This window comes from Amblyomma mixtum, chromosome 8 (assembly GCF_055824585.1).
Source record: "Amblyomma mixtum isolate Tamu chromosome 8, ASM5582458v1, whole genome shotgun sequence".
Taxonomy (NCBI): Eukaryota; Metazoa; Arthropoda; class Arachnida; order Ixodida; family Ixodidae; genus Amblyomma; species Amblyomma mixtum.
The window spans coordinates 14,860,290-14,985,333 of NC_143019.1; the positions used below are offsets into that span (position 1 = coordinate 14,860,290).

Here is a 125,044-nt window from a genome sequence, read left to right on the forward strand (position 1 = left end):
GCATCTCGTTGAAGTCGGGTTGCTCGTGGAGGTTTTTAAGTTGTCTGGCAGTAGCGAGCTTTCTGTTCCGTTCTTCGTGATGGTGTACGTTTCTTTCTCCACGTGTGTGATCGTGTAGGGTCCTTCGTACATTGGGCCTAATTTTGTTTGTCGCGAACCTTTATGATACCAAACTTCATCTCCCACGTTGAAGGATGGTGGGCTATGTTTGGTGCCGATAACTTGTTGTCGATGGATTGGCGAGGCACGTAATTATACAGCAGTTCGAATGGTGAAATCTGCAAACCCATGTGCGGCTGGTTGTTTACCTGGAACGTTTTCTTTTAGGTACTCGCTCCAGTTATCCATGTTTCCGTTGAGGTTCTAAGCGCTGATAGGATTTTCACATTTGCACGCTCGACAAGACCGTTTGTCTCGGATGCATAGGGTACTGTCAACCTATGATGGATACTCTTCTCGGCGAAGTAGCGTGTTGCCGATCTCGACGTCACCACTGTTTTTGGTGTCCCAAAAGTGAATAGAATGTCCTCGTCAAGGAAACGTAGCACGTGTTCAGTTGACTTGTCTGGTACAGCACGTGCGATTATGAACCTCGTCGTGACGTGAACTGCCGTTATAAAGTACTTGTTGGTGTCCTCGGTGTAGATTGGTCCAACGTGGTCTATGGCAATGGTATCGAATCGTGCTTGTTTTGCCATGCGTGGGTTGAGCGAACCGTGTTGCATGCCTGTACTCGCGTTGTACCGTTGACACGCTTGACATTCGCATACGTAGTTATCCACATCTCTGCTCATGTTCTGCCAGAAGTACCTTTGCCGGATTTTCGCAAGCGTCCTAGTACCATCGCCGTGCCCGTCCTCGTCGTGGTATGACGTGAGAACAGACTGCTTCAGGCCTTCTGGTACCACAATACGCTGTTTCTCTCGTTCTCCGTTGATGGACACATGTACAAGCCTGTTGTGCACGAGCCTGTACGGTGTTGCTTCCGTTCCGTTTTTCTGTGCTTGGTCAATGACTGGGGCAAGTGAAGGGTCCTCTCTTTGCGCTTTGCAAAGTCGGTTGTCTTCAGCTCTGAGGGCGAAAACGTTGTCTTTTCTGGGACTCTTGATAGTGCATCAGCGATGACGTTTTGTCTTGCCCGATGTATGCCGGTTCGTGAATTTGTACGACATCAAGTCGAGCACGATGCGGGCGAATCGCCGCTGCGGGTTTTTCTTGGACATGATGTGCGCCACCGCCCAGTTGTCGGTGTAGACTTCGAAGTGTTGCAAGCCTTGCAGGTAGGGGTGGAACCTGTCTGTCACAGCCCAGTGCACCGCGATTGCCTCCAAATCTGTTGAGTGCTTGTGCCTGTCCGAGTCGGGCACTTCTTACTTGCGTATTCCACTACGCGTACTTCGTCCTCGTGTTTCTGTGAAAGGACGGCACCGAACGCAGTGTATGAGGCATCAACGTGAACTTGCGTTGGAAGTGCTGGGTCAGAGTTGGCTAATATCGGTGCCTCTGTCAGTCAATATTTCAGCGTATCTATGGCTGTTTGGCATTCAGCAGTCCACGTCAGTAGTGCATCCTTCTTCGTAAGCTGGGTCAATGGTTGAGCTATTTTCGCGTAATCTTTGATGTACTTCCTGTAGTGAGACGTCAGTCCTAGGAATGATCGCACTTCCGTCTTCGAATGCGGTTGCCCAAAATCCTTTATGGCACTTGTGCGTCGTGGGTCTAGAGCTACTCCGTCTCGCAAAATGACGTAGCCCAGGAAGCTAACAGTGTTGGCTGCGAAAGTACACTTTCTAAAGTCCACTCGTAGGTTGAGGTCTCTGAGTCTCTTCAAAACATGGTTCACTGTTTGGATGTGCTCTTCGACGTCGTTCGTGAAGATGCATATGTCGTCCATATACACAATGATGTGTCCGCTGTCGATGAGCGGTTGAAGCCCTTCGTCCATGATGCTTTGCATAGTTGCCGGTGCTGTGCATAAGCCGAAAATCATGAGTGTTGGCTCATAGTGTCCATCTCCGGTCACGAAGGCCGCTTTCTCGATGTCCTCTTAGTGTATTGGGACGTTCAGGAACGCTTTCTTCACGTCAAGTTTCGAAAACAGACTCGATCCTGACACCTTGCGGAGTAGTGTCGATTCTTGGCATGGGGTAAGCCCGTTTGATAGTCCTCGCATTGAGGAAACTGTAGTCAACGCACATTCTTTCTGGTGGCGATTCGTGCAGTGGCTGGTCGACAACAATCACAGGCGTGGCATATGCGGACTTGGACTTGCGGATGATGCCCTTTTTCAGCCAGTTCTCAGTTTCTTGCCTTATGAATTTTCTGTTTACGTCATATAAGGCTGCATACGGACTGGTTTGTCGTCGATGAGGTCAGTTGTGTGCTCTGCGTGCATGCACAGACCCAATTCGTTGCCAGGGTTTGTAAAGACTTCAACGTTCTTGATAAGCACTGACTTCAGCTGTTCTGTTTCTCGGCGGTAAAGTCTGTCTGTTGCATTTGAGAGGTCTCCTGTCGTACTTCATCCAGTGAAGGAAGTTTGGGACTCACCTGCCTGTCGAAGTTGTTCTTGGTGGCAGTTCCACACACTGCTTTTGTGGTTGCCCTGTTATGATCGTTCCACTTCGGTTGTTGCAGAACGTCTTGTCGGTAGACTTCTGTTCGTCATTTTTGTTGAGTGCCGTTCTTCGCTATCCACTCGATCGTATGAGTTCCATATGTGTATCGTTGGATGTAGTCAAACATGATACTCTCGCCAGTCTGTACCTATGACGGCTTCATATGACAAGTCTTTGACCACTTTCACATCCACGGTAGCGCTTGCATCCCTAATAGTGATATGTCCTTGTGTAGCTCCAACAGGTGCCACTGAATCACCGAACGGGCCTTTCAGTGCACAGTCGGTGTCTGGCACGATATTGAAGTTGTGTTCCTGTGCGGACGTGAGTGACACCAGTGACGTAGTTGATCCTGTGTCCCATACGGCCAACACAAGCTTCGCAGTGCAGTGCTTCTTGCTGTGACTTTGTGCCCGGAAGTGCCTTGTGCTCGTGACCTACCAAGGAGTACAGGCGGAATTTTCTTCGAGCCAGGCCTCCGGCAACGAAGGTGAGAGCGGGGCTAAGTCTCGCGGCGAGGGCGGCTGTGTTCGTGAAACAAGCTCTTGGTTATTGGCTTACGAATACTCTCATTTTTGCTACCAGCAGAATTGTATGTCACGGAGGACTGGATAACTTGCCTGATGGATAAGTGTAGTGCGATTGGTTTGGTTTATTGGGGTTTAATGACCTAAAGTGACTTAGACTATGAGATGCCGTAGTGAAGGGCTCCGGAAATTGAAAAAATTTGGAGTAGAATTAACACGAGGCTTGTAAAGCGGTTTCACGAACCGCCGTTGTCGGGTCTCTCTTCCATGACGGAAGCGCAGCGGGCTAGTTTTCGCGATGCGCATATGTGTGGGCTTAGCTGACACTAGGCAGGGCAGCTAGCTGCAGGGATTGAGTCAGCGAGGAATTGTATGCCTCACATTGCTCGCTGCCTCAAGGAGCTCAGCTCATCGTGCCCGCTGTCGTTTGTGTCACGGAACGGGCATCCGTTCCGAACGCCTTTGTAGCCCGGCCACCATGTCGTCTCAAGGAAGAAATTGGTCTAATCCCCTTGTGTGATCGCCTGTTCGATCACCCGTTAAAAATGGTACGGCTTTATCGCTATCGCGCACGTGTGCGCGCAAGTGCTCTTGAGCGACATGTGGTTTGTGGCAGTACAAGGCACTCGGAATTCCTCGCCAACCTCGTCCAGCAACTCCGAAGAACGGACGCTGCCTGCGGTCTGCGGCACACCTCACCTTGGCTGCAGCCAAGGTGAGTGGCCAGCATTCATCATCTTTTGGCTCCGGTCTGGGCATCTGCCACTGCAGCTCGATTTCTCCGAGAAGCGGCCGCACCCTTCGCTACATGCCTGCCATGGTCAGTATACCAGGTTTGTCTCCGAATTTTTTCACTGCAAGCGCTCTTTTTTTTTCAGATTTGGGTGCGTGCTCCAGCAAACGGGCCCCCATGTATACCAACATACACAGCACCTTTCTGCCGGTCGCTTCTGGTCCGTTGGCTTCTGCGCACCGTGCCATTCCTCCCAAGCTCCCTGATTGTGAGTGCTTCTTTCGCCTCCCGTAACACGAGCTGCAATTCTAAGCATGGGCGTCCGGAAGGGGGGGGGGGGGGCAAGGGGGGCGGTTGCCCCCTCCCCTGTAATTACGGATATTATTTATACATTAGTAGAAAACAACCACACAGCTTGATTAGCACGCTTAGGTGATATTAAGTTATCGGATTTTGCTTATTGAGTTAAATTCTTTGTTCATTAATAAATTGTAATGTTTGTTCTCCAAGCCTGCCACTAATTTACTGCTTCTAATTTTTGTTTCATGGGCGCAGTTTAGACCACTTCCTTTTTGGTGCTAACCTACTGCCTGCCCCATATCCGGCCATTGGGTGCACCCCCCTGGAAAAAGTTCTGCGGACGCCCTTGATTCTAAGGCGAAAGCCTTTATGCGCTCAGACTCGCGGCCATGACTGTCTGTTCATCTCTCCGTTACACCTGAAGTGAAAGTTGTATAGTCATTACTAGTCAGAAGTCATGACTATAACTAGTCATTAACGAGTCATGACCAGTTAGGCATTAAACAGTCATGACTAGTTAGGCATTAACCAGTCATGACTAGTTAGGCATTAACCAGTCATGACTAACTAGCCATTAACCAATGACATCTAGTTAGTCATGGGTCATGACAAGTTAGTCGGGTTGCTATTGTTTTCCCATGGCATACATTTCCATGGCACTTGATGACTAATTAGTCATGACTAGCCAATCCAAGTTGCCCCATAGCCGCCTCGTGGGTGCCTACGGACGTTTTCTCGTTGGTAGCATGGCTTTTGCCTCCCGCACTTTAGATCATTGACGTGCCCAGATTTTTGTTCGTGTCCATTGTAGCACAGCGCCTGTTAGCTTTTTTGTTGTTCGTGCTCTGCTACGCTGCTTTGACTGTTCCTAATTAAACAACTAGACCAAGTCGTCACTCTATACTGTCGGACGCTTCTGACTGTGTACGACTTCCATGCTTCATTTTGTCGTTCACCGCAGATCTCCCGTCTGCCCCGACATCCGTCGACCTCTGCTCCCCAGTGTTCCGTGCGGTCAACGACTTTGCAAGCTATCTTCTGAGGACAATGCTTAACAGCAGCACATCTAGCATGATATTGTAAGTGCCGCAGCATGTTGGTCAGACATACGTTCGCACCCACAGTGAGCGCCAGAATGCATGCACCTGTGTTGCAGCTCTGTTTTTGTTTTCAGACACACGGACTTTGGCTCTACCTTCCTCCACATGGCACTTGGTGGAGACGCTCAGATGCTCCAAGAGTAAGCTCCCGAATCCTGTATGCTTGCGCCCCTTGTTACAGCTGTTTTATTAATGCTTAAGCATTCTGTGGCTGTTTGCAGAGTTTGTCCACATGATTACGTCCAAACAAATGGGTTTGTAATAAGGGAGTAATTACTCATTGACATCCACCCAAGCGCAGCCATACGGCTACAAAGGAAAGCTATACAGCTTTCTCAGTGAGTAATTACTCCCTTTTTACAAATCTACTCCACCTTGGGGGATTCCCCTAAACATTTGACCAACAAATGGGTTTATGCGAAAAAGAATAGTACTATCGGATAGAGCATCAGAAAATCTCATAGAGGAGATCGTTAGGGGTTGAGGTGGGTTAATTAGAGCCAGAAATGTCCAAAAAGTGGGCAATTTCTTGTAATCACGAGCTTGTCTACATGATTACATCCGAACGAATGGGTTTATGCGGAAAAAATTGTACATCGGATAGAGCATGAAAAAATCTCCTACGGGAAATTCGGGGTTTAGGTGGGTTAATTAGTTAATTAGAGCCAGAAATGTCCAAAAAGTGGGCGGGGCTGGAGCAAATGTGATGCCAAATTCGAAAACACCGGAAGTGTGGCACCACATGATTGGAATTGCGAGTGTAACACGTGGCGCCAAATTTGAAAACAAAACGTGGCGCGAAGTTGAACTCATGCTTCCGCATTTCTCTAGTGCGGGTGCCGCAGTGATCTCTATTTTCACAGATGCGCGGACTTTGGATCTGCATTTCTCCACCTGGCACTTAATTTCAGTTCAGACTCCAAAAAAGAGTAAGCTCCCGAATTCTGTATGCTTGCACCTTTGTTACAGCTGTTTTTATTTTCACAGATGCGCGGACTTTGGCTGTGCCTTTCTCCACACGGCACTCGTATCTGTTCAGACTCTCGAAGAGTAAGATCCCTATTTCTACGTGCTTGCAACCTTGTTACAGCTGTTTTTATTTTTGCAGATGCATGGACTTTCGCTCTACCGTACTCCACGCGGCCTTTGAACCTGTCCGAATGCTCCAAGAGTAAGCTCCCGACTTCTATATGCTTTTTCCTTTGCTACAGCTCTGCTTTTATTATCGCAGATGCGCGGGCTATCGCTTTACCATACTCCACACGGCACTTGGACCTGTTAGGATGCTCCCACTCGAGTTCTGTTTGCACCTGTATATGTTTCGATGGTGAGTATGCCAGGTCCATGCTTGTGTTTCTTCACTACCAGCAGCCTGTCTTTTTATATTTATGCGCATCTTGCAGTCCAGGACCCTCGAGCATAACAAAGAAAGCTATAAAGCGTTCTTGAGAAACGCATTTTCTTATTCCTTCCATGCTCCCTGCCTCTTCCACTTACAGTACCCATGCAGGGATGCTTTAGTGCTCATTGAACGCTTTTACAATTCGTGCATGCCCTCCATGCTTTCCCCACAGGTTCCCCTTTAGTATCCACAAGAACAAGCTCACATCGGCTATCCCATGCTGTCAGCAGGGAGGACTTCGAGGTGCCATACCATTGTCCTGCAGGAAACCCCCGTTCTGGTGTTGCTGTCAAATGCTGAATGTCAGTGAAGTAAGTGCCCGCATCTTTTATATGCTTGCATCTGTTGCAGTTCCAATTTGTCTCGCAGGTGCGGACTCCAGTTCTGCCGTATACTCCACAGGCCACTTCAACATGCATGGTCGGGCATACACAGTGCACTCGTTTGGGACCACGTGTGACCCTGCCTTGACGTCCAGTGTGATGCCAGATTGTTTAGTCGCCATGGAGTCGCTTTGCTAAAGCTCTCAGCACATGAGTTGATGCTAGTGAAGGCCAGCTGACAGGCTGAGTTGAAAAGGACAATGGGGTGGCCATTCGAGGCTGGAAGACTTTGGATTGAGGCGATCCAGGCTGCAGGCTTCCTGCAGGCTATAATGAACATTAGACCATGCGTTCTCTTTCGGCGCATACCACTGTCACCTATATGGGCTTTGTAGGACCTGTGGGAACTCTGCCACACCCGGCCAGTGCCTCCTCTGCCACACCGGGTGACCAGACCTGGGCAGCCAGCTCCTTCATGGCGCAACCAGGCTTGGGAAGTGCCTTAACCGCCGCTGTGGTGACTCCGCACCCCGCATCCTGACTTCGGCGGCAAGGTCAGGCCTACGGCGGTGCTTGGCCTCGCCACGCCTACATCATCGAACAGCAGCTACAGTCAAGCCCACTTATAACAATATTCAAGTGCCATGGAAATACCATTGTTATAACCAATAATTGTTATAACAGGGTTGTGCCGAAAAAAAAAAAAAAAGATGACAAACTTCAGAGCATTTATTGAGAGTAAACACCAGGAGGGGTTTGACTGTTCTAATGCCTGCAAAAGCTAATTAATTCGAACTTCAGGAGACCGGAAAAATTTTCACCGTTCATCGATGACCAAAGCACCGCCATCACTGCACTTGCGGGAGCTTCGCGCACCTCCACGTCACAGGAATCAAGCTGGCTTACCGGAATTGATTCTTACAGGAAATTCAAGAAGCATGCAGAACCAAGGGTGCGGTGACAACTGACAAGAGAAAAACCGCGCTGGCTGCACGCACGTGCACTGCACCGACTGATTGGGAGTACGCATGGCGCATGTAGCCAATGCAGCAATGCAGCAGCTCGCCTGACGCGATGACGCCTGCCCCTGGGACACAGGAAATTTGTGAAGCGGGGACCGTGGGCAAGGTAGCGAAGAACAGCGGAAGATCAGACAATGTATGCGCTGCCGGTGCCAGCCATAGCTCAGACTGTAAAAACAAACAAAAATGCGTCTGTGCATTTTTTTCTGAGGGGCACATCCCTCAGGAACGCTAATAATGGACTGCTCCACCAAGGCTCCCTACCATGCTCCCTACTTTCTTCTCTGGATGGGTCTTTTGCTCAGGGGGATACATCCGTCGTTTCTCCTGCCTGTGTATTTGTGACACACAAGCATCCTCGGCGCGCCTGGTGGCACTGTTTCTGAGAGCGTGGTCACGAGTTCTTTTGCTTTCGTGGCGTCACTGCGCCGGCTCAGTTCGTTGGTCGGCCCCACATGCGCGTGCTTTTGTGTTGTAAGCATGGTTTTGCTGGTGTGGTTGTAGCATTTCTTTGTTTTTCTAGAATGGTTGACACTCAATTACCAGATTTAATTGTTATAACCAATAATGTGCCTTGACAGCATTGCTCTAAGCAGTTTATTTTATCATAGAACACATGGCAAAGCTGATGGTGCCCCGACTGACCATTGTTACATCCAATATATTGTTATAACCAATATTGTTATAAGTGGGCCCGACTTAAGTAGCGAGTGGGCTACACATCGGTCGTTCACTGTGCTGTCCACTCTGATCCCTCAACTGCACCTCGCTCTCACTGCTGGACTGACTGCCACGAACCGGTCAGCTCTCCTCATGCTAATTTCTACTATGTTCTGTTTTCCCTCTTCCGGCCATCATTTTCATTGTAACCGTTTTTTTCTTTCGCTATGTGGCTCGGTCTGGTATGGTTTACTTGATCCTCCGGGGTCACACTTCGGAGAAATTCCCGAACCTGTCCTTTGGGGTTTTTCCCCTTACAGCCTGTCACCGCACTCCTCAGTCACTATTTCTTTGCCAAGTGACTCGTGGGCTTTGCTGGACTGTCATTTATGGTCCTTCTGCTAAAGGTGGTAGATTCTTTGCTCATTAGTCATGATAGAACACTATCGTTTACACATTTTCTTTCTGCTGCTTGTGAACGTTGATTGACTTTGGCTGCAACAGTTATGTTGCAAATGTAGTTCATGTGTACCTGCCCATGACGAGCTGGACAAAACTTTCTTTTGAATGATGTAGCAGTATGTTCCTTAAGTCAAGCAATGCCATCTGTGGTTCACTGTTGCTCACAAGTGCCTTCTTTGGTTGCATGTAGCCTTTCTCTTGCCACATTCTGACCTAGAAATGTTATGCTTTGGCAGTGGAGTTCAGTTTTCTCTGCTGAGATGCATACTAATCTGCAGACATGTCTGTAGCATGTTCTCCACCTTCTCAACATGGTCGCATCGAGCTTCATGATCGGCCTTTCCAACACCGAAAACCAACACAGAGCGCACTGTCTAGGCCATAAAGTGCTCACCGTAGATTTCACTTGAAAATTTCGCTCTCTGGGCACACATCTGGGTGCTTCAAGATGTGGTACAACGTGTCTCCAGCACTCGATTCATTAATGTAGGCAACGAAGTTGTAGTTCAACACAACAGCCAACAATTCAGCTGTGCATCACCTCATCAGAGGTGCAAGATCATCCCGAAGAACATGCTTGCATCTATCGGCCACCGTAGAGTTCACTCTTGCCTTGCCAAGTCTGACAACAATGCAGCCCTTCCACATGCGGAAGGTGGTCGTCGTCAGCTCGAGATGTCCTCACGTCACAAGCTTCTTCGGAATCACATTCACGGCACCACGAGTACCTCAAGAATGTTGTCTTCATGATTGACGTGTGCGATGGTTTCGCTACTTTCGCACATTGTTACAAGACAGCTCCACTTGCGATTATTGCATGTTTGATTCCAGGTAGGATGAGCATTTATTGCCCACTCCTGATTGCCTGCGCAGTACCTACAGCTCTGAACTGCTTGCATCATGGTCTTGTACTTTGACATCACTGCAACATACAATGCGTGACGGCGACAGTTGCCTTTCATTGCATGGACATCTTGGGTCGCTCTTGAAAAAGTCAGTTTTCATTCCTGCTTTGTAGATTCGGGCACCAGGCATACTCTCACTACCTTTTTGAACATCAACATCGTTGTGCACACTGTTGCCTTACGAAGTGGGCAAAAAAGAGGCCATTCCACATGGGTGGGGGTCGTCGTCTACTCAACCTGTTCTGACGTCACAAAGTTGTTCGAAATCACATTCACGGCAGCACCACTGAGAAGCTGCAATTTGTTTTTTTCCATTGACATACAACAATGCAAACGAGTTTGTTTTGCACTCTCACAAAGATTACCTGACGAATGTTTTCATGCTCGATGCTTGTGACGGGGCCGCTCCATTTGAACACTATTGCAACTTCTTGCACTTATACATTCTCGACTTCAGGATATATGCGTTTATTGCAAGGTCATGGTTGCTGGCTTCAAGGCCTTGTGCCTCGCCTTCTCAGCATTACTGGACAGGTGACGGCGGCGATTGCCTTTCATAGCGTGAACATCTTCAGTCGCTGCTGAGCATTCTTTCAACGCTTTCATGCCGCTTTGTAGGTTCATGCTTCAGGCGCTCTGACGAACTTTTGAAGAATCAGCAACACGTTTGTGTTGATTGGCCCTTGTTGCATTCATTCATGCCTTGCATCGTGGGACATCAATGCAGCCATTCCATGTGCAACGCCTTATTGTTGCCTTGATCAGACTCGACGCCGCAAACTTTTTTGCAATGGCATTCACGGCTGCACCACCGTCAACTTTGCATTTCAATTTTCTAATGTTGACATCCAAGGTTGTGAACGAGTTTGCTTTGCTTGACGCTTCATACGACTTTGTACGCTGTTCCAACATGGTTCCACTGATACCACATTGTATTCCAGGCGAGACAGGTGTTTCACGAACGATCATGACTACCTTCGCAGTGCTTGCATCTCTGGCATGATCATTTCATGTTCTTGCACTTTTCCTTCTCTGCACCTTTGGACTGATGTCAGCGATTGCCTTCTAGCTGCCACTTTTTGGAACCATGCACCAGGCACTCTGATGAACTTTTCAAGTACATCAACGTGCTTGTCTCGAGTGGCCATTCATTCATGACTTTCATTCATGACTTGCCAAGTGGGACATCAAGTCAGCCATTCCGTATACACAGGCTCATTGTTGTCTCAATCAGACCCAACGCCTCAAACTTGTTTTGGGATTGCATTCACGGCTGCACCACTGTCAACTTTAAATTTCATCTTTCTTCTGTTCATATGCAAGGTTGTGAACGATTTTGCTTTGCACGACGCTTCATACGGATTTCCACACTGTTGCTAAATGGTTCCAGTGATACCATATTGTACTCCAGGCAATACAGGCTTTTCTCGGACACTCATGACTATCTTCACACGTGCTGCAACACTTCATGTTTTTGCACTTTTCCTTCTCTGCACCTTTGAACTGGTGACGGTGATGATTCTTTCATTTACCGCTTTGTGAAATCATGCAGCAGGAACGGTGACAAACTTTTCAAGAATCAGCAAAGTGCTTGTCTCAAGTGGCCACTACAGCATTTATTTATGCCTTGCCACGTGGGATATCAATGCAGCCATTGCATATGCACAGGCTCATCGTTGTCTCGATCAGACTTGACGTTGCAAGCTTATTTGGAATCACATTCATGGCTGCACCATTGTCAATTTTGAGTTTCACTTTTCTTCCTTTGACATGTAAGGTTGTGAACGAGTTTGCCAAGCTCGACGCTTCGTACGGCATTGCATACTGTTGCAAAATGCTTGCATTGATACCACGTTGTATTCCAGGCAATACAAGCGTTTTTCGGATGCTCATGACTGCCTTCGCAGTGCTTGCGTCTCTGCAAATATCATTTCATGTTCTTGCGCTTTTCCTTCCCTACACCTTTGAACTGGTGATAGCGGTGATTGCCTTTCAATTCCGCTTTGTGCAAGCATGCACCAGCCACTCTGACTAACTTTTCTGGGACCAGCAGAGTGCTTGTCTCGACTGGCTGCTGTTGCAGTCATTCATGCCTTGCCAATGTGGACATCAGTAAAGCCATTGCATATTCACCGGCTCATCATTCCCTTGATCAGACCTGACGTTGCAAACTTCTTTCGAATCACATTCATGGCAGCACCACTGTCAGCTTTGATATTCATTTTGGTTGTGAACGGGTTTGCTTTGCTCGACGCTTCAGACAGCTGTGCACTGTTCCACTGATAGCACCTTGTATTTCACGAAGTACAGGTGTTTCTCGGACGCTCATGACCGCTATCACACTGCATGCGTCTCTGCAATGATCACTTTATGTTCTTGCACTTTCCCTTCTCTGAGCTTTTCAACTGGTGACGATAGCGATTGCCTTTCATTTACCACCTTGTGGAATCATGCACCAGGCATTCTTACGAACTTTTCTAGAACCAGCAAAGTGCTTGGCTCGATTGGCCACTGTTGCATTCATTCATGCCTTGCCAATGTGGAGATCAGTGCAGCCATTCCATATTCACCGGCTCGTCATTGCCTTGATCAGACCTGACGCCGTGAACTTCTTTGGAATCACATTCATGCAGTACCACTGTCAGCTTTGAAATTCATTTTGGTTGTGAACGGGTTTGCTTTGCTCGATGCTTCAGACAGCTTTGCACACTGTTGCGAAATTGTTCCACTGATACCACGTTGCATTTCACGACGCAATACAGGTTTCTCGTCCGCTCATGACCGACATCACACTGCATGAGTCTCTGCAATGATCACTTCATGTTCTTGCACTTTTGAACTGGGGACGGCGGCGATTGTCTTTCATTTGCCACTTTGTGGAATCATGCACCAGGCATTCTGACGAACTTTTCAAGAATCAGCAACGTGCTTGTCTCGACTGGCCACTGTTGCATTTTCGTGCCTTTTCAAGTCGGGCATCAATGCAGCCATTCCTTATGCACTGGCTCATCGTTGGTTTGACGAGACCTGATGTAGCAAACTTTGGAATCATTCACGGCAGTACCACTGCCAGCTTTGAATTTCATTTTGGCTCAAAGCTTTGTACAGCTTTGTGCACCATTGCAAAATGGTACCGCTGATACAATGTATTCCAGGCAATACAGGCATTTCTCGGACGTTCATGGCTGCTTTCGCAGTGCTTGCGTCTGTGCAATGATCACTTCATGTTCTTGCACTTTTCTGTCTCTGCACCTTTGAACTGGTGACAGCGGCGATTGCTTTTCATTTGCCGCTTTGTGGAAGCTTGTCTCGAGTGGCCACTGTTTCTTTCTTTCATTCATGACTGGCCAAGTGGGACATCAAGTGAGCCATTCCATATACACAGGCTCATTGTTGCCTGAATCAGACCCGACACCTCAAACTTGTTTTGGAGTTGCGTTCACCGCTGCACCACTGTCAACTTTGAATTCCACTTTTCTTCTCTTGACATGCAAGGTTGTGAACAAGTTTCTTTGCTCGACGCTTCGGATGGCTTTCCACACTGCTGCAAAATGCTTACACTGATACCACACTGTATTCCAGGCAATACACGCGTTTCTCAGACTCTCATGACTGCCCTCGCAGTGGTTGCGTCTCTGCAATGATTATTTCATGTTCTTGCGCTTTTCCTTCTCTGTGCCTTTGAACTGGTGATGTCTGAGATTGCCTTTCATTTGCCACTGTGTGGAATCATGCACCAGGCTCTCTGACGAACTTTTCAAGAATCGGGAACCTGCTTGTCTTGAGTGGCCACTGCTGCGTCCATTCATGCCTTGCCACGTGGGATATCAATGCAGCCATTGCATATGCACAGGGTGGTGCTCGGCTGCTGACCCAAAAGATGCGGGTTCGATCCCGGCCGCGGCGCTCGAATTTCTTTAGAGGAGAAATTCTATAGGCCCGTGTACTGTGCCATGTCAGTGCACGTTAAAGAACCCTTCGTGGTCGAAATTTCCGGAGCCCTCCACTACGGCGTCTCTCATAGCCTTAGTCGCTTTGGGACTTTAAACCCCATAAACCAAACCAAACCAAACCAAGCATATGCACAGGCTCATCATTGTCTCGATCAGACCCGACGTCGGCATGGAATCACATTCATGGCAGCACCACTGTCAGCATTGAAATACATTTTGGTTGTGAACAGGTGTGCTTTGCTCGATGCTTCAGACAGCTTTGCACACTGTTGCGATATTGTTCCACTGATAGCACGTTGTATTCCAGGCAATACAGGCGTTTCTCAGACGCTCATGACTGCCATCGCAGTGCATGCGTCTCTGCAATGATCACTTCATAGTCTTGCGCTTTTCCTTCTCTGTGCTTTTGTACTGGTGACGGTGGCGATTGCCTTTCATTTGCTGCTTTATTGGATCATGTACCAGGCATTCTCAAGAACTTTTCAAGAACCAGCAACGTGCTTGTCTCAATTGGCCACTGTTGCATTCATTCGTGCCTTGTCAAGTGGGACATCATATGCAGCCATTCGTTATGCACCGGCTCATCGTTGGCTCGATCAGACCTGATGTAGCAAAAATTGGAATCACATTCATGGCAGCACCATTGTTAGCTTTGAATTTCATTTTGGTTCTGAAGCAGTTTGCTTTGCTCGATGCTTCGTATGGTTTTGTGCACTGTTGCAAAATCGTTCCACTGATAACATGTTGTATTCCAGGCAATACAGGCATTTCTCGCATGATCGATCATGACTGCCTTCATAGTGCTTGCGTCTCTGCAATGATCACTTCATAGTCTTGCGCTTTTCCTTCTCTGCGCTTTTGTACTGGTGACGGTGGCGATTGCCTTTCATTTGCTGCTTTATTGGATCATGTACCAGGCATTCTCAAGAACTTTTCAAGAACCAGCAACGTGCTTGTCTCAATTGGCCACTGTTGCATTCATTCGTACTTTGTCATGTGGGACATCAATGCAGCCGTTCCTTACGCATCGGCTCATCGTTGGCTCAATCAGACCTGATGTAGCAAAAATTGGAATCACATTCATGGCAGCACCATTGTTAGCTTTGAATTTCATTTTGGTTCTGAAGCAGTTTGCTTTGCTCGATGCTTCGTATGGTTTTGTGCACTGTTGCAAAATCGTTCCACTGATAACATGTTGTATTCCAGGCAATACAGGCATTTCTCGCATGATCGATCATGACTGCCTTCATAGTGCTTGCGTCTCTGCAATGATCACTTCATAGTCTTGCGCTTTTCCTTCTCTGCGCTTTTGTACTGGTGACGGTGGCGATTGCCTTTCATTTGCTGCTTTATTGGATCATGTACCATGCATTCTCAAGAACTTTTCAAGAACCAGCAACGTGCTTGTCTCAATTGGCCACTGTTGCATTCATTCGTACTTTGTCATGTGGGACATCAATGCAGCCGTTCCTTACTCATCGGCTCATCGTTGGCTCAATCAGACCTGATGTAGCAAAAATTGGAATCACATTCATGGCAGCACCATTGTTAGCTTTGAATTTCATTTTGGTTCTGAAGCAGTTTGCTTTGCTCGATGCTTCGTATGGTTTTGTGCACTGTTGCAAAATCGCTCCACTGATAACATGTTGTATTCCAGGCAATACAGGCATTTCTCGCATGATCGATCATGACTGCCTTCATAGTGCTTGCGTCTCTGCAATGATCACTTCATAGTCTTGCGCTTTTCCTTCGTTGCGCTTTTGTACTGGTGACGGTGGCGATTGCCTTTCATTTGCTGCTTTATTGGATCATGTACCAGGCATTCTCAAGAACTTTTCAAGAACCAGCAACGTGCTTGTCTCAATTGGCCACTGTTGCATTAATTCGTACTTTGTCATGTGGGACATCAATGCAGCCGTTCCTTACGCATCGGCTCATCGTTGGCTCAATCAGACGTGATGTAGCAAAAATTGGAATCACATTCATGGCAGCACCATTGTTAGCTTTGAATTTCATTTTGGTTCTGAAGCAGTTTGCTTTGCTCGATGCTTCGGATGGTTTTGTGCACTGTTGTAAAATCATTACACTGATGCCATGTTGTATTCCAGGCAATACAGGCATTTCTCGCATGATCGATCATGACTGCCTTCATAGTGCTTGCGTCTCTACAATAATCACTTCATAGTCTTGCGCTTTTCCTTCTCTGCACTTTTGTACTGGTGACGGTGGCGATTGCCTTTCATTTGCTGCTTTATTGGATCATGTACCATGCATTCTCAAGAACTTTTCAAGAACCAGCAACGTGCTTGTCTCAATTGGCCACTGTTGCATTCATTCGTACATTGTCATGTGGGACATCAATGCAGCCATTCCTTACGCATCGGCTCATCGTTGGCTCAATCAGACGTGATGTAGCAAAAATTGGAATCACATTCATGGCAGCACCATTGTTAGCTTTGAATTTCATTTTGGTTCTGAAGCAGTTTGCTTTGCTCGATGCTTCGGATGGTTTTGTGCACTGTTGTAAAATCGTTACACTGATGACATGTTGTATTCCAGGCAATACAGGCATTTCTCGCATGATCGATCATGACTGCCTTCATAGTGCTTGCGTCTCTACAATAATCACTTCATAGTCTTGCGCTTTTCCTTCTCTGCACTTTTGTACTGGTGACGGTGGCGATTGCCTTTCATTTGCTGCTTTATTGGATCATGTACCATGCATTCTCAAGAACTTTTCAAGAACCAGCAACGTGCTTGTCTCAATTGGCCACTGTTGCATTCATTCGTACCTTGTCATGTGGGACATCAATGCAGCCATTCCTTACGCATCGGCTCATCGTTGGCTTTGGAATCAACTTTGGAATCACATTCATGGCAGCACCACTGTCTGCTTAATTTCATTTTGGTTGGGAAGGAGTTTGCTTTGCTCGACGCTTTGGACGGCTTTGCACACTGGTGCAAAATGGTTCCACTGATACCATGTTGTATTCTAGGCAACACAGGCGTTTCTCGCACGCTCGTGACTGCCTTCACAGTGCCTGCGTCTCTGCATTGATCAGTTCATTTTTTTGCTCTTTTCCTTCGGCGCCTTTGAATTGGTGACTGTGGTGATTTGCCCTCACTTGCCCTTCATAGAATCATGCACTAGGCATTCCGACGAACTTTTCCATAATCAGCAACGTGCTTTTCTCGATTGGCCACTGTTGCATTCATTCATACCTTGTCGTGTGGGACATCAATGCAGCCATTCCTTATGCATCGGCTCATCGTTGGCTCAATCAGACGTGACGTCGCAAACTTTGGAATCACATTCATAGCAGCACCACTGTCTGCTTAATTTCATTTTGGTTGGGAAGGAGTTTGCTTTGCTCGACGCTTTGGACGGCTTTGCACACTGGTGCAAAATAGTTCCACTGATACCATGTTGTATTCTAGGCAACACAGGCGTTTCTCGCGCGCTTGTGACTGCCTTCACAGTGCCTGCGTCTCTGCATTGATCAGTTCATTTTTTGCTCTTTTCCTTCGACGCCTTTGAATTGGTGACTGTGGTGATTTGTTCTCACTTGCCCTTCATAGAATCATGCACCAGGCACGCTGACGAAGTTTTCAAGAATCTGCAACAAGCTTGTCTCGATTGGCCGCTGTTGCATTTATTCATGCCTTGCTATGTGGGACATGAATGGAACCATTCCACATGCTTAGGCTTGTTGTCTCGATCACACGTGACGTTACAAACTTCTTCAGGACCACATGTACTGTGAGGTGTCAGCACCTCCCAAACGCTCAGTTCTATTTCGCTAGCTGCACGACACATGGCGACACCTCCACAGCATTGCCTCCCTCTGAATTCCCGCCATTCCCGCTTTGAGCCAGTGTGTCAACGGAACAGTTGTCTACCTGTCCACCATGCCGTGAACTTGTGGAACCTTTTGCGCAGGGCTTTCGTGCTTTAGCCTCGTGTTTTTATGTGTCGACAGCAATATTAGCTGTCATTATACTCCTCAAGGCTCCGGTTCAGTCATCTCTCCCCAACAACGCCCTCACATGTGGTGCAGTCAACCAAAGAACCTAGCCTTTCCATTCGAACTCGCTGTGCTGCCGCTCCCACCATGCCTGTCTAGCTGCCGCCTTTGTCTACTTCATTGCTCCCACCAAGTAAGTGCCATGCCGAGAATCAATTGGGATGATGTCGACGCCATCATCGTCATGTGCTTCAGCTCAGAGTTCATTCAGGCAGAGCTCATTCGCCGCAGAATCGACACTACCGGGTCTAGAGACGAATTAATTCAGTGCTTCACAGCGTGCTTGGAAGACGCCTGCGCAACCTCGCCTATACAAGCACTGAGGCCTGCCTCGGCGCGAGCTTCTTCGAAAAGTTTGACTTCTGAAAATTTTATGTACGCTTCGACTGGAGTGCAGTTCTGTCTGTGCCTCGCCTCCTACTGCAAAGGTCCAAGCAGCCTTAGATAGAGCCTCGTGCGTCCTACCTCCGCCATTGCTCTTTCCCGTGCAGCCGCTCATTGGCGACTATGCAGCCATGCTAGTGCATGAACTTGTTTCTCCACCACGGCAACCGCAGCCTTTTGCAACCACACCTGGCCTTGCAGCAGAGCTACAGTACTCCCACACGTCATTTGGAGCGCCATTGTCTCCAACATCGTCACCACAGTTCCAAGTGCCTTATGTGCCGCAGATACATATGACAACCATGCCTGACATATCGTCTACCTTGCCATTGTTCAAGAACTGTCACAAGCAAAATGCACGTATGTGGATTGAAGAAATTCAATGATCCCAGCAGCTAGCTTCATGGTCACCAGAAACAACCAGTTTCATCGCCGCAAGTAAGCTGAGAGGGACTGCAAAAAACTGGCACCTGACTTTTGGCGCCCTGACTTGGGATACGTGCCGTAAAGCTTTTCTCGACGCATTTGTCGATGAGCTGACACTACTAGAATGGCAGCAACAAGTTATGTCCCTGGTGCAGACAAGCCCTCAGTCTCTCCGCGACTATGCCTACGGAAAGCTTCGAGTCATTGAGAAATGTCCAGCGCCATTGACTAAGTACCAAAAAATTGAAGATCTCTTGCAAGACACTTTGTGCCCAGGCACAGCAACAAGCATAGCAGAGCAACGTCCGTCATCAGTATCGAACTTCATTGACATATGCACCCAGCTTGACCAGGCAGTACAACACATGGGGGTTGCAAGCAACCAGGCAGATCATCCCGAGCAGACCCTTCACGGTCACAGTAATGACAGTCCACATTCCAGACAAGTCTCCTTGGCTCCATGTATATCTACCTCCAGCTGTGTCCAAGCCCAACCGTGCGCCTCCATCCCGCGCTTTGAGACCTCCACAGCATCCTCTCATAGAGGACCTGTTGCCTTCTGAAAATGAAGCTCGGTACTCAGTGCTGTCACAGCATTATGGTGTTCCTGCCTTTCATCCAGGACAGTCATTGAACAAAACAGAAGGCTGTCACACAAAACAGCCAGCCACAGATGGCACATCATTTCATGCAGCAGCTCCTGCGTAGCACACTAGCCCTTCCGAAGGCACCAATGGCTCCCATCCGGAGTATTTATTCTTCACAGCTAGCATTGCACTCTTGGGCTCCTACGATGCATTTCCCAATACAGGGTCCAATATAACTATAGTTACCAAGTCTGCAATCAAAGATCTTCCACTGATGACTTGGACACACGAGTTGTTGGTGGATCAAGTATGTATCCCGAAGGCAGTCTGCCTGAAGACTACAGTGGGCCCCATCAGAGCTCTAGTGGAAGCTGCTGTCATCGGCAATAACGTTACCTGTGATACTGGGTAAAGATTGGTTTCGTAGCAGCAACACAAGACTGGTGTTCGAGCCTCCCAATCCAGCCGAACTTCACCATCCTGCCTCTGGTACTGTCATAGAGGCGCAGCAGAAGCTCTGTCCGCATGCCTCAGATGCAGTAATTCTTCGACAGTCCTTCCTGGCTCATTGCATTGAACTGGCATCTTCACTGGCTCTCCAGGACGTGCCTCTCCCAGGAATGGACCCCTTTGGAAACCTTTGTGCAAAAACCTACCTGAACAAGCCACTGCTGCACCGGATGATCATCTCACATTTGCTCGTGATGAGGATGACGTTGGCCATTTCCAAGGTGTGGAACATTGCATCGACCTAGTGCCCAATGCTGTGCCATACAGCAGAAGCCCATACTTATACTGTGCAGACAACTGCAAGTTCTTAGAGAAACAAACAGCCAAGCTCTTGCATAAAGGCATCATCCTACTTCTGTTCCTGTACCTGGTGCCTGCTGCTGTTCGCTCCACAAATGCAAAAGAAGTTGTTGAACATCTACATTGTCTTTTATCGCTTTGGCTCACCTGACCACTGCCTTTCGGATCATGGCGTTGCCTTTGAATCTGCTCAGTTCATCCGCTTCATGCACCTCCGTGGGGTTGAAATACACTACTCTGCAGCGTACAGAGCAGAAGGCAATGGACTGGTCGAGCACAGTAATGGCTCATTATCAGTCCTCAGCAAGGCCTCCCCAGAAAGTAAGCCATCATGGGTGACTGTATTAGAGGAAGCAGCATTCGCTGTAAACGCTACATTCAATGCCAGCACTGGCTTCATCCCATTTTAATTACCCTTTGGGTACGTCCCAAGGCTACCAGCCGAACACCACCACCGAGTGAGCAACTCTTCTCTCATGGATCGTCTTCTGGATGTCCAAGCACTTCGTGCTGGAGTCATGGCTAACTCTGAAGAAGCTCAACATCTCCGAAAGAGCACCTATGATAGAACGCACCGCCCATATACATTCAGTGTTCGTGATTTCATGTGGATCCGCAGTCAACAACCTGTGCTTCAGAGACTTGAGAAACTGTCTCCTCACTTCAAAAGCATCTACCGCCTAGTAGAAAGTCTTACGCCTGCCACATTTAGAGCCATCCATGTTTCAAGCCCATCCACCAAGCACTTGGCTCAGCCAAGAACAGTGCATGTTTCGCGACTGAAACATTATGTACCTCTGCCTGAAAGGTGCCTAGAAGACACATTGCCGGTTTTGCCTCCGTCCATTGAACAAGATACGCTTGCGTGCCCTCAGCAGTGCGAATCGCGCAACCTGCAGCAGCCAACCAGCAGTTTGACACTTAACTGGGAAGCTGAAACTACTTCACTGCTCAACGGTCAGCGCAACGTCAGGCAGTGCCGATGGCCCGCCTATCTCCAGGACTACGAAGTGGACCTGTGAAAGTGCTGTGCTTGTGCCTTTTTCACTTTGTCCAGAGTTTGTTCTTGCGTGACTTTGACTTTAATTCATGTAGTGCTTTTATGAATCTGCCAAGCATGTTGCTACTACCATTATCATTTGCCACCTTGCCTATTGTCCATGTCTAGTGCTTCCTTCCCTTGTGCAATAGTGATCAAATGACTTTGATCAAAAAAGTGGGGCCTGATGTGAAGTGTCCGCACCTCCCAAGTGCCCAGTTCCATTTCACCAACTGCACGACAGATGGCGACACCTTCCCAGCATCGCCTCCCTCTTCGTTCCCGCCGTTCCTGCTTTGAGCCAGTGGGTTGACGGAACAGTTGTCAACCTGTCTGCAGTGTTTGTAATCGGCATCTAGCCTAATGTTACCACTGTGTTGGCCACTATGAGAGAAAAAACATGGCGGCTCAACTGCCAGGCTCGCTTCATCAGTGTCTCGCCCAATCTACAGTGAACTAGAAGTATCTAGTTCACTATACCCAATCTAATCAATCGGGCCCCATCACAGTCTCCGGGAACACTAAGATGGTGTCAGAAGTGCTCTTTTATCCCATGTGAGTACTACATCAAGAGTGAGTCCGTTTAATCACCCATCAGCAACAAGAGGTTACTGGCAATCGTAGCCATGGCATATGTGCTCCCTGCCTTCCCGAGTTTTGACCTTCGCGCTACTGACGACATGGATGAAGTGGATAGAAAGGTTCTAAAACTTTTTAGCTCTCGATATTTCGGCAGATGCACGCAAGAAGGCGCCGCTCCTCCTGCACTATGTCGGTGAAGAAGTCTACGACATATATCGCTCGATCTCGACAGTGCTGCGCAAGGTGCAACGGCTACAAGCACGACCCAAATCACGCAGAGTACATCGACGCCGGAATACGATGCCGCTCGAGCGAAACTGAATGCATATTTTGCGCCGCGAGTGAACTCAACATTTGCTGTCTATAAATTTCGTCAAGCTCAGCAAAACATTGGCAAGTCACTGGACGCCTTCTATGGGCGCCTACGGCAGCTTTCTTGCCACTAACTTCGAAAACGACTCTGAAGTCAAGAACCAAATCATTCTCGCCACAACGTCATCTCTCCTCTGAAAGTATGCCATGCTTCATTCCCTCATGTTACCGGACTTACTTAAGCAAGGAAGAATGCTCGAGGATGTCGAACGGGATGTGTCCGAAATCGAAAAGCACGTCGATAACGCGGTGGTGTTCACAGTTCACAAGGAAGGACAACACCATGGCCAACACCAAAGAAACTAACGACATATGCCACAGCAGGCCTACATACCGCAGCGACCTTGTGTCTCGTCAGCAGATTGTCGCAACTGTGGCGGCAAGTGGCCTCACCAAGGTGGTCGATCCAGTTGTGCTGCATGGGGCAAGACTTGCGAGGCATGTAACAAGGTTGGTCATTTTGCACGGTTCTGTCGCTCAACCAGGAGAACAGTACATGCAGTGGACTATGACAATGACTCAAACACAGTTAGCCTGCAGTAAGAAGAGTTAAAGTACTAGAGAGCCTGCAGCCACCTGTGACACCAGTCCAAGCAGCGACGAGTATGTTTTTGTTGCCATGACTTCCCCTCAAGCAAGTTCATCTCCAAAGGCTATTGTCACTGTCAACAATGTGCCAATCGCTTTTGTAGTCGACACAGGTGCTACAGTGTCAGTTGTTGGCGAAAATGACTTCAAGAGCTGTCGCCTAAATGTGAATCTCCAAGAAACATCCATCAGAGTGTTTCCATACAAATCAGTCTCCACTTCAACTTTTGGGCAAAGTCTCAGTTACAATGAGATAGAAAGATAAGTGCATTGAAGAAGACATTTTTGCCATTCCAGGAAACTGTGCACCACTCTTAAGCTTCACAGCAGCAACCAACCTGGGGCTTGTCCAGATCACGTACGAAGTTTCTGACAGTCCAGGTGACAAGTCAATCATGGCAGCATTTCCCAAATTGTTTAGTGGAGTTGGAAAACTCAAAAATCAGCACATCCATCTTTTTGTGAAGGACAGTCCCACCTGTTGCACAACCACGCAGGCGTATTCCGTTTGCTTTACGTGATGCCACAGAAAAAGAACTTGAACGCCTCCTGCCAGAAGACATCCTAGAGCCAGCCATCGGACCTACACCATGGGTGTTCCCTGTGGTTACTGTGCCTAAACCACATCAGCCTGATGAAATTCGAATCTGCATTGACATGCGTGTTGTGAACAGTGCCATTCAATGTGAACGACATTTGTGTCCGACAGTGGATGACATCATTGTTGCCTTGGAATAGAGCAACAGTATTCTCCAACCTTGACCTGAAGAATGGATATCATCAGTTGGAACTCGACACTTCTTCAAGGCAGCTCACAACTTTCTCAACACATGTTGGCTTGTTTCGCTACAAATGTCTCAACTTTGGCATCAGCAGTGCGGCTGAAATCTTTCAAAACATGATCCGCCGAGTGCTCAATGGCATCCCCAATGTCCTGAATGTTAGTGACGACATCCTTGTTTTTGGACAAACAAAACCAGAGCATGACGCCTCATTGAAACAGTTCTGCAGCGACTCTAACAAGCTGGACTGACACTCAACGAAAAAGTGTCACTTCCATCAACGAGAACTGAACTTCTTTGGACTTATTTTCTCAGCTGACGGCGTTCGTCCTGATCCCAAGAAGATAGCAGCCTTCCTACAAATCAAAACACCAGAGTCACCGCAAGAAGTGAAGAGCCTGCTAAGCATGATCAACTATTCAGGCAGATTCCTGAGAGATCTAGCCGATCTCACACAGCCATTACGTGAACTGACATTGAAGAACGTTGCATGGGAGTGGACAGAACGACAGCAGAATGCTTTTGAGAGCTTAAAGCAAGCCATGTCTGATGCATCCACCCTTGCTTACTTTGACCCATCCAAGCCGACAGAACTGGTAGTAGATGCAAGTCCACATGGACTGGGTGCTATCCTCACTCAACGTGTCAGTGAACACATTACAGTGATAGCCTATGCAAGTAGAGCACTCACACCTGTTGAAAGGCGCTACTCCCAAATAGAACGTGAAATGCTCGCAGCTGTATAGGCAATGGAACACTTTCGCCTTTATCTTTGTGGAATTCACTTTCTTTTGCTGACTGATCACTAGCCTTTAGTGAGCATACTGGGAAACCCAAGATCACCATCTGCCCGCATTGAGCGCCTCGCTCTATGCATTCAACAGTACAAGTTTGATGTGCAGCACGCCGCAGGAAGTAGCAACCCTCCCGATTACCTTTCCAGGCACCCGGTTCCTGAGATGACAATACATGCCCGCATCAACAAAGTACCCAACGAGTACGTTAACTTCATCCAGTGCCACAGCATCCCAAATGCCTTCTCAGTTCAAGAAGTTGCCAAAGAAACTAAAGCAGGCCAGCAGCTACAATTACTTGTCAGTGCTATCCAGCACCGGACACTTAGCAGCTGGATCTCAGTTGAACTGAAGCCATTTGCATCCATAAAGACTGAACTACCAACAACACCTGAGGGCATCGTCCTTCTAGGAACGCGCCTAGTTCTTCCCACTAGCCTGCAGAAGCAAGCAGTGCTGCTCGCCCACAAGGGTCATCAAGGGATCGTCAAAACAAAACAAATGCTTAGAGAAAAAGTTTGGTTTCCAGGCATGGATAAACTAGTACACACTTTGATTAAAAGCTGCCTACCATGTCAAGCAGTCGTTCCCTAAGCAAAGCAAGAACCACTTGCCATCACTGAACCACCCAATGGTCCCTGGGAGGAAGTTTCGGTTGACTTTTGTGGTCCGTTCCCAGATGGAAAGTATGCTATGGTGTTAATAGATGACTTCTCGCGATACCCAGTAGTACAAGTCACACATTCCACAAGTGCGAACAATGTGCTCCCCTTGCTGCGACGAGTGTTTTGCCAGTTCGGAATCCCTGCACAGGTAAAAACTGACAATGGACCACCATTTCAAGGCAGAGAGTTTGCCGCACTCTATAAAGAGTTAGGATTTCGACACCATCGGATCACACCTTTGTGGCCTCAAGCTAATGGTGAAGCTGAACGGTTCATGAGAACATTGAAAAAGCATGTTCTCACAAGTCAGCTTGAGAACAGATTGGAAAGTAGAGCTTGACACTTTCCTGATGTCATATAGATCTTCCACACCTTACAACACGAAGATCACCATATGAACTGCTGTTTGGCAGACCAATGAGTAATCTTCTGCCGTGCTACACTGAAGCTCCTTCACACAATGAAGACTTAACAAGGTTGAAAACAACCGTGCTCGAAAAAAAGGCATGCAACAAACATAATGCTGGGCCCGCCGCGGTGGCTCAGTGGTTACGGCGCTCGGCTGCTGACCCGAAAGACGCGGGTTCGATCCCGGCCGCGGCGGCCGAATTTCGATGAAGGTGAAATTCTAGAGGTCTGTGTACTGTGCGATGTCAGTGCACATTAAAGAACCCCAGGTGGTTGAAAATTCCAGAGCCCTTCACTACAGCGTCCCTCATAGCCTGAGTTGCTCCGGGACGTTAAACCCCAAGAAACCAAACATGCTGACGCACGAAGATACTCAACCACATCGCTTCTGTATCAGTCAACGAGTCTTGTGCAAGCAAGAGAGACGCGACAAGTTCACTCCATACTATGATCCAGACCCTTATACCATTGTAAGCATTCATGGATCGCAAATCAAGGCATCGAGAGGAAACAGAGTAATAACGCGCAACTCAAGTTTTTTCAAAGATGTCTCCGGCCTCAGACAAGCATCAGCCACAACACCGCTCGACCGCGATGACATCATATATCCACCACCTGTAGTGAACCAGCCTGCACCTCCTATATTGCACCCACCTACACCACCTGCATTGCACCAGAGTTCTCCAACAAGGCGCTATCCACAGAGAAACAGAACCTCCACGTCATCTCTCTGACTTTGAGACCTGACTTTGACTGTTTGCCAGTGAGACATTTCTACAGTGAACTGTGACAGTGTGTGCACATCCATTAAACTTTCCCCAAGGACGGTAGTGTAGTGTTTGTAATCGGCATCGAGCCGAATGTTACCACTCTGTTGGCCACTATGAGAGAAAAAACATGGCAGCTCAACTAACAGGCTCGCTTCATCAGTGTCTCGCCCAATCTAATCAATCAGGCCCCATCACAGTCTCCGGGAACACTAAGCTGTCCACCATGTTGTGAACTTGTGAAAACTTTTTTGAGCAGTGCTCTCATGCTCTAGCCTCGTGTTTCTATGTGTCGACAGCAATAAAAGCTCTCATTATAGATAGTTTTCACGTGACGTCACGGGCGCCATCTTCGGGTACTGTGGCTAGCTTCCACAGTGTACGCGGGAACTGGTTTGCGGTGGGCGGGTTAACAAAACACCGAGGCTTTCGCTGCGCTTTCGGGACCCAGAGATGGCGGCCGCTATGACGTCAGTGAAAACTATGTATACTCCTCAAGCCTTCTCATGAAGTCATATCCCAGCAATGCCCTCACAGTACAGCAGCACTACTGTCAGCTTTGAATTTCATTTTTCTTGCGTTGACATGCAAGGTTGTGAGCGAGTTTGCTCTGCAGTTTTGCACCACGAGTACTTCTTTAATGTTGTCTTCAAGTTCGCTGCTTTTGCACAGTGCTCCAAAATAATTCCACTTCTGGCACTTTTTACATGTCTGGGTTATTCAGCCGTTTTTAGAACGCTCATGACTGCCTCTATAGTACATACAGCTCTGTACTGCTTGCATCATTGTCTTTTGCTTTGTCTTCTCTGCATCAGTGAATGGGTGCCAGTTGCGACTGCCTTTCATCGTGTGAACGTGTTCGGGTGCTGTTGAATATTCCTTGAATTCTTTCATTCGCTGCTTTGTAGATGCAAGTGGTAAGCACACACTCAGAACATGTTTGAGCGTCAGTTCTTTGAGCTTGAAATTTTTTGCAGTTGCTCGTTTGGCTTTGACATGACCTAGTCCCGGATAATCTTTTGGTTTTCGGTGCAATGATGCAGTCTAATTTTCATCTTGAGATCAGTCAAGAGTGCATGGGACCTGTTGTCTTGGTGTTGTTTTTTGTGCGAAAAAGGCATCTACTATTGCTTCGGCATCGTGTGCTACAGAGAGCTTCAACATGTGGCCGTAGTTAAATTCGTAATGTGGATTTGCAATTGGTTGCTTTGGTTGCATTATTTGGTTGCACAACCTAAACTGTGCCAATAAATGCGCACTTCCAATCTCCCAGGCTTCGAGTTTTCCTGTCGCCACTTCTGTGCCCACTGGCATTAGCCCGAGTTTGAGCCAGACGTGGCTGACAAAACAGGTCGTGGTTTCGTAGAGTAGCCGAATTGGTAAAGTGCTTCCACACTGATGAAGATTCGATGGAGCGAAATTAGCAACCATTAATGAAAAGTGCACCCTACTTTCTACACAAGGTGCCCAAAGCATCAAAGAGGCTATTGGACTTGTAACCAGTACAAAAATTAGGCAGTGGCTTAGCTCTGGTTAAGCCTGGATGTACAAGTCAGCCAGGGAGACACGATCTCGCATATGCTATTCACTGCCTGTTTACAGGAGGTATTCCAGGGCCTGAAATGGGAACAGTTAGGGATGAGAGGTAATGGAGAATACCTATGTAATTTGCAATTTACTGATGACATGCCTTGCTAAGTCACTCAGGAAATGAACTGCAAAGCATGATCAATGAATTAGACAGGCAGAGCAGAATAGTGGCTCTACGAATTAACATGCAGAAAAACAAAGTAACGTTCAACATCCTAGCAAGGGAGCAGCAGGTTGCAGTTTGTAGCGAGGTGCTGGAAGTAGTAAGAGAATGTCTACTTAGGGGCAGGTAGGTACTTAGGGACAGGTGTATCTTACCGGTACTCACCTATGGGGCAGAAACGTGGAGGCTAACAGAGGATTCAGCTTAATAAGGACAATGCTGTGAGCTATAGAAAGAAAAATGATAGGTGTAACGTTAAGAGATCGGAATGGGTGAGGGAACAAACGCGTGTTAATGATATCCTAGTTGAAATCAAGAGGAAGAAATGGGCTTGGGCAGGGCATGTAATGTGCAGGCAAGATAACCGCTTGTCTAACGGAGTGGACTCCAAGAGAAGGCAAACGTATCGGGGACGGCAGAAAGTTAGGTGGGCAGATGAGATTAAAGGGACACTGAGGAGAGCACTATTAATATTTTTTTTATAGTAAAATCCGATAGTTCGGCATGTCATGGCTTTGTTGCCACTTGGCCGGCAGCGAAAGATGCATTTATTTCTAAGAAATTTGGATTCGAAGTTGAAAAAGTTTTTCCCGCCGCTCTGATTCAAACTTGGGATTCGTCTATGACGACAGAGGGCTAAGAGACGTGAAACATGACGTGCACATGACGTAACGCAGACTCCGTGATTTCTGGCTCCCAGCAGTGCGGCCTAGCAGCAGCCGAAAAGAAAGCTACCGCCGGCCGCACGTTGAAGGCATCTATCGGCTATTGCGGCCGTCGCTACAGTCGCTTCGATTACGCTTGCACTGGCGTTTTGCCAGCGTTACGATGGATCTCGTTCTCGAAGTCGTCAACGAAGTTCTCGCAAATTGACACCTTTAGCATACCGTGTACCTTGTTACCGCTAGCGGAATACCGGGAGCCCGCCTACCGCCGGAAAACAGGCGCTGATTTGTCCCGATGCTTCAGGAGCGCGTAGCAGCCGGGCACGTGGTGCCATCTGGCGACGTCAAGGAGATTTGCGCATGCATTGGCTGCGCCTCAGTGATGCATGGTTTCTCGGTTCCTGGTGTTGCTAGAACCATTCGTTCTAGCAACACTGTTTTGTTCTATGATCTCATCACGCTTGTACTTGCGAGTTTGGCCTGTGGCGGCGATACCTGTATTTTGGTTCTTGCTCTTTTCTACGTTACAAGAGCTTTGTTGTCAGTATGAGTGGCGTTTTTGTAATCAGGAGCTGGTATTCTGTCGATACAAGCCAACTTCAATTTCTCCTCAGTGTCTCTTTAACAAGTTTGTGGGGATACAGTGGCCGCAGCTGGCAAAGGACAGGGTTGATTGGAGAGACATGGGAGAGGCTTTTGCCCTGCAGTGGGTGTAGTCAGGCTGATGATGATTATACAAGCGAAAAGCTGCAGTTATGCTTGTTTTGACGTCTGTCGCAGTTCGCGCACAATGCACTGGGAGCATCACGATAACGGCGGAGGCGTTCGGCCGTCCACACACTGCCTGTGCAGAGGTGGAGGAGGAGACGGTAATCGGCGCGGTTGAAATTCAGGGGGCAATTTGACTCTGTAAAGTGCTGCAAGGCGAAAGTGTTTCCTGGCGCACCGTTTTTTTTTACTTCTGCATTCCTTTTATTTTATTTATGTAATCCATGCATTCACTAGACGTGCCTTTATTCATACTCAAACCTCGAGCCTTAGTGGCGAGTGGCAGCATCTCCGCTTCAAATGCCGAAGGCACTGGTCCAATTCCCAGCCTCAACACAGTTTCTTTTATTTTTTTAAGTAGTTACGAGTCGGCGGCGACAGCTGTGGCCACCTGCGCCGTGCGTGACGTCACTTGGTTTCGCGCATGCGCAGAAGTGGCAAATCTGGGCTCCGGCTCACACGAAGCCCGGTGTTGACTAGCCTAGTGAAGCTTTTCGCTCAAACTCACCGCCTTCAGTGCCGCCTTCTGGGTGGGACAGTTTAGCGATGCAGAACAATTGACTGCATAGGCAACAGTGTGTGTGGTGCAATAAAGAGCATGTTGATGTTGCGAAAAGCTTTGGACACTGCTGCTTCTCTAGGTTTACCTACTCGCACCAACACAAAGTATATATAGAGAGCCTTTGCTCTTTTGCGTAACCATTGTGTAGCTTAAAACCTGTTTCAAAAATAGGAGGGGCACTTAATTCCCATATATACACAAGGTCATTCGCTACTGTACGTTCATAGATCCCTGGGAGTCCTCATAGCCCTCTTGGTGCAGTGGCTAAGCAATGCAACACTGCTCTGCAATGGCAGCTGCTTCCAGCGGTGGGCCTTGTGTAGCCCAGGTTGCTCTTTAAGAGAGGCCAATCATTAATGAATAAAATAAATCGAAACCACCTAGTTTGCTCACTATCCGGTGGGCAGGTTGTGATGACGTCGCAAGGTCACGTGACAGAGGTGGCCCAACTGCCTCCTAGCTTGCTCTCTGGGCATTGCCTGCCAGAGCCATGCCCGTGATATCTGGCTCACAACGCCTGCGTTGGATTTGCAAAAAAATTGCAAACTCCGAACAAACCCTTGGAAGCCGAATGCGACCGCATTAGAAGTCACTTAGCCCTCCTTCGCAAATCCACAAGCACAATTCACAAACATGCATGCATCCATCTCTGAGCCTTTCTTTTGCTCCTTCAGTGCTCCTCTACCCCACAGCCATGTCATGCACATGACTCACCGCGCCATGTACAGAGCAGAGGTAACTTTCCACACGTTCAGAGTGCTGAACAGCTGGCACACCCCCATCCCCTCGACTCTATTGTCATACCTCACTCTTATCGGTTGACTGCGGTGTGACGTCAAGACCTCTGCCGTCCACCAATCCTGAATTAGTGTAACGTCAGCTCTATGACTAGCGTTAAAAGCACAAAACATCAATAGATAAAGTCCATGGTAGGGAGAGAGGGCAGGTAGATGGGTTTTATGACAACAAAGTGAACAAGAGTGGAGGGAGCCTCAGTGTGCTTAGCCATTTCGATGAGGACTTGCCTCCGTCTGGGAAAAGCATTCATAATATATCATCCTGACTATGCCCACTTCTGGACAAAGGCCTCTCATATCTTTCTAATTAATTGGCATAAATAGGGCCTTCACTCTGATTAGGAAGCTTCGGTGAGGGGCAGGGGGTGTGATGTGGGAAGGGTGTTAGGATGGGGAGTGTGAACTCGAAAATCTTGTCCAGGCAGTATGGCTGCTAAAGAGGATTAACCAGTTAACCTGCACTACTGTGATAAAGATATGCCAGCTCTGCGGAAAGGGATCCGAGGGGGTGGGGCAGATGTGCCTCACCTGAGGAGAGGTAGTATATAAACCGGGTGCAGGAAAAAATGTCCCCAGAAGATACGACTCTGTAATAAAAGTTTCCTGAGGAAGCACCAACTAGGAAAAAATGTCCCCAGGTGAAGAATCTCCCAAAGAATGAATTCTGTGGGAACCTACTTGACTAAGTTTCCCTCTTTATTGGGCTGTTCTTTGACTTCGAGAATAGATATAAGCATGAAGTATTCTTCAGTACCAGACCACGCGGTAGTTATTTAGTGCAAGTCATGCCAAGGAAAGCCACACCACAAAGCACCTCCGTCGATGCCTTCGCTGAAGCACCCAGTGATCCAGAGACACGGTTGCTCTCGGCCACTCCCTTTCCGCCGCCATCACTTTTTTTATGAACGCTCAACAGTGGGTGTCATCATAGAAAAACTGATAAAGAGAACCCTTGACCCTACCTCAAACACTCGCCGTAACGGCACTAATGGTAGCTAACACTTACCAGGAACTCAAGGAAGATACTTCAAAAATCAGTACACACTATTAGCTAAAGCACGCTCTGGCCAGGCACTGCTTGACAGCCTACATATAGTATAACACGGTGTACATATATACAGGAGAGAGTGCTGGTAACTGAACTAGGGAGCTGCGCCACATTAGTCCACCGTCTCCCCGCAAAAATGAAGAGAGAAGAATATGAGGGCCTACTGGCACGTTCACTTTTGGGTATTCGGTGGCGAGGGCCAGCAAAATCCGCTGCCGCCAAAATGCTGCCTCGTTCACACCTCCCGGCCACCACTTCATCGCTCGTTGTCTGCTCACGGCGCACACAGATATGGCAAGAGGTTAATAGATGCTGTCTACATACCCTAACGGTATGCACGCTTACGTACGCTAAACGCAGCTACTTTGCCGGATGTTACACTATTTCTAACATACTCACTTTTAAAACAGGCGCCATGATGTTAGGTGGGGAACCATTCTTGTCAACAAGCTGACGCCCCTATTAAGCCTAAAGGGGCAGAATCTTCATTCTAAATAAACAGAAAAGCAAATTTATTACTCATACGTTTTCTTATGGACAAGATGCGATGAAGCGAAAGACCTGTGGTCCACTTATGGCCAGTGAACACGCTAAAGAAGGCAGTAACGACAACAAATCCAGTCTGATGCGAGGCGTCATGCATTGAAGGGCGTCTCTTCCTCCATGGGCACCGTCATGTTTGTCGCCGCGGGAATGTAACCTCGTACTCGCCGTCCTATTGGCCGACGAGATCATCTTGTCTGACAGTAAGGCAGCTGTTCACAACTTCTGTAAGAAGGTGGTCTCCAGTCAAGCTGCCAAATTAAGAAGATACCCATCAAGCAGAGAGGTCTCCCTCATATGGGCTCCTGCTCATGAGGGCATTCCAGGGAATGAGGCTGCTCACAGCCTCGCTCGAGAATTATACATCCGAGCTGCTCTGGAAGTGCCCCTGAGTGGGAATAAAGACCCTCTCATAATGTATAAAGAAATAACTGAAACACCAAGACTGGATACGAAAACACTCTCACTTCTCTCTCACTCCAAAGGAGTGCAGGGCCTGGAGGAGGCTTCAGGTCAACAGATTCTTTCCCTACTTTACACTACACGATGAAGACACCGGGGAGCCTGAGCTCTGCAGTAGCTGCCACAGAATGACTTCACAAAATCACCTAACTTGGGAGTGTCAGGATTCTCCTGAGGCTAATTCACAAATCATCCTATACCTTGCCACCTGGGAAGAGCTGATCCAAAGCCACGACTCGGATCAGCAAAGACTCATCATCCATCAGGCGGAGACAGCGTACTACAAGACTCTCTCCACAGTCTCCGGTGCTGAGAGCCGGCTGGGAGGCACCCCCTCCTAATTGCTGCGCCCCGACCGTGAGGCCCCATGACGACAAAAATAAAGTTCATTAATTCATTCATTCGACCTATCGGGCTTTCCGCTGGATATTTCGGCGGAATCTCTGCTGCGACATATCGGCCTACCGGAGCAGTGGGGTCATCACGCCATACCAGCAGCTGATTTCATTCACTCAAGCCAGGATTGAGAGCGGCACAATCGTGGCGCGTGAATGCGCTAGTCACGTGTTTTTTTTTATTTCGCAGACTTTCTTTGGAGCTCGGAAAAAAAGATACAGCTGAGGCTTTCTTTAGCACAAATAAATAGAATGGGGGTTTCTGAAGGTGCTCTCCAGCTTTGCTATTCACATCTGCCATCTAAAGTCAATATTTACGGGTTTAGAAAAATTATTTATTTTTATTTATTTAGATATACTGTCAATCCACTGTGGATTTTAACAGGAAGGGCGTTTGGAATAAGGCACATCAAAGCATAAACTACGACAATGTCAATGAATTAGTGACACAAAGAGTAAACAAGAAAAAGGATTGAAGGGCAGTATAAAGCGACTACAATGCCGCACTTAATTAAGGTTCAGTATATAAAAGTCATTGGATACAGCAATATGATCGTCGAAATGTACAGTTGGTTGAGGACAAGATAACATATTCAATACATGGGATATATGAGAGATTAGAAACACACAAGCACTGGTAAGAAAATAACGAGGCAGTAAAATGGAAGCTGCTAACGAAGGTTCAGAATTGAAGTCAGTTTACGAGTGAAGATAATTTTCTACCAACGGAGTGAAGATATCTAGTGATGTGCTGCTGGTAATAGAGTGGTCAAGGATGTTCCATTCTCTTATTGCGAGAGGAAAAAAGAAATATTTTAGGCAGTCAGTACGAAATATGTGCTCTTTTAATGTTTCTGAACGTCTGTGACGTGTAGTCTTGCCTCTGGGGCCATCAGGTATAGTTTTAGCAAGGTTGTGTTTTGATTGTGGAGTAACTGGTAAAGTAATTTCAGTCGTGCAAGTTTAGTTGTATTTTCCAGAGTAAGAATACTGGCTTTCTCGAGTAGTTCGGAGGGTGAGTCAGTAGGCCTGTATTTGTTAAACATAAATCTTACTGCCTTTCTTTGGATAGCTTCCAATTTTCCTTTGAGATATTTAGTATGCGGAAACCATGCAACGTTCGCGTATTCGAGTACCGATCGTACAAAAGCGTTGTATGCAATCAGTTTTGTTGGAGGAAGAGCTTGTTGAAGATGTCTTTTGAGGAACAGGAGTCTTTTGATGGCGGCTGATGTTACATAGGTGACATGTGAATCCCATCTGAGATCATGGGATATTATTACACCGAGGTATTTACCACTGGTAACTCGAGTGAGGAGGGCGTTGTTAACAACGTAAGTGTAAGACGACTCATGTTTTTTTCTGGTTATTGTGAGAAGAGCGGACTTATTAATGTTAAGGGCCCTCTGCCAGTCTTTACACCACCTAGATACGGCTTCTCCAGCGAGGTTTAGGGCCATTTAGTCATCTGGTGTGTTAATTTCGCGGTAAATTATACAGTCTTCAGTAAAGAGTTTAATATTAACATTGACATAAGAGGGCAGACCGTTGATAAATATCAGGAATAAAACTGGAGCTAAGACGCAGCCCTGAGGTACTCCTGATGTTACACATTCTAATGACGAAGGCTGGTGGTTAATCACAACGTATTGGAAGCGACCAGATAGGTAGTCCTTAATCTAGTTAACAATGGGGCTGTTACCAAGTGTGCATTCTAATTTCTTGACTAGTTTTGTGTTTGAAACGTGGTTGAATGCTTTCAAAAACTCGATAAAAATCATATCTACCTGTTTTTGGTTGTCAGTGCTCAAAGACAGATAATGTGTTAGTTCCAGGAGCTGAGTTACTGTTGATAGACCACTTCTAAAACCATGCTGGAATGGGGATAGGATGCGTTCTTGTTCAAGAAATGTGGTTATATGCTTAGTAATGATGTGCTGAAGTTTAAATATTATGCAGGTTAACGATATGGGTCTGAAGTTAGAGGGTTCGTTCTTGTTTCCAGATTTATGAACAGGGATAACCTTATCGATTTTTCATTCTTTCGGTAGAGTGCAAGTCGATAATGATTTGTAAAAATAGTAAGTATAAGTACCTAGCGATCCATTCAGCATATCGTTAGAGGAATATGTTAGGTATTTTGCCAGGGCCAGGTGCTTTTTTCGCGTCTCAGTTAAGTAAAAGATTTAACAGACCTCTTTCGCTTACACTTATCGGTGTCAAAGGTGTTCTATGTACAGGACTTGAAGGGGGGAAAACACCATCATCAACAGTAGAGACGGATTTGAAGCAATTATTCATGGTATTAGCATAATTTATATCTTGTTCTTGAGAATTAGGGTTCTTACATCCTTTATTAGGCTTTCAAAAATTCCAAAATTTTAAGGGAGAGCTTTTTAGAAAATTGGGCAGCGTTTTCAATAAATAGTTTTTACTGCCTTATAATCTTTGTTTTTAAATCACTAATGGCCTTGGCAGGGCGACCACTGTTTCCAGGTTGGCTTTCTGTCTTACGATTTTCTCAGCCGTTTTACTTTGCGTTTGGCATGAATCACATCGCGTGTTAACCAAGGGTCATGTTTCCTAGTTGTTTTTGTTTTAGTTGGTATGTAGTTATGGATGCAGAAGGATACGGTGTCTTTGAACATATGTACCATAAAGATTCAATATGTGCGGAGGGATCCTCATACATTTCTTCAAATGTCGCGAATTCATCAATGAGGTGATCGATTATGTCAGAATCTTGAGCATTATTGTAGTCGAGGTATGTAATTTTCGATCTTGGGGAAGCATCTTTGTTACGTATAGGGATAGCGCATATGCTTGTGGCCTGATATGCCATCAATGATTTTGAGTTCTGCTGTGTCTACTGAAAAGGTGATCTCTCAAAAATGTTAGGTAAAATATATTGAAGCTATGCGGTGCTGTTCAGTTTTGTCACTCTCTGTAAGCCGGCTCAATTCTATACCTCGGCTGACGACTTTCTGGCAGTGGCACCGCACGATATGATAGTAATATTATCTAAAACTTGACAATTCCCAGAGGCAACATCACAGTTCATTTTGCACTAGTATTCTTTTAAATGCTGCTTGAAATTGCTGTGCTGTGTGGTTATCATTGTGGCCACCATGTGCTCTGATAAGGCCAAAAAAAAAAGTTCAAGATGGTCCCTGCAGCAGACGCAAAGAGTGCACTCAATAAGCTAATAAATTATCAACGGGCAAATACCATATAAAGCAACAATAAGTAATAAATGCCATTTACTCGCATACGCATGATAGTCAGAAGGCCTGAGCATATGATATCCTATATCGATATCCTATTTGGCGAAGGCACAACTATGTGTCAGCCTTATATGCTTGCTGCAAAGTACTACATTCATAGTCGTTTTGTCGATCGCTCGCTGCATCGCGTCATTGTGCGTCAAATGTATGACGCATGCAACATATGGTCAGTGGTGCTGATCATATCGCAGATCTAAATCATTTTCAATAAGCAAATTCAGTCTTACCAAAAGAAGTGGTAGAGCGTGCTCCCATAGGCGAACTCCGGTGATGTGCGATCAAAATGCTCCTCTAGAAAATGCTTTGAACAAACACAGGTGTGCTGGTAGGCTCTCGCTGAACATAGAGCAACCAAACAGCCTGTGCCCATTGCCTTCGATGAGCTGCGTTTGCAGGAAACCTGAGAATGGAGAATGCAATGTACAACCCCCGTCAAAAGTATACAGGACAAGGGGTTTGCTTGTGAGGCCTGCTGCATGCATGGTTATGTATCTTCAGCGACCGTAACCTCTTGAAAGAGGAATGGCATTGCGTCCCCAACCCTCCCAAGCTTTGGACTGCTAGATATGCTAGGGAGCCCCGCTAAGCTAGGAGCTTAGAAGCAAACCCCTTGGGCTGTATAATTTTGACGGGGGCTGTACATATGCTTCTATACAATAAAATGGCAAAAACTGAGCTATAAAATATTCATTACAGCTGTACACATGCATGATAGATTTCCAAACGCGTAGCTGAGTTAAGAAGTGTATACTCACAGGTGATAGGAGTCGCCAGCCTCTTTAGGTGGCCCTTGAGACGTGCACCCTGGCACACAACAGCTCGGCATTGGATCAGCTGCGATCTCCTACTCTTGCATCAGCACCTCGCTTGCATCAAATGAAAACTGACACCAGCCCATCTTTCAAGGATATATAGGTTGCCGTTGTCAGAAGGGAAGGGGACATGGCACCCAAAAGCGCCTTGTCCCAGGGTCACACGTAACCCATCAGCCCTTCATCATTTGTACGGCACCATTGACCCCCCCCCCCCCCCCCCCCCTCCACCTCCGGGGCCAAGGAGGAACAGGAAGGAGATCTTCGATACCGGACGAATGCCGTTCCCGGGCATTGGTGGCCGCCGTGTGGTTTCGCGCGCCGATCGAGGGGCTCACGTTTCTCGCGTGTGCTTAATTGTCCTTCACCTCACCCGGTGAAGCCAAATTTCTGGCGCTGAGCTAAACAAGCAAGTGTAATAGTTTCGTCGAATGCAGCCTTCAACTTCAGAGTCCCAAGGAGGCTTATAATCTCCACCATCAGAAAACGACGTAGCCAAAAGTGGTGACGGGTACTGCATGTCAAGATGGGCCACCGCAGTAAGTAAAAGGTCACTTCCCGCGCTTGCAAGAGTTGAGATAAGCATTTTTCCCGGCTGCTACTAATTGTCACCAGGGCCGAGCAGTTGGAGAAGGCACGGAGACACGCAGTACGAAGCAGTAACTGGAAGTAGCCGCCTGTCTCACACGGGTATTTCCGGCAAGCAGCCAAGCGCCACCCGCGCGGGGGCCTGTGCCCATGCGGGAGCACGCTTCTTCGTAGGCTTTGAAACGCGCGCGCAATCGGCGCGGCAGCGGAATGTAAACATCTTTGTAAACAAAAAAGGGTGAAGAGCTCGCCCGGCCAAGACGGCGTCGAGCTTGTTTCCGGTATAGTGCCTAGAATTTTAAGCGAAAGACCATAGAGTTAATACAACCAACTCGAAAGAGGAAGGAGTCACGATTCGTTTAGAGGCACGATTAGAGAAGGAGTCACGATTCGCAAGTACACGCAGTGGCAAGTAGAACACAGTGCGAGGCTCGGGACCTAGATGGCGGGACGCGCGTAGCCGGAAGCGTTGGCCGGTAGCCGGCCGGAAGCTCCTTCCGTCAATGCGCCACTGCCCTGGGCCCTGGGCTGCTGGGCGGACTCCAAAAACGCCGCGCCGTAGGCCCGCGCGAGCGTGAAATCCGCGTCGACTGGGACCCGAAACGATCCGACAGCTCCGATCCTCGGGAGGCAAGAAGGCTCAGCCGCCGCTATGCCGCCAATGGGGTCGCTGCCTATCCGCTGAAACGTACGGAAGGACCCCGCGCGCGACCAACCATACGTTCTTTCTCGCCTCCAAACGAAAACGGTGAGCAGCTGCGCACCTGCGCTCCGGAGCGATGCGCCAGCATCGATGCTCTGCCTGCTCTCCCGGCATAGCGGTCGCCGATTACCGACCGCTGGAAGGCGAAACGTCCCAAAACGCTGGTCGCAAACGCTTGTTCTGTGTTGTCGAGTGCGTGTGAGAAATTTGACGGCCTTTTTCATCTCCTTGCGCTCACCATATGTATATTAGTGGACATGGCGAACCACCGTGATGCCTTGCTCCGGGATGCGAAAACTCACTGACGCGTCATTGAAAACCATTCCCAGCAATTTATAAGCCATGCGGATTGCTTTGAACGGAAGCGAATTAAAAGGACAAGCGTATGTTCTTTAAGCGTATGTTCTTTTAAAATAAATAAAGCGCATGTGTTAACAGATTACCGAACATGTAGTACGCATAATTATTTATCGGCGCTGGGGGCACTTGCTGAGCGTAAGGCTCCCTTTGGATGAAGAATGACGTGGAGGGCTGGAAGAGATTTTGAACAAATTTTGAGCTCCGATTTGAAGGAACTGATGACGATTTCGAACATCAGTAAACAGCATCCTAAATTTTGAAAGCGCTCGGAATGCCAACTAGCGCAGCAGACACGTTTGTTAAATCAATAAACAGCGCCAAACATCAGCTGGGTGGCTTTCCCGCATGACAGCGGTGTGTAGTGGAAAATACTAACTTACTCTTGTTACTACCATAGTTTTATGTAAAATGCTGGCGCTGGTATATTCGTTTCACTGTTGCATTAAAGACACAGAATGTCGAAAACATCTGGTCTTAAGTGGTGTAACGTTATGAGGTTTCATATTTGCCTGTGGCATTATTTTCTATTTGCATAAAAATTTATTGTTGTATTTCTTTTTTCCCTGTCATCTTGGCTGATAGAAGTCGAGATTAGTGTAGCTCATCATGGGAACGAGAGCAGCTGCTTGTGAGTATTCCATCATTTTTGAATTAACTATGTTCAGAACATCACTATTGCTTGCATTTGTTAGCAGTTTATCGTGTGTGGATATATTAAAGAACAGCTATATGGAACTCAAAACCTTGTCTCAGTCTCGTGAGAACCGTTTGCTGTAATAGCGCCCATGCAAACCTTTGTCTTTGACTTCTTTGCCATCAAATTAAAATATTGAGCACCATGAAAACTTGTTTTTCTGCCATTCCACACATTTTTTTTTTTCTGCAGAATATGTTTGTACGTATATATGACCAAGCAAAAAATTCACTTCAACTGCGTTTCTTCAGGGTCTGACATACTTAACATACACAAGTATATTGAAACAGTTGTACATGGAAGAGCCGCTTCGGCAAGTGACCATTATTCAAATTAGTGACAGTACTTCACTTTGTATTATTTTTTGCAGTCCTTTATCTTCATTATTATACGCTTTGTCTAAACTAAAGTACTGCGAGATGAGGTTCATCATGAACTTACAAGATCTAGAAGGGCTGCTTCTGCCACATCTACACCATTGTTCACCTCTAGTCTTTTTTTTTTGGGTCTCTGTATAGTCGCTGCCATGTTTTTAACTTCTTACAGTAAGAAATATGCAATGGAAAAGGAATGATAGAGAATGCATTCGATAAGATGTGTCAACATGAAGTTGTTCACGCTGTATACCTGAGACCACTTAGAACTGATATCACATTCGTTATACAGAGAATTCCGTTTTTATGTGCGGGAATTTAAAAAATTCCTGTGAGCAAACTACTGGCCTAATCGGGAGCAAACTTCGCTCACGGGGTAGCATATTATGGTCTACGTTATTTGAGATGTAATTAAACGTCGGTACTTGCCTGCATTTCCTGAAATTAAGAAGAAACTGCTGTCAACTGCGAGAAAAGCTGTCGCAGACGAGAGCTATACGCGAGCCGAGCAGCTGGTTTGACGCGTTTGCCTCGCCTTCCGGCAGATGGCGTGCCCTGTCAAACCAGCTGTTCGGCTCGCGTATAGCTCTCGTCTGCGACAGCTTTTCTCGCAGTTGACAGCAGTTTCTTCTTAATTTCAGGAAATGCAGGCAAGTACCGACGTTTAATTACATCTCAAATAACGTAGACCATAATATGCTACCCCGTGAGCGAAGTTTGCTCTCAATTAGGCAAGTAGTTTGCTCACAGGAATTTTTTAAATTCCCGCACATAAAAACGGAATTCTCTGTACATTAGAATCTAAATTAATGTTTTCTTTTAGTATATTCATCTAGGTAGTCATTAAGCATATAATAGTGACTGATCAATATGCTGAACTGTTATAACTGAAAATGTAACACTGCTGACAATAGGGTTGTTTTAATACTCTGTTGCAGCATTGATGGTGTACTTCAATGAAGCTGAAATGTCACAATGCCCCCCATAGTACCAAGATTTTGCTGTGTGTTTGGTATCATGTGGTCAAAATTAATGTGAAGATTTCTATTGCACTGTTGCTCACTGCCAACTGTGTTCAATTTTTTGAAGTGTAACTTCAAAACATTGATTTAATATACAGGTGCCCATATAAGTTTTTGAACACGGTAGCCAGAATTGAATTTCCTCACTGTTCAAAAGGTGCGGTCTGACATTAAAAAGTGAACTATGCAGTTCACACAGGAAATTTGCTACATGCTTAGGCTACCCAGAAATTAAGCTTTTTCATGGTTTTCTTGTTTCAGAAACTTCTATGGACACTTGCACTTTTATGTCCCAACTTATTATTTGAACTTTGGGTTGCTGTGTTTTAACTGTGGGAATATTCTTGCAGTCACCGCCAAGATTCGTAATCTGCACGACTATCACACACGAATTTTGCATGGGCTCCCCCCTCTGCCGTCAGGGGTGGATGTTGCTAACACACTCAAGTATTTTTCCCAGACACTGCTCAGGTAGGTTTGCTGAATGTTGCCTCGCATGATTTGTGTATTAAATAAATTTTACCTATTGCTTGTTGAACTTTATGTATGATAGAATATGTGGCACAATTAGCTTTTCTTCTTTCTTCGACTTATATTCTACTGCAAGAATAGCTTTTCATCATGTGCGGATCACCATAGCTCTGAAACTTTTATTCACTATAGATGTATGTTTGTAAACTGATAGATAGGCTCCTGTTTTCTGCACAGATTTACTCCTGGAAGTCTAGGTCCAGCAGTCTTGGAACTGTTGATAATTTCTAGTACACTCACTTGTAAATTTGTGCCTAATTTATACAAGCTGTACATGAATTGAAGCAGAGTGGATTATAACTATGAGTGCATGCCCTGGCATATCTCGTCTCTCTCTCTATTTTTTTTTTTTGCTTCAAGTTTAAAGTGAGATGCGTTCGATGGGGCAAAAAAGAAATTACGGTATCAAAAGAGAGAGAGAGAAAACTTTATTTTAACGCAATATTAAGTCAATGAAGCCTCAAGGATGTCTTTGGTCAGGGTAACCAAAACCAACTGGTCCATCAGCCAGTCCGAGGCTAGCCAAGCCCACCATGCTGAGGGAGAAGGGTATGAGAGAGAGAGAGAGAGACTCTTTAATGAAATACAGAGAATTTAGCCGGCGTTTCAATATCGCTGGCATGCTAATCTGCGTAGGGAGGGGAATTTGGGAGATAAAGACAGAAGGAGAGCAGCGTGGAAGAGGTAAAAGAAAAAAAAAACGAAGATAAAACGCGGCCATGAAATGGGTACTAAGGATGCAATGGCGAGTATTGATGTAACCTATGGAAGGGTATGGAAATGAGGGGACTGAATGGCAACGGGGCAGGAGAAAAGGCGGTGTTCCAAATTAGCATAGGGCTCAAGACAGCTCGGGCAAGCCCTGTGTTCCCCACAGCCTGTGTTTACATGTGCCCTCTCCTGATACAGAAGTGCTTGTTTTTCAGTGTCCTCAAGGATGTACCGAGCATTCCGCTTGACATGATCCGCTGTCACGAAAAGGACCATGCTCGAACGACATTGTTTCCGAGCCTAGACTACAAGGCACTCTACCATGCCATCGTGCAATTGGTGGATGCTGTGCCTGTCATTCAGTCTGGAGCTCATGGTGAGTGGACTTGGCTGTGCACCCAACGACAGCCACCACAGAATGCGCACAGCAAGCAAATGACATGCAGCTGGTTGTGATGTTTGACTTGCTGTGAAATTATGAGGTGTGCTCTGCTGTTAGCTTTGGCTGGCAGGCTAAATAGCGTGATTGAAAGTGGTTTTACTGAGACAGCTCACTGGTACACATTAGCAGGCATGCCTTGCGATGGCATTAAGCGGATGAGGTAGAGGCGGGTCGTAGTAAACGTATGCTGGACTCTTGGGTTTTTTGGCTGACTGTACGATTGGTGACTATCATTTTATCTCTGACTGTACTTTTGGCAAACTGTGTTTGTACTATGCATGTGGCAAGGCAATACTTTGATGAGCAGGTGATTGCAATGATGCAGTAAGGAAGGCCATTCCAGCATAAGGAGTTCATGTAAAGAAGGGCACTGAGAAACTAATGGTTCAGACATGAAGGTGGAAAACTTGATGCAACACTTGACTGAAAACTTAAAGTGAGGGTCTTATGACTGGATGAGCTCAAAAACAGATACAGTGCTCACCATCTTGCATCCCAAATTCAGAAATGACCTCCTGATCTCAAATTCAGATATGACCTCCTGTATATAGGAGAGGGCACAGTGCATAGGGTTGTTTTTGGGTGTGGGTAGGCCATCGTGGGGTGCTACTGACTACCCAGATTGAGTAGCGTAACCCTGTAAGAGGAGAAATCATAGCCTGTTAAGTCCAAAGCACATGCGGTGTGTTGTTTAGATAGCAGGCTAGATGAGAATGGTCAGTTAAGTGGGATGTGATTTGAATTGCTGGCCCGATAATTATACATCTTCATTTTTGTCTGTGATATTAGGCATGAGAATAGTGCATGCTTGTAATTAAGACTGTGGACAACCAAATTGTGTCTTTCCAGGCTGTGAAGAATGATTGCAGGGCACAAAAGTTTATAGTATAATAAGTCTTAGGTCTACACAAAAATGGCATTTAAGCAGAGTGAAGAGGCATCCATTATTCTTGCCACCTATTGTTAGATTCATGCATGTCTGGCTGGGCACTGAAGCCTACTCCTTGGCTTAGCAACAAAGTACTGTTTGTCTTGGTTCACAATCTATCTATTTTTCTGCTTTTCACCTCAGCTCTTGGTTATACAATCCTGAACACTCTGGCATGCCTGGTTCCATTTCTGGAGCACGAGTATATGGACACGCTGCCTTACATCGTGGCCTCTTCCATGGCCTTGTTTCCGGCATCGCTGCACAAGGACATTGTCGACATGCTCTGCAATCACCTCTTACCTTACACCATCAGTGAGTCACCTTCGCTGTGCATACTACCTTTGATGTTGCGCTTGGGGCCAGAAGAGTAGGTTTTCTTGTTTCTGTGTGAATTACAAAGAATTTCATGGAATTTTGTGCTGCTCTTTGCTAGAGCATTTATTTAGTTTAATGCGAAAGGGAAAAGTATTTTTTTAGTTCTTAAAAATCGTTACAAAAAATTGTTACAGTATCCAGTTACCGCTGCTTTGTGTTAGACACAGCCACTGTTAATTTGGTGATAGCTGATTTTCTGCTGCTGAACAAATTGAGTAAGAGGGCAATTTTGAGGCAAGCTATTATTGAAGCAATGTGAGCCTTCTTATCTCACTGGGACGAGAATTGTCTGTTGAGGACTCTTCCTTTCTTTTTCAGCTAATCCTGTGGATGCAGATGCCCTTAACTATGCCAACATGTCCACCTCAGCGGTAATCATGATGGTATTCCAGTACACTGAGAATGTGGGTGAGTGTGCTACTGCATTTTGCAAAGGCTGATGGCAAAAGAACAGCAAAAACAAGTGATAGTTACCTCTTTTGTAGCAGTAAAGGCATAAAATTAGGGACAAACAAGACCAGATTGTCTGGGCCTGGTATGTCCTGCTTGCCTGCAGCCTTCACGCACAAAATGGAGACTTCCTTGATTTTGTGCCTGGGGGAATGCATGGCGCTATTGATGGCTGACTGCTCAACTACTTGATTAGCATTTTCATCCTTTTCTGCTAGAGCATCAGTAAACTTCACGTTCTAGAAACTGAAGGCTGTACTGAGGCATTTGGGGGGCTACTGTGATATATGCGTGTAGACTGCATCAGTTATCTCATGCTGCAGCTAGTTGTCATCCCTAAGAGCTCCAGTGGACTCTCATTAGTTCAAACTCATTCATTTGTATTTCTTGCTTATTCAGCTTTTGTCCTCTCAATATCAATTGTATTAAAAAGGCATATAAATCCCTCATATTTTTAAGAAAGTTTCAGTCCCTTTCAAGTTCTGTATACAGACAGTCGACTATTTTTTGTAATTTGAATGAACTTGCGAGCTTGTAAAGTGATAACAGCACTTGTAAAATCGATAATTGTAGAGGCAAGAGTGCTACAAACAAGAAAATAAAATATGTGTGAAGAATAAAGCATAATTATTACTTTTATATGAGCACAGGGCACCTGTAAAGAAGCAACCTGAACTGGAGTTGTCTTCGCTAAAGACATGCCAGAAATAGTGCTACTTATCAAAGCATTGATTGGCTCCGAGCTTATAATTTTGTCTAGCTCAAGTTTTAGTTGTGTAATGCAGCCATCAACCTCTACTTCCTTATGTGAATCAAGGTTCTTAAGAAGAACCGTGTGTTACCAGTGACAGAAAAAAAAATCCTCAAGAGCTGTAAACCTAGTCCATGACTGCTGGAAGACCTTCCTAAGAAGTCTACATTTCTACTTCAAACTCATCTGATATTCATGCACGGAATTTATTTGGAAGTATGCTGTTTCAGTCATGTTGAATTGTATAGCTGCTTTCGAGGCTAGAGACCAAGTTAGCACAAATGAGTGAATGATGAATGAAGTATTCTTGAATGTGAGTGAATGAAATGTTTTTGTGATGGGCAGTAAATTTGTGTTATTATTACTTGCATCTTGCTTCATTCAGCTGCATTGCTGATTTTTTTCTCATTTTTCTCGTCTGCCTTTCGGCAGCATACCAGACCCAGCTGTTGGAGTGTCTGATGAGTCTGAAACGAGACATTGTCAAGGCAAGTTTAAACTGTTTTCAATGTCTGTGTGCGTAGTGAACGTGGTGTTTGTATCTTTCTCATTACAAATTTTTAAAGTTGCTGAAGCTCTGAGGGGTGTTCAGAGACCACTGCTGGTATAAAAAAAAGGAAGAACTTTTTAGGGACTTCTTTCATGAAAGAGCATGGTGGTATCTTTATTCCGGCCATGAATGCTGGTCATAAATAGCATCTGTCACAGGTACCATGAATGGAAACAAAATCTGTCTAGTTGTCTGTGGAGCAAAACTTTCACCATGGGTAAAAGCAGATTGCTTTTTTTTGTTTGTGTCAATGTCATGAAGTATGAGACTTGCAGTAGGGAGTTCATAACAGCTTCAGTGCTCTCTTGTGAACTAACACAATTTGACATCTCTAACAGAACTAGTTGGGACATTAAAAAGCTTCAAGCTCTCTAAATATGTTAGTTTCTTTGCTCATTGCTGTGAAGGTGCTGAAGCTTTAATTAATCGGGTCTTTATGGTATTTTGTCGAGAGGGTCTTTTTCAAATTTTTTAAACAGATTTTGCGCATTTTGAGCCTATATCTTTACCCAAAGCGTTACACATCACAATTTCAGGGACTTTTTTTTTTTCTTATTGACAGTTCTTTCTATCATTTGCATGTTTGTCACATGTACCCTTGCTCACAGTAAATTAGTTTTGAGTTTTTCTTTGTTACAGGTTGCTTTTGCTGATTACTTTGTTACATGACCAAGGATCTTCTTTACTGCTGCATTTTAATACTGACAGAAGCCGTAGGTTGCAGCAAGAGGGTCTAATAGTGTCCTGTGCAGTTTACTCACATGCAGTCCTAGTTGAAATATGCTTTAGTGTTTCCTCGAAGTTAAAAAATGTGCTACTGGAGTGTTTGCAAAAGTCAGCAACAACAAATATTTCTCTTTGCGATGTACTCCCATGTGGAGGAGCTGAATATTCTGGAGGTAGGCTTCCCAGCGTCTTCTCAGATATCTTCACGACACTAAATATAACCACAAACAGTGCCCGTATGAACAGTGGTAGAGCACCTGTAGGACACAGAACTGCACCACGAATGGTGACAGCTCTTAGTTTATGTTTATCAGGAGTGTCACTACTTAGGAGCAGTTGCTGGGAATATAGCACAGGGCTAGTCCTGCCAGTAGCCAGCAAGAACCTCAAGCCCTGCACTAACCCAGTGTTGTGGGCAGACCCAACAGGCACTTAAACTCCTATGGACGTCTTGTGGAAACGAATTTCAGTGCCCACTGGGGAGAGCAGTGAGAGGCAACCGTCTGTTCTTTGCTGCAGGACCTGCTGTGCGTGATCGCCCATGGCACGGCCAAGGCACGGCACCCAGCGGTGGAGATGCTCTTCCACTACTGGCCCACGCTTAACCCCATGCTCAGGGACAAGAAGGGGTTCTCAATCAGGCACTCAGGTTGGGCTGCCATGCCTCTGCTTGGAGCCAGCTTTATAAACCTTGTCAAAACATGCATGAGTGTAGTGTGCATTGGCTAGCTTTCGCTTCAGGCTGTGTCTGATAGCTGCATTTGCTGACCGTGACCGTTTTGCATGCATGAACGTAGGCATGTCATCCAAGCCTTCCCAGTCATCTTTGCTTGGACATATCATATCATGCTCTCAGGAAAGCAAGAATCCTGCATGCAGAGACAAGAGCTCATCAGTACAGGAAATTAACACAGTTGCTAAATCAATTTTTAACTTTTAACAGGAGCCATCCTAAGTTTTTCAAGATGTGTGCAATCGGGCCATTACATATTTTTCGAACAGATTTAGTCTTGCTAGGATCACGAGAGAAAGTGCTTCCTGTCATGTAGGAGGTGATGCAATGATGCACTTCAATAGAATTTGGTGTGTGGCTTTTTATTTACCAAAGTTGTGCTCCTACAGAAAACTCCAAGGGATTGGTGCAAACTAGCAATATAGTAACACAAAACAGATTGAATATATATTGACCAGACAGACATTGCTGACATCTAATCTGAAAAAGGGTGAAAGCTGTGATATTCCTATCTATATATAATGCTCTAAAAATGTTTGTAACTATCATGGGTGTAACTGATCAATGCTCACAGCAAGTTTAGTGTTAGTGCAGTACTTTACATGGTGCCATTTATTCAAGTGTAACACCAGCCTGATAAGCGTAATATCAACAAGATTCATAATTTGCAACAGTGCGTGAAACACAACATTCACTAATTGTACTATAGTCTGTTAAAGAGTCATGGTAAATAGTGGTTCATTGGAAGCTCAGTACTTAAATTTGACAACTGCCCAATAAATGCTTGTCACTCATGCCAAATCTCTTCTTTGTTTATTGCAACTGAAGCTTACCTGACAAAGTTTATTTTGAAGTTAGTCCAGCCGTCACACTAGCTGCTGCCTGTAACATATTATTGTCACTCTTATCTCGTTGACTGCATTAGAAATGCACACTTCAACCGCATGGTACATGCTGCTGTAGTCTTCATGCAACTCACATGCAGCCAACCATTTCCATAATTTTCTATATGCAACTCAAATGGTCAGTCTGCTTTCCTGCGAGCTTTCAGCATCATGCTGCTTTACCGGTACATTTGTTTTTGGCGTGTCCTAAGGAATGCTATGCATGCCTTTAAAGGTTTGGTTACTTTGCTGTGACCGAACTGGTGTTATATAACCTGTATTGCAACTTTCGTGCTTTTGTGCAGTAGAGCTTACAAAAATTAAGCATTCAGTTTTTATTTAGTACTTTGTAGACATTCCATTTTCCCCTTAGTTGTATCAAATTTTAGCATGGGCTTGCTCACTAGTGCAGAGCCGCAGAGTTGACGGCGTGCTTTTTAAATTACTAGAGTTATCCCAAAATGGAAAGCATGAGAGAAAGATCTGTGCAGAAGCGATAAGCTCTGTGACCCTGCAAGCTCCAGTGGCCCGGGCCTTAGCCTGCATTGATTGCTGCAACTGAGTAGCATAGTTATACTACTGAAATCATAGAGTTTCTTACTATTACCTAGAGGGAAAGCTGGCAGCCCGTCTATGGGAGTTTGCATGGCGACCCCTCGAGACCACTTCAACCACCATGGGCGCTCAAAGCATCATGGGGCGGTGAGCTACTTGTTGCGGAACTGCAACTTTTGGCCAAAAAATAATAGACAAATAAAGCTGTTTGATAACTACAAACGTTCTAATATTCAATATCTTGTCTAATGATTGCAACAAACGAGCAGAAAAGCATTTAAGTGCAAAGTTTGCCCAAAATAAGAGACGACTCGCTCTCCTATTGGCCAAGTAGTGAACACCATAAAAACTAATATTTCGTAATTAACAGGTGCACTTTTAAGAGTAAATATGTTTTCAAAAAAGATGTTGTTGCTTAAATACTATAAGAGGTTTTTTAATGGTATTTCGGAAAAGTGAAACCTTTTATTGGCGTCGTGTGTCGTAGCGTTTTCACTACTATGGGTTTTGCCCACTGCGTTCGCGTGAAAGTCGTCTGCGCACACACAAACAGCGTTTTCGGAATGAAACGTCTTAGTAGTGCCACTCCATGTTCCCAAAAAATTACAACTGTGCCGCAACAAGTAGCTCACCGCCCCATGATGCTTTGGGCGTCCATGGTGGCTGAAGTGCAGCGCCGCCAGCTTTCCCTCTAGGTAGTAGTAAGAAACTCTATGACTGAAATGGCTTGAGCACTTAGCAACTCATAGCTTTTAGGCAGAGCTTTGTATGCATGGTGCTTCTCGTAGGCTTTGTTTCTCTTTTGCCTACTTGTTATAAGAAATAAAAGATGTTTAGCAGAGAAAATTGTATTCATTAGTGCTATTTGAGTTGACGTATATATGAAGCACACAGAGCTGAATCAGTATACTAAGGCAACTGAACATTCTTTCTTGAGCTGCTACTAGTATATTTTCACTCAGGCTTCTGTACATACTACAGCATTTTATTGTTATGTATAGGTATGCCTGAGCTAGTGATAAGTTTGACAGATTTACTTGCCTTGTTTGTCACAAGAAATTAGCAAGTGTTAATTGTAAATGCTCGTTTTGTATTTGGGCGGTTAGTTGCTCTAAGGTGAAAGCACCTCTTTTTCACAAAATTCCAAAATGTTGATGATGCTCTCCAGACAGTACAATCAGGTTTTGATCAACTTGAGAGCTGTAGTCTTTGGTTAATTCTGCTGTAGAACACAGTAAGCTTGTATAGCCAGCCGGTTGCAGTGTCTGCTGAAAGTAGTGTGCACACTATACGTGTGGTTGAAGGTAGTGCTTGGTTTGTTTTCTGTTGTTCTCATGGTGCTGCAAAGCTCTGGAATTCAATGTAGACATTTCTGTGCACTGGAATGCCAGCAGTGTCATACATAATCCACGACTTAGACCAATGTCAATTCCAGTCTTATGTTCAGTGAGCTCCTTATTTTTGGCAAATACCTACTTTATCGTTATGAACACAGTAAAGGGCAGAACACTGTGCAGTTTATGTGCGCTGCTGACTGGTAATGACTTGAATACATATACATTTAGTGCATCATCTAAACCTAACAGGATTTCGTGAAGAAAAGTAGTGAGTTCAGTGAACACTGTAACAAACCTTTTCTAGACATGCAGCCCAGCCTGTTTTTTTTTTTTTTTCTATGAGAGAAATCTTTTTTCCCATGCAAAAAAAAAAAAAAAAAACAAGACACAATTTACGCAAGAGCGTACTGACGCGAAATATGGAGACAAACACACACAAGACAGGACTTGCACCAACTTCCAACTAAGTTTATTGTTCAAAAAAGCCACGTTATAACCACACGAGCCTAAGGTACAATAAAAAAGATACAGGAAAAAAAAAAACTGAAAATAGGTGACTAAACAAAAGTCCGTCTTTTCGCACTGCAGTATGCTTTTGCACAAATTATGTCATATGCTACAACCAGCTGGCTCAAACAAAAGTCTTGCTTAAAAGCAAGACTAAAAGCTAGCGTCCTGGACATTTTCACTTGGCCTGGAAAATGTTCTGCGGACAATGCATTAAAGGAAGATGTGCAACCCAGTCTGAATTTTTGCTGTGAAATAATTTTTTTTTCTTCTTAAACGGTGTGACTTTTTATACCTGAGTTCTGAGAATGCTGTCCCCCATTTTTATTTTTTTTTTAATCTATAAAGGAAGCAGGAGTATGTGTGTGTGTGTGTGTGTGTGTGTCTGCCATTGAATTGCGTGTCTCTCTCTTTCTTGTGCCCTGTGGTCATCCTGTTGTCTCTCCCTGGCCTCTGCCCCTGTTTAACTCTCTGTCAGGATCTTGCCCCATTGGTAAGACGTCTCTCTCCTGTATACCTGCGTCAAAGCTCTCCAGTGTCTGGAGCAGCAGCCTAGCTTCTAAAGATTCAGTTTATTACTCATTTTCTATACAGACGAATAGGTATAGCTGAGGGAGGTAGTAATAGGAGGTCTACAGTGTAGCGAGTAGTGAGGTTTTTAAATCAAAGTGAATGCTGATGATACTGTCTAAAACTGAACACTAATTGCATAGTGTAGTCACAGCATCCCAATGGGCACAGAAACCCCTTGAACGTCCTGCGCACGTTTGGGATGTCCTGCGGACGTCCAGTGGTGTTTCAGTGTTCATTGGGATTGAGCAATGAAGGTGTAAGGTTTGCACATACGTACTCCAGATTCACCTGTTACTGCAGAAATTTTAAAAAGTTCTATGCTGTTTAACCCTTTCGGGCACAATGTACACAAATGTGTATATTGAGAATTCGCAGTTTCTTCTGGGAGTGTGCTGCAGCTAGCTGAATTTCAGATGAATTTAGCACTGTTCATATCACAACTGAGGTACTTTTTTATGTTTGCTAGTGAAATAATATTTCTCTAAACATTGAGCTTGGTAGCATGTCTGTCGCCATTTTCAAGTGTAAGATTTCGCAAACCATAATCTTTTTTTTTTTTCACATATTTTAGTGTCATGCGCATCTTTGAAAAAAAGAAAAATTATTTCCTGATCTCTCAAGTGCTCATCTGACAAATCATAGTGCTTCTTTGTTACAATTTCAAACCATTCTGACACTTAATACAACTTTTACGCATACCTGCAAAAAAAAAAAAAAGGACAACTGTTAGTGTTTCGCATTAAAAATCGAAATAATTTGCCTTTCTTAAGGCCTGCCAAGATTATTTAGGCAGAAAAACAAAATTTTTGAAGAGAAATGACAAGCAGTGCCTAAAAGGGTTAAATTTTGAGGATAGCCATCTCATTTCTGTGTTTCAAATATGTACGAACTTTTGCCTACCAAGTGACAGCATGCTAAGAAATTGCAAAGAAAAGTTACAGCTGCTTCACTCATTGCAGAACTTTGATGCAAACCTTCTTCTCTGCCAAGTTATATCCTCTTATGTTTGCCCTCAATGCGTTATTCCCATGACCCTCATTTCTCTGAACATTGCATGGTGTGGCATTATGCAGTCGTGTGTTAAAATTGGGAGGAAGGGAATGCTCTTAGTTATCAGGTGAGAGGCAGGAAAATGAGACAGGGCCTTTTACAGACAGGCATAGAATTATTGCCCAGAAGATAACTCTGGATGTGCATTGCTGAATATTATTTGCAGTGTATAAAAATGAGCACTTATGAGTGGAGTATCAGTGGTTAGGGCACTCAGCTACTGAGCCCGAGGAACTGAGTTCAATCCCGGCCTGATGGCCACGTTTCCATGGAGGCGTAATGCAAAAGGTCCCCATGTGCTGTACGATGTCAGCGCATGTTAAAGAACCTCAGGTGGCCTAAATTATTCCGGAGCCCTCGACTATGATGTCCCATCATAGCCCATCTGTCACTTCATGATGTTAAACTCTACAAATTACAATTTTCTATATGTGCTTTAGAATACAACTATATGGGCAAACAAGGCAGAATGGAAGGTTTTACAGCGAATAATGTTTGTGGGAGTATTTTTTCGAAATGCACTCGTAGATGCTTCGCACCCATAGACACTAGTTCACATGTTGTACACCAGGGGCGCTGTGCACAGAACAAGTTAGAGGTTCCACCACAGGATGGCGCTGTGGGTGCTCACGTCAAAGGACAGTGAAGTACAGATGGAGCGAGCACGAGAGTGAGGAAGGGTGTATGGCAAGCGTTTGCTGAGTTTAATGATTTACGCCGTGATAGCGTAAACATTTCATGGTGGTGAGTAGTCTAGCAAGAAAATGAGGAGGAGGCTTGCACAAGCGAGGGATGGTAATGTGCTTGCACTGCAAAGGCTGAGGTGTAAAAGAGAAGTTGATGTGAATAGCATATGCAGTAATGAGCACACACAGATCTCTGCGTCATACCGATGTCATGCCATGATAAACAAATGGTGCAGACGAGTTTCCATCGGCGCATGCAGACGTGCTGGTGTATGCAGCAAGAACCGGTGGAAAGCTGTGTGGATATGATGGTGCAGTGACGCCACAACATGGATAAAGGGAGAAGTTTGAGGCATCGTAGTCACCAGGGGGCACTGCGCACCAGCATTCTGTGTAGCAAGCTTTCGCTGAGTTAACTATTTGCACAGCGACGACATACCTTTCCTTTCCCTGTAGCATAGGTCTTTGATTGCTGTCGAAAGCACTTTGATGAATTGACAATTTAGCACCATATTTAGTTTAGCACTATATCAGAATTATAACAAACTATATACCTGTAAATATGATATGACATTCTGTCATTTGTAAACATCTATTTTTGAATGAGTTCAGTTGATAAATGTTCAGTAGAAGTACTATTTTGCTACACTCATTAAACTAAGTTTTGAGCTACATTACTTTTTGGTATAGCCTAGTAAGCTTGGTAGCAGTGTAAATATATACAAGAAGCTCATACAAGTTGCTTCAGATTGTCTTGAATGCTCCTCTTTAGGTTGGAAGCCACTTATGTGTCAACGAGAGAGTTGTGTCAGCTTGGAAAACAAGGAAGCCTATAAGGTGAGAGGCTTTTTTTCATATATAAACATTTATTGTGATCTCAGCTGAAAGTGAAAATAGTCTGAAGCAATGCAGCCATAAATGAAACAGCTGTTTTATTCTATGGAATTGTTTTTGGCAAGTAAACATAACTCTTCAAATTAACAACCCCTGGTATGCTTACTGTAGGATGTTGCAAAATATTGGGACGACACTGGAACTACTGATCTTGAAATTCTCTTGAACAGTGTATACAGTTTAGTTCCATGTTTAAGCGCCAAGCTAGCTATTTTGCCATGCTATTAGTATTTTGTCATCAGAGGGAAAGGAGGTAGTTTTTTTTGTGAGAAATGCAGGTTGACTTACTGCAGTTTGGTTCTATCACTTGTACAGTACGGTCCACTGTTAAAGGGAACATGAGATCGCGTGGCCTCTATGCTTCGCGGAGCGCTGCCGCCGATTACTTGTGGGAATTTTCGGAATAAGACGCATGCTCAGTAAGCATGATGGCTGGTCATTCCGCGCATGCGCCGGATGCCGCCTACTCTCGCCGCATATAGGCGGCAGAGCTTCGTGAAGCGCGGAGGGCACGCAATCGCATGTTACCTTTAACAATGGACCGTACTGTACTTCACGTTGGTCAGTCTTCGCTTAAATGCTAAGTCGAAGTACACATGCACCTCATGATTGGCAGCACATTAATGACCCCTCTGCGTGTGTGGACAGATGTGCCTCGACCACTCCATTGCCATTGCATCGGGCGAGCGGCCGCCACCTCTGTTTGTGTGCCAGGGGTGTGCCGACCAGATCCGTCGGGAGCACGGCCCCAACCATCTCATGGATGTGCTGCTGCCCATGCAGGAGATCTCGTTGCACTGCGAAAACAAGGTTGGCTGCACAATGCATGAAGCCTGTCTCTCTGTAAAAGCAGCTTGACAAAGGGGCCTAGTGGGAGAGGAAGCGGGTGGAAGTCTGCGACGGTTGTTTTGCACCCATAGCTTTGTAGTGAACTTTCTTTGGGTTTTTATGTTTTCGCTGTCACCATCGTATGTCGTCATCAAAAACCCACATTCACTTGGTGGCCAATAATAAATCTAGCTAGATTGGTCTGGGTCAGAGGGGCAGTGTGCACACTCAACAACATCGATCCTTTTGTCATCATGCCGCTCAGCTGAGCTTTAGAATAGGTGCTGTGGTGAGTTAGACCACTGGTCAGGTGAACTTTGAAAAACTGGTACAATGTGCCCCTAGCTTGATAGCTTTGGTGACAAAGGACAGTTTTATGATTACATTGTACATGTTCCTGTTTCTTGAGGTGGAAATCTTTCAGAAATCTCATATCTTCTTCTTGGAATGTAAAGCTTTGTATAAGTCTCTTGCTGGTGCAGCCTGTTAAATTTTTCATTAATCTTTTGCCTCATAGCATGAAGTATATGTACACGTGCCGGCTTTCATGTGTACTTTGTAGCACACATGCCTTGGACACCAAGGCTTGGCTGGTGGTATTGTAAAATAAATTCAAAATGAATAAAGTGATATGAATTAAAAGGAGAAAGGGCAGGCCTACAGAGTAGGGCATTAACTTTTGATGAGTCTAGGAGTAATAAGCAGTGCCAAAGTGCCTTTGTGGGCAGTGGGCTGCCAAGGCTGTGGGTGAAGCCCGTCCGCAACAAGTATGCAGGGCTTGATGTCTGGTGGCTGTGGGTTGAGAGCAGTCGCTAGTGCATGATCATAATTGGCACATTCTCAGGTGAGATAGGGCTCGGAGGCTACGGTTTGAGGCTACGGTAAAACATTAGCTCTCCGTCTTTAACCACCTGATGTAGGAAAACATCCGGGAGCTTTCTATTCTGGCTCTCAAAGCCAATGTATAGTTCATGATTGAAAGAAGGAAAAGAAAGAGCTACTACTGTTTCAGCCTTGTTTGTGATATCTGGTGTAGGTTTGACACAGCCAAATGGTACTCATGTGGAGCGAAATTTCAAGCACTGCGTGGCAAAATCATTGTTAAACGTTGACAAGTTGAAGCTCCCCAGTAACATGAACTCTTCGCTGGCATGCAGAACTGCAATGCCCGGGAGAAGTCTGCTAGCGTCACCTGCTTCTCCATGGAGTGTGCTAGCTTTAATGGCAACCGGCCAATCCGCTACTGCGGCCAGTGCTTCCAGGGCAAACATGCGAGCAACAACGAGCGTGCCAGTCAACACGTGGCCCTGCGACCCATCCCAAGCCCCTGGAGCATGGACCGCGAGACACAGCTCTATTTCGTTGAAGCCATTGTCAGGTGTGTACATGTGTGCAGTTGCTTCACACTGAAAATATGTGAAATGTGTGGTAGTCGGAGTATTTTTTAGTTCTAACAGTAAGTAGGCAGCAGGGGAGATAGCAGCCATTTTAAATCTTTCTTTCTTTTGTAGACAGCAGATGATAAAGCTTGAGGACGCATCTTGCATCATCTACACCTTTGCAGATTTCATTTTCTACGACGCCGTCAGTGCTGCTTTCAAATTTAAAGTTATAAATCAAAAGCAGCAATCAAAATATGAAGCCGGCCTTGTTTTTTTTGGATTCCATAACATTGCAGATTTGCATCTTTTACTGTTTCTCATTACAGGAGGCAAAGAGCTTTTCCTGCTTAGCTGTATAATTTTAACTATGTTTAAATAAATTACAAGATATAATGGAGGTACACAAGAATAGTACTACTTCTTCATCAATAGTGCCGGCGCTTATATGCCACCGCCAATTTTTAACCTGACCGTAACAATGACTGAAAGAAGATTGAATGCAGCAGAGTAAGCACCGGTGAAGGAAAATGATGTGCAAAATGTTCAGAAAAGAGTGAAAGCTTTGTGGATTACAGAACAAAAGTGAACTGACTGCATTCTAGCCACAGTTTAGTGGTGGATTCAGGACAGACACAGAGCCCTTGGTGGTCTATCAGAGTAACAGAGTTAATATCTAGTTAATAAAAGAAGCCAAGAGCAGTAGATAATGAAATAGAGTGATAAAAGCGGGAATTTATTTTCAGGATAAGAGCAACCATAGATGAGACCACACAGGGGTGATTTTAGATCATTAGGAGATGATTCAGTCTCGGCATGGACTTTGCATGGATGATGATGCTTATGAGTGGTCACTGTGGAATGAGTTGCAGTCAAGTGTTGTGGCATGCAGCCTTCTGAAGGAGGCTCAGCCCACGTCGGACAAAGGGGGAGTGCCAGGGAAGGAATCGACGACGGACCGCCACACCCGCTCAGCTGGCGGCCTCTCTGAGGGGCCCGAAGAGTCGCTGGAGTGCATGGCGCAGGAAGAACGGCAGCTGCTGAGCCGCTACGGGGTTTGGCTCCTGGTCGGCCTCTGCACACCCGAAGACAACACTCCCCCCGTAAGTCACTCTTTCAGACCCCTTTTTTTTTTGTTTTTCCCCGCAGTTGCGTGCCGACATATAGGGCAGAAAGCTTTTTAGAGAGGTTGTGCTAGGTGAGAGTTGAAGAATTCTTTATGTGGTCAGCTTTGATTACTACATTTACTCACATAATGAGTGCACTCACATAATAAATGCATCTCCTACATTAGTCTACCATGGTGTATATTTCACTCGTCATAAAAACACACCCAGGGGAAGAAAACTCCAGTTAGTTTTGGTTTCAACTACTTCAGTGCACTTAATGACTAGAAGGGAACTATTGCTTAAATTTCAATGATTCCCGCTTACTCACATTAGCGCAATAAGGCTGTGGTGATGGCCGAATTATCTGAGGGACCGGGGTACGAATGTTTTCTCTTTCTGCTGGATACCATTGTCATGACAACAATGCCACATTCCAGTTGGCTTCCCCCCAGCTGCAATGTGATAAATTAGCTTTAACATCTGTATTTGCTGGAAAATGGTGTATATGGAAGTTTTCCGCCCTTGACACATTTCCCAAATTTGTATTTGCTGGAAAATGGTGTATATGGAAGTTTTCCGCCCTTGACACATTTCCCAAATTTGTATTTGCTGGAAAATGGTGTATATGGAAGTTTTCCGCCCTTGACACATTTCCCAAATTTGTATTTGCTGGAAAATGGTGTACATGGAAGTTTTCCGCCCTTGACACATTTCCCAAATTTGTATTTGCTGGAAAATGGTGTATATGGAAGTTTTCCACCCTTGACACATTTCCCAAATTTGTATTTGCTGGAAAGTGGTGTATATGGAAGTTTTCCACCCTTGACACATTTCCCAAATTAACCCCATTTTTTTTTTTTAAAGTGCATTCGCCGTGTGAGTAAATACAGGTATTGACTAGTGATTTTGTCATGTTGACTTAAGTGCATAACTGGTGGAAATTAATAAAACTCAGTTTAATCAAAGTAAGGGAAGCCACCCTTGTATGGGATCAAGAATAATTCCTCTATGGGATAAACTCTCTCATATAGGAGTTTATCAAGCGCTGACTGGATCATATGTGCAGTTTTATGCACACAGAAGGCTAATTTTTGTTCCTTTTTGCGAGCACTGCTGGATAGCATTCGTCATTGTATTTTCTCAGCCTGCGTCTCGTGAACAACAACAACTGCATCATATGTTCTGCTGTAGTAGAAGCCAGGTAACTTTACGTGCTTTCTTTACCTAAGTTACTCTGTCCCAAATTTCTGCTTGCTCCAATTCAGGTGAGCTTTGTTTGAAGAGGTGACATACAGTCTTATCAGCTCTAACATAGTTAGTGTGAGTAGGCTTATTAGCCTTAGCAGTGTTGAATGATGATTTTATTGAAGTATAACTGTGCTTTTTGTTTTGCTCATTGCACGAAACATGGCATATTAGCCTATGCCAGAAAGTGCTGAGCAATGCATTTGCCTTCAGTTGCTATGTTACATGCACTGAGGAGTATTATAATAGCAAAGAACAAGACTGCTGTCCATTTATGTACAAGCTTTGCTCCATTTTTCGCTTTTTCCATGCTGTCATATTTCTAACTGCTTGGCTACATTTTTCTGAAACCTGTCAGAGGAGAGGTGAAAATTCACTCTTTGAAAAGTGATTCTCTTTCAACACTTTTCCACCATCCGTGCAACAATTGTATTGTCGTATTATAAAAAAAAATTAATTAATTTGCTTTCATTGCACTCCATTTGAAGGCATATGTGTCTGTGGTCTTGATTTTTCAGGAGACCCTGGGCCGCCTCCTGGGAATGCTTTTTCAATGGTTCCACTACACGGCCTGCCTGCCAGATGGTACTATATGCTGTTAACACATGGCTGTGTGCAAACCTTAAACGACCTTTCTCATTTTTGCTGCAGATCAAACAGGAAATTCACTAGAGAGGCTTAAAACGGAGGTAAGTCTTTTTGACAGTTACCAGCCCTTCCTAAGGTTATGCAGACCTGCCCATAAAACACCGAAGCAGTAATTGACCAGCGTCAGATGGTAGTTGTCCCCCTATATATGTAGTGTGCTTCACTTTTATGCTGAACTCTAATGAGCGTGAAAAAAGTTACCTTCAGCAAGGTGTTCACAACACTGCATAGTTGGTGTAACACTCACGCACAGCACCCTTCTGATGTGGGTTCATGTGCTTGCAGTACATCCATGGCTGGCTGATGGACATTGCACGGACCCACTTTGATGTTTTTGTGTCCTGTCTCCTGCCTCACCCCGCAGAATATGCTCAAGTCGGAGGGCATTGGTAAGACTTCTCGTGCTTGGGGACACTTTGTGCCTTCAGTCCTTTTTGTACAGTTCTGCACACTTATGTGAGCTGTGATCTTCATCGTCCTCAGTTAAACAGCACAGCTTCATGTGTTGTTTTTATTCTCTTAATTGAAGTCTTTTTCAAAATTTTGTGTTTTGTGTATTATTCCACGATGTTGTTTTGATTTCTCAAATTCTCATAACTAGCACAATCGACAGCATCGTGATGTTGTTTTCAGCCGACGCATCAGCACAGTCATATTAGTGTGCCTTTGTGGTGCTTGTAGTTATTTATTTCTGTGATCCTTGGCAGTCCTGTGGTCTTTGTGATCCCAAAACTGCGATTTCTGCCTGTTCAAAGCCTGAAAGCGCAAGTCTGCATGCAATTAAAAAAGGAGCTGAAAAGAGAAGTATTAAGCTAGTAAAAGATAAAAAGTAGAGGATACACATTAGTATTTCAGGATGAATATGTAAGCGTAGAGCAAGTTGGGTGAGTTGGTGGTGATCGATTATAACAAACAGCATTACAACAATATAGCACTCGTTGTGTGTCCTTATTTTTGTCTTTATGTTTTTTGCGCTGTTTGTTGCAATAGGTATATAAGCATCAACTTCACTTTCAGGCATTCACTTGGAGGAGTCACTTTCGCCAGATGATAGTCAGCCTAGCTTCTGCTCGCCCTTGTGGATAAGCATTCCACTTTTTTCTTAAATAACCTGAATGACCTAAACATGCCGTGTTTCACTGGCAGTTCTTCTTTGCTAATGTTATTTTTTCTGTGCCTAGGGATAACTGGCCATGCCAGACTGACCAGATAAAGGAGGGGTTCAAGACACTCCTTTGCCTCGTTCCATACGACATTATCAACCGAGATGTGAGTGTTGAATGAATTGCCTTTGCAAGTCTCATCATAGTACGCAAGACTATGTGTGCACTTTGCTAAAGTCAGACATCTGGACATAAGGCATAATTGTTAGTCGTGTGTTTAGGGGAATCCTCCAAGCGGGAGTAGATTTGAAAGGGGGGTATTTATGTCACTAAGGAAAGTCCAGGCGGGCACAGCCATACGGGTACGAAGAAAGTTATCTCGTATTTTTCCAAGGGAGCTGCTTGTAAACAAACAATAATTTCTTGATAGGTGTGGGAGTACATCATGCCACATTGGATGGAAGCCTTCAGGTTTGAGATCCCGGAAGACGAACTCTCTGAGCTCAAGATCCTCCTCAGGTGTGTTCCTTGTGCTTCAAAAAGAAATGCCTCTCTGGCTATATACTAATGCCTGGAATCTTGTGCGTTTCCGGCATTGACCATATCTGAGTGTCCTTGTTTATTGCAGCAAAGTCCTGGATCCAGACCTGAGCCCGTTGGGGTTTAACATCAAGCAGATGTACGGATTCCTGACTGCCCGTTTTGAGAACACCACTGTGCAAGTACAGGAACAAGCACTGTACTGGCTACAGGTATGCTTCGCTATGCAGGAGGAGCTGCCATATATTGTGGAAGAGACTCTTTGATATTTAGCATGATGCCCATTGAAATTCTAGACTGCTCTTCACTTCGAAGGCTTTGCTGTGTGAGCTAACTCACAGTGTGCCTTCTGTCTCTCTCGCAGTTTACTCTTTGAATTTGCTTTGGGAATGCACTCTGAACACAAATACACCTTTATGGGAGTAAAAAAAGAGTATGTTTCATAGCACACACCCTTTTATAGAAGAGAGAGGCTTACTCCCTTTTTACTCCCTCCTGTTTAGAGTGTATGTTGGGAATTTCAGTTTGTGTAAGCAGGTGAGGATTTGGCATTTTTTTTGCAAACAGGAACGAAAACTGTTGATGTTTGTACAATCTTTATTGCATGTGATATGCATGGCACTGCAGGTTAATATACATTTCTTGTACTGCATTTGTTATTAAGGCGATCGCATTAAAAGCTCCATGAGGCCAAAATGTGTCGTCAGTCATAAAGTGAGGCCACTTTCAGTAAAGGAATCAACAGCTGCTGATACTATCATATTGACAACGCATAATGAAATTAGGTATACCCGTTAATTTTTTTTGCTTCCACCTGCATTATTCCTCTGTCTTAATCCGATGGGGATAACATTGCACAGGCACCTTTGAGCAGGCGGTGTAGAAAGTTTTGTTTGCTTTCTGCCACTTTCTGTGGTCCGAGTTTTTAGAACTGTGAGATGAACTGAAAAGGGACTTAGACAGAATGACCTTCACACTGCTGCTTGTCTCACACCTGAGCAAAGAGAAAGAAAGCAAGGGATTCTTGTCAGTGCTTTCCCATGTGGGACTCCAAGGTCTTAATAGCTTTCTTCTTCCACTAGGCAAAGTCTGCTCCCAGTGGCTTTCTAATGAGCCAGCACATGGTGCATGCACGTACTGCAGTCAGGGCATAAATTAACAATTCATTTAAAATTACTGTTATATTTAGGCTATACTGTGTGTTGTTAGTGCATAAAATATTCGAAACGAAAAATGAAAAAGTGGAATATTAGAAATTTAAATTATGTAAAAGGACAAAGTTTGCTATATTGCAACGTCAGTGCCTTATTGCAATGCCCTGGAGCAGCGAAGGTGCAATCAGGTGCCTGTCTGTAACAGTTAAAAAGTTAAATATTAGAAATTAGTCAATCACTTCACTAATTAACATGATTCACCTGTTTTTTGACATCCACCAACACTGCTATTGCATTGCGGCAAAAAGCTTCTCTTTTCCTCAAAAACCCTATTTTTAAAAATTAGTGGCAGACTTTTCTGAAATACCTGGGAGTTATAATGCTTGCTGAAAGCTGGAATGCATCATTTTTTATATTTAGTTAAAGATTTAATCCTCCATGTGCAGGGCTAACTGGAGGTCAGTGAAAGTGGCCTTTGCACTGCAGAAGATGTAGTTAGGCTGGAGATGATAGTTATGATGATCATGAATATTTCTACAGGAAAAGGTGTTAGGGTTTTTGTGGTCTCAAGATTTCAACTACAGCCATTCAAGTGACCACTGTTTATGCTTGCTTGTTGCAGCTGGTGTTTATCACTGGACGTGTATGTGTGTGTTGACAGATCTTGACCATGCTGGAGGTTCCGGTGCCCCTGAACCTGCTGTTCTCCATGTTCACATCCGGGGTGCACATGGGGGCACCGACCACACCGAGTGAGGCCACTGCCAAGGAAGGGCCTGGCCACGTCACTGGCCTCACGCCCCGATTCCACCCGCTGAGGCAGGACACCACTGGTACGGCAGCAGTTGAACGATGGCTCAAGCTCAGCACACCAGCACTTTTTAAGGCGGAAACCTTTAATGCCTCATCGTTGTAAGCAGCAGTTGTCGACAGAAATGTCACGCTTTTCAGTTGGTCGAAATGGTTGTGACGTCACAGTGCGCGCATTTCAAACGGGGCCAATTGTACTTAGGCTAGTAACCACCATGCAACCAATTAAAGGGATCGTATAGTGATGCTCCTAGTAAGTGGGAATGAGTTTAGTTAATTGCTTAATTTACCTGATCAGCCTAATTAACCTTTCTAATCAGGCCAGATAAATAAATAAAACCGAGTAGGAAATTAGCCGAGTTCGGGAATCGAACCCGGTCTCCGGAGTACAAGAGCATGCTACCACTCCACCATGCCAGCTGGATGGTTTGGAATGAACAAAGGCGCGTCTAGTGAATAGGTTGTCTTTGTTCACTCCCATCTTCCTCCCTGCCCATTACAGCAAGGTTCAGGTGTCCACCGAGATATGTGAGACAGATACATTTCCTTTCCTCAAAAACCAATTTATGGAAGGCGTAGAAACCGAACAGGGGATGGTGTTCTGTGGACTCCCTGGCAGCGTTGCATCACTCTTAGAGGGGAAGCTTAACATCTTAACCACACATCAGTGACACAAGCAGCAACACTGCGCTTAAGGCTTTCCCCTCACCGCACTCTAGGTCAACAAAGTGCCCCCCTGAACTTTTGTTCACATCTTTTGCTTGAGGAACATAAATGGAGTGATGTAACAAGAGAGTGTCTAGTGAGTGATTAGCTGCAGATAATTTCAGAAATCCTGCGCCCATCTTTTGAGCCCTAAAAGAGGCATAAAGCAAGAGGGGGCACATGGCTGAGGCTTGGATGCACCATATTAAACCATAGAAGTGCAGTCTCCGTTACTCTGTGCAGTAGCCGCGAAAAGCAGTTCGCGGTTTAAATGTGGAACCACAGTGGCTACAGAAACAGAAGGCACAAGAAGCACCAAGTAAGCAAGGAAGGGGGGATGAGTATAGCCAGCTCTGTTGCCAATTATCATCGTAACTGAAGTTACAATGTCAAATGTTGATATTCTAGTTGTCTTGATCTCAGAGGATAGAGTGAAGTGCCAAGAACACTTGAGACAGTGGGCAGGAGGACAGTCTTGCTCGCTTTCTTGTCCATAATTCAAAATTGCTCATCATCATTTGGAATTCGGTTAAAAATATTTAAGTCTTCATAAAGTTACTTTGTAGTTGTCTGCACACATTGCTGCTTCAGCGCTGCCTGTGGTGTGTCCCCCCCCCTGCAGGTACCATGCTTGGTAGCCTTGGCCTGGACTGCGACCAGCTGCCCAGTTTCCTGCCCGAAGATGCACCTCCCCGCGAGGAAAAGTCCGATGCCGAGGTTTCCCTCAGCTGCCACATTCTCATGGTCGACATACTTATCAAACAGGCAAGCACCTCTGAAGCATAGGGAACAAGGGGGACTAGGGGAACCAGGTGTATGATCCATAAGTCGTGTGCAGATCTGGAGATGAGAGGGATCAGACCTCAGCGTGGATCTGGTCTTTGAACTCAGGGGCATTTATAAGTTTTGTGTACCACAAGCCAATCCTGGCATCAGACTTTGACTGCCCCATGGTTGCTTTTGCTGGTATTTCTGTAGTTCGCCTACTGGTAGGGAGGCTAGCAGTTGACAAGTGCATTCTACCATTTCTTTGACAGTATCACCTGAGTGTCGAACGAACCGCCTTACAGTGGCCAGCTGTGACGATGCAAGGTAATGAAACATCGAGAGAGAATATGCACATAAATGCAGATTGGATGTCATTTTCATCCTGTTTTGCCCCTCTGCTTTGTCATAGAGCACTGTATGGCTGTTTGTTTGGCACTGTTGTGACACTGTTGACCTCCAAGAGGCAAATTTTTTTTTCAAAAAAATGGGACCAAATGGTCATTTAGTACCTGTGCTGCCATCTGTCAGAAAATTAAAAAAATGCTTTGGGCAAGCCATACTCGCCTTAAACAGGACACAAAGTGCCTAAAAACATGCGACATGCTGGACTCCTTATGAGCCAGAAATGACAGCTGGCTTATGATGAGCCTGGCTAATTCAAATCCAGGGGGTTAAAGAACTGACCAGGCGTACACCTGGTTTAACAATATCACAACAGTATCGAACAAACAGCGGTACCACACTCTGTGAGAAAGTGCAGTGGCAAAACAACGACAAAACAGCAAGCATTTCAAGTGCGTGTGTGTATTTTTGGCTGTTCACCGCCTCGCTTAATCACAGCTCGCTGTACAACCTTTTATTCGACACTCAGTTGATGTTGTTGAAGAATTGACCAGATGTACATAAGCAAATGCATGGTGCAACTTGCAAAAGCCAACCCTTGTTATCGCCAGCTTTGGCCAGGCTAATGGTGCTCGCTTTTGTTGTTTTTTTTTTGTTAAGTACAGAATAACCAAAACATGTGCTGGAGCCCAACCTTGAGACTAAAGCATAATAATTAAGGTTTATATGTGCAGCTAAATTCCCCAAATATGAAAGAAAGCTTTTGCACGTACTTAAATGACACAAATGGGGAAAAAACTTCCAAGTTGTCCGTGCCTTGTTTGTACTAGCACGGGTGCACAGCCTAGTTATGAATGTGCAGCTGCGAATAAGCTGCATTGTTTACCACATTTTCCAAACAGAACTGAGCTAATGACTTGATTGTAATTGCGTCAGCTAGTCGATGTGACACCCTTTTAATTTATGCAGCCTACTCCAGGTTGTTGCAGTGGCATGAAAAGTAGAAGCATAGCCTATGTGTCATCGTATGTCAGTGCCATCACAGTGTTTATAGGGTGTCACAAAATGAGAAAAGCATCTCACAGTAATAACAGTTGGAACCTGCATGCACATTGTGCGTTCACCATTAATGCAGGTCAAGTGTTCTCAGACTGGGTTCTGTGAAATCGGTTGGCTTCTTGCAGAGTTTTTTGGTTTCTCCAAGCACATAAATCTGTGCATGCCCCAACACCCTCCTTTCCTTTTACCTAGTTTATTTAATTATAATACCGTTTAGCCTTTGTTGACTGTTACAGAGTAGGAAGTCAACACTTCACACACATTACATGAAATCTATTTCCGACCTTTGCTGAAAGGTTTCAGTAGACTTGCAGCCAGGAGGCCATAAATACAGTTTAGGATCCAGCTTTAGGTGCTTATTATAAAGCTCTAAACTAATTTTAGGCTATTTATCTTTGCATGAATAAAGGTTGTAGACCGGCACTGTCGAGAAGCTCAGTCACCGATTGTGTTCTTTCATAACATGAAAAAATAAACCTGGCTGCTAGCCTCTGGGCCCTTTTCTAAGTTAATATTTGATTTGGACCGTAGCGGTTCCTGACAATATACTTGTGTATTCCAGCATTGGCCGAATAATTTCTTTATATGCTGCAAGTTTTCATTACAATTAAGTGGCATCATTTTTGGATTGTTATAATAGTACTGTAACTGCTTATAGCTGACTGTTTCATTGTACAGCCAGCCATTACTAATTGAATTTTGGCATTCTTTGAGAGGCCTTGCATCTGCATGCTGTTCTTTGCTGGACGTGTGGGGTTCCTCGCCACGTTTTGACAGATTGTTGGGGTTTCCCCAAGCTACAAAAAGTTCTTACCTAATATTTAGATTACTTAGAGCAGGGGTTCTCAAACTTTTTTGCTTGGAGGAACCCCAAAAGCCTTCAAGAAGTTCCAGGGACCCCCCCCCCCCCCCCCCCGCTTTCACTTACCAGCAATGTTGTCAAGTGCATTTTTGCAAAGAGAGAGTTGCAAAGGTTAAATGTTTATTGCACAGATTAATACAAATACTAATGTGATGGGTGGTACTGCTTCCCTTTTAAGAGCAAGTCAAAGCGTGGCTCAGTAGCACTCAGAGCCAGTCTCATATCAGCTGCCAAGTCAGGGCCGGTGAGGGTTCTCGCAGAACACAAGAAGACAGCCCGCGGAACACAGGGGTTCCGCGGAACCCAGTTTGAGAACCCCTGACTTAGAGGATCCTGGAAGAGTTTCTATCTTGACAGCTGTTCTTGCTGCAGTCTAGTACAGTGGCTTCACTGTTGAAACGTGCAGCTGGAGCTTCAAGAGATAACCGCACACCGGGGCTTGGCCACGAATGAGGCCCGTGAGATCCTCTCTCTCCTGCACTCCATGCTGAGGCTGCCCCGTGAGCAGCACCAGTGCTGCCAGACTGGCGCCGGAGGTGGAACCGGGCCAGTGCCAGTGGCATGCCTCTTCTGTGAGATGACCGCCATCTGGTACCAGCTGGTACTGGCCCTCATAGAGTTCTTCTGCCCCGTCATGGAGGTCGCCATGGCTGACGTAAGCAGTGGACGGCATCTGTAGCATGCCGATCTCATAGCTTAAGGTACCGTCACTGGGTGTGAGTGCATTCGTGAGGTGCGAGCCAAAAGCTTGTTGAATTTATTCATTATCATGGAATGTACATTTGCATCCTCATTTTATGTACCAATGAAATAACCTTGATAATGCTTGTCTCAAGGTCCCTTCTTTTGACCTTTTTTTTATTGTTGTGCTATAGAGGACAGTTAGACTTAATGTAAGAATTTTCAGCAAATTAATTTTGCATGAAAATAATTGGTGGAGTGGGTCAGGGAACAAACGCGGGTTAATAAGCATCCTAGTTGAAATCAAGAGGAAGAAATGGGCTTGTAATGCGAAGGCAAGATAACCGCTGGTCCATAGGGGTAACGGAGTGGATTCCAAGAGAAGGCAAGCGTAGCAGGGGGCGGCAGAAAGTTAGGTGGGCAGATGAGATTAAGAAGTTTGCAGGGATACAGTGGCCGCAACTGGCAAAGGACAGGGTTAATTGGAGAGGCATGGGAGAGAGGCCTTTGCCCTGCACTAGGCGTAGTCAGGCTGATGATGATGATGATGAATGTCAGAAAGAGCCATTATATTACTCATGCTGCTGTAGGTAATTAGTACCACCTAGTACCTGTTATATCCTGTGCCAGCTGTATGTAGTAATGCCCTTTTTGTTGCTCCATTTTGCATCGACTCAGCTGAAGGCTGCGTTGGCTTGTGTCGTTTAGTGTTAGGTGCTTGTACTGCCACAGTTATCTAAGCGTCTAGCATACTGTCCTCCCCCCCCCCCCCCCCCCCCCCCCCCCCCAGATCCCCACAGATCCGTCGAATGTGACCAACAGCCACCCTCCCATCTCGCCCAAGCCACTTCTCAAGGAGGACCCACAGCGGTCTTCCTCAGCCACCCCTCCACACCGGACCCAGCCAACCCTAGCCCCTCTGGCAGCCCTCAAGGAGCCTGCGATACCAACTGTCCCTGAAAGCCAGGTCAGTCTCCCTCTGTGCGCACTGCTGTGGTACCTCAGCTGATGGTTTTTAGGAAAAGGGCACTACAGTAGAACCTCGTTATAACGAAACCGTTTATAACGAAATAATGGATATAACGAAGGAATGACGATTCCCCTTCTATAACGAAGCTATAACGGCTATAAAGAAGCTATGGCTACAACGAAGTAATCGCCGGCCCCTTCGTTATAACGAGGTTTCGCTGTATCGCGTTTTTACCGAGCCCACATGAAAGGCCTTGTGTTGTAGTTAGACTTTTCGTTTCAGTCTTATTTCTTTAGTAAGTCTACATGCTACATGATAATCTTAATTACTGCATAACACAGCTACTGCATACAAAGTCGCTGACCGATTTTTCAAACTTCAAGAGGATGAAAAAAAAAAATTTTGTAAAAAAGCAAGCCCCCCTTAGTTAAATGTGTGGCACTATGAACAGTTTGTGATACTGTCTAAACAATCTGGAACGTTCAACATCCAATGAATTGGTTCACCGGTTTAGATGCCACATGCTGTTTCAGCCACTTAGGATTTCTATGGAGTGCATATTCATGAAATTCTTGATGTTGTACATATATGTGATGAATGCTCTTCTGGTATTTTTTCGGGGTATATAACATATATTTGTACCCTGTAAGTAGTATTGAGTGTTTGTCTGTAGGGGCTTGCATGTACACTCGCTGTCAAAAGTAAATCGAAGGCGACTTTGTTGAAAAAATTTAATTGCTTTAAATCTAAAGCATAATGGTCCATGTTTGTTGGAGCACAATGCAATTTGCACAATCACAATTACGCTGCACATATGTATTCAAAGGTGCATGAAATGGGGGGGGGGGGCAATGATATTTACTTCTGACGGCACCTGTACATCACTTTGTACTTCGTCTGGAATGACGTGCCAAGTTTACAACCAGGCAGACCACTCCAATGCACGTTGGGAGTATACTCTAATTCGCTGCTTGTATAAGTTCGATGTTAAGAGTTGTGTGCTGAATAGGGGATATTCAAAATTCCGCAAGTGCGCTTTCCCACATAACTATGTTGCCCCAAACAAGATGGCCGACTTCGCTATAAAGGAACTACGTGGGCTGCAGGACAGGTGCTAAAGGTGTGGATAGAATGTAAGAAATGTATTTTAGAAGTATCAAACAAAAAACCAGTCTTTTCTGCTTTGTTTCAGCTGGAAACGCATGGTCAGCCATCTTGTTTGGGACAACATTGTTATGCGGGAAAGCGCACTTGCGGAATTTTGAATATCCCCTGCTGTCTCCATGTGCAGGAGAGCCCCGATTCGGTGGTAGAAGCAGAGCCAGTGTCGCAGCCCACTGAAGTGCAAACTTTGATGACAGCTACGCTGGAAGAGTGTGCTGGCCACCTGGACACTGTGGCCATCATGCCCACGGAACAAGTGGTCACCGCCTTCGCACGGGCCGTCACGCTCACTGAAGATGATGTCCGTAAGGGCCTCTTTCATCCTTTACAGTGGTGTCTGGATGCTCAAGTTCAAGTTCCTGGAGTTTAGGGTCAGCTTAGCAACATGACTGCTTTTTGTAGCATGAAAAACACTCTGTTAAGCATGAAATGCTTTTAGCTCCCGTTGTCGGCAGTGTGGTGACATCACGCCGAGACCGAGAGCCAACATCCGGGCACTGAATTCCACTCATCCGGGCACTGAAACGAGAACATCCGGGCACTGCACGAGATTTAACGAGATTCAACGAGACTCTCTAAGCCCTCCTACGGGACCGGCATACAAGCGCCGGTTGCTCTCCAAACGAGTCACAAAACATAACTGCTGCCAGTGTCTTCTCAATGTTCATCAAGATATCAGTTGAGCTGTGCATTTGATAATGCACGGAATTATAATTTCCAATTTCTGATAACGCGTGCAAAAAGCACATACATGCCACGATACACTTCGTTGTCATACGTGATCTGTTAGGGGCTTTGAGAGAAGGCCGCTTAGAGAAAGAGGGGAGCTCCAGGGCGAGAAGGGCTTTCGGCAGAAAACTTTCGCTCCCTCCCCAAGGATGGCGCTGCGGTCACACACTCACGCATGTAATAGACCGGCCGCTTGGCCTTCAGACGCGCTGCACATACATTCTTGTCAGGCCTGCGTCTCATCATGTCTGCGTACGCTTCTGCATCGTCCTGGATTTCAATGCCGCCACCGTCACAGCTGCTTAAGCCGAGCAATGGAGCCTGATGAAAGCAGAGGTAGGAAATGTCTTGCAGAAAGCGATCGCTTTGCGAGTGATACGCCACAGCAGAAAACTGCTCGCCCCTGCCGACAACGCCATGATTATGCGGCCGCTCCCGAAAGCGACAAGGCCGCCACGGTTCGCGGCTGCCTACCTAAGCCCGCTCGATTGCAGGCGATCGCTTCGACGCAACAAGAAGAGTGTGGTGTGGTGTGTTGAACACTAGAGCCATTTCAAGATTTTGACTAGTACCATCTACAACCAATGTGTTAGGCCCGTAAACATTTCATGCTTACTCTACTCTCGGTTACGGGAGAGGCAGAGATTTTTTTATAGTGATCTGCAGCAGCAGTGCAGCAGCTCTGCATTGCGGGGAAACACTCGAACAATGGGCGTTTTTCTCCGTTACAGTTTTCCTGCCTAGATGATCACCTTGTGCAGTGGATTTCTTCACCACATTTTTATCTATTTTGACTCCGTTTGTTTTGTTGAACTGCTAAGATCATAATTTAGGTCAACATAATGTTTTTCAGATTTGTGAAATTTTAATTTCCTGTATGAAATTTTCATCTCATTTTAGAGGTGTCAACAAACACTGCAGCACAAAAAATTCAAAACCATAATTTGTGATTTTAAAAAAAATTCTAAGAATGTCTTCACCCGTAGCATGTAAGTAGGAATCAAATGAACGTTTAATCAGTCTTCTGCCACATTTTCTTAAATCCGCAGACTTTTCATGAGATTTAGAGGAAAAGTATATATTAGAAAACAATATTCTGGAGAAATAACAGTGAAATTTTGTGCGAGTGGTCGTGAAATAATTTTTTATATGCTCAAAAGATGTAAATACATAACAACTTACAAAAATTTTGCTGAAAGCCCATTCCCCCTTAATATTAGCATTCCGCTACACATTTGGTGAAATGCTTTCGTTATATTCTTTTTTTACTTCATGACATATGCATGGAAGTGCCAGTTCAGGTGCAAAGTTTTGGTTTGTGGTCTTGGCTCGAGTGCATCTGTAACTGACATTGACTTTTTCCTTTTTGTAACTTTGCAGCAGAGGCAAAGTGCACCGTTGCCTCAGCGACCCTGGTTGATGAGAACGATCGTGCTGTGATAGCCCCAGAGCCAGCTGAGGACTCATCGTTTTGGCACACCAGCCAAGGGAAATTTCGCTTCACTATTGATGAACTGCCTCCTCAACTTCGAGTCATCTACGTGTTGCTGAAGGTATAGACTCAGTGTTGTTCAAAAGGGAAGGTTTTCAAAGTACTTGAAGCAGTAGTCATAGGGCTTGAACAGCAGTCATGAAAGTATGTGGTATGTGCTCAAACACACATGGATACCAATCAAAGTAAAACACAGAGCAGTTAAATGCAAGCTGATCAGTCATTGTTGAAACTGTTGTCCTGGTAAACAGAGTAGCTTTATTAAGAGCGTTAGGTCTTATTCATCACGTTTCTCTATTTCTTGGGGTCTGCTACCACCTCCCTTTGGCGTGATATTTTCTAAGTCCGAGGAATTCAAGATGATGGCCACCATAGTAAATCAATATAGCAACCCAATCGGTGATTGATTGGTGACAACATCAGCATATTGAATTGGTGGTTGGTGATGTCACTGATTTTGTGTTGTCATAATTAACTAGACACGACAATGTTTAATTGCTTTTAAGTCAGTAATTAATGAGGCATCATAAAATAAATTAGATATTCGGAATCCTCTATATGAGTAGAACAGGTTAGGCACCAAAATTAACTAATGAAGTGAATATTTAGTTATGGTTATACTTATATTTAATTGCTTATAGTTAACTAACCGATAACATCATGATCTAAATAATGGATATTTGTAACGGGCTCGATGAGTAAGACATATTAGACCCCAGTATTGTCTAATTAGGTTAATATTTACTTATGGCTAGGCTTAACATGGCGGCAATGTTTTCAGCATTTGGTAGCTCACAATTTCATACCTCATGGTGACCGGGCACCTATCGCCTTGAGGTAAGGAAAAATGGCCCTCCAAAGAGTTGGAAAACTTTTTCGGCCCAAATTGGTAAAAAATATCTGACCTCAAGACGGTAGGCGCCCGCTCGCCGTAAGGTATGAAAAAGCAGCCTAACCATGTGGCAATACATCGCATGGATGATAGATGGTGCTACCAAACAGCTAACGCTCGTTACTTCAACGTCTTCCAGACGGTGGCAGCATTTTTTTAACCCTTTGAGGGTCGAATTATTTTGAAGAAAACTTTCCCAGGTGGTCAAATTACTTTATTGCGGATCTTGAATCTACAAAATGTATATAATCGAGAATAAATAGTAAAAAAAAATTAGGAACAGTACTTTGGTGACAGCATCACTCACAACTGGAAAATGTTCAATAGAATAGAATAGCAATGGTGATAAGCAAGCTAAGAGCAGCACCAATGAAGATAGAAATCAACTTTCGCCGCCTCTGCAAAACAGTGCCCACAAAGAGAAAACACGTTTCGCACGACTCCGTTGCGATCCCGCGGCGCAATCGAAACCGCGTAGGCGCGTTGCCACAGAGGGCGAGAATACCTCGCGAGCAACAGTGATAAGCAAGCTAAGAGCAGCGCCAATAAAGATAGAAATCAACTTCGGCAGCCCCTGCAAGATAGTGCTGACAAAAAAGAAAACTCAAATTTCGCGCGACTCCGTTGCGATCACGCGGCGAAACCAAAACTACAAAAGGGGCGTTGCCGCAGTCTGTGCCGCCGCGCTAAAGCTAGACATAAGTTCTGCTTATCTCCGTAAGAAGGCAGCACAAAATTCAAACACTTCTTGTAAGTCCTAAGAGGTGGCAGCACCCCCCAGTGAGCACGCATTGTTCTTTTGGCGCAAAATTTCAAACGGAAGATCGAAACCGTACCCGTACGGCAAAGACCTTGTGGGACAGAAAACCGCCGCCGTACATATACGGTAAAAACCTTCAAAGGGTTAAGAGCGTATGCTCAATTGATTCAGCACCCGTGGTCTGTCTAGTACTCTGTCAGCTTGGTAATATGAAAGAAGCGTGCATCTTATCATGACTGCTTACCGTCTAACCACTCCCAGAGCTGTGTGTTTCTGAACTCTGAGGTGGTGCCGAGTGAATTCCACAACTTGCCTGTCTGTTTGCAGGAGATGGCAGTGCATGAGGATGCCGATGTTTTGTACCACCTGCTGACGTGCCTCAAACTGCTCGCCCTACACGCGGAAGTGCTCAACCGAGCAGCCCACGACCACCGGGGCTTCCTCATCTGGTGTCAAGAAAACCTTCTGGTTGCCAAGTTAGTCGCACAACTTTTATTCCATTCTGCCCAGTGTTGCAATATTTCTCCACCCTTATCTTCACAGTCTAGTTTTGCCAGGAAGCCAGGCCACTTTGGCTTTTTGAAAGTATTATGTCCAGCTGCTCCTGTTTTGTGTTGTATGTGGCTAAGCCAAGCAGACAGCTTCTGTCACGGCTTCTCCTTTCACCCGTGGAATTGGAATGTTGTAGCTGTATAACTTACGTTCGCAGTATCTTGTTTATTTACTCATTCTCTATGCTTTGCACAAATTTTAATTGGTTGAACAGAGCACTATGTTGTTATCAGAGGTGGCCAGCAGACTGGTGCATTACTTTGTTTACATCATTATGATATGTAGTAATCGTTTAAGCTATGCTTACATGATTTTTTGCTCCATCGTTCCTCTACTGATTCAGTGCTGCTGCTGGAAAGCAGTAGCTCTTCTGTCTTTCACAGCTTTTTTACAGCAAGGCAAGCAGTTGTCAGTTCGTGTGAAAAAGCTGATCATTTCCTGGATAGCTATTAGAATCACCAGTGCGGAAAGTCACTCTCCTACTTTACTTCTCAAGCTCTTTCAGTTCTATTTTGCTTGAAATAAACTAATCATGTTTATTTTAGTTTAGTTTATGGGGTTTTAATGTTCCAAAGCGACTCAGGCTATGGGGGGCGCTGTAGTGAAGGGCTCCGGAAATTTTGACCACCTGGGGTTCTTTAACGTGCACTCACATAGCACAGTACACGGGCCTCCAGAATTTCGTCTCCATCGAAGTTCGACCGCTGCGGCTGGGATCGAACCCGGCTTTAGCTAAGCAGATACCAGCTTTATTCCCATGGTGTCTGTTGCTGGAGCTCTCATTCAAAAGTTCAGTATCCACGCGAGTTCATGGGATTACTGCATGTCTTAAGAACATACAACTATTATTATATTCTGACAAGCGTTGAAATTTTATTCTGATTTTTTAATATATATATATATTCTTTACACATGAACCCTTTTCTACAGTTCTTGTTATGTGATACTGCAGAGCCATGTCTAATACCAGATGTCAAGTAATAAACCAGCGGGTTCTGTAATGCCTTAAAGGCAATAATGACTGAAGGGAGCTATGTATATGGAGTTTATTTACAGTCATCGCCTTCTTTTTGTCTTTGTTTTGCTCAGCCTTTGGAAGCTGCTGCAGGCTGAGTTTTCTCAAATCGCCCGCCTGTGCGTGCCGCTTCTGCTGCACTGTGTGACACTTCCAAGTGGCATGGACATGTTCTGGAAGGCGGTAGAGGCCGACTTCCACAGCGAGAACTGGAGGGACCGCTTCGCCGCTGGTAAGTGCAAGCAGTTGGGAACGCAACAGCAATAATTTCTGATCTTCAGCAGCTTTATGTTGTGCAGCGCGTGCGTGTGATAAATTCTTGTGGCCATTTTTTCATTGTGTGCATAAGAAAAAGAACATGCATGAATGAAAAAAGTATGCCACGATTGACTTTCATTAATTTTAAACTTAAAAAGAACCAAAAATTCGGTGTAATTTTGTGGGGTGCGAAATAATAAGAGTGTTTTTAATAGGCTTGATGTTGATGCAATGAAAGTGTCAGTTTGGATTAGCTGGAAGTTTGAATTAAGTGAGTTTGAATTTACAGGGTCGCACTGTAAAGGTAACAGGGGAAGAACTGGGGCCGGGGGGTTGCCAATATTTAAGAAATTGTTCATTAGACTGGTTGCAAAAAGACGAAGGCAATGACACACGAATGACAGGACAGGTGACGCATTTGTCTTTGCCCTCGTGTTTTTTTTGTAATCAGTCCAACACATTAGTCCCTAAGTAGTGTTGACAGCAGAAGAGCAACGTGACATTTCGTGCTTCTCTCATTCACTGATTCTCTCCTGGTGGCGCAGTGGAGAAAGTGACCATGATAGCGCACTTCGTGGAACCCAACACGGTCAAAAACAGCCCACTGCTGCAGTCGTCACTGGCCAACGCGTTCTCCTACCTGGTCCACTGCCTGGACGACATCCAGGCCTCGGTGGCTGAGAGAGCCTTGCTGTCACTGGACAGCATTAAGACAGCGTCTCTCAAGGTGAGGCGTGCATGCGCACTTCAGACAAATGACACATCTCAAAGAAGAAATCTAGGCTGTAGATATAAAGGCAGAATAAGATATGCACCATAGTCAAGCTTTTAGCTTTTGGTTTTTGGTTTTTGAGGAAAGGAAATGGCACAGTATCTGTCTCATGTACCTCGGTGGACTGTGCCCTAATTGAAGGAAGGAAGGTGGAGTGAAAGAAGAAAGAGAGAAAAAGGTGCCACAGTGCAGGTCTCCTGAATAATTTTGACCACCTGGGGATCTTTAATGTGAACTGACATTGCACAGCAAGTACATGGGCGCCTTTTGCATTCCGCCTCCATCGAAACGCGGTCACCGCTGTCGGGTTTGAACCCAGGTACTTTGGCTCAGTAGACAAGTACCTTAACCACTGAGCCATCACAGCGGGCTTTTAACTTTGCAGAATTTATTTGTGCACTCAGGTGAGGAATATGGGGATGGATAGCTAACACAGCTAGCACTTATCCCGATGGATTGTCCCAGTGGTGGCATTGTTTTTGGTTCTCTGCCCTTTCTTGCACAGCTGCTGGTTTGGTGCCTGGAGGCGCAGTTCGACACGGTGATCCTGGACCGGCCCATGATCTTGCAGACGGTGTTCCAGCTCTACAGCCATCTGAGCGAGCGGCGCTTCCTCACGTGGGACTTCTTTCTGAACCGTTTTGACGCCCTCTTCATGGAGGCTCAGATCAGCCTCGAGAGGAGCGGCGAGATCAGTTACACTCGAGGTACGCCAGTGGCCTGGACGCTTTGTCATTTGCACTATTCCCCTTGAAGGCCAGATGATTATCAATCACATAGGGGTGCGCTAACTTCAGAACAGACAGCACAATGAATACACCACGAGACACTGTACTTGGTGTCTCGTGGTGTATTCATTGTGCTGTCTGTTCTGAAGTTAGCGCATCCCTATGTCATTGTGAATGACCAACCAGCCCCTTTTAAAGCATTGTGGCAGTGATAAGGTATATCAGAGATCAGAAACTAAGTGAACAGCAGTTGTTTTGTATGCAGTGGTGGGGATATGCCATTAAATGCATTGAGGATGGGTATAATTGTTGGCACTAGATTGAGTCGCCACTTTTGTTCACTCCTAGTTCTTGTGAGCTGTGATGTTATAATTAGTTCTTAAGTTACTTCTTGATTACAGTTTTCACCAAGTGTCAACTGAGCATAATGGCGCTTGATGTGTAATATGCAGAAAGGTATTAACGGGACACTGAGGGCAAATTGAAGTTGGCCGGTATCGATAGATTATCATATTCTGATAACAAAAATGCTGCTTTGACGGAAAACTGAGCTTTAATAAGCTAGAAAAGTAAAAAAAAATGAAATACATGTGTCTTCATCTCTCTTCGGTTTCACAAGTCAACTGCACTGGGTCAACACAGTTTTTTTCGGTGCGTATCACAGAGGCTAGGCTACATCGCCATTCACTTCAAAGCGGTGATCACGGAGTCTTTGGTGTGGATTTCACGAGTTCGAATTGAGTGACGGAAAAGATTTGCAGTGCAATTTTCTCAGCAATAAATGCGTTGCCTGCTGCCAGATGAATATGAACCCATCCAGAAAGAGCCATACAATAAACTTTTACTAATAACAAAAATTGTATGAAGGTATCCTCACTTTACCTTTAAGAGTGTTTGAAACATCTGAACAGATGTCAGTTTCAAAATTGTCACTTGGTAGTATAGATTAGAAGGATTCCAAACCTTGTTGTTTTTGGAGTGCTTTTCTGAAATTCTGGGTATAACTAAGTCAAAATTTTCCCATTATAGTACCAAGCTTGTGAATCAAGACTACCAGAACGTGAAGGATTGAGGTTACATGCTTTATACAAGGGCACATCTGGTTGACGGAACTTTTGTTAGCAGAATGATTGCGAAAACCAGTGAAAAAAAGATTCAGGACCTATAGAAAAAATTTGCAGGATGATGCTGGAATGATTAGAGATATTTGCACTTGTTTGACAGAATCTGTTACACAGTAAGGCATGCTACTGCTGTGCGTGTGTACAGCACCTGTTGTCTTCCTAGGTAGAAAAACTGCACCTCGTTTTTTCCTTTCTCGTTTGTGTTGCAGACCTGAAGAATAGCAACAAGAACAGCGAGGTGTTCCAGCGCAAACTGAACCGAGCCCACGAGGCTCTGTCGTTGACGCGAGCTGGCCGCACACTCACAGCCAGCCTTGGGACAAAATGGCCGTACAAGCGCGCCATGTCTGCCCCCGGGGGCATGATCTCGCGCCAGGATAAGATGGGTGCGTCTTTGTTTTTGTTGTTTATGGTTTTGTGAACATCAGACATGATAGTTGCGCAAAACACACACACAAACAAGACAGGGTTCGTCCCATACCCTGTCTTGTGTGTGTATGTGTGTTTCGCGCAACTACCATGTCTGAAGTATTGAACCAACTAGCCTGACAACACATTCTACTTTTGTGAACTCTTGACAGATTAATGTGTGCTACCTGTGCATATCTTCTTCAGTGCAGTGCTTTGAACTGCGTCTAATCAGGGCAGCCGTTGTGAAATGTAGACAAGTCTATAAGAGCTTCGACAGCTTAGTAACTGTCCATGTAATGTTAACAGTTGCGGAATTATAGCAGTTCTAAGATATGAGAAGAAGGGCTCGAAAGAGAGTTGGTGTATTTTAACTTGACTGTAGCTTAGGTTAGTCTTGACTTGCAGGTGAATGCGGTTGAACTCCGGTCAGTGTTTTCACTGGTGCATGTCTGTGAGTGGGAGGAGGGGGGGGTGGAGAAGCGAGGAAAGCTCCAACTAATGCTGCCATGCATGTGCAGATTTGGTTCAGCTGCAGGCCTGACAGATTCGAGTGTTTTGTCGCTATACTCAACATAAGGCACCCATAGATGCCAGAGTGGTAGTCATAAATGATATGTGAGGTCTAGCGTTTAAAAGCAGCTACATGCTATTAAATGTACTGAAATGCTGTGTCTATATTGTGTGCAGTATTCTCATTCCATTTGGGAAAGGACAGAAAGTGTAGCTTACAACAAAAAGAAAGCAAACGTGGTTACAGTCTTGCGGCTGTTTAGTCCTTGTTCTTCGAATTTCTGCACCACTTTTTTCGTTGCATATTTTAACATGCATTGCAGCATAAGTGCCTGCAGAGACAGCTTGGTTTTGTTTTGACAAACAGGTGATATTATTGCTTGATTGCAATGCAGCAGGTCGTGCTATTTACAAGGGCTCTTCTCGAAGATAAGAAATGCAAAAATTGCTTTGAAGCATAGCAATAAGCTAGCACTGAGCACTCCAGTGAGCACAGATGCCGGTTAGTTGCTAAGGCACGTACTTGGGATTATGGTGACCGATCAGATTATTGGAAATAGAGGTATACTAATGTCTTTAGTTCCTCGTCGACATTGTCTTACTCAAGTCTGCTCAGGCTGACAGAGGCCGCGCTTGTGCTTTAATAATTTCTTCCCAGTTGTGGACAAAGAGAAGATATATGGGCGCCAGTCCTCCGCTCCTGTGCTCAAGAGGAAGAGCTCTCGGATGAGCGCTGCTGGAACATTCAGTGGATACCCTTCTATGCAGCATTTCCCAAACAGCTTTTTTCCAGGTGAGCAACACATCTGTGGGTCATGATTTATGCCTTGTTGCAAGCAATGGGAGTGTTTTTTGTATTAGGCATGGGAGTGAGCTTCTGAGATGAATACGTACATAGAGGCTAATTATGGACACCTCTGTGATAGTGCATAAAAACAGTGGCACCTACCATGTTTTTGCCATTCAGAGGGCTAAGCACGGGACTTTCAATGCCTGTTTGTCTCATCTCACATATACAATCGCCACAGCATTGGCTCAGTGGTTATGGCACTCTGACCCAAAAGACGTGGGTTCAATCCTGGCCGCGGCGGTTGAATTTCGATGAAAGCGAAATTCTAGAGGCTCGTGTACTGTGTGATGTCTGTGCACATTAAGGGGGGACATGGGTCTTAGATCATGTTTTTTATTTACAGACCAAATGCAATGAAACTGCACAGACTTATTCAGTTTTTTCTGCTGATTTCAAATATGCAATTTGTTTATTTCTAGGCCAATTAGTTTCTTAGATATTATATATATATCATGCCATTGTCTGCTGAAACAATAGAAAAGAAATGGGCCACCAGAAATTTAATTTTAATGTGTGGGTAGATACTACAATGTGTGAGGAATGCAACGCTGGAAGCAGTTTCCAGTTTTTTGTCTGTGTGGACAAATGGGCTTAATAGTTAGTTTCATGTGTGTCATGTTTTATGGCACTGTATGTCTGGTCAACTCACTTGAAAACTAACTATTAAGCCCATTTGTCCACACGGACAAAAACTGAAAACTGCTTCCAGCGTTGCATTCCTCACACATTGTAGTATCTACCCACACATTAAAATTAAATTTCTGGTGGCCCATTTCTTTTCTATTCTTTCAGCAGACAATGGCATGATATATATTAATATCACAGGAACTAATTGGACTAGAAATAAACAAATTGCATATTTGAAATCAGCAGAAAAAACTGAATAAGTCTGTGCAGTTTCATTGCATTTGGTCTGTAAATAAAAAAAATGCTCTAAGACCCATGTCCCCCCTTAAAGAACCCCAGGTAGTCAAAATTTCCAGAGCCCTTCACTACGGCGTCCCTCATAGCCTGAGTTGCTTTGGGACGTTACCCCAATAAACCAACCAATCACATATACATCTGTAAACAAGTGTATTCTGTACACAAAACCCTTGTGCACTGTATATTCTGCTTTTGATGAATAAACTGATAAACCAATAAAAAGTTTGCAGCTAAGCTAGTGTAGGTAAGCAACCACATTTAGGTATGAGCGGGGATTAGTTCGCAGTGTGTTACCTGATATGCATCTGCTCTCCCAGATGGTAACCTGAAGGATATGGCTCAAGAAGAAGGCCACTTTCTGCACGTCGTGCACCGGGTGATGGATATGGAAGACCACGACAAGGACACGCTCCACCTGCTCATCTTCCTTCTCATGGAGGTCAGCATGGTATTTTACATAAGGGGCATTGCGTTTTTGTTGTACATAGTGTATGCCTGGGTCACACGTGAAGAGCTCAATCATACCATTAGCCTCAATGCTAGTATTTCAGTTGCAGTGGTCTCTTGCTGACTACTACTGCGGAGATTTGTCATTGGACGAAGCATGTGAGGGTTTACAGGTTCTGTGTACTTATGCTGAGAAGCTATTGGTTATGAACACTTGCCTGGCATTTGTAATACACAGTAATAAAATGACCCATTGACAGCTAATTTTAAGAAATTAGAAGAACCAAAATCAAGGCTTTGAACGAAAGGGTTCTAGCACAGATTCCAGTCAAAGTTGATGGAGCTGACGGTAGGTGCCACAGCTTGGGGCAATGGTTAGTAACCTAGAACGGACACAGATTTACTGTGTACCTCTAATGTGCTTAGTTTTTTACATCTGTTTATCTTCATTTTCGAGCTCATAGGCACACTAGCAGATAAAAGATCTTGCTATCATTCATGGCGCATTCACTAGCTAGCAGTACTTGCTGGCAGTTCAAGATCCACTACTGACTGTGAACTCGATTTTTTCTTTCCTGTCAACGCCTCCTTCACGCCGATTTGTTTCAATCCAATTTTTTTATGCTTGAAAACCCTAAAAAAAATCTTCTTTGGTTGCATCACTTTTTTCTCACTGGCACCCTCTTTGTTGTTGTTTGGTTGGCTCCTTTCTGTTTGCTTTTTTTTGCTGCTCTTCTGTTGCTGCTTTTTTTTGCGTTCAAACCTGAAGTTTCTCTCTAGACCTGACCAGTCACACCCGACTGAGGAGAAAGCAATGGCTAGGAACCAGGTACGTGCACTTACTGCTTTCTGGGTTTGGTTTGTTTGCTTTGGAGGAACTTGATGTTGGCCTAGTTAAGGTTTAGATTACATGGTTCATGAAATGCAGCATAAAATAATACAGAGCATATATGTTCACAGGAGTTCTGGAGCTTCCAACTAACCGTTTATGTAAGATTACTTTCTAAATAAACACTCCTTTTGTAACTAATCAGCCAATTGAAAGATATGCAATAATACTTAGTTATGAGAAAAATAAAGGCAAAGTAAGGACCTCACTCAGGGTGAACCAAAATTTTCCCAAAATTTTGATGGAAGAAGGGTTTCCCTCTTGTGGGAAAAATGGCCTATTTTGTAGGTTTTCGTTAAACTTTCTTGATCCAAGAACTAAGCGGTTTAAAATTTAATGCAATGCATAAAAATGAAGCCAATTAAGCACTAATAATATAAGCCTCATTAAAGTGTTTCATGCTTTTATCAAATTTTATTTGCAAAATAAATGTTTTTAGATAAAATTTGAACAAAATTTACAAAGATATGCTTGTATTTGGAAAGAAAAAATTTTTAAACAAAGTTTGGAATGTACAAAGTGACTGCCTATCTAATACCAAATAGTTCTGAAAAAGCTTGTAAAGTTTTCCAGCTAGAAAACAATCACTTTAGGCCCTAAATATAGTTGGACACGTCACAGGGCAAAACAGCTAGGCGAACCCTTCTCAGCACAAGCTCAACTCCACCTACTCAAATCCTGCCCAAGTGATATGGAAACCCTACAAATGAGACTATCAACACCAGTAACGTCAAATTAAGCATTTTCAAAACAGCTGCTGAGCTGAACAGAACGTGCCCAAATAAGAAACTAGTTGAGGCGCTGCCATCACTGTTGTGGGCTGATTCCTCGGGTTTTCTTCGCCCTCTATAAATTTAAGTTGGATTCTGAAGTAGCATCCTCAGAGTGACCGCTGCCTAGATCATCGACAAAATCAACCGTGGAGGCAACTGAATCACGAGACTTGCCGTGTTTCAGGGTGCGTGCCATGCTGGCAGATGCGGCCATTCTCAACTTGTACGCTTCGCTGTTTTCACATGCAGTTCAATAATCGCCTCCACATGGAGTAAAGGAAACCTAAAGAGAAAATTCGACTTTTGTTTCTAGTTTCAAGACAGATAGCACATAATGTTCAAGGACTGAGTAGAAGTGTTTGAAATTGCCATTTGCATCCATCGTTAGTGGGCTGACGATGGTCAATAGGTGTAGTATGGCGAGAGCTAAAGGAGGAATAGAGAAAGAGTCGCTATGGTGGAGGGCTTCATATTGGTTTTGACCACCTGAGTTCTTTAATCTGATCTTTCGTATCTTTCTATGGGCTTCTATTGGGTAAGTGGTAGATCATAGTTGCTGCTAAACCTCATTTTTTTGTATTGGCTGTTAGTCATCAAGCAGTTGTGATGTATATTATGCTGCCATCTTCATAAATGCTGTGTGCTCATTTTTATATGCAGTGCATGGGAACGTCTTTGTTAGTTTTGTGAATTTATTTATTTTTTAATTAAGGTTGTTGCTAAGACCCTTTAATTTTTTAACCTTTCAGCTGATAGTCCTCCGACACCTCAACATTCTCCTGGGATACAGCCAAGCTGAGAAGGGCTTCCTTGTGTCGCCAAATAAGTTGAGGTATGTTCGTGTGTTTTCAAGTTCAGAGAGATTTTGTTGAGCATACAAAATTAAGTTCTGCTTCACTAAAGGGATTACTAAGTGGTGCACCATTTTACTATTCCATATCATTGTCTATGTTAATTATTCATTATCCCAAAAATTAATTTTATACAGATGAGGGCACCAGAGTTGGAGACACCAGTGAGATACTCATATATGCAGTATGCCTTGTTTAACAGTGTGATGAAGGTGTAAAGCAGTAATATTGTGACAGCCAGTGATGAAGGCATCTTAATTTTATGTGTAGATTTTATTTATATATTATGTATATGACTTCTGTGCATGGTTTAGCATCACTGTCCTCTATGTTTCGGTCACTGATATATCAATTGTTCTGTCTTTTTCAGGGCATCTCCAGTTTTCAATGCTTTCCTTGCGTCAATGCCAAAAGTGAGTTGTGACATCTTGCGCAAAATGGCTACCTGCCAAATAGTTTCCTCCTAATACCTTGTGTGGGCGTTAATCAACTATTAGCATACAAGTGCTCTAAAGCCGACTTTCCATTTGTGTTGGCTCTATTTCGAGCTTTCTCTTTGCATTTCGTGCACACACATAAGTGCACCTGTCACTGAGGAGTGACAGTGTTAGCTTACAGCTAAATAAAACAAGCTATTCTTTCACCAATAGCGGTAGAGTCTCACCACTCGTGACCACGTAGGCACCGTAAGTCCAGATGTAGAATTATTGTACATTTGTTTCAGTGGTCAAGGTATGAATGATGGCAGTAACATTTGCCAGGGCTGCACAGTCTAGTTGTTGAAAGGGAAACGAGTTAAATTGAGTAGTTGTGTAAATGAACTGAGAAAAGCTGGAGTATGTGAGAGAGTGTGGTCATCAAGTCCTTGTTCTTGTTGTTGACAAAGGAGAGGGTGATGCACCCATTCTCTGTGTGAGCTTCTGCTTACAAAGCAGACACCTTGTCTCAGCTGCATCGCATGCACATTCATTCACCAAAAAATGGTGCTGGTAGTGTGTACTTTGCCAGCAAAGATGCTGGTGGTCTTCACCCTATCTGAGACAACTGTGAGGATCTGCTGTCGGTGCCTCAACATGTAGTGTGACATAAACTGTAAAGCTGTGGGAGCATCACATATGTCCACAAGTATAGATTGTTTGTTCCGAGTCTTGTGGGCACTTATCATGTGCCAAAGGGAAGGGTGCAATTTGGAGCCCTTGTTGGACAAATGTCCCCTCACCTTCTTGCATCGGTGTCAGCAGTCAGTGTCATTTATTCTCTCAAACGATGCAGTTCCATGTCCTGTCAGCATCTTCATGCTGAAAAAAATGTCATGCTCCCTTTTTTGTATTTTTATTCATGCATATTATACACTAGTAATATCACTATTCACAATTTCCTGGTACTATTATGTTGCTGTTCCTATTATTATTATGTTCCTGATTACTTATTGTTTACAATGATTTGTCTGATAATCTTGCTATGCTGTGCTTTATGAAGAAGGCCAACTTTCAGTGAAACTGAGGAAAGAATGGGGTGTCGTTTCTGTATTGTTTTTGAATTTATGGTTTTGATCAATGGGAAACTAGTAGTGTAACTATTTTTTTACCTGAAAGATAAATGATTAGAAAGTAGAGGGTTCCCACTCAGCTGCTGCCCTCACCGTTTGTTCATGTTCCACGCGACATTTGGAGTAATACAGGACATTGTATGTCTGCCACTATGGATGAGGGTGGTGCTGGTAACACACTCAAGGTCAGGTTGCATGCAACATTAATACCCTCAAAAGAAGAAGAACGGACCGGTACCGTCGTAGCTCAGTCGGTAGATCACTGCAGCTGACATGTCGAGGTCATGGGTTTGGATCCTGCTGGTGGCATGTGGTCATTTCTTCTTCTACTTTCTAATCAGTTATCTTTCAGGTAAAAAATGGTTACTCCACAAATTTCACATTAATCAACACCGCAAATTTAAAAAGAAATAGAAACATTCCTCCTATGCTGCCTTCGGTTTCAGTGACTGCTGGCCTTCTTCGTATGTGTGTTGTATTGAGCCTCTCGTTTTCCTGTCTGTGTTGTGCTATGCTGTTTTTGTTAATCTGTGTCCATTTTTGAGTAGTAAGCTTCTCATCTGATTTCATGTTGTGGGAGCTTAGTTGTCATTCACACATCATATCTGAACTGGGTCTTAGAGAAAAAAGCAAATTACTCTTTTGGTAGAGGGGTGAAGTGCACATCCTCCAGTAGCTTTGGCTAGAGCTATCTTTTTTTAATTTCACTAAAGATTCCCCTGCATCTCATGATTAACTGATGACTTATTAACCCCGACCTCTTCTTAGAGTTTTGGAACTTCACAGCTTACCATGTCATGAAGAGATGCTGTTCAGTAAGACAAAAAACAAATCTTAAATCCATCGCCCAGCATGGTATATGATGGACTATATAGCTGATGTACAATGACACGTCAAACATCGTCAGCAGCAGATTTTTTTTAATGTGCTGTGACAATGATGCATCACTTCTGGGGGGGCCTACAATGAGAAGCACCCTTTTTTTTTGTCCTCATATAGGTGCTGGACTACAACTTCAAGATTGGCAATGTGCTGCTCAGCACCTGCATGCCTGTGCTCATCTACTGCCCATCGCCCCAGCGTTACTCCCACGAGCACGTGTCACCCCGCTACTCGCTCTGGCTGCTGGACCCACCGGCACGCCACTCATGGCTCATGGCCGTCCTTGTCATTCTCTACAAGGTGCGTGCACTCAGTCAGTTAACGTGGTATATCACCCAGAGTGAGCAGCCTTGTTTTGCGATTCTTGCTTACCACTGCTTCAAGGCTACATTTGCATTTTATTAGTTGCAGCATTAGCACATGTGTGAATATTTATGCCTGTCTGTGTGCACAGTAAAGCAGTCGGGCTTTTGGGCATGCTAGTAATGAATAATTTTACAGTATAAGCTAGACTACTGAAACTTTTCATTAAGAAAGACATCGTCTAAACTGCTGGTGAAGACCGAGTGCTCCGATCTAGTCAAGCTGTACATAAATATTTTTGCGCCCCAGAACCCATTTCAAAATGTCTGTACATCTGGAAAGAAATAAAATTAATTGGATTGAATTAATTAGGCCTTCTTCACCAGCACGGCAGACACTGTATCTTGCTCAAGTCTTGTATTAGATTCCGAGGCAGTGCGTGGGGCTTCAAGTGTGAGAACTAGTAGTGCAACGAGTGAGGAGCATTCTCCTGACCCACTCTAACTTTACAGCTTATGTATCCAAGCTGTAACTGCTTGCTCAGCATTGTGCCAGATGATCGTGGTAAGGTTGGTCTAAAGAAACAAAAGAACCAGCATGTTTTTCATACAAATGGCCTACTCATTGCCATCGCATGCACTGTGGCAACTGGCAAATGATAAGGAATCCAATAGACATTAAAACTCCCATGGACGTACTGCGGGCGTTCAGGACATCCGCAGGACATCCGAGGGAAATCCAGTGCCCATTGGGAAGAGTTCATATTCTGCGGGATGAAAGGCGTTTTGACTCATTATTATGGCATAGATGTTCACCCCCCCCTCAGTGTGAACAGTGTCTGCGGGACCCATCATGCAGTGTTCCAGTGCCAAAAAGTAGAGATGTGTAGTTCATATTTGAATGTGCCTCCTTGCCAAAGCCTACGAGAAGCAATATGTTCTCCTCACCTTCAAGGAATTCAGTATTTCAAGTGGGAAAGGAGAGCAGCAATGTTAATGGCCCAGCCATTATTTTTTTTCTTGCTTTTCAGTTTGACTACGGGGTGCCACCATTATCAAGACAGGTGCAAATGCTTGTGCGCATATTGCTGAATACGCTGGATGCCCAGAACCACCAGTGCAAGAGCATTCCAGAACCTTTCTTGAGTCCAGTTCCATCACGCTCTCGAGGTGAGAAAACAACCCGCTAAGGATGACTCTTCTGTGACTTCTTGCGGGGGTCACATACTGAAATACAAGTCACAGACCTGAAATGCACCATTTGTGGGCTCGCTACTAGTGGCCTTCTCACATACTGAGGCACTCAAGTAATTCAGTAGCTAGCAGCATTTAGAGGATAAAAATGTTTGTCAGCAGATTTTGCTTAATAATGGTTGGGCTTGCTTGCCACAGTTTACAGCTTTCCGCTGTTCAAATATTTTTTTTCCAGAAGCCCCTGTGACCTAAAAGGCTGCAGTATAACAGCAGTGCAGCAATGTTACACAGGTGCAACATTATCTCGAAACCTACTTTTTAGATTACTTAGATATTGTGCTTTAAATTCTCCCTTTCATCTCTAATTTATTTTGCCACTTACCAAGCTTTTGTAAAACTGATTTTTACATCATTCAGTGCACATATTGTAGTGGTTTTGAGTCTTCTAATATATCCATACTCAAGAAAAATGACACTTGTGGACTTTATCAAAACTAAGTGAAAGGCAGTAATGAATTTGCTCATAGAGCCTAGAATTTCCTGGAAGACCATTCACTGTCTCATACTTTGTTTGTTTTTTTTGTTTTTTTTCAAGTAGACCTGAGCACAGCTTCTGTTGACCTCGAAAACATCCAGGAGCATGATGGAAGCACTCCCCTTGACCTTGGGCTTGCTGGAGATGAGATACGGTTTGCATTCGGGGCCGGCACCACAGCGGAGACTAAGGCCAGCTACCACAAGCCCTTGGCACGAGACACGCACGACACAAGCGAAGCTACACGTGAGATGCTGCGCTCTGGCAAGGAAGCCACAGACCGAGCGCAGTGGAAGGCCCTCAAAATGGGAGACTTCAGCTGCTCTGGAGACGAGGACGAAGCAGAGCCAGAGCTCGAGGCCATCCCCGAGAGTCCCAAGTCGGAGAGTTCGGACATGGCAGAGTTTGGAGGAGAGCTCGAGGCCCTGGCCCCCTCTGTGCCAATGGCTGAGCTGACCGAGCAGGCTAGAGTCAGAGTGGTCAAAGATGTCCTGCCTGGACAGGAATCGATCAGAGTTGTTGATCCATCATGGCAGCTGGCGGAAGAACCAGTGCTCGTAGGCAGCACTCCTGTTGATGCACAACCCGCTTCCTCTGTGCCATCGACTGTGGACGGACAGGACAGTTCACTGGCCCACATTGAGAAATCAGTAGCAGAGCCCATGGAGAAACCCGCCATAAAATCCACACCACCGGCAGTTCCTGAACAAAAAGAACCAGATGCAGAGTCGAAGGCTGTCGACGACGGGTGCAGAGAGGCATCGCAGAGCCCTTCCAAATGGCAGAACTCTTCCGGTGTCCCGCCAGACCAGAAAACTGCCACGGCTACGGGTGTTGGCAAGTGTGGATCTCCCCAACCAAGGCCGGAGATCCGCCTCCCTGACGTGCATCCGAGTGACATTAAGGGCAAGGTTGCAGCTGTGAAGAAGGTCTTCGAAGCGAGAGCCACCTCGGACGCGGCGGCTGCGTTTGCATCTACTCGCAAGAGCGTAGTGTCTCTAGATGCAAAGCCAGTGACGACGGTTCCCAAAGAGCGTGCCCTACTCACATCCAAGTCCACAACTGACATCGATGATGGAGACCAGACAGGCTCTCCTTCGTTGAGCCCCAGCAAATCCCCCAAGCCTCGCATCCACCGCATGGGGGCTGTCGACCTTGGCTCCCTGAGAGTCAAGGCAGGGTCACCAAAGCCTAGCCCTCCCAAGGACACCACCTCGGCAGAGGTCACCCCCCCTACAGCTGCAAAGTCTCCAAAGAAAGTCCTGAAAGAGGTGGTAGCTGACACAGGAGCCAGTAAGGTCACGGAAGACTCGAAGCCACCACAGACAACGACAAGCCCCAAGAAGGCATCTTCAGAGCCAACTCCGCAGCCGAAGCCACCAGGCGTGTATGTCAAGGAACCGGCAACTGGCCAACGGTCCCTTGACATGCTGACCGCCAAACTGCGGAGTACCGTGCCGAGGGAAACCGTTCACAGGACCAGGTCAGAGAGCAGTCAGGTGACAGTGCCAAGGCCGCTGCCACCAGCCTGCAGTGTGCAACGGCAGCATGGTCCCATTGTGCTGGAGCCACTCATGGTAACCACACAGCTGCTTGGCAGTTGTAGTCTTATTTTCTGTTTTGTAAAGTTTGGTTCTTTCTCGGTCTGCAGACTGAAAGCTGTTACACTTTCATTTATTATTACAGCGCAACGACGGCGCAAAACAAGAAGGGGACACAACACTTTACACTTTACACTGTTACACTTTAGATTGGCAGTGGTATAGAAATACGGAAAGATGTAAATCACTGAGAATAAGTATGCCACATTTTGATTAAGTGTTTTTAACTCGCACTATTAGTTGCTGAGAGCGAGTGTTGTGCCCCAGTTCACGCCAGTGAGGATGACCACTGGCCTAGTCAGCTTTTTGTTTATTTCAGCTTCTTGTCATTTTGTTATGATTTGGTTTTGGGTCGTGTTCTCTAAATTGTTTGAATTATTGGAAGCCTGAGCAGCAATGTCACCTCTCTAGTAAAATTCACTGCATTTTGTACATTAGTGCAACTAAAATCCTTTTTACTAACTTCTATGGCATTACTGTAAACAGTACATAGGTGTAATTCGAAGGAAGCTACAGGATAAACGTGAAGTGGGCATGAGCCCCAAGTGTAAACACAGTGCAGCTAATGGGGGTGGTAGAATGCAGGAACGTCTGTGCTGTGTCTCGCACTGGAATAGTAATGAACGTGGTATCTTTCAAGCTGTCCATTACTTTGCATTGTCATTTTTCTTCCATAATTATAACTGCTTTGACACCAAACCAAGTCACTTGTGATGCCAAATCACATATCACTCTATCCTTAGGCAAGCTCTTATGCCACAGGTGTCTGCATTGTTATTAGGGCATTAAATTTTAAAGAACGGTAACCACTCATTGGAAACACACACAGGTGAGGCCAACCCCTGAGCGCCTGCTGCCCATTGGCCCACAGCCCAAGGGTCCTAAGCCGTTCATGCCCAAGCAGCTCTCAATGGGCAGCCTCGGTCCCGGAGCCGATTTCCGCTTTCGACACGAGCCAAGACAAGCCGACGTCTTCCTCTTGGAGGCCAGCCGAGGCGGGGGCATGCAGACACGGCCAGGCACCCACTTCAGCGGGTCACTCCTCGGACCTCCAGCTCTTGGACCCATTGAGATTCCGTCACTAGAGAGGCTGCTGCCCGTGGGGCCAATGCCTTCAAGGCAACCGCTGGACACACGGAGCAGCCCTGGATCGCCTGCTCGCCGACTCAAAGCGCGATCCCAAAGCACCGACACGAACCTCGTTGCAAAGCGCAGCGATCCTGACCTCCTGGCACGAGTGCAGCTTGCCAGCTCCGAGCACATTTTCACTTTTCCTGACGTCCAAGCTGTGGAGGTAAGGATGCTTCTGAAACAGGTATTGCGAAAGAATATTGCCGTTTGTTTCTTTGCGAACACAAACGCAAATTTATATCCGAGAATCTGTACTACCATGACACAAAGACAAGGAAATAGCTCCTTATTAGTGGAGTTGAAGTAGTAGTATATTCTTAGCCCAGTTTGATTTCAAATTAAATACCCAGTGGGCACTAAAACTCTCTTGGATGTCCTGAGGATGTTTTGGACGTCCATGGGACATCTAAGAAAGTTTTGATGACCTTTGGGTATTTGCAAATACAAGCAAAAAACATCAAATTTGGAATTAAGTACCAAATGCTGAAAGTTGCATTTGTGTGCACAGAAATGAATAACAAAAAAGTCAGACTATCAATGTTACTCTGGCGTCCATCCTTGTCACGAGAAAGCACGTGCATGGCAACCTTCCCACCGTGTTGTGGGTAACCTACCCACCATGACAGCGAAATGAATTCAAATAAATTCAGTGCAATTGCAACCTGCCCACCTTGGCAATGCACTTCAGCACATTGGTCAGGAGATGGACAGCCTCCCAAAGAACTATCCGTGCAAGAACGAGCCTTACGAGAGCTCGGGAATAGCAACCTGTGTCTCACAAGTCGCCCTTGATGGCTGTGTTTGAAACAGCCGCCTGCCGAGGTTGCGACATTGCTTAACCAATGCGCCAGTAGTGGTATGAGGACTTCCCGTAATCTACAAATTTATGATAGGGGAGTACTTCCATAGGAGGGACCTCTAACGATATCATGTTTTATTCTTAAGGGTTGGTTTAGCTTTGTCCAAGTTTTTGAAGGACTCTTGCACGCAAACGCTGAAGTGATTTTATGTGCAAAGTTCTTGTTTGCTGCCGACGTTGTAGTCTTGCGACACTTTCTGAGGATACGTCTCACCTCCTAGCCGCAGACAGCTCGGAAGGACTCTCCAGTGGTCGAGAAAGCCCACCCCTCCGGGAATTCACCGCAGCGGCAACCACCAGCGCCGACGGCAAGTGCTGTTGCCACTCCGTCGGAAGAGGGCAGCAAGGGCAGCAAGGGCGGCACCGACGCGGCCGCAGCAGACGCTGCCTCGAAAGAGCGGCTGCGTCCTCAGGAGCACTCGATCAGCGGAGGCCTCATCGACATGCTTGTGAAGGACGTCATCCTGGACAAGGTGCTGAGCGCTGCCGGAAGGGTGGAGACTGCCTTCCTCACCCACGGCTCCAACAGCCTCGAGGTCAAGGACGATGAGGACACCACACCTCACCCCGAAAAAGGTGGGGCGCGCACGCCGTCAGTTGGGCGCGATTCCGGGTTCAGAAGGGTGGGGAGTACGGCAAGTTGGTACAGCTGCAACGGAAAAAGATTAGCACAAGTGATTCATGTTCGGAGTGGAAAAATTGCGAGATGCGGCGCTATTGTACCCGTATGCGCAGACAGCGAGAGTGCCTGGCACATTCCACTTTCCAAAGTGGGGGTGGTCGACAGAAAGTAGCCCATCCGAAAGCAGGCACTGCCATACATTACTTTTGACAGTGCATCCCCACTTTTGACAGTGCATCCCCAGCCCATTTTAAGAGAAAAACGGTGATAAGATAACGTTGCTCGCCACGCCAGTGCAAAAAAATAAATAAATAAATAAAACAAGATTATGTGCTTAGCCACATTAGCACATGGTTTCGCTGATAAGACATCTAGAAGCGTTCATTTAAGATGTTGCATTTCTGATGGGCGAATGTATAGGTGGGCTGCTTTCTGCCGGCCACCCCCACTTTAGGAAATGGTATGTACCTGGTACTCTCGCTATCGGTGTACTCGGCCACAATAGCGCCGCGTGTCGCGATTTTTTTGCACCGGTCGTGATTCACTTGTGCCATTCTTTTTCCGTTGCAGCTGTACATACAGTGAACAATACAGTGCACAAGACAGGACAAAGAGTATGAAACGCACGTACAGTGCAGTGCATGACCATTCCTCTCTCTCTGTCTTGTCTTGCGCATCCTGAGTATGATGGGTACACCAGGAGGCATGCTCTGAGTTTGGCATGAGCACTAGTGTGGCATTTGTTGCATTGTAACTTGCCTTGATTGCCCTGAATCATATACAACTCTTGCAGGCATTGAATTTGTATAAAGCATGATGGATAAGTGGGATTCTGTCCAATTGTGGTCGTTTGTCTGCCCATTCTCTGGGACAGGAGCAAGTGACGAAGCCCGCACAAGGCTTCACTACCGTCCCCGTAAGCAACGCAAGTCAGGCCTGAGTACAGTCGAGATTCAGCGTACCCTTGAAGCTCGAGGAGGGGCTGCCAGGTATGGAGGCTTGTTTTTTCTTTGCACTGCACCAGTGTGGAGCGGCATTAAACTACTGCTGGTTAGTGCTGTCATTGTAGTTTTCTGACATTTGTATTAATTTGCCTTTCTTTCAGTGGTTTCTGTCTCGCTTGCAGAATAATTGACTAGCAGAGCTAGTGTCAGCACTTGTCAATACAAGGTTGGTTTGGGCATATGTGTTGAGTCCTCATGAAGTTATGAAGAGGGTATCAAGTTGCTTGGAGAGCCTTTCCATGATTTTGATGTTTTTAGAAAAAAAGAAACTTATTTAAGGGTGATTCCATGTGTTTGCATGCCTTTTAGAATAACAAGAAAAGGAATACAGGTGGTAGTTACTTCTTTTTTCTTCTGAATCATAGTAGGGTCATGCTAGCCAGTCGTGCAACAACACTGTTCAAGGACTCAGAGTTGCAAATTGTGCCTATTCTGTCACCATAGCAGCTCCTTGCTGAGCACATAATGTATGAGCAAGGCATTTCAAAATTTGTGAAAAGTAGAATAGAAGTAGCGGTTTTGATGACAGGGCATCGTGCTACATTTAATTTACCCAATAAATTAATATTGATGCATAGTTTGAGAAAGCAAGCGCTATCTTTTAATTGTAGCCGTGAGGCCACGAGATCATTGCCCCGCAATCATCATCATCGCCATGCACAGGCGGGCACGTAAGTCCGAGCCAAGCAGTGGCGGCCCGACACCGAGCAAGCGACGCCCGGGGAGCAGTGGCGGGGGCAGCGGGGGGCGGGCAGCAGTCGAGGAGGCCGTCCCCGAACGCTGCCCCGAGTGTGCCCTTGCCCTGGAGCACTACAGTGACGAAGAGCTGGGCCTCTGCATTGTGCTGCTGGCCACTTTCGTGCACCGGCAGCCTGCGCTGGCCGCACCTTTGCTCCCGGAGATTCTGCGACTGGTCGCCAAGTGCGTACCCCCGTTACAGCCCTATTTGAGTTCATAGGCTACCTGTGGCAGATTCCATTGGGGGAACACAGTGGCTTGGACTAGTTGGTGTGGGTGCATCCCAAAAAATAAAGAAGCGGAGGAAAGATACGTGAACCACAAGAGCAGAAGAGAACTAATTTTTTTTTAGAAACGAAAACTGTGTATATATGTATGTACACAAACAAACATACAAAGCAGCATATTTCACACTGTTGAGCATGCAAAACGCAGGAAATTAACTAAAACCTTCTTCCGAACAGCGTGCTTAATCCTTCTATGTTGTGGCAGTGCGAGTCATCGTTATGTACTGTTGAATCCGCCATGGTGGCTCAGTGGTTATGGCACTCAGCTGCTGACCCGAAAGACACAGGTTCGATCCCAGCTACGGCAGTCAAATTTCGATGGAGGCGAAATTCTAGAGGCCCGTGCACTGTGCGATGTCAGTGCATGTTAAAGAACCCCAGGTGGTCGAAATTTGCGGAGCCCTTCACTACGGCGTCCCTCATAGCCCAGGTTGCTTTGGGGCGTTAAACCCGCGTAAAGCTTATGTGCTGTTGCATGAGCCTGAGACTAGGTAGTTGAGAAGGTTTTGTTTTTACAGGGGGGAGGGATTTTGCAGGCTCAACAGAGTGAAATGCACACTGTTGCACAAATAAATGCGCACAGTAGAATGCTTCTCTCAGCCAAACGGGTGGATTGTTCGCGATCAACTTTCGCACAGAAATGGCATTTTGTCGGCAGAATTGTTTTATAGTCGACGACCGAAAATTCGGACGCCTGATTTTTCGGACATGCTTGATTATTCGGACTTTTTCGCGGCACCGCGACATGGCCCATAGAGCCAATGTGTAAGAGCGCTTGAAATTTCGGACGCACCGCAACTGACCACTCGATTTTTCGGACCTCGTTCGCACTCGCCGCCAGCACCCAAGCCGCCATATAATGTGTACAGTGGAACCTCATTAATTCAGACTGCAGGAGATATCGAAAACTTGATCAAACAAAACGAAATTCAAGCTTAGAGGGAGCCTCTTGCGACGCTGAAATTCTGCGCGAGTGGGCACATTGCGCTCGCGTGTTTTCGAATTCGTACTGTCCTTGAATGTCTTCCGCCGCACGAACTTGAACCGTAGTCAGAGTTCACGGAACTCATCTGTGCCGAGTCTTTAGTCCCGAACACGGAACGCGAATACGATCGCGGAGGCTACGCGCACGCCGTGGCCTCCGCGATCGAAGCGAGCGCGCCGCCGGATCTTATCGCGCCGCCGGATCTTATCGCGGCCGCGATCTGCTCCGGCGCTGCGCCGTTCGCGGAGGCTACGCGCGCGCCGTGGCCTCCGCGATCGAAGCGAGCGCGCCGCCGGATCTTATCGCGCCGCCGGATCTTATCGCGGCCGCGATCTGCTCCGGCGCTGCGCCGTTCGCGGAGGCTACGCGCACGCCGTGGCCTCCGCGATCGAAGCGAGCGCGCCGCCGGATCTTATCGCGCCGCCGGATCTTATCGCGGCCGCGATCTGCTCCGGCGCTGCGCCGTTCGCGGAGGCTACGCGCGCGCACCGGAGCTTCCCAAGTGCCGTCTATGGATGGCGCCGTGATCATTATCAACATTTTTCTCGGTCGCGATTTTCCGCTGTTCACATCGGCATCAGTATCGCCAGCTCCAGCCTTTCGTGGCGTGTTAGCATGCGTGTTAGCGCGTTCGCCGTGATAGTGGCTTTCGCGTGCTGCCGCCGAGCTTCACAGTTTTAGCGTGATGGGCGAGCACCTTAAGCTACACGGCTGGGAGTTAGCTCTCGAACGCGGTCGGTAAGCGTGCGGCGGGCGGGAAATTCGACGTGGCCGAGAAGTGCGTCCGATGATGGTGCAACCAAAAGAGAAACACAAGCTGCAAAAAGCGCGCTTTCCAAGTCAAGCCGTGCGAGTTTCCTGAACTGGAAGAGCTGCTCCTCTATGTGATGGAATTTCGGAACAACGGCTACGCGTTGACAGCGGACATGCTGCGCGGCTTCTTTTGGCATGAGCGTGCACCAGAGCGCAGCACCAGCTCAGGAGTCTAAATACTTCGCGAGTGACGATTGAACGTAGAATAAATGTCGCTCATTTCCTGGTTGGTGTGTTTTTACTTAATTTTTTTTTTTCGCATATCGCGTGTATGGGCCGCACCCCGAAAATTGGCCCTCGAATCTGGAAAAAAAAAGTGCGGCCCTTATACGCGTTTATACGGTATTTCGCGCGGCGAAATATAGTCATGAGGAGCTTTAGAATGTGTGCAATACAATTGGCCGCTTTCTCCGGCATAGTGGTAATAAGTTCGTGATTTTTTCGGTGAAATTTGATTTTCCGGACTGCCCGATTTTTCGGTCGTTTTCGCGGTCCCTAGAGAGTCCGAAAAATCAGTCGTCGACTGTACTACATTTGTTTGGGGTACTTGCCTGAATTGATAATGAAAGTTAGATATTCGCATCGTCTGTGGCGATGAGGAAACAAAAACAGCCATCATCTAAGCGATTTCCCCAGGGTGCCATCTCGTTTTTTGGCTGTAGAGATTCGGCAAAGAAGCAGAGTGGAGGGTGTTTTGCGGGAGGTGTGAATACGCTTTTTTAGATGTTTTATCAATCATTACAAAAAAACTTAGTTTGGCCAAAACTGCAGTAACTTTCAAGTTTGTGAAAAAGTGCCTTCAAACCTCTCGCAAGACACCCTCCACCCCGCTCCTTTGCCAAATATCCATGGCCGAAAAACGATATGGCATCATCGGGGCAATCACTGAGATAATGGCTGGTTTGATTTCCTCGTCACCAACAGGTGATGTGATTAGCCGACTTTCTTTGATCAATTCAGTCAAGTACCGCAAGTATAGCATAAAACAATTCTGCTGACCAAATGCCATTTCTGTGCTAAATTTGAGCTAAAACAATCTACACATTTAGCTGAGAGAAGCGTTCTACTGCACGTGTTTATTTTCGCAACAGTCTGTGCACTGTTCTGTACATTGGTGGGTGAATGTGGAGATCGGGGATTTTTTCATTTCTGATAAAACTGAAGCTGGTGTTCATCCTGTGGGTCTCCGTGCTCTTGTTGTTTGTCTGTTTCTTGCACCATTGTCATTCAAAATACATTAGGTGTTCGAAGCAGCTTTTTTTTTTTACTTCAAGTATCTGGCTATTGATATCAGTGGAAGATTGTTTTCTGCGCTCAGCATGTTTAGAGCAACTTCCTTATCAGATCTGCCAGCAGAAGTTTTAATCTTGCTTCAAACCAAACACTCATGCGTTCTCAATTGCAAGCAAAAAAAGTTGCTTTGAATCAACAGCAATAGTCCACCATTCGTTTAACTTCAGTTGTTTAACCATCTTAGATAAACATGCTGCAGGACAAAGGCCTCTCCTAATCTCCAACATTACCGGACTTTTAAAAACAGGCGATGGAACATATTTTTTCCTGAAAGTCTTATTCACATTTTAGAAACATTGCCCATGTAGAGGCAATATTCCATTGCATTGCTGATGCCTCAGTGGTGTGCTAGTCCTGCATGACATTTGAACTACCGTATTTATGCCAATAAAATTCTTGAAAATAAAACCAGTTGGAAGTTGCACCTTGTACATGTCGTATGTGCTTCTTCATTTTTGTCCTGTTTTTTTACCCAAGTACATACCTTTACCAGCTAATAAAATGCAGCGCCGATCGGAAGATGAGAGTCGCTTTTGCTAGTTAGGAGCAAGAGAAAAAATGATTAAATTACTCAATGACATTGCTTCAGTTATTATGCAAGGTGTGACATTTCCCTTCTAGTAATTTTTACACTTGCATTAGATTTGAGTAAGTACAGTACCATGCACATGGCAGCGGGTTCTTAAATTCATCAGCAGTGCCTTGTCGGATGATATGCATGTTTTTTGTTCTTTCCCTCCAGGGTTGCTTCGCAAGTTTACTACCCATGGCAGCATGAGAGGTGAGTAAAAGCTGGCTGAGGGAGCATATGCACGATATTTCATCTCACATATCTTTTATGTGACTCAGCAACGCCACCACTTAGTAATTGCTTTGCCTGTGGCTTTAAACGATGCCTCTTTCTTTCATCATCTCTTGTACTGCTACCTTGCATGTTGATGTTATTCTGTCACTCTCACCAGAAGATTATACCTGTTTATGTAAGTTCTTGCTGGGCTTTTATGCCACTTCTTAAAGAAACCTTTTTGAGTAAGCAGTGATTTCGTTTTTCTTAAGATATTTTTAGCCACTTTTTCTCTAACAGTGCTGTTCTTCAAAATCTCTGTGACATCGTCTCATTTTTTGCTCACTTTTGAAATGTTTTCAGAGCAGAATTCTACAGTTTTGTTGCATGTTGGGACTAAACAAATGGGGCACTTTTTCTGATGTTGTGTCAGATTTTCTTTTAGTTCCAGCCTGTTTCTTGATGAAAATGGTTGCCCTTTTAAGATTTATCCTTTTGAGGCAGTGTGCCATTTCTGTATTTTTGAGTACAAGCCGGACACTCAGTGCCGTTGATGGTGTTCTTGGGTATTTTTCTTTTTTCCTATTGAACTGGCTGGAAACTAGAAACTGCTTTTTCTGCTGTTTTTATTTTCACTATTTAGCGCACATGAATGCTGTTGCATGTTTCTCTGTAGTTAGGCTTCAACAATTACTACTTTAATCACATCAGCCTTTCATAGAAGCCATAATGAAAAGAAGCAGTGCAAATGTGACAAGGACAAACACAAGACAACAGGACTGGCACTCGGGATCAACAACAGGATCAATGCTAGTCCTGTTGTCTTGTGTTTGTGCTTGTCTATTCACGCTGCTTCTTTTCATTATGCATTCTGACCAACAAGCCCAAATCAAGACTCTAGTTCATAGAAGCCAACCTGTTCTTACTGGCAGGCATATTTTTGTGCTGGTTTAGAATTCTTGCATAGCTTTTGAGGGTGTCTGCTGTGACACCGGCATTTCATTTTGTAGTAGCTTAAAGATTCGTCATCAGAATGCATCAGCCCAGTGGGCACTAAAATTCCCCTGGATGTCGTGTGGACGTTTTGGACATCCATGGGATGTCCAGTGGAGTTTCGATGGCCATTTGGAGGTTGGCTATGGTTCTTACCAACAGTCGCACAGCTTCAAAGCTGCCGCAGTTTCTTTTTCTTCTTTTTGGCAACGGCGAGGCTATGCAATGAGACGAGTGCATCACGTGTTGTGCACTTGGCTAGCTTTTGCCTCTGCATCGGATGGCTTGCATGTGCATATAGTCAGCACCCGTGTCACTACTGCCTATCACACAGCAATGTTCACCTGCCGGGCGGTTGCAAGAGCGTCGCACGCCAGTTCATTAGGTGCACCCTGCACCAACTCTCCACCAATGGCATCTTTCAGCAGATATTCTTGGGTAACTTTGGTGAGTGTGCCAATGTCGTTGTGCTTGTTTCCTAACCAGTGTGTTCATAGAGAAAGTGCATTTGCAGGTCTTTGAATCTCGTTTTCAGGCATTACGTGAGTGCATGCACTAGGAAACGGCAGTGGATCAGTAGAATTAAATGGGTAATAACTTGGTAAAGCAATTCCATCAGGAGCTCAGAACTTGGCAACTTAGCATTTGAATATCAAGCATGGGTAGTGAACTTAAACCTTGCATAGAAAAGAAAAAAAAAAGAATCTGATACAGGCCTTGTTGATTGCTAACAGAACACTTTCACATGAAATAATCATTTTCTAGGATTGTGAGTGTTAAGTGTGCAATACCCTGGGCCCATCTGAATTCCTGAGGAATTCTTATATTCATTGTGAACAACACAAGCACTGCAAAAGCAGACATAAAGGGGGAACACAGTATTGTATTCCCCCTTTATGTCTGCTTTTGTAGTGCTTGTGTTCACAATGAATGTTTACCAACTTGCTTAGTTATCTGCCTTGATGCGTTCTTATACGCACTGAACACTCTTTAACAATTTCTAACGGATTCCCAACAGGCATACACAAGATTATCTTCTCAAAGCTACAGAGTATGAGTTCTGGACATATTACTGAGTTTGTTGTAAGATCCTTCCAGAAGCAGCTGCCAATAAACATTTTTATATGCATTAAAACTGAGTTTTAACTGTCCACCGTTATGTGAGACAATTACCACGCCATTTCCTTTCCTCAAAAACCAAAAAAAACTGGCCAAAACACTGTTGGAAACAGTCGGATTCCTGTTGGTTGCAAATGTGATTTGGCAAGTTCCAGCTGGTGTTTAACTCAGTAGACTTGCCTATGTTTTATGTCCACATTGCAAAGAATGGCAGTGCAAGTACATAGATGCGTGAGAGACATCACAAAAATGCAGTATTGTGTTTGTGTGGTGCCTGTCTTCTCTCTTCATTCTTGTTTAGTTTTAGTGGAATGCAAAACCAACTAGCCCACTGCTCCTTTTTATGCTCATAGTGTCTTTGAAGTATCGTAATGTATGAATAGATCACACACTGCTCTTGCTCTGTGTAATCTCTATGGGTAAAGAAAAATTTCTCTGTTGTGCTTTGTTGCACAGACGCAGATTTCTTCAAGGTAATGGCTGCTGCCCTGGCAGACTTTAACGAGCTCAACCAGATGCAGCCTTTGATGATACTTTTTGAGGTGAGTTATTGTTGCCTGACAAATGCACTGTCAGAGACAAAGTTTTCAGGGCATGCCGGATGCGGTTGTAAACACACAGATGTGGTGTACGCGTGTGCTGTCAATCACCTGATTTCACTTCCACACATGAGAACAGACAGGTGGCCCCCTTTTTCCTCCATTAGGTGTGGTCTAGACTTTATAGGCCTATGACACTGCTATGCAGTTTGGTTGCATTCACTTATCCTGAAGACTTGTGACCTAATAGTATACGTCTGGATTCTGGTTAACCACACCTGGATTCTGGTTAACCTCCCCCCTTTTTTTCTAAGGAGCCACGCATTGGCGCATTATCTTTTTGACTTTGTACCTAAAGTAGAATTGCTGCATTGATTCAGGTTAAAATGAAAATTGACGTTTGTTTAAAAATTATATGGAGTGTAGGTCGTCAAGAGCAAATTTAAAATGCCTCAAGCAAGCTATCCTTAGCAGAAACGATGGCCCAAGCGCAGAGAGGAATGGGATGCAAAATTCTTGGCTCATAAACGCAAGAGGCTAAATTTACCGAAATCAAAATGAAGTGATTGCTTTCACTGCTAGCTCATGAGTGTGGCCCAGATTAGTTTCACTTAGCATATGTGTACTTCTCCCATTTATTTTCTGCTATCCCTGTGACTTTGCCACTGTCTGGAATCACACTGTAGTATGGTAGTTATTGAACAGCAACAGCACCTTTCAAAGATAGAAAGCATTTATTGCAACAGCATGTCAGTGGCGTCTGATCAGAGGGGCTGAGCCTGTCTACATGGTGAGATGTCATATACAGACCATTCTGTTTCTTTGTTCCAGGAGCTCACTGAACGCAAGCATGTGGCTGGAGAGCAGCTGTTGCAGGTTTGTGGCATCTTCACAGATAATGTAGAATGCACTGTGCTAATGCTGAGTTTCTCTCAACCAGAGGTTAATGACCATTAACATGAAGTTTTGCTGCTGACACAAAGTGAATGACCAGTGTGTCAGAGACATCTCCAGAAGCCACAGGCTTTTGAACTGATCTAGCCTGAAATGAAACACTACATATCAAGTTCGTCTCAATTGTTTCCTGCTTAAGACAGATTGGTTAATAGATGAATCCAGTTCAAGGCTGAGTGAGATATGTGACTTTTTTATGCTTCTTTTTTTTAAAAAACCTTGGCACACTGGGGTTAGCAGAAAGGCCATTCAGCTTATACATGACTAAAGCTTCCATTGGTCTTGATTGCATAGACCATTACGCTCTTCTTTGATGATATTTATTGAATGGCATGAGGCCTTTCTTGGTTTAGCTTCAGAGTCTACTAGCCAGGTTTGACTATTATTGCTACGGAAGGGCTTTCTTTGAGAATGAATGGGAAAGGATTAGTGGGCGGATTTGTATACTGCTTATTGCTGTATAGTCTCACCTGTGACAACTCTCTTCACAGAGACATAAGATGCACCTACGTGACTTGGGAAGCCTCCTTTTTCAATAACGAAGGCAAAAAAAATTCAAAGGACGGTCATGAAACCTGATGTGAGAAAACTATATCAGTTTGTATTTACTCTTGATGATTACTTTGATGCTTTTACTCTAATGAGTGCTTCACACAAGTGACAGAATTTGTCTGGAGAGTGGGTGATGGTTGAGTGGGCCACTCCCTAGCAGGGGGAGTGTAGTCGTGTGGAAGTGGCTGGTGCTTTAGTGGGGTGGAGGTTTTCTACGCAGACAGCGCCGACGTTTTCACCAAGTGACACATATTCTTCAAACGCAGTAAAACTGCATCACACATGTGTGCTGCAAATTTACCTTTGCATCTGAATGGTAAGCCTTTCGTTGCACAGGTTTCTAATAGAATGTGTGCAGCAAATTAGCATACTTGCTTAGCAAATTACTAGCGACATTTCACAAACAGACACACGTGGCACTTTTGACAGTGTCAGTTGTTACATCCAGACACCCCCTTCTAGGTCTCTTAATTGTATTCCGCATGAAATGATATCATAGAGCAAGATCACATGATTTGTTGTCATTAATGACATGACTAGTGGGTCATAGTGGAGTTTGGGTCACTCTTGTGACCTGAACACATCCTCTTGTCACATTCTGCCTTCCACATTTCTCTTATGCATGCAAGAGACACTGAAATTCATTTTACCTGATAACAGTGCTCCTCAATTCAATTCCCTTTTCCACTTCGGAGTCAGTAGGCCATGAAGAGCTGGCCAGTGAGGAATATGGACTTCTGGCAGGCATGCTCTGCGCAGAGCTCGACGTGGCCGTGTGTGAACTGCGGGTGGTGGTGCAGGTGCTGGGCAACGTGGCCACCTACCTGGAGTGCCTGGCTCCCGAGGGCAACGCGCTCCTGTGGACCGCTTTCTTGCCACAGCTGGACGCTCTGCTTAGAAAGCTGCTGCTGTCCCTCCCGCCCGCCGTGCCCCCGTCCGCGGTCGGCGGCGGCAGTGCGCCCCCCGGCGCAGCCCCCCTGGGCACCCCCCTGGAGCCCCTGCTGCGGCTGCTGCTCTGCGTGCTGCGCGTGCCCACCGTCAACACCTGCAAGGTGCGACATACATGTCATTTCGTTGAGTGCCCAGTCTTGGCTTCTTCGGTCTCACCTTGTGCTTGCACTCTGCCTGAAAGATGAGAATCGCTGGCGAGCATTAAATAGGGAAGATGGTAGTAATGGAAACATTTGTCTCTCTTCTTTTTCAGTCTATCCTGGACCCATTCTCAAAGATCTTGAGTTACGCCATCCAACATTCCCTTATCCAGTACCAACAGCTGTTGGAACTGTGCCACCTGTGCAACCGCAACATGTCGAGGGTGAGCACGGTGCCTGCGTGGCCACACTCTCTGCTCTTATCTTTGCTGGCACGCATTTATCACGCAGTGAAAGTTGCTCATGGCTATCACAAGTGTGGCAACAACTCTTTTAGTGCTGCACTGACTGGAAAATCGTCAGGTGTCTGGTTAGGTTGTGTCGCTGTGCTGCAGTATACGGGGTGTCCCAGCTAAAAGTAACCAAGCTTTAAAAAAAGATGAAGTGCCCTTGCCAAGGATCCTCCGTGCGAAAAAAGACGGGCATATGCGACTGCCCGTCTAGGGCAAGCCCACCTGGGTGGCATTTCGCCACCGGCACCGGGGCGAAAAGTAACCCCAGCTAACCCCAGCTAACCCCAGCTAACCCCAGCTAAAAGTAACCAAGCTTTAAAAAAAGATGAAGTGCCCTTGCCCAGTGAGACCAACTGTGGGTTGTTGCCAGTCACGTGTCCTAGTCTGCAGTATTTTTTTTATTATACAAACATGAATAATTTGCAGAAACTAATTAGCTAACTTTTTAATTATTGCCTACAGGAAGGAAATGTCAATGCAGGAGTTGTAGATCCCATAAAAAAATAACCGTTTGCTGTGTTTTCAGCCAAGTACCACTGATACAGCTTCTTTTATTTGACTTAAAAGAAAGCCCGTGAAATACAAAAACAACCACGTGATAGGGAAGCAGTTTCAGCGCTCCCTGACGACCGGCCGAGCAACGACATTCGCTTATCTTTGCAACGTTGTCCCGCACGGGGTTCGGCATTTTGCGATGGTTGCGAGATATACGCCACCAACTCTCGCATCGGCGCTAGGGCGACCGTTTCTTCAGCGCTTGATGGTGCAAGTTAGCAGCACGGCCACATGCCTCTCGCTCGAGGCGAGGTTTCACGTGAAAAAGCGCTCCATGCGAGCCGTGCTTCACTTCCTTGAAAAGCAGTGCCCGCTCACTTTCCATGACACATAAGCAGTTCCTGGTGCATATCTCTCCACCACCTCAAAACGCCGAACCCTGTTCGGGACAACGTTGCAAACATAAGCGAATGTCATTGCTTGGCCGGTCGTCTGGGAGCGCTGCAACTGCTTCCCTATCACGTGGTTGTTTTTGTATTTCGCGGGCTTTCTTTTAAGGCAAATAAAAGAAGTTGTATCAGTGGTACTTGGCTGCAAACACGGCAAACGGTTATTTTTCTATGGGATCTACAACTCCTGCATTGACATTTCCTTCCTGTAGGCAATAATTAAAAAGTTAGCTAATTAGTTTCTGCAAATTATTCATGTTTGTATAATAAAAAAAATACTGCAGACTAGGACATGCGACTGTCAACAACCCTCAGTTGGTCTTATTGTGCTAGGGAACATCCTCTTTTTTTACAAGCTTGGTTACTTTTAGCTGGGACACCCTGTATGAGAGAAGATAATGCGAAGATGTCGACAACACAGAAAGTGAAAAGCATAATTTATTGGGTTTTAGATAGTCTCCCAGCCTAGCAGTCATCAATAGTGGGTTCTGGATACCCTAGTGTTCGGCCCATAATGAGACACACAATCCGCTGTTTGAACACAGTGGCAGCAGTGGAAGTAGCTCTTGGCTATCACGAGTGTGACAACAATTATTTCAGTGCCACACTGACTAGAAAATTTGCAAGTGTCTGGTTGGGTTGTGTCACTGTGCTGCATTGTGGAAGAGAAGATAATGCAAAGATGTCGACAACATAGAAAGTCAAGAGCATAGTTTATTGTGTTTTAGACAGTCTTCCACCCTATCAATCGGCAATAGTGGGTTGTGGACGACCTAGTGCTTGACCCGTACTTAGGCATGTTCTGCTCTTCGAATAGAGTGGCAGCTTTTTTCAGGAGTGTGAGAGTCTTGAGTAGTTTTAGCCAACAATCAGCTGTTCTCGTGTGTCAAAATAGCAGTTAGTTGTTATAGACAGTGCTAAAACTTAGGGAAGAGGGTTGACTGTAGCTGGTGTGTGGAATTTCTGAAAATAGAAAGAAAAGTTTCAGTGTTTCTTTGTCAGCTGATCTTCATTCATGTTTATGTTATTTCTGATTTACTAATAATGCTTCTGTGCTGTTACAGAACCTAATAGAGCAGTTGCGAGTTTCTGATAAGCTGAATAGAATTGAGACATCTCATTGTGTTTGTCTTGAATATTTTCACTTACATGTTCTCTATTTTTCAGGAAAGAGATAAGCTAGTCTTTACACGGACAGTCATATTTGAGCTTGTGCAAGCGCTCAAATTCAAGTCTGCCATTCCAGATGAAAATTTGCTTGTTCTTGTCCAGGTAAAACCCGTAATTTCTTTTCATTCCTTCATAGTTGTTTGCAGTTAAGGACTTTTCAAATTTTTCTCAAAAATATGCTTCCTTTCTTCAGTTTGTCCTTCAAGATACTGGAGGGATCTTGTCTCCAAACGTGATTGTTGAAGATATCTTGCTTCCTCAGGACCTCCAGAACACTGTAAGTTTAGCGAATTAAAGCCCATGTTGGAGCAAAGCAATGCACAAATCTCTGTTTTGTGCTTTTTATTTCCAGTATAACACGGGAGCAAGTGAATGCATGCGACAGAACCTCAACGAGGTGCTGGAGTTTGTGGCCGATGTTCACGCGCTTATACGGATCAAGGTGCGGTATACAGGACTGTCTCCAGTCTCTTTCCAGCACTAAGCTTCATGCTCACTCAACTTGTGTATGAATGAAAGAAGCATGTGTCAGGGAAGAAAAATTCTTAGTTTATTTTGCTTGTGATCGTTAATTAAGGAATGGGCAGCTGTTGCTTGTTGTTTCTGTTGCTAGATTGTTAATTTTCACCTGAGCATGTTTTCTTGATGCACTCATTCTGCTGCTTCGTTTGACCGGCATGCAGCCTAGTGGCCACATTGTTCACTTTCCCACCAACCACTTGTTTCGTAGTGCAGAGAGAGAATTTTTGCAAGTTTGACCGAACGACAGAAAAAAGAAAAGGTGGGACTACAAGTTTCTCTCGGAGTCTTTTCTGTTTTTGTCTAGGAAGCTAGTGCTGGGATATGTCTACATGCTGTAAACTAACTAGCCAGGCTTTCAGCTTTGTTCCTATGTGCACTATTACTAAACCAGCTGCAATGACTTCTTGAAGTAGCTTTGCTTACAGAGTCAAGTTTTCTTTGACACTATTGCACTGCAAGCTGATTTGGTCACCTTCAGAAGCGATACTGTCACCTTCAGAAGCGATACCTGTCCTAGTGCTCCAACATAAATGCACACCAATGTTGAAATGCCTGCCTTTGGAAATCACTCTGCCGACTCTGAATTTAATTCACTGTAGCACTCGAAGAAATGCCTGCCATTGTGGGATGACATTCTAGCATTCAGCTTCAACTTTCTCATTTATGAGTGAAGACAGTAGTGAAAGCTAAGAAATTTAGAACTCTTCATTCTTCTTCTCAGTACTGTACTTTTGGCATTGGAGCTGTGCACAAAAATTCTTAAAATTCTCTCTTGTTTGCACATTATGTGCACTATGCAATTGATATTAAAGCTCTTTATTTCATTATTCTTGCTCCTGGGACTTAGTTTCTACAATAATTTTAGTCATAAAAAGGCAAGAGAAGAACTGATCTCGTCTTCAACGAGCCAGACATGTTCCTTCATCAAACTTGGTATAATGCGCACAAAAAAAGCTATACAATTAGTGTTGAGGATTCTACATTAAAACTTCATTTTGGGTGAGTTGGTGCATAGTGATTTAGCAAAAAGTTATACTAGTGCGAATACAGACAGCTACAGGGAGACGGTATACGCACACACCTTTGGTTCCCTGTATCTCCTTGCGGTTGTCTGTGCTTGCGCAGCAACTTTTTGCTAAAGTTGAAGATCCTAACACGTGTGGGCATGCTGTGGCGCTTTGACAGTGTTTGCACCACTACGTAACAACTAATTTATTGCACTCTTGTCAATGCTTGCTGTATGAACAAGCAAAGCAAGACTGCCGTGTAACTTTGCGCAGAGCAACTTTCATGGTACGGCAAGCCGTCTCAATGAGGAGACCCTGGGTGGCCAGGTGAAAGCGGGCATGGCCCAGTACCTGGCCCTGGAAATCACCCGGGGAAATGGAAGGGACAACCGTGCCATCGGGAAGTACCTGCCATGGCTGTACCACCCACCCTCTTCACTGCAGCAAGGGTGCGTTGCCCGCCAAGTGAAGACCACGTAGAGCTCCTTCGGGAAAACAGGAACAAACGAAATTGCGAATGTGAACGTGGCATTTCACTGCTGCCAATAGCTCAGTATTGCTATCTTGCTGTGACAGAGGTGCAGAGTCTACAATACAAGGGACATTTGAAGCAGTGCCCTGGAGTCAGACAGTTTGAGGCCAGTGTGAGATAAAATAAAGTTAGCTCATTATGCCAAGGACATCACCTTCACATGGAGTGAAAGTCACTCGAAGCTGTTGATGAGTTCATTTTTAGTTTAGACTGCAATTTACTAGCCTGCGGTTTTTGGCAAAGCAACTGTCAATTCAAGGATAACATGTTCTTTTTTTTTTTTTCATCTGAAGAGTTTTGAGAAGCCAGTCTAGCTTTCTTTTTCACTGGCATAGCTCATCTAGGTATTAACTGTAGTCTTTATCGCAGGGTAAATAAACCTGTCATTCAAGAAAAGTTGACCAGAACGAAGTGAAACTAATAAGGTGCAGCTAAAGTTTAATTACTTTGACTTTACCTTGCAGAAAGTGTGCAGTCGTGTAAAATTCGTCATATGCGTTCCAGCAGCAGCTGCTTGAAGGCTAATGGTAAAGCTTGAAATGATCTGGAGGCTGTGTAGCAAGTGGCAAAAAGACAAAGACAAGTGCGGCATTCAGAGACCAGTGCAGCATGGCTTACACAACTGGCGGAACTTGATGACTGTTGAGTTGAAATTAAGAGACAGAACAAATAGACTTCGGTTAGACATGTAATGCATGTTGGGTAAAAGAGCAAATATGCAAAAGAAGGAGAATGTAAGACCAGCAGATAGCTGAGGAAAGATGTAAAGATCCGTAATAAGGGAGTAATTACTCATTGACGTCCACCCGAGCGCAGCAATACGGCCACAAAGGAAAGCTATAAGCTATGCCATCCCGGTTAGCTCAATTGGTAGAGCGACTGCTCCGGTGTAGCGGTGGTCCTGGGTTCGAACCCCGGACCAGGACGAATTTTTCTTTAACTACGAAGTTTCTGAGAAAGCTGTATAGCTTTCCTTTGTGGCCGTATGGCTGCGCTCGGGTGGATGTCAATGAGTAATTACTCCCTTATTACAAATCTACTCCACCTTGGGGGATTCCCCTAAATATTTGGTCAACGATGTAAAGATCCACAGGGACAGGTTGCTTGTGGCCAGCACGAGGGAGGGGTAACTAAAGATTGCTGCGAGGAGTATGCTTCCTGCAGTGGACTTAATCAAGCTGACGATGATGATGATCACTGTCACGTGGACAGCCCCAGTGGCTGCTGGGGCTGTCCAAAGCTCCCGGGAGTGCAGTTGAAGTGAATGGCATGCTGTGCAGTCCCAAGGAGTTCATTGACTGTGTGGCCCACATCCGGCTGCTGTCGTGGCTCCTGGTCGGGGCCCTGATGCACAGCGCCCTGCTTGGCAACACTGCGAACCTGGTGTGCCAGCCCATACCACTGGAAGCCAATGGCCACATAGCCGACCACATCCAAGTCATCCTGGCCGGCTTCGCCGAGCAGTCCAAGGCAAGTGCTGCATTGCAACAAGTTTTTGACACGAGGGAACAGCCCAGAGATGGAACGAGGGCAAAGTTATTCTTTTTCTTTTTCGTGTCTGCTGTCCCAGTGTTGTTTCTTCATTTTGAAGTCTATGTGCAACCTAGCAATTCTTTAACAGTATCACCCGAGTGTCAAAGTTGCAGCCATACAGCAGCGTGTGACAAAGCGAGGTGGATGGGAGTACACACTTGTGCACAAAGTGGATTGTGTTTACAGGCAGTTTTGCTGCTGTATAGTGTCACGGAGCGCTGTACGGCTGTTTATTGGACATTCAGATGATACTGTTAAATAACTGCCTGGGTGTACCTGACAGTACATATAAGCAGCCCTTTGCAGCTGTTTTCTATGCACAGTGATTAGCAAAGCTGAAACTCACAGTGTTAGGAGAGCATAGTTTTGATATTTTGCATTAAGTTTTCGAACTGGTGATGTGAAAATTATATCTAAAACGCTCAGGCAACTAAGTTAAGATGGGGGTTAGGAGTCAGGAAGAAGTCCATGCCCTGGAAACATGACTTGAGAAGTTTTTTTTTTTTTCTCAAGTTTGCCTTTTGTCATTATATTCCATGGCACAGTTAGCTTTGAACAAGATAACATATCCTGCAATTTGCATATCAGTGTGATCTGTGACCTGTTTTTGTGTTTCAGGCTTCTGTCCTGCACATGTCATCGCTGTTTCATGCATTCATTCTCTGTCAGGCAAGTATGGATTTGATGTTTTACAGAATGTTTCCTGCGTAAATTTATTCTGCAGCCTGATGTATGGAGGACGCATTGCATGTGTCCTCTAGTGCATCTGGCAAAATAAGGCGAAAAGAGCTGAATGTATACTGCAACCATTGGGAGGCCAGTAATGATCGCTTATGCTGCACTTACTGAATGTTGTGGTCATTTTGGCGCCTGGCAGAACTGCTCATTCCACTGTTAGTCATGTGATGCCTTCAACGTTTTCAATGAATGTGGTTGTTAGCTTACAATGAAAATTTTATGTATAGTTTGTACAGCGTATTGAAAATTTTATGAATAGTTTGTATAGCGTATTGTTTCTGCTGCTTAGCTAATACCACTTGAAAAAAAAAATGTATGAAGTAATTCAGCTCATCAAGCCTTTTATTACGAACAGGTACAAAAGGAATTTTGCTTTTATTATTTGGAATGATTTATTTTCTAACCAAGGTAGGCTTGCTACAGTTTATTTCATACATCATTCATTTACTCTTTAAAAAGTGGGTTAGGGTGCCTAACTAACATTTACAGTGTTTTGCACATATTCACTGCACTTTTTCGCAAGAAAGATGTCTTTAATGAAGCTGCTTGTAACTGCTGTGCTCTTTACAAAGTTGGTGACATCAGCTGTGCTGTCATTATGGTAACCCTGGTGTTCACATTCTAGGGGGTATTTATTTTGACACCAGAGGCTAGGTCTCATTTAGATCGGTCATTTGATTCAACCAAAACATGGACAACTAGTTAAGCCAACATACTCTAGCTAACATTGCAATGGTGAAATGCAGTTTTTTGTTGTTTCATGCAAGTATTTCACACAATCTCTGATAGCATCAGCAGGGGTTTTCCTGTTTCTGCTTTGTATCTGCCTATGAAAGTTCTCACGCATAGGAAGTTAGTCTAAAAGTATCTCGTACAGTTTATTCTACAATGTACTATCAGGGACAAAAATTTGCAGGGCATGAGGTCTTGTAAAAACATTTATTGTAGCTCCACCTCGCTGCCCAGTCGCCTGATATTGCATGAAGGTATTAAAGGCCTAAATACTCCTTCCTCTGGTAACAATGTCAGTGAAGTGAAGCTGTAATAAGCGTTTCTCCAAGAACTCGCATCCCACAAACATTTGTCCTCGATAGTACCAGCATAATCAAAATTTGCTGTGTTGTTTCTTTTAATAAGTCTGTGCGCACAAACTGTGTGTTTTGGTGAAGTTAATATCACTGAACATTTTGTGTAGCCTTTAGAGCAATTCACAAAACTAAACAGATTTCTATACTTGAATTCTCTCAAGCAGCAATTTGCTGCTAAAAATAGAAGAGAAGCAAATCTTCCTTTTCTTGTGGCGAAATCAGGCATCTCTTTGTTAGGCACCGGTATGTATCCTTGTGTAAAACTATAACAAAGCACTGAAAAAGCTCTGTCTTACCACCCGGACCTGAATGTAAAATGTTTGAGGAGTTTCTTTGTCTTTACTCTATGTAAGCCCTCAAAAACAGACGTGCCTTGTAGCAGCCTTGGCAGGTTGGCTTACAACTAGTGCTCACTTTATTCATAAATATTTGGTGTGAAATTAACCACACACTGTGACACTTTGGAAACCAAGCATGTCTTCAGTTAATCATAAATGCGGTTGTGCAAATTTTCTTCTGTGCGTTGAACTTTCGTTACAGCTGTGGACCATGTATTGCGAACACATGGTGTCGCTGAACCCTCCGGGCAGTGAACAGAGCCAGCTGTGTACCCTGACGCTGACGGACTTCTGGATCAAGATCACTCCAGGCATCCTTCAACTTGTGTGCCACTCCAGAGTGGCAAGTGGTTTTCCTGCTCTATGTGAACTGTACATGACCTACCGCTGTGTTCCTTTGCTGTTCACTTATGAATTGTACTGCTCAGCGCAGAGCGACCTTAATTTATTTTTTCTGTCTCTTCCTCTGCAGGCAATAATGCGTGCTTACATGGTTAATTGAGTGCGTGATATATTGTTTCACTTGTGGATTCGAAGCAGCTTGCTTTTAATTCATGAGTGAAATATTTGATCCCACCGGCAATTGACCAGGTGGACGTGCGCTCTCAGCCATGGAGAAAAGAGAATTCCTTGTGAAAGAATCCTAGTGCGGACACTGTATTTAACATGGCAGGACACAGCTCTAAATTGTGTTAACAATGGAGGGTGGCCAGGTGTCTCCAGTGCTCATTTAGGGTTGGGCTAGGCTTCTAAATTATGGACTGGCATCTAGTGAGGCATCAAGCAAGAGATGCTCATCTAGACAGGTGGTACTTACTTCAGCTTACCTTGCCTTGGTTTCTGCTTAAGTTAGTTATTGTTTGTAGTTTTGTAGGCAACTGTGTAGGTGGCGCAGCTCTTGCTGTGACTTTTCACCCTAGAATTAAGTGAAAAGTTAGGGAGTTCTCTTTTCTTTTCCCGCTTGCAACCAGCCCAGTTATTCTCCCGATTTCTTCTTTGAGGAAAGCACTCGTGCCCAAAAATTATTACATACAGCTTTAAGTACACAATGAGTGCAGTCAATATAAATAGATCACAGCTTTTTTCTTTTTTGTTTTTCTTATTGCTATGAAGCCTGCACAGAGAGGCTAGCATTGCCATTTACGACTGTTGGTGCTGACTGGGTAGCGCTGAAGTGGCAGGTGGCAGTTAAATTAATGATTGGTCACAAGAAGTTGCTCGAGAAGAACAACGCGGGTATCACAAGCCCCACCGTTGGGAGCACCTGCCATCGCAGGGAAGTGGCGCATCGCTTAACCACTATATCACTGCACCAGAAGTGGTGTGAAAAGTTCTAGGGGTCTATGAATGTAGAGTCCAGAATGACCAATTCTGCATACAGGGACCAACCCTCTAAGCGATCACATCACAGACTTAAAGGTGCACTGAAGAGGAATCTTAACTCGTCTTTTTGCCGCAGGTACTCAATCTACACGTTCCGAGCATTCTTAGAAACTTCGACTTATTGCCCTGTGTGGCTGATTTCCGTAATTAAATCGAATTAACGCCCGGCTCCCGCCTTTTTTTTTTTTAATTCTGCCTCGTACGGTGGGCAAGTCGACCAACGCGTGGAGTGCCTTTCAGCCAGCTCCGTGAAGGCTTTGCTTTCGCTTTATTTTGTTTTTTAGGTTTCCGTGTATAAATAGATTCATTCGCAGGTAATATAGCTGCAAAATAGGCCCGCAGAAATAAAAATACGTGCTGACTATTTGCTACTACGGATTACCACGTATTACTCCGCCGATGGCAGAGCGGCAAGTCTCCACGGAGCTGGCTTAAAGGCACTCCACACATTGGTCGACTCCGCCCACCGTACGGGGAGAATTCAAAGGAAAAAGCGGGAGCCGGACGTTAATCCGATTTAATTAGGGAAATCGGCCACATGGGGCAATAAGTTTCAGTTTCTAAGAATGCTCGGGAACGTGTAGATTGAGTCCCCGCGGCAAAAAGACGAGTTCAGATTCCTCTTCACTGCACCTTTAAGGCAGAGCTTAAGTGTCCCCTACAATTTTTTTCAATTTTCGCTTTTGCCGTTGGTGATTAAGGCATTACGCTGTGCATCACTACTGTATGTGTCATGGTTAGTGGTGGCTTGGCTCCCAAATGCTTGCCAAGCGCTGTGCCTGCATGACACAGTTTTGGGAGAACAAGTGTCCAACCACAGCTTCAAGCTTGAGCACGCTTTTCCCAGCTTCTTCTTCTCCCCACTCGCTTTTGTGCATTTCGCTTCAGTGGTGACTGTCTCTTGTTGTTTGGCTCCTCTTTCTCTCTCTCTCTCCCTCCCTCTCTGCTTGTTTGCGCCCTCTCCCGGATGCTTGCAGGAAGGCCACTCTCAGGTGTGCACGCCACATTTGTCTTGCACTAGTAGACGCTCTCTCCCGTCTGTGCATTCTCTCACCCCGAGCTTTCTGCCGCACAGCAGCTTACCTGTGCTTCTTACTGCAAGAAGTAAAGACTCTGTGTCGTTGTTTCAAAATTTCATTTACTTTTTGCTCTAATTGCAAAATATATGCAAGTGCAGCATAGTGTATATTGTAACAACAGCGAAGACACTGAAGCGCTATGTGCGTGTGAAAGTGAACGATGATCACAGAGGTCTTTCTCGCATGCATATAGTTCTTCAACGCCTGCACAGCTGTTACAGTACAGTAAAACCCCGTTAACACGCTGTTGGCTGGTGCAGAGGATAAGTGCACTCTTCGTTAGTACACCTTAACTGACTACAACAAACTTGCCATTTTTCACCCTCTTAAAGTAAAGAAAAATTGAGGCACAATAAATTTTCTATGAATACATGTATGTGCACTTTATTTGTATCCCGCCGACCAGGAGTCGGTCATTCTCAGTTACTGCCATGGTGACTGTGTAGTGACAGCAGTCTTGAAATCAGTGAGACTGGGAGCAAGCTTATTCATGAGGCCTCTTCTTTGCGCTTTGCACTGCAGCACATGTCACAAGGCCGCAACACATCCGCAATGCAACTGTACGTACAGTGCGAGGTTACACGGGCTGTATGGGGCAATGAAGTGGCCGACGCTTCCTGGGCTTTCTGTTGACATGGACATCGCCACACTCATCGAAACATGGCCAAAATGGCCGCAATGTTGTATTGCCGCAGTCCGCACATCGATAGTGCTTTTTGGAAAGGCGGAAAATGTGTTGCATCACAGCCCGGTGTCAGCCGAACTGGGACGGACAGTACATGTTAATCAGTGGGCATTTCATGAGCCACTATGCACGCTTAAGCGGTAAGCCAATACATAGGTTTGTATGGTGGCTAGCTGGGGAATTCTCACAACTACGTTTTAATCGCAACTACTTGTTAAGCGGGTACACATTAACGAGATTTTACTGTACATCAGTCTTTATTTACTGTACATCAGTCTATGTAAGTCAGTCTTTATTTCAGACGTGTACTACAAAAATGAGAAGGGAAAGAAAATAACTTGTGAAAGATTTTGTAAGCTTGTGAAAGATTCTATTAACAGGCTGCATAGCAACATAAAGTGATACAATGACAGAAAGGCATCGGGCAATTACATCGTGTTATTGGGATACTGAAGACAAATTGAAGTTGGTTTGTATCAATTGATTACTGCATTCTAATGACAAAGACGCTATGTGCACTGGAAAGGGAGCATTTATAAGTTACAAAAATTTAAAAAAAAATGAAATACAGGAGTCACCATCACCGGTCATTTTCACAAGTAAAGAACAGTGATGGCAAGACAGATTTTTTTTTTGTATGCAAGTCCGTCAAAGCGGTATTCGTAGACTCCTTTCAGTCTTGATTTTATGAATCTGAATCAAGTGGCAGGGAAGAAAAAAGTTATATTTTAAATGTAGTTTTCCCAGCAATAAATGTGTGTTCTGCTACCAAACGAACACCAACATAGCAAGAAAGAACCACTGAACTGATTTTTACCAAGAACAAAACCTAGATTGAGTTGTCCACAGTGTCTTTTTAATGGTTGTGACCTTTTCTTTTGGTTATTTTATTAGGCATTCTTTCATATTCTAACTGCTGAAAGCAAATAGCTGTTTATTTAGAAGCACACCTACTAGCTCCTAGTAGGCTATAGCTACTGGCTATAGCCGAGTCACTTTGGGACATTAAACCCCCATGAACCTACTAGCTCACACTTTTATGATGTATTTGAATCAATGATCCGGAGCAGCTCTCCGCATCCATGAAGGAGCAAGATATCTATCATGGTTCAATCAGAACTCAGGACCTGAATCAAAACCGCTCATTGAAACATACTGTTTGGTTTTGTAGAGCGAAAAAACTTCCTCCGGATTGCCAATTGGAATACACCGTTAGCTGCGCTTTGTGAGAAGCACTGAAATTTGCAATAGGTTGTGCTGCTGAACATTAGCTCAGATTTTGATGAGTGGGGACTGAGGTGGGATACAAAAAAGAATTGTTTGCTACCCTTGGCTCATAGGACACAATCAAGGGGTGCATTAATGTTGAAAATATGACGTGCAAATGAAGAGCCATGCTTCTGAAGCTACTGTGCAGAACTTGTGTAGTTGACAACTTTCCACATTGCTAGGCACATTATAAAAACAGTGCCAATTAACTGTCGGCTGCACGCTTTCTGTGTGCTTGCAACTTGTATGTGTTGCAGTATTGCAACATATACATATTTATACATATTAAATATTGTACATATTTGGATGTTTGGCAAATTTTCAGTCTTCATCATCATCATCATTTATTTTACCCTTAAAGGCTTCTGTTGAGGCATTAATTACATAAGGGGGGGGGGGGGACAAAGCAAATGCAACTGAGAATAATACGGTAATACAACAAAACATAATGCAATACAATAAAATGAAAAATGATACATCACAATACAACGTTGGTCAATAATGAAGGGCAAAAGGCTGAATTAGGCGGTAACAACAACAACAAGAAAAAGAATAAGTGTAACTGGGTGAAGTTTGAGACAAATATGGGCAATATTTTTTATTCAGTACAGTGATTAATTAATGCCTGTCAAAATTTAGTAGCGTCGCGCTCGTTAACAATGTAGTCGGGTAGCAGGTTGCAATTTTCTATTGCAGTTGGAAGAAAATATTTATTAAATGCCAAGGTCGATCCATGTATACGTTGAATGCTGAGGAGGTTAAACAGGCGGCGCGGTGTTCTGATGGGAGCTAGTAATAATGTGTCACGAAGATCAGGAAAATTGTAATATAATTTATGAAAGAGGCAGAGTCGGGCGATTTTCCGTCAGAGCTCTAGTGGCTGGATGTTAAGTGCAGATTTAATCCTGGTTTTACTGTTGTGTCTATTGTAATTTGAGGATATTTAACTGGCTGCTCGGTTTTGAATGGCTTCTAAGGTGTTAATTAAGTATGCTTGGTGTGGATTCTATATAGCCGCTGTATAATCAAGTATGGTACGAGTGAATGTTTCGTATGCTGAGTTTACAAAACATTTTTTCTTAATTTTTTTTTTTTTCATAGCTGGCAGAAATGGTGAGCCTACATTTTTTGAGCTTGATGGAGGCACTGCTGGAGTGCAACTCTACAGTCCTCGCAAGGGTAAGTGCGGTTTGAAGCGCGCTGCGGGCATCGTTTAATTACTGGAATGACATTTATCTGCACTTCGTTTTTGCAGCTCCTTCCGATGTGGACACCTGTGCTGTACAGCTATCAAGGACAGGTACGAAACGTTATGAGCCCGTGGGCATCACAACTATGCAAGAGGTTCCGTGGGAATTTGGGCTTTATCCAACACTTTGCATACAGAGAATTCCGTTTTTATGTGCGGGAATTTAAAAAATTCCTGTGAGCAAACTACTGGCCTAATCGGGAGCAAACTTCGCTCACGGGGTAGCATATTATGGTCTACGTTATTTGAGATGTAATTAAACGTCGGTACTTGCCTGCATTTCCTGAAATTAAGAAGAAACTGCTGTCAACTGCGAGTAAAGCTGTCGCAGACGAGAGCTATACGCGAGCCGAACAGCTGGTTTGACAGGGCACGCCATCTGCCGGAAGGTGAGGCAAACGCGTCAAACCAGCTGTTCGGCTCGCGTATAGCTCTCGTCTGCGACAGCTTTACTCGCAGTTGACAGCAGTTTCTTCTTAATTTCAGGAAATGCAGGCAAGTACCGACGTTTAATTACATCTCAAATAACGTAGACCATAATATGCTACCCCGTGAGCGAAGTTTGCTCTCGATTAGACCAGTAGTTTGCTCACAGGAATTTTTTAAATTCCCGCACATAAAAACGGAATTCTCTGTATATCTTGGTATGTATATACTACCAGTGTGCCCTAGTGTAGATTGGGAAGTCAGAAAAAGCCTACTTTTAGACATAACTGCAAGGGCTCAGGATCTCTATATGGGCATTGTAGCTAGAAGCTCCCATATCCGTATCCATGTCTATATCCATAATATCATGGCATTATGGACGTATATGGGCAGTAACACATTTACACTATTGCATCATACCCTTCAAGCGGAGCTTAAAGTGTCCCCTTCAATTTTTCTGCCTCATTGTTGAATTGTATCCGAATGCAGTCGAACTCAGGTACATCGAACTCGAAGGGGATCGCGAAATAGTTTGATATGTAAAAATGCTAGTAGGTAAGCTTGTCTGTACTGTACCAATAAGAATACATTGCACCCATGCTAGAGATATGTGCACAAGTTTTGACAATGAGTTTCTAGGTATAGCCTGCTTCGCACCAAAGCTGCTGCAGGTGCTTCTTTCGAACTATCCAATGCCTATCACAAGGTCTCTAACCCTGTTACTAGTACACTAGAAATAGAATAATCTCTCATTCATATTAAAGTACCGTTGTCTTCTCAATTTCTTTGACACCGAAACACCATGCGAGAGTTGCTGCAAGGCTTTACTTGGTTATGGTGGCTTCACCGCATGACAGCGATGTGGTGTGGAAAATGAATACTTATTAGAGACTGAAGGCCAACCTCAAGCACACCTCACATTCACTTCATCATGAGCTTACACAACGATAGCGCCACCAGCAGGTGCCTTAAGCCATGCAGCCGACCTGTCTCAGTGCACGGAAAGGGATCGAAGTATGCCGTTAGAAAAAGTGGTGCTTGCAGAGGTGCGACGTACAGTTCAGTATATTGAGCGGCCAGTGAAATTGTAGTTCGATATACAGTGTAACTTTTCTATACTTTTACATAGAATTTTCAAGGGTATAATTCGTGTGTTCGATATAGTCAGTAATTTGAAATGTTGATATGTTCGATGTATCCGCAGTTGGCTCTATAGCATGAGTTAATTGCGTAAACTGCGATTTGGAGACAGCAGGGCCAACGATACCGTGTGCCTTACTGCTGCAGTTGCCGAGCCAGTTGAAGGTGCGGCTGCAGGCGTGCCTCGACTGGCTTCCACCGGTGCAGACACGGGAAGAGGCCACCTTTGTGAGCAGCAACTTCCTGAAGTGGTTACAACGAATCCAGTTCAAGATGGGCCAGATCGAACTTCAGTCCTCGGCCGCCACCCAGTTCTATTCTGTCTGAATTCACCCTCACGCGTCTTCCATGGCCACCCAGCAATTCAGTTCTGGGTTTCCTCATGCATGTTCATAGATATGAACGCTCCATGGCTACGCGTTTTGTCAAAAGGCTGGTGGCGTGCACTCGTTATGGAAAGTTTATTTCCAACACTGAAGAGCCACCACTAGAAGGTACTCAATGGGCACTGCTATTCTCTTGGACGTCCCATGGACATCCTAAACGTCCACAGGACGTCCAAAGAAGTTTCAGTGCTCATTGGGTGGTCAGTGTTTAGCACTTAAAGGCTTTGACCATGGAAAATAGTGGTGAGGCAGTGAAATTTCGACTGCTTGACTTCCTCTCTTGTGCTGATGTGACATGAAATTAACTTTTCGAGCAACCAGCTACAGTGTGTGTCAAGCCAGAATAAGAAGTAAGCAATAATGCAAAATGTTATTGATGGATTAATGTAATCGATAAAGGGTCGCAATCTTTAAAAGTCACATGCTGCATTGAACAGCTTTTTCAAACCTTTGTCTTTTTAAGATTTCTTTGGCAGTTTTTGCAAGGATTTTCTGTTGATACCAACACTAGTGCCATCAATGCCAAATTTTTCCTGTGTATATTGTCCTTTCGGAACTGTTCTATGTGTAACACACATTTTCAAGAAGAGCAAGGTTGCTGTGCTGAAAAAACATGAGATAAGATAATAGTTGTGCACGCGAGGAGAAGGCACTTTTATACAGCTCTGAACTGTGAATTAGGCAGTGGTAGGTTGTGGGCTTGATGCATCAGCCTAAGATAGTTTTCAGAGGGGATGATTACCTACTTCATTCTCCTCCCACTTTTAAGTTGATGGGCATTTCTAACCACTTTTTTTTTTTTTTCAATGAAACAAGGACATTTTCAATGGTTCTCATAAAGGTGGGCTGCATGGCCCCGAGCTATCTGTCGTTGGCCACCTACCTGGGTCATCAGCTGACCTTTGTGTCGGGAAGCTTGCTACCACGAAGGCTTCGTCAGAGACGTTTGCCACACTTTTTCCGTAGCTTTATGCATATAGGTAAGCAGGTTTTTCTCTATGGATGTTATTTCTGCTGCTAGTTTGTTCTGGTATGGACATGGCTACTAGATGTCATTACTGCTTACGCTTTCAACACTAGGAATATTTTATAGGCTCACCTTTTAAGCTTTGTCTTTTGAAAGCTACCAGTTTTGTGCGTGGTTAGATATGGTGGCATCTGAGTGAGTTGAGGAGTTGATGGACCATATGAGGGATCAAGGTTGCCTTCACCAGGTGTTAACTAACCTCATGGCTCCAACTCAAACTAAACTTAAGTGCAAGTGCCCAGTGGGCGATTACAACATGGACTGTCAAGTGCCAAATGTTATGCAAGGCATCAATGAAGTGTACATTTTTTTCATGAGTTATTTATTACAACTTGTACATGGCTCAGAGTTTGGCTAATCACATCTTGTTTTCCTCATGTCATTGCCATGAATGTGCAGGTGAGGCTTGTGAAGGGGACTTAAATTATCCTTAAAAGCACAAAATCATGTGGACTTACTGCATATTTGGTTGTACCGAGGAAAAAGATTGCTACTTGTCTGTTGCATCTGCAGAACAGATCAGGGTCTCTTTTTTTTACTGAGACAGTAGCTTTCCAGGTTGCCATCATTGTTTGAATTTTTTACTTTGCTCCAGTACCTCTGGCATTAAATCAGAAGGAAACTGAATGCAAGATAATAATTAAGGTAATTTGTGATCACCAGAAAAGGCTATTGCCCACACATCTAAAATGGTACTGGAGCTTTTGCTGTGCTTACTAAACTTAAAATGGAAACAGTTCAGTTTATACTACAGAGTGACAATTGCTAAATTATGTTTAGTTTTTTTGGTGGGTCATGTAAGAATGTTTAATATAACACCTTCTGTGTTAAATTTTTCTTCATGTTGAAAAGATTTCACTTTAGTGTTCATATAACTTCATATCTGTAGCATTCAAGCATTGAGAGGGCAATGGCTGCAAAAATGATTTTTTTTTTTACTTTGAAACTGCAGTGTAATTAGAATGATTGCTATAATAATCTTCTGAATATTTCTTTCTTATGTTTCCAAATCATAGAATTAGGCCTCTTAATAATGTGGTCGCTTACTGCTTTAGTCTGTAACAAACTTCAAAGCGCTCAAGAAACTTATTTGAGAAATTATTACATCTTGTGTCAAGTTAGGCTATGCCACGTTAGTAGGAATGCGAGTCGAGAGAAAAAACATTTTTGCTTGACTACCTTTAGAAGTGTATGTGCTGTAGTGTGTATTTGCGTGTTAAACAACTTTATCATTGCTGGCGGTTTTTGTTCGTTGTTAGTAGAGCTTTGCTGTATACAAATTGTGTCAGAGGTTGCAAAAATGTTACTGAGTGCAGCTATGCAAATGTTGTCATTTTTCTGCTGAGAGTGTTATTATGATATGTCTTGGATTTTGTGGTTATACTCGCAGCTGTCAGTTATGTATCAGTGAGTACAGTTTTGCGCAAAATAAACGTTTAGGTGCTACATACGTAAGCTAATCCGTGCTCTTTTATTCACACATCGCTACCGTACGCAAGTGCTGCGGAGGACTTTGTTTGACGTGGTGGGTGATTTGTTTATGCACCGTTTATGCACATTTCATACCACTCAATTGCAAACTGCAAGCAATGTTTGAAGGGACCCTGAAATGATCTCGATGGGCACATTCTAGAGCATTAGATCTGTAGAGGTGGTCTTTGTAGGTATTCAAGTCATTTGAAAGCTCTGCGTGCACCCTATAATTTAGAAATAATTTTAATAATGGTGTGTCGCACCAAATAGGGCGACACACCTCACCGCACTTCCCCTACAAGCTCCAGCCTTCAAGCTCGACCTGGGAATCTTTAACGTACACTGGCATCACACAGCATACGGGCACATTTGTATTTCGCCTCCATTGAAACGTGGCTGCTACTATACCTGTAATGGTATCCGCAGAGTGCAGAAGTTCGGCAGTAAGAGCAATAAATGGCATCCATGAAAGCGGCTTTGACAGATTCGCTGAAGTTTTAAGCCTGGTAATGAGAAAAGCCAGCCGCGCCTGTATGTGCATGGAGATGGTACAAAAAAAAATTGGTGGCAATTTAGAGTTGCTAAGCAGGAAATATTGTGCAAAAACAGTTTTGTGCAGGTGGACACCAATGTGCCCCATATGTCCACTGACTCAGGGAGCCAGTTATACTCCTTTCCTTTCCTCAAAATCAAAGGAGTCTATAATGTTGACTACCCCAATGAACACCTGCTACCTATTGAAAAATTTTAAAATTGGTTTTTGAGGAAAAGAAATGGTGCAGTAGCTGTCTCCAGTACCCCATTAACCCTCAGAGCGCACATTAACCCTCAAAGCACGATTGAGGTGTCCAATGACCTGAAAGTGCACATTAACCCTCAAAGCATGATTGAGGTGTCCAATGACCCGGGGAGCCAGTTATGTGCGTTTCCTTTCGTGACTTGTGCGCACAGATGAAGTTGATGAAGACGTCTACGTCGATGACGTGCAATACACAGCGTGAGAGTGTGACAGTAACACGAGGCAATCGTTTGCAGCGATATAGCATAGTGCTCTTGTGCAGTGGCCAGTAAAGCTGATCTGTTTGCGCCGCTGTGAGTTATATACCCAGTCATGGCAATATTTATTTCATTTCTACAGTTATCTGAGAGGCAATCCAGACAAACATCGGCTTTTTCAGAATTGCTAGTGGAGTAGTGCTCTCGCACCAAGAGGATGTTGTTCATGCCAGATGGTCCGAGTGGATCACATGGGATTAAGTTCGATTACAGTTGACTGTGGTGGATTATGAGCCACGATTCTGCCACGATTCTGGCAGATTTCGGCAGATTAATTTGAATTACGGGTGGATTCTGGCAAATTGTGGTAGATTAAAGGAGTATATATACCTAACTTTTGCATGCATGTATTCTTCTTTGTAATAATGTGTAAGGCATTCTTATGCATTTATTGCCACGTGGTATTCTAGGAGCACTAAATAACATACATAATTGAATTTTGCTCGTGCTGTTTTGGTTTCCATAGCCGAACGATGACTGTGACGTCAGTGTGGTTATGGGTCACATGAGACATGAAAAAACTGCAATATAATTGCTGGTCTACATTCGTTGTCATTCCGGCTCTTGAGGAAGGTTGGCTTCAGCACTTTAGTGAATTAAAACGATGATATCACAGTTTTTCCATGCCTCATGTGACAAAAAAAATAACCTCACTTTGCCATCTTTCAGCTGTAAACCAAAACAACGTGAGAGAAAAATTCTGTTATAAATTATTTAGCGGTCATAGGCACACCACAGGGTGACTCATCATTATAGAGAAGAAAACATGCCATTAAAATTAGGTGTCTGTACTGCTTTAAGCTGGATTAGGGTGGGTTGTGGTAGATTGTATTGGATTAAGTTGCAGTAGCGTGGATTAAGTTTTGGATTAAGCTGGATTAAGAGAATTACACGCTGGATTGTGGTAGACCACATGTGGATTCTGGCAGATCGCGTTGAATGAAGAGTGGTTAATGTGGGATCAAGGGTGGATAACAGTGGATTTGTGGGTGTATTAAAGTCAATGGTTTATGGGGTTTAACGTCCCAAAGTGGCTCAGGATATGAGGGAGGCTGTAGTGAAGGGCTCTGGAAATTTCGAACACCCGGGGTTCTTTTAACATGCACTGACATGGACTGTACGACAAAGCAAAAGCGCATCACACGCATCTAGTGCCGTGCGATCCATGGTGGCAATAGCTTGCGACAGGTAGAGTTGACGTCACATGCCGTATTGAGGCCGACTCACACGATGGTCCGTTCGCCCGCGGCTCGCGCATCATGTGCTCATACGCCACTAAAAACTGGCGTGCGATCCGATGACGTCAAGCGGACGCGACGGACCAAAAGAGCAGACGACGCTCTGAGTGTACCAAAGTTGCCAGATTATTTTAAAGTGCTTGGCAGTGCTGGTCGAACTGGTTTTTCCTCCCGACCCATGACTGTGTGATTGAGTGAAATAAAAACTTTATTGAACTGCAGAGGAAGTCCTGCGGAACGGGTGCGGCCCTTTGTCCAATTCCTCAATGTCCTGGGCCCTATTGCTAGCCCAGTTGCCAGAGCTAGCGCACGCACCTTCACAGGCAGCCGCTAATTCCCGCGAGGGAAGAGGCACCTGAGCTTCCTTGCTTGACCAGTCCGTGGACCGACACTAGCCGACACCGCGCCTTTCAATGCGGTGACGCATGAGCACGTGATGCGCGGGCCGCAGGCGAACGGTCCGCCGTGTGAATCGGCCTTTAGAGCCACCTAAAGTCCCTTTATGAGCTTTTCTAAAAAAGTCCCTTTATGAGCTTTTCTAAAAAAAGCTAAGTACCGAAAACGTTTGCGGCGCCGCCGACGCACACTATTGGACAGCGCCCACTTCCGGTTGAGAACTGGTTCCGTTCCGCCATGTTCTTCCTAAGTCGTCCGGCTGCATGTCCGGCTGCATAGTTCGACGGCGCTTGCACGCTACGTTTCTTCGTGACGCGAGAAGCGCCCGGACTAACCTCGACTGATCGAAGCCATGCAGAGCTGCATCTACGTTTTGCCAGATTACTGTAGATGATCCTGACCTGGTTGTCTCGAAGTTGCCTTGCCGGCTTTAATCCGTTGCTTACGGCGCCGCCGAGTGATTCAGTTGTTTTGTGGGCGCAAGTCAGCCCAAATAAAGAGCTTCGTTTGCAAGTTTAGTTGCTGTCTTCCTGACCGCTGGACTGCCGTCACTACAACGTGACAGTATAGTTGGGCTGGCCACGGACATTCAGCGGAGGTGACTTTTTTATATTTGTCGCTGTTTGCTGGAAGTCACTTTAGTTTATCGGACGCTTTTTTTGTGTCCGCAGCAGCACATGAAATGCCGGGCTGTTGCGCCTTCGGGTGCTCAACCCAGTCAGGAAAAGGGCTGGCGTTGTTTTCAGTGCCGCTGGCGAAGAACGATATTGTGCGACAGAAAGCGTGGCTCCACAGGATTGGGAGAAAAAATTTCAAGCTGACGAATTCTAGCAAGTTATGCGATGTAAGCTCAATTCCTGTTTTCCATCGTTGAGATTCGATGCTATAGTAGCAAACTTTGGCTGGCGAGTCAGAATTGGTAAAGCTCCCAGCTCGCACTATGCTTGACGATTGTTTGATTACGCGCTGCTGTCCGCCTTTGTCATTTCGTAAACATGCATGTCAGTGCAAGTATGCGCGCGTATTTCAGCCTACGGCTCAATTCCGGCACCTACTGCAGCTGGCCCATTGAGATCAAGTAGCCAAAAACTTTTCGCTCAGTAATGCCCCCTGAAACCGTAGCCTCTTGCGAAGTGTTCTGCAGTACGCCC

General features: G+C 44.9%; 2 protein-coding genes across 4 annotated transcripts in view; both read left to right on the plus strand.

Moving 5' to 3' along the window:
- The window catches only part of LOC149331441 (uncharacterized), an 18,273-nt gene extending 9,759 nt beyond the window's left edge, over positions 1 to 8,514 (plus strand). The window contains exons 4-12 of one of the 3 annotated variants that reach the window (XM_089556576.1): positions 1 to 4,146; positions 5,140 to 5,257; positions 5,335 to 5,418; positions 6,142 to 6,207; positions 6,266 to 6,328; positions 6,387 to 6,449; positions 6,510 to 6,605; positions 6,853 to 6,991; positions 7,050 to 8,514. The exon at positions 1 to 4,146 is cut by the window's left edge and continues 904 nt beyond it. In XM_089556576.1, coding sequence (XP_089412702.1) covers positions 3,954 to 4,146; positions 5,140 to 5,257; positions 5,335 to 5,418; positions 6,142 to 6,207; positions 6,266 to 6,328; positions 6,387 to 6,449; positions 6,510 to 6,605; positions 6,853 to 6,991; positions 7,050 to 7,151 — 924 coding nt within the window. In that variant the 5' untranslated portion in view covers positions 1 to 3,953 and the 3' untranslated portion in view covers positions 7,152 to 8,514. The remainder of the gene's footprint in view (positions 4,147 to 5,139; positions 5,258 to 5,334; positions 5,419 to 6,141; positions 6,208 to 6,265; positions 6,329 to 6,386; positions 6,450 to 6,509; positions 6,606 to 6,852; positions 6,992 to 7,049) is intronic. The other 2 variants (XM_089556577.1, XM_089556578.1) reach the window with 2 other exon arrangements.
- A 29,855-nt stretch (positions 8,515 to 38,369) lies between these two features.
- Positions 38,370 to 121,180, plus strand: unc79 (UNC-79 domain-containing protein). Its single transcript, XM_089556579.1, has 58 exons — positions 38,370 to 38,659; positions 39,557 to 39,602; positions 41,415 to 41,535; positions 42,522 to 42,682; positions 43,821 to 43,991; positions 44,373 to 44,462; positions 45,688 to 45,743; positions 47,051 to 47,180; positions 51,026 to 51,040; positions 53,629 to 53,693; positions 54,399 to 54,560; positions 55,736 to 55,956; positions 56,850 to 57,060; positions 58,830 to 58,896; positions 58,963 to 59,000; positions 59,245 to 59,348; positions 60,141 to 60,228; positions 60,493 to 60,581; positions 60,691 to 60,814; positions 62,418 to 62,589; positions 63,894 to 64,036; positions 66,709 to 66,957; positions 67,774 to 67,950; positions 69,245 to 69,422; positions 71,227 to 71,399; positions 73,318 to 73,466; positions 74,632 to 74,789; positions 75,361 to 75,542; positions 76,093 to 76,294; positions 77,649 to 77,825; positions 79,019 to 79,153; positions 80,452 to 80,573; positions 81,351 to 81,410; positions 82,993 to 83,075; positions 83,465 to 83,507; positions 85,643 to 85,825; positions 86,859 to 86,997; positions 87,620 to 89,133; positions 89,987 to 90,451; positions 91,369 to 91,723; positions 92,644 to 92,758; positions 93,437 to 93,694; positions 97,632 to 97,670; positions 99,001 to 99,113; positions 100,242 to 100,327; positions 101,156 to 101,200; positions 102,631 to 102,882; positions 103,035 to 103,145; positions 105,326 to 105,430; positions 105,522 to 105,605; positions 105,681 to 105,770; positions 107,131 to 107,306; positions 108,670 to 108,859; positions 109,541 to 109,591; positions 111,289 to 111,429; positions 116,604 to 116,681; positions 116,758 to 116,802; positions 118,465 to 121,180. Exons 2-58 carry the CDS (start codon positions 39,581 to 39,583, stop codon positions 118,642 to 118,644), a joined length of 9,153 nt encoding a protein of 3,050 aa, XP_089412705.1. The 5' UTR covers positions 38,370 to 38,659; positions 39,557 to 39,580; the 3' UTR covers positions 118,645 to 121,180.
- The last annotated feature ends 3,864 nt before the right edge of the window (positions 121,181 to 125,044 follow it).

Excerpts from the sequence above, each read along its gene's own strand:
- unc79 (XM_089556579.1), top strand. The coding sequence starts at position 39,581 with ATGGGAACGAGAGCAGCTGCTT. Across the intron at positions 91,724-92,643 it reads CACACCTCACCCCGAAAAAG|GAGCAAGTGACGAAGCCCGC; the intron begins GTGGGGCGCGCA and ends TCTCTGGGACAG. Across the intron at positions 92,759-93,436 it reads GCTCGAGGAGGGGCTGCCAG|GCGGGCACGTAAGTCCGAGC; the intron begins GTATGGAGGCTT and ends CGCCATGCACAG.